At 50.3% G+C, this 144,179-nt stretch overlaps 2 protein-coding genes across 3 annotated transcripts; one reads left to right on the forward strand and one right to left on the reverse strand.

Annotated features, from left to right (window-relative positions):
• Window positions 1-24,370: 24,370 nt before the first annotated feature.
• Window positions 24,371-26,159, reverse strand: LOC138782894 (uncharacterized transmembrane protein DDB_G0289901-like). Its single transcript, XM_069956836.1, has 2 exons — window positions 24,842-26,159; window positions 24,371-24,552 (listed from the first exon to the last, which is right to left on the reverse strand). The coding sequence occupies exons 1-2, from the start codon at window positions 26,157-26,159 to the stop codon at window positions 24,371-24,373; spliced, it is 1,500 nt and encodes a 499-aa protein (XP_069812937.1).
• A 1,533-nt stretch (window positions 26,160-27,692) lies between these two features.
• PPP1R16A (protein phosphatase 1 regulatory subunit 16A) lies at window positions 27,693-60,832 on the forward strand. Of its 2 annotated transcripts, XM_069956908.1 has the most exons (10): window positions 27,693-28,259; window positions 45,256-45,326; window positions 50,646-50,791; window positions 50,861-50,964; window positions 51,541-51,665; window positions 57,682-57,807; window positions 58,186-58,261; window positions 58,342-58,471; window positions 58,548-58,707; window positions 60,231-60,832. In XM_069956908.1, the coding sequence occupies exons 1-10, from the start codon at window positions 28,010-28,012 to the stop codon at window positions 60,669-60,671; spliced, it is 1,629 nt and encodes a 542-aa protein (XP_069813009.1). In that variant the 5' UTR covers window positions 27,693-28,009; the 3' UTR covers window positions 60,672-60,832. The 2 variants fall into 2 exon arrangements, with proteins under 2 accessions (XP_069813009.1, XP_069813010.1); XM_069956909.1 differs by lacking the exons at window positions 27,693-28,259; window positions 45,256-45,326 and adding an exon at window positions 48,256-48,321.
• Window positions 60,833-144,179: the final 83,347 nt, after the last annotated feature.

The raw sequence follows: 144,179 nt of genomic DNA on the forward strand, positions 1-144,179 counted from the left end.
GGCCCAGGCATCCTCTTGGTCAGTGTGGTGAGGCCCAGGCATCCTCTTGTTCAGTCTGGTGAGGCCCAGCATCCTCTTGGTCAGTGTGGTGAGGCCCAGCATCCTCTTGGTCAGTGTGGTGAGGCCCAGCATCCTCTTGGTCAGTGTGGTGAGGCCCATGCGTCCTCTTGGTCAGTGTGGTGAGGTCCAGGCGCCCTCTTGGTCAGTGTGGTGAGGCCCAGACGCCCTCTTGGTCAGTCTGGTGAGGCCCAGCATCCTCTTGGTCAGTGTGGTGAGGCCCAGACGCCCTCTTGGTCAGTGTGGTGAGGCCCAGACGCCCTCTTGGTCAGTGTGGTGAGGCCCAGGCGCCCTCTTGGTCAGTGTGTTGAGGCCCATGCATCCTCTTGGTCAGTCTGGTGAGGCCCAGGAATCCTCTTGGTCAGTCTGGTGAGGCCCAGGCCCCCTCTTGGTCAGTGTGGTGAGGCCCAGGAATCCTCTTGGTCAGTGTGGTGAGGCCCAGGTGCCCTCTTGGTCAGTCTGGTGAGGCCCAGGCGCCCTCTTGGTCAGTCTGGTGAGGCCCAGGCATCCTCTTGGTCAGTGTGGTGAGGCCCAGGCATCCTCTTGGTCAGTGTGGTGAGGCCCAGCATCCTCTTGGTCAGTGTGGTGAGGCCCAGCATCCTCTTGGTCAGTGTGGTGAGGCCCAGCATCCTCTTGGTCAGTGTGGTGAGGCCCCAGCGTCCTCTTGGTCAATGTGGTGAGGCCCAGGTGCCCTCTTGGTCAGTCTGGTGAGGCCCAGCATCCTCTTGGTCAGTCTGGTGAGGCCCAGCATCCTCTTGGTCAGTCTGGTGAGGCCCAGGCATCCACTTGGTCAGTGTGGTGAGGCCCAGGCGCCCTCTTGGTCAGTGTGGTGAGGCGCAGGTGCCCTCTTGGTCAGTTTGGTGAGGCCCATGCTCCCTCTTGGTCAGTTTGGTGAGGCCCAGGCGCCCTCTTGGTCAGTGTGGTGAGGCCCAGGCGCCCTCTTGGTCAGTGTGGTGAGGCCCAGGTGCCCTGTTGGTCAGTGTGGTGAGGTCCAGGCATCCTCTTGGTCAGTCTGGTGAGGCCTAGTTGCCCTCTTGGTCAGTCTGGTGAGGCCCAGGCATCCTCTTGGTCAGTGTGGTGAGGCCCAGGCATCCTCTTGGTCAGTGTGGTGAGGTCCAGGCGCCCTCTTGGTCAGTGTGGTGAGGCGCAGGTGCCCTCTTGGTCAGTTTGGTGAGGCCCATGCTCCCTCTTGGTCAGTTTGGTGAGGCCCAGGCGCCCTCTTGGTCAGTGTGGTGAGGCCCAGGCGCCCTCTTGGTCAGTGTGGTGAGGCCCAGGTGCCCTTTTGGTCAGTCTGGTGAGGTCCAGGCATCCTCTTGGTCAGTCTGGTGAGGCCTAGTTGCCCTCTTGGTCAGTCTGGTGAGGCCCAGGCATCCTCTTGGTTAGTGTGGTGAGGCCCAGGCATCCTCTTGGTCAGTGTGGTGAGGCCCAGCATCCTTTTGGTCAGTGTGGTGAGGTCCAGGTGCCCTATTGGTCAGTGTGGTGAGGCCCAGGCGTCCTCTTGGTCAGTGTGGTGAGGTCCAGGTGCCCTCTTGGTCAGTGTGGTGAGGCCCAGGCATCCTCTTGGTCAGTGTGGTGAGGCCCAGCATCCTCTTGGTCAGTGTGGTGAGGCCCAGGCGCCCTCTTGGTCAGTGTGGTGAGGCCCAGGCATCCTCTTGGTCAGTCAGGTGAGGCCCAGGTGCCCTCTTGGTCAGTGTGGTGATGTTCAGGTGCCCTCTTGGTCAGTGTGGTGAGGTCCAGGTGCCCTCTTGGTCAGTCTGGTGAGGCCCAGGCGCCCTCTTGGTCAGTGTGGTGAGGCTCAGCATCCTCTTGGTCAGTGAAGTGAGGTCCAGGTGCCCTCTTGGTCAGTGTGGTGAGGCCCAGGCGCCCTCTTGGTCAGTGTGGTGAGGTCCAGGCATCCTCTTGGTCAGTCTGGTGAGGCCCAGGCATCCTCTTGGTCAGTGTGGTGAGGCCCAGGCATACTTTTGGTCAGTGTGGTGAGCGCCCTCTCGGGGCCCTCACATTGTCTCAGAGGGGCCAGCGCACCCACCATACTGGGGACCTCACATCGCCTTTGCAGTGACTAGCACCCCCCATCCCGGGGCCCTCACATCGCCTTTGCATTGACTAACACCCCCAGGTAAGCGGCATCCTCTCTTTCATTGGCCTGGCAGAGTCCCCCGGCGTCCGTTCTTCCGTCTCTCCTTTGGCATATGACTGGTATCACTTGTGCAGCAGTGAGCTGGGAGAACAAACATCGGGGGACTAAGCCAGGCAGGGTGAGTGTGTGTGTGGGGGGGAGAACAGGGGCCCGTACAAGATTCATGGGGCCCCACAGTAATGAGAGAGCTGCTGGCGCTCTCAGCTGGTCCTATGACGGGACTTCCTATCAGTGTTCTGCGCTGCGTGTAATGTCGGCAAATCTCAGGCGGGCCGCTCAGAGCTAGTTAGAGGGCCGGATTTGGCCCCCGGGGCCCCGTACAATACCAGAGGCTGCTTTACATGATCCTGAGTAACAGATGTCTGTGGGCTTTCTAGCCTCCTACCTACTTTGCTTATGGGACTTGTCTCCTGGCAGTCACATTCACGGACACCAGGGTGGACTACTTTATTGGTTCTATATGTGAGGGACACGTCACCCCCTGCTTGGACATCAGACATCTTCATATCTTTGTTAAGTAAAAATATTTAAGCAATAAAAATAGATTTCCAGTCCTCCACACCCCCCATCTACTGATGACCCCATCTACTGATGAACCCCATCTAAGATGACCCCATCTACTGATGACCCCATCTACTGATGACCCCATCAAAGATGACTCCATCTACTGATAACCCCCATCTACTGATGACCCCCATCTAAGATGACCCCATCTACTGATGACCCCCATCTAAGATGACTCCATCTACTGATAACCCCCATCTACTGATCATCTACTGTATATTACTCTGTATACTGTTCTGTATATTACTCTGTATACTACTCTGTATATTACTCTGTATACTGTTCTGTATATTACTCTGTATATTACTCTGTATACTACTCTGTATATTACTCTGTATACTGTTCTGTATATTACTCTGTATATTATTCTGTATACTACTCTGTATATTACTCTGTATACTGTTCTGTATATTACTCTGTATACTATTCTGTATATTACTCTGTATACTACTCTGTATATTACTATGTATACTGTTCTGTTTATTACTCTGTATATTATTTTGTATATTACTCTGTATACTACTCTGTATATTACTATGTATACTGTTCTGTATATTACTCTGTATACTGTTCTGTATATTACTATGTATACTGTTCTGTATATTACTCTGTATACTGTTCTGTATATTACTCTGTATATAGCTCTGTATACTGTTCTGTATATTACTCTGTATACTGTTCTGTATATTACTCTGTATATTATTCTGTATATTACTCTGTATACTACTCTGTATATTACTCTGTATACTGTTCTGTATATTACTCTGTATACTATTCTGTATATTACTCTGTATACTACTCTGTATATTACTATGTATACTGTTCTGTTTATTACTCTGTATATTATTTTGTATATTACTCTGTATACTGTTCTGTATATTACTCTGTATATAGCTCTGTATACTGCATATTATTCTGTATACTGTTCTGTATATTACTCTGTATACTACTCTGTTTATTACTCTGTATATTATTCTGTATATTACTCTGTATATTACTATGTATACTGTTCTGTATATAGCTCTGTATATTACTCTGTATACTGTTCTGTATATTACTCTGTATACTGTTCTGTATATTACTCTGTATATAGCTCTGTATACTGTTCTGTATATTACTCTGTATATAGCTCTGTATACTGTTCTGTATATTACTCTGTATATTGCTCTGTATACTGTTCTGTATATTACTATGTATACTGTTATGTATATTACTCTGTATACTGTTATGTATATTACTCTGTATACTGTTCTGTATATTACTCTGTATATTGCTCTGTATACTGTTCTGTATATTACTCTGTATATTGCTCTGTATACTGTTATGTATATTACTCTGTATACTGTTCTGTATATTGCTCTGTATACAGCTCTGTATATTACTCTGTATACTGTTCTGTATATTGCTCTGTATACTGTTCTGTATATAGCTCTGTATATTACTCTGTATATTGCTCTGTATACTGTTCTGTATATTACTCTGTATACTGTTCTGTATACTGTTCTGTATATTGCTCTGTATATTACTCTGTATACAGTTCTGTATATTGCTCTGTATATTACTCTGTATACTGTTCTGTATATTGCTCTGTATACTGTACTGTATTTTACTCTGTATACTGTTCTGTATATTACTCTGTATATTATTCTGTATATTACTCTGTATACTACTCTGTATATTACTATGTATACTGTTCTGTTTATTACTCTGTATATTATTTTGTATATTACTCTGTATACTACTCTGTATATTACTATGTATACTGTTCTGTATATTACTCTGTATACTGTTCTGTATATTACTATGTATACTGTTCTGTATATTACTCTGTATACTGTTCTGTATATTACTCTGTATATAGCTCTGTATACTGTTCTGTATATTACTCTGTATACTGTTCTGTATATTACTCTGTATATTATTCTGTATATTACTCTGTATACTACTCTGTATATTACTCTGTATACTGTTCTGTATATTACTCTGTATACTATTACTGTATATTACTCTGTATACTACTCTGTATATTACTATGTATACTGTTCTGTTTATTACTCTGTATATTATTTTGTATATTACTCTGTATACTGTTCTGTAATATTACTCTGTATATAGCCTCTGTATACTGCATATTATTCTGTATACTGTTCTGTATATTACTCTGTATACTACTCTGTTTATTACTCTGTATATTATTCTGTATATTACTATGTATACTGTTCTGTATATAGCTCTGTATATTACTCTGTATACTGTTCTGTATATTACTCTGTATACTGTTCTGTATATTACTCTGTATATAGCTCTGTATACTGTTCTGTATATTACTCTGTATATTGCTCTGTATACTGTTCTGTATATTACTATGTATACTGTTCTGTATATTACTCTGTATATAGCTCTGTATATTACTCTGTATATAGCTCTGTATACTGTTCTGTATATTACTCTGTATACTGTTCTGTATATTACTCTGTATATTATTCTGTATATTACTCTGTATACTACTCTGTATATTACTCTGTATACTGTTCTGTAATTAATCTGTATACTATTCTGTATATTACTCTGTATACTACTCTGTATATTACTATGTATACTGTTCTGTTTATTACTCTGTATATTATTTTGTATATTACTCTGTATACTGTTCTGTATATTACTCTGTATATAGCTCTGTATACTGCATATTATTCTGTATACTGTTCTGTATATTACTCTGTATACTACTCTGTTTATTACTCTGTATATTATTCTGTATATTACTATGTATACTGTTCTGTATATAGCTCTGTATATTACTCTGTATACTGTTCTGTATATTACTCTGTATACTGTTCTGTATATTACTCTGTATATAGCTCTGTATACTGTTCTGTATATTACTCTGTATATTGCTCTGTATACTGTTCTGTATATTACTATGTATACTGTTATGTATATTACTCTGTATACTGTTATGTATATTACTCTGTATACTGTTCTGTATATTACTCTGTATATTGCTCTGTATACTGTTCTGTATATTACTCTGTATATTGCTCTGTATACTGTTATGTATATTACTCTGTATACTGTTCTGTATATTGCTCTGTATACAGCTCTGTATATTACTCTGTATACTGTTCTGTATATTGCTCTGTATACTGTTCTGTATATAGCTCTGTATATTACTCTGTATATTGCTCTGTATACTGTTCTGTATATTACTCTGTATACTGTTCTGTATACTGTTCTGTATATTGCTCTGTATATTACTCTGTATACTGTTCTGTATATTGCTCTGTATACTGTACTGTATTTTACTCTGTATACTGTTCTGTATATTACTCTGTATATTATTCTGTATACTGTTCTGTATATTACTATGTATACTGTTCTGTATATTACTCTGTATACTGTTCTGTATATAGCTCTGTATATTACTCTGTATACTGTTCTGTATATTACTATGTATACTGTTCTGTATATTACTCTGTATATAGCTCTGTATACTGTTCTGTATATTACTCTGTATACTGTTCCGTATATAGCTCTGTAGTTCCGTATATAGCTCTGTATATTACTCTGTATACTGTTCTGTATATTACTCTGTATACTGTTCCGTATACAGCTCTGTATATTACTCTGTATACTGTTCTGTATATAGCTCTGTATATTGTTCTGTATACTACTATGTATACTGTTCTGTATATAACTCTGTATATTGTTCTGTATATTACTCTGTATACTGTTCTGTATATTACTCTGTATATTACTCTGTATACTGTTCTGTATATTACTATGTATACTGTTCTGTATATAGCTCTGTATACTGTTCTGTATATAGCTCTGTATATTACTCTGTATATTACTCTGTATATTACTCTGTATACTGTTCTGTATATAGCTCTGTATATTACTCTGTATACTGTTCTGTATATTGCTCTGTATGTGTTGTGAAATTTATGGAGTTATTCTAAATTAAGAAATATGCAACCAAATTGTCTACAATGCTTTTATTTTACTTTTACAGCATTTTGCTGTATACACATTGTTACTTGTATGCCCTTTTACATTTCAATAAAACTGATTGGGGGGGATATATATAAAACCCGCTCCTGAGGTGTCTATTCTACAGATACACAGCTCTTACAGTAAAGAACCCGCTCCTGAGGTGTCTATTCTACAGATACACAGCTCTTACAGTAAAGAACCCGCTCCTGAGGTGTCTATTCTACAGATACACAGCTCTTACAGTAAAGAACCCGCTCCTGTGGTGTCTATTCTACAGATACACAGCTCTTACAGTAAAGAACCCGCTCCTGAGGTGTCTATTCTACAGATACACAGCTCTTACAGTAAAGAACCCGCTCCTGAGGTGTCTATTCTACAGATACACAGCTTACTGTAAAGAACCCGCTCCTGAGGTGTCTATTCTACATATACACAGCTCTTACAGTAAAGAACCAGCTCCTGAGGTGTCTATTCTACAGATACACAGCTTACTGTAAAGAACCCGCTCCTGAGGTGTCTATTCTACATATACACAGCTCTTACAGTAAAGAACCAGCTCCTGAGGTGTCTATTCTACAGATACACAGCTTACTGTAAAGAACCCGCTCCTGAGGAGTCCCCCATACACCTTATACTGACATCATCTGTCTGTGGAGAGTCAGGAGCCAACAGACTGCTCTGTTTCTTTCCAGACAGCTCCGACACCTATGTTACCTCCTGCTATATCTTCCTCCGAGACTCCTCTGCCCTCTCTAGACCACTCCAGACTCTGCTGTCACTTTTCAGACTTATCTGATCCACTCCAGACTCCTCAAGAATATTTACCCCCCCCCCCCATGTTATGTCATGTTCCTTTATCTCCCCCCAGAACCCGTCTCTTCTTCTAGACTCCGTCCTCTCCAGACTCTTCTCTTCTCTCTTCCCTGCAGGACACCGCAAAAACACCGAACCCCCATGCTACATAGTGACCTTCATGCTACATAGTGACCCCCATGCTACATACTGACTGTAGTATACCAGAGCATGGTTCCTGTGGCTGGGCTGAGGATGGCACCTGTAAACAAGTGTTTTATTGTCTAAACTATTTTGTGTATTTCTCTGTACCAGTAACTGGCAGGCAGAGATAGGTTACATGCTTACACTGCACACTACACAACAGCGCCATCTACTGACCTTAGTGGGAACTGCTCTAGGTAGTGTGGTAAGCTTGGAAGTTGCTAGAAGGGGGTGTGGTTATGCAGATAGGCCCCCTATATAAGGCTAGCTGTTGCAGAGCTTAGCTGAGACAGGAGACAAGAGACTAGTGAGACAAGTGACCAGCTGTAGAGGGAATAACATCACCTCAGGAGATCACCACAGAGAGAAAAGCTGCTGAGGGGAACAAGGAGAAAGATCTTACACAGAGCAGCAAGAGAACAAACAGCTGGAGGTGAGAGAAAGAGAGACCCTGAGAGACAGTTTGTCAGGTGCCCCCTCAGGAAAGGGTCAGCACATATACAGTCAGTGGGAATCCTAAAGACAGACACCCAGTGGAGAGACTTGGCTGTAGGAGGGAGCCGAGTTAACTTAGCCTCGGCACCCATCTTCCTGACATTCGGGGGGTAGGATTGACTAGGACCCCTGGATCCTCTGGGAACCGAAAGTTGTGGCCTAAGGCCCGGCCCAGTAACTTTGCAGGAAGCTCCCTGGCAGACAGGGAGGGGAGAAGCAGACTCAAGCACCATTGGGAGAAGTCCACAGGATCACAGTGCTCACCAGCGTCCCACACGTACTGGCAGACCAGGACCTAAGGCAGGTCGTCTCTCTACACACCACCAGGCTCTCACAAGCACAGTAGCTCAGTCAAAGCCGCCAGTAGTCACTGCTGTGTACCAAAGGACTGTATAACACCTGCAAGTCTTACAGTAAAGGAGTTGTTGTTACACTGCCTCCCTCCTTGTCTCCCTGTTGTCTGGTCCACCTGCACCACACCACCATCAAGGGCCATATTACCAGGCAGCAGTATTTTGGGGTTGGCCCCGGGGGAACTACAGGTCCACACCACCGACCACCTTACACACGGGTGCAGCCCCCCTACAGAAACCGCTGCAGCAGCCACAGAAGAGAGAGTGATACCAGGGAAGCGCCAGAGAGTCCCCCTGTACCTGCAGAAGCCCTCGTGCCCACCTGTGACCGTGACAAAGTTCCAGCCATCCTGCAGGTATAGCACACTCTCCCCCTGCAGCCCTCAGTGCATCCCCTCACAGAGGAGCTCAGCGCCACGCTACCAGGAGAGACTACCAACACCATCATCCTCTCCTCACTCCCCTCACTCTCTTCCCATTACCCCGGCTCGCTGCATAGTTCTCTTTTGGCGTCACGAACAGGATAGGCTGTGTGCCTGTCACAAAGTACCAACACCTCAGCTGTGAGAAAACTGCCCTCAAGTGTGTGCTAACCGCAAAAGAGGGGGGAACACTGTACCCACAGAGACTTTAACTGTATGCTGCTTGTGAGAAAAGACTGCTAAAGTGTTTCTGCTACTGTTTTACTGAACTGTTTCGCCTGAGAGAAACTTTGCTTAAAAGAGGGGGAAGATGGAACCCATTTCCCTGTGTGTGGATTTGCAGATGTTCAGCATGGACCTTGCTTTATTGAAAGAGACTTTACAAGCCACCATGTTTGTTTCACTGTGCCACCTTTACTGTGCTCTCAGAGACTTTGCCACTATCCTAAAGAAGAAGGATTTGTTTGCTGCGTCACAGTCGCAGTGCACCGCCCCTCAAGGGGTTAACTACAGCTCCGCTGAAGCGCGGGAAAGAGTAAGTCCCGCCTCACCTCAGAGCAGCTACGCAGCACCACAACAGCAACGGTCGCCCGCCAAGTCTCCTAGAGGTCTGCACAGACAGCGCTTCCGGAGTCCACTGTGTGCCGCCATCTTGGGTGAGTCCCAGCCTCATAGGAAAAAGAGCGCCTCCGTCCCACACAGGAAGTGGGCGGAGCCTGGACCACCCGGAAGAGGAGGGGGTTCAGTAGCGAGCAGCATGGCGAGCAAGCAGCAACCCGAGACCGGAGTTCCCGCATCCGCCATGTCCGCCAACCCGGACGGCATGCCTGAGCCGCAGCCTGCCCCTCACTCCTCGGAGCAGGTCTGCATTAGTATGCCTCCGGACGCAGCGCTCGAGACAGCCGACCCAGAAGAGGCAGGGGCGCCAGAGGCTCCACCGCGCCAAGTTCCCCTCATACCCTGGGAGGAAGGGGCAGCGATACAGCCCCGTTTGAGGGACGGTCGGCCACCGAGCCCGGAGGAATCCGTGATCCCCAAATGGTGCTTTGGGGACGAAGGCTGCCTGCAGCAGATCCTCACTGAGATCCGGGAAGCCAACACAGTCCAGGGGACCCAGCCCCGACAGCGGCCAAGCACCGACACTGACCAAAAGTATCGGCAGTTCTACCAAGAGAGAGTGGACCGAGAGCGGGAGATCCGCCGGAGGCTGAAGGAGCCCACCGAGAAGGACGCACGTCCCTTACGGCTGCAAGGGACTGTCCGTGAGTTCAGCCGGGACCGGGGGTATGGGTTTATTGAGGACAACCACGGGCCCAAGTGGTATTTTGTAAACCGGGCTTCGGTGAAACGCCCTGACCTGCCGGAACACTTGCACTCCCTGTTCCCAGGAGAACAGGTGGAGTTTACCCCCATGCTGGGACCCCGAGGGTGGTGGGCAGCGGGTGTCACCAGGGTACCGCCCCCACCTTATAGCGGCCTAGATGAGGACTGGTCAGAAGACCCCCACAGACCCTCAGTAGCCCTCCGTGAGACCCCAGAGGGCCTACGTCTGTTGCCGCTACCGCCCCCAGACTCTGATGGGAGTGCACCCAGCTCCAAAATGGCTGAACCAGCGCCTTCTCCCCCTTCAGCCCCATCAGTAGCTGCAGAAGCGGCTCCGCCTGCCCCGGTCCCTATTGTCACAGCTCCAGCGGTACCCACCGTCACCATAGAGGTACCACCCGCAACTACAGAGGCCACCCTGGTGGTTGCACAGCCTGTGACCACCGCAACCTGGTCCACAAGCCCTCCGGGTGTCCGGGACGTCGCCACCACCACCATTGTGGAGGCGAATGCCACTTGGCATATGCACTTAGCGCCAGGAGTGAAGGTGCTCAGTGGTCCTAGCACATCCACCGGAGAGGAGAAAGCAGTGTCTGCAGGGGTCTCGGCTGAGTCCTCCATCCCCACACCATCAGGAGTAGCAGCAGCACAGCTACCTGCGTTTCCGCCACTCCCACCAGGTGAAGAGCGACCACCCTTATCCAGCGCTAAGGGCAGAGCCGCCATCTTGGCTCTCTACAAGTTGCAGCAGCGCTGAGTTCGTCTGAGGTACTGTTTACCCACTGTTGGCAGGAATGCCTTAGTTACCTCAGAGACTGTAAAAAGTTAAGTTTATTGCAACGTTTAAGATATGTGCCTGGCATCTGCCATGATCCAAAGTATACTTTTATAAAGTTTTATGTGTGCTGCAACGTTTTCTTTTCTAAGTAAAAGTGCCTGGTCTTAGGACCATGAAAGTATTGCATTTAAAGTGCTCTTGTTTTGGGGGGTTATGTTTTTGTTGGGGTTTAGTGTGTTAAAAAGACACATATATGCCATGGACTGCCCATGCCAGTGTTTCACTTTAACTCAGAGACTCTAATGGACGCTACCCAGGTCATGTGCCAAAGAGTTTGTTTGCACTACTACACTGTTATTGCAGCCATGTGTATTGCTTGTCTAAAAGAGCACTCTAATATGGACGCTGTGCTAAGTGCCAATAGAGAGACTTTAAGAGTTCCCTGTTGGGCAGGAGCCCACTATGTTTACAAAGTTGTTTGCACTATATTTGCCTATGTGCCTAACTAAACTTTTACACTTTTATACAGGTATGGTGCCTTTTATTTGTGTTTCCAGCTTTCATCCTCGCCCCAGCCCGTCGCCGAGGCCGGCTTATTTTTAGAGGGGGAATATGTAGTATACCAGAGCATGGTTCCTGTGGCTGGGCTGAGGATGGCACCTGTAAACAAGTGTTTTATTGTCTAAACTATTTTGTGTATTTCTCTGTACCAGTAACTGGCAGGCAGAGATAGGTTACATGCTTACACTGCACACTACACAACAGCGCCATCTACTGACCTTAGTGGGAACTGCTCTAGGTAGTGTGGTAAGCTTGGAAGTTGCTAGAAGGGGGTGTGGTTATGCAGATAGGCCCCCTATATAAGGCTGGCTGTTGCAGAGCTTAGCTGAGACAGGAGACAAGAGACCAGTGAGACAAGTGACCAGCTGTAGAGGGAATAACATCACCTCAGGAGATCACCACAGAGAGAAAAGCTGCTGAGGGGAACAAGGAGAAAGATCTTACACAGAGCAGCAAGAGAACAAACAGCTGGAGGTGAGAGAAAGAGAGACCCTGAGAGACAGTTTGTCAGGTGCCCCCTCAGGAAAGGGTCAGCACATATACAGTCAGTGGGAATCCTAAAGACAGACACCCAGTGGAGAGACTTGGCTGTAGGAGGGAGCCGAGTTAACTTAGCCTCGGCACCCATCTTCCTGACATTCGGGGGGTAGGATTGACTAGGACCCCTGGATCCTCTGGGAACCGAAAGTTGTGGCCTAAGGCCCGGCCCAGTAACTTTGCAGGAAGCTCCCTGGCAGACAGGGAGGGGAGAAGCAGACTCAAGCACCATTGGGAGAAGTCCACAGGATCACAGTGCTCACCAGCGTCCCACACGTACTGGCAGACCAGGACCTAAGGCAGGTCGTCTCTCTACACACCACCAGGCTCTCACAAGCACAGTAGCTCAGTCAAAGCCGCCAGTAGTCACTGCTGTGTACCAAAGGACTGTATAACACCTGCAAGTCTTACAGTAAAGGAGTTGTTGTTACACTGCCTCCCTCCTTGTCTCCCTGTTGTCTGGTCCACCTGCACCACACCACCATCAAGGGCCATATTACCAGGCAGCAGTATTTTGGGGTTGGCCCCGGGGGAACTACAGGTCCACACCACCGACCACCTTACACACGGGTGCAGCCCCCCTACAGAAACCGCTGCAGCAGCCACAGAAGAGAGAGTGATACCAGGGAAGCGCCAGAGAGTCCCCCTGTACCTGCAGAAGCCCTCGTGCCCACCTGTGACCGTGACAAAGTTCCAGCCATCCTGCAGGTATAGCACACTCTCCCCCTGCAGCCCTCAGTGCATCCCCTCACAGAGGAGCTCAGCGCCACGCTACCAGGAGAGACTACCAACACCATCATCCTCTCCTCACTCCCCTCACTCTCTTCCCATTACCCCGGCTCGCTGCACTGACCCCCATGCTACATAGTGACCTTCATGCTACATAGTGACCCCCATGCTACATACTGACCCCCATGCTACATAGTGACCCCCATGCTACATAGTGACCCCCATGCTACATAGTGACCTCCATGCTACATAGTGACCTCCATTCTACATAGTGACCCCCAGTGCTACATAGTGACCCCCAGTGCTACATAGTGACCCCCAGTGCTACATAGTGACCCCCAGTGCTACATAGTGACCCCCATGCTACATAGTGACCTCCAGTGCTACATAGTGACCTCCAGTGCTACATAGTGACCCCCAGTACTACATAGTGACCTCCAGTACTACATAGTGACCTCCAGTACTACATAGTGACCTCCAGTGCTACATAGCGACCCCCAGTGCTACAGTGACCCCCAGTGCTACAGTGACCCCCAGTGCTACATAGTGACCCCCAGTGCTACATAGTGACCCCCAGTACTACATAGTGACCCCCGTGCTACACAGTGACCCCCATGCTACATAGTGACCCCCAGTGCTACATAGTGTCGTCCAGTGCTACATAGTGACCCCCAGTACTACATAGTGACCCCCGTGCTACACAGTGACCCCCATGCTACATAGTGACCTCCATGCTACATAGTGACCCCCAGTGCTACATAGTGTCGTCCAGTGCTACATAGTGACCCCCAGTGCTACACAGTGACCTCCACGCTACATAGTGACCTCCACGCTACATAGTGACCCCCATGCTACATAGTGACCTCCAGTGCTACATAGTGACCCCCAGTACTACATAGTGACCCCCATGCTACATAATGACCTCCAGTGCTACATAGTGACCTCCACGCTACATAGTGACCCCCATGCTACATACTGACCTCCAGTGCTATATAGTGACCTCCAGTGCTATATAGTGACCCCCAGTGCTACATAGTGACCTCCAGTGCTATATAGTGACCTCCAGTGCTATATACTGACCTCCAGTGCTATATAGTGACCTCCAGTGCTATATAGTGACCTCCAGTGCTATATAGTGACCTCCATGCTACATAGTGACCTCCAGTGCTATATACTGACCTCCATGCTACATAGTGACCTCCATGCTACATAGTGACCTCCATGCTACATAGTGACCCCCATTCTACATAGTGACCTCCATGCTACATAACTGACCTCCATTCTACATAGTGACCCCCAGTACTACATAGTGACCCCCATGCTACATAGTGACCCCCAGTACTACATAGTGACTCCAGTGCTACATAGTGACCTCCAGTGCTACATAGTGACCTCCAGTGCTACATAGTGACCTCCATGCTACATAGTGACCACCAGTGCTACACAGTGACCACCAGTGCTACATAGTGACCTCCATGCTACATAGTGACCCCCAGTGCTACAGTGACCTCCATGCTACATAGTGACCTCCATGCTACATAGTGACCACCAGTGCTACATAGTGACCACCAGTGCTACATAGTGACCTCCATGCTACATAGTGACCTCCAGTGCTACATAGTGACCTCCATGCTACATAGTGACCCCCAGTGCTACATAGTGACCTCCAGTGCTACATAGTGACCTCCATGCTACATAGTGACCTCCAGTGCTACATAGTGACCTCCATGCTACATAGTGACCCCCAGTACTACAGTGACCTCCATGTTACATTGTTACCCCCAGTGCTACATAGTGACCCCCAGTGCTACATAGTGACCTCCATGCTACACAGTTACAGAGTTACAATATCGTAACAAGTCGGGGTAAATACCCAAGGAGGTTTATGGACTAGCCCATCAGCCAATCAGTGAGTGCAGCAATGTCCTGTCCCAGTCACTGACTGGCTAAGCAGGCAGTCCATCGATCTGGTCATGACGTTCCAGCCAAAGAAAATCCCAGAGTGACAAGCCAGCGTTATTATGTTCCTCCTTGCTCGCTGACCACAAGACTTCTATAAGATCCCACCATGTTTCTCCTTCCATCAGTTATACATCAGGATCACACCTTGTTTCTCCTTCTATCAGTCATACATCAGGATCACACCTTGTTTCTCCTTCTATCAGAGGTATACATCAGGATCACACCTTGTTTCTCCTTCTATCAGTCATACATCAGGATCACACCTTGTTTCTCCTTCCATCAGAGGTATACATCGGGATCACACCATGTTTCTCCTTCCATCAGAGGTATACATCGGGATCACACCATGTTTCTCCTTCCATCAGAGGTATACATCGGGATCACATCTTGTTTCTCCTTCCATCAGAGGTATACATCGTGATCACACCTTGTTTCTCCTTCCATCAGAGGTATACATCAGGATCAAACCTTGTTTCTCCTTCTATCAGAGGTATACATCAGGATCACACCTTGTTTTTCCTTCTATCAGTCATACATCAGGATCACACCTTGTTTCTCCTTCTATCAGAGGTATACATCAGGATCACACCTTGTTTCTCCTTCTATCAGAGGTATACATCAGGATCACACCTTGTTTCTCCTTCCATCAGAGGTATACATCAGGATCACACCTTGTTTCTCCTTCTATCAGTCATACATCAGGATCACACCTTGTTTCTCCTTCCATCAGAGGTATACATCGGGATCACACCATGTTTCTCCTTCCATCAGAGGTATACATCGGGATCACACTTTGTTTCTCCTTCCATCAGTTTTACATCGGGATCACACCTTGTTTCTCCTTCCATCAGTTATACATCAGGATCACACCTTGTTTCTCCTTCCATCAGAGGTATACATCAGGACTGCCATCTACAATGGTAAGAGCACGGCTGGGGTGGTGACGGCCATCCTCAATGGTAAGAGCGTGGCTGGGGTGGTGACTGTTATCTACAATGGTAAGAACGTGACTGGAGAGGTGATGGCCATCTACAATGGTATAAGTGTGGCTGGGGTAGTGACTGTCATCTACAATGGTATGAGTGTGGCTGGGGTGGTGACTGCCATACAGAACGGAAAGAGCGTGGCTGGGGAGGTGACTGCCATCTACAATGGTAAAAGCGCAGCTGGGGTGGTGACTGCAATCTACAATGGTAAGTGCGCGGCTGGGGTGGTGACTGCAATCTACAATGGTAAGTGCGCGGCTGGGGTGGTGACTTATCTACAATGGTAAGAGCACGGCTGGGGTGGTGACTGCCATCTACAATGGTAAGAGAATGGCTGGGGTGGTGACTGCCATCTACAATGATAACGTGGTTGGGGTGGTGACTGCCATCTATAATGGTAAGTGCGCAACTGGGGTGGTGACTGCCATCTGCAATGGTAATAGCATGGCTGGGGTGGTGACTGTTATCTACAATGATTGTCCGGCTCTGGTGGTGACTGCCATCTACAATGGTAAGAACGTGGCTGGGGAGGTGACTGCCATCTACAATGATAAGCGCGTTGCTGGGGTGGTGACTGCCATCTACAATGGTAAGAGCTCGGCTGGGGTGGTGACTGCCATCTACAATGGTAAAAGCGTTGCTGGTGTGGTGATGGCCATCTACAATGTTAAGAGTGTGGCTGGGGTGGTGACTGTTATCTACAATGATTGTGCGGCTGGGGTGGTGACTGCTGTCTACAATGGTAAGAGCATGGCTGGGGTGGGGACTGTTGTCTACAATGGTAAGAGCATTGCTGGGGTGGTGACTGCCATCTACAATGATAATAACGCAGTTGGTGTGGTGACTTATCTACAATTGTAAGAGCATAGTGTTGGTGGTGACTGCCATCTACAATGGAAAGAGCACGGCTGGGGTGGTGTCTGTCATCTACAATGGTAAGAGCGCGGCTGGGGTGGTGTCTGTCATCTACAATGGTAAGAGCGCGGCTGGGGTGGTGACTGTTATCTACAATGCAAAGAGCACGGCTGGGGTGGTGACTGCAATCTACAATGGTAAGAACTTGGCTGGGAAGGTGACTGCCATCTACAATTATAAGCGCATTGCTGGGGTGGTGACTGCCATCTACAATGGTAAGAGCGTGGCTGGGGTGGTGACTGCCATCTACAATGGTAAGGGCGCGGCTGGGGTGGTGACTGCCATCTACAATGGTAAGAGTTCGGCTGGGGAGGTGATGGCCATCTACAATGGTAAAAGCGGGGTTGGGGTGGTGACTGCCATCTACAATGGTAAGAGTGTGGCTGGGGTGGTGACTTATCTACAATGATTGTGCGGCTGGGGTGGTGACTGCCATCTACAATGGTAAGAGAATGGCTGGGGTGGTGACTGTTGTCTACAATGGTAAGAACATGGCTGGGGTGGGGACTGTTCTCTACAATGCTAAGAGCATGGCTGGGGTGGTGACTGCCATCTACAATGATAACACAGTTGGGGTGGTGTCTGCCATCTACAATTGTAAGAGCATGGTGTTGGTGGTGACTGCCATCTACAATGGAAAGAGCACGGCTGGGGTGGTGATTGCCATCTACAATGGTGAGAGAATGGCTGGGGTGGTGACTGTTATCTACAATGGAAAGAGCACGGCTGGGGTGGTGACTGCCATCTACAATGGTAAGAGAATGGCTGGGGTGGTGCCTGTTGTCTAAAATGGTAAGAACATGGCTGGGGTGGGGACTGTTCTCTACAATGGTAAGAGCATGGCTCGGGTGGGGACTGCCATCTACAATGATAATAACGCAGTTGGGGTGGTGACTGCCATCTACAATGGAAAGAGCACGGCTGGGGTGGTGATTGCCATCTACAATGGTAAGAGAATGGCTGGGGTGGTGACTGTTATCTACAATGATTGTGCGGCTGGGGTGGTGACTGCCATCTACAATGGTAAGAGCATGGCTGGGGTGGTGACTGCCATCTACAATGGTAAGAGCATGGCTGGGGTGGTGACTGCCATCTACAATGGTAAGAGCATGGCTGGGGTGGTGACTGCCATCTACAATGGTAAGAGCACGGCTGGGGTGGTAACTGCCATCTACAATGATAATAACGTGATTGTGGTGTTGACTATTATCTACAATGGTAAGAGCATGGCTGGGGTGGTCACTATTATCTACAATGGTAAGAGCATGGCTGGGGTGGTGACTGCTATCTACAATGATAATAACGTGGTTGTGGTGTTGACTATTATCTACAATGGTAAGAGCATGGCTGGGGTGGTCACTATTATCTACAATGGTAAGAGCATGGCTGGGGTGGTGACTGTCATCTACAATGATAATAACGTGGTTGTGGTGTTGACTATTATCTACAATGGTAAGAGCATGGCTGGGGTGGTCACTATTATCTACAATGATTGTGCGGCTGGGGTGGTGACTGCCATCTACAATGGTAAGAGCTTGGCTGGGGAGGTAATGGCCATCTACAATGGTAAAAGCGTGGTTGGGGTGGTGACTGTTATCTACAATGATTGTGCGGCTGGGGTGGTGACTGTTGTCTACAATGGTAAGAGCATGGTGTTGATGGTGACTGCCATCTACAATGGAAAGAGCACGGCTGGGGTGGTGATTGCCATCTACAATGGAAAGAGCACGGCTGGGGTGGTGATTGCCATCTACAATGGTAAGAATGTGGCTGGGGTGGTGACTGTTGTCTACAATGGTAAGAATGTGGCTGGGGTCGTGACTTATCTACAATGGTAAGAACGTAGCTAGGGTGGTGACTGTCATCTACAATGATTGTGCGGCTGGGGTGGTGACTGCCATCTACAATGGTAAGAGCGTGGCTGGGGTGGTGACTGCCATCTACAATGGTAAGAGCACGGCTGGGGTGGTGACTGCCATCTACAATGGTAAGAGCATGGCTGGGGTGGTGACTGCCATCTACAATGGTAAGAGCATGGCTGGGGTGGTGACTGCCATCTACAATGGAAAGAGCACGGCTGGGGTGGTAACTGCCATCTACAATGATAATAACGTGATTGTGGTGTTGACTATTATCTACAATGGTAAGAGCATGGCTGGGGTGGTGACTGTCATCTACAATGATAATAACGTGGTTGTGGTGTTGACTATTATCTACAATGGTAAGAGCATGGCTGGGGTGGTCACTATTATCTACAATGATTGTGCGGCTGGGGTGGTGACTGCCATCTACAATAGTAAGAGCTTGGCTGGGGAGGTAATGGCCATCTACAATGGTAAAAGCGTGGTTGGGGTGGTGACTGTTATCTACAATGATTGTGCGGCTGGGGTGGTGACTGTTGTCTACAATGGTAAGAGCATGGTGTTGATGGTGACTGCCATCTACAATGGAAAGAGCACGGCTGGGGTGGTGATTGCCATCTACAATGGAAAGAGCACGGCTGGGGTGGTGATTGCCATCTACAATGGAAAGAGCACGGCTGGGGTGGTGATTGCCATCTACAATGGTAAGAATGTGGCTGGGGTGGTGACTGTCTACAATGGTAAGAATGTGGCTGGGGTGGTGACTTATCTACAATGGTAAGAACGTAGCTAGGGTGGTGACTGTCATCTACAATGATTGTGCGGCTGGGGTGGTGACTGCCATCTACAATGGTAAGAGCATGGCTGGGGTGGTGACTGCCATCTACAATGGTAAGAGCATGGCTGGGGTGGTGACTGCCATCTACAATGGTAAAAGCACGTCTGGGGTGATGACTGTTATCTACAATGATTGTGCGGCTGCGCTGGTGACTTATCTACAATGGTAAGAGCGTGGCTGGAGTGGTGACTTATCTACAATGGTACCAGCACGGCTAGGGTGGTGACTGTTATCTACAATGATTGTGCGGCTAAGGTGGTGACGGCCATCTACAATGTTAAGTGCGCAGCTGGGGTGGGGACTGCTATCTACAATGATAATAACGTGGTTGTGGTGTTGACTATTATCTACAATGGTAAGAGCATGGCTGGGGTGGTCACTATTATCTACAATGGTAAGAGCATGGCTGGGGTGGTGACTGCCATCTACAATGATAATAACGTGGTTGTGGTGTTGACTATTATCTACAATGGTAAGAGCATGGCTGGGGTGGTCACTATTATCTACAATGATTGTGCGGCTGGGGTGGTGACTGCCATCTACAATGGTAAGAGCTTGGCTGGGGAGGTGATGGCCATCTACAATGGTAAAAGCGTGGTTGGGGTGGTGACTGTTATCTACAATGATTGTGCGGCTGGGGTGGTGACTGTTGTCTACAATGGTAAGAGCATGGTGTTGATGGTGACTGCCATCTACAATGGAAAGAGCACGGCTGGGGTGGTGATTGCCATCTACAATGGAAAGAGCACGGCTGGGGTGGTGATTGCCATCTACAATGGAAAGAGCACGGCTGGGGTGGTGATTGCCATCTACAATGGTAAGAATGTGGCTGGGGTGGTGACTGTTGTCTACAATGGTAAGAATGTGGCTGGGGTCGTGACTTATCTACAATGGTAAGAACGTGGCTAGGGTGGTGACTGTCATCTACAATGTTAAGAGCACAGCTGGGGTGGTGACTTATCTACAATGGTAAGAACGTGGCTGGGGTGGTGACTGTCATCTACAATGGTAAGAGCACAGCTGGGGTGGTGACTGCCATCTTCAATGGTAAGAACGTGGCCCCCAACATCCCCGGTCGTTCTTCCTCGGTCCTCCTATGTCCCTTGCAGTTGTTCCTGGTCGTTCCTCCTCAGTCCTCCCATGTTCCCGGCTGTTGTTCCTATTAGTTTGTCCTCAGCCCTATACATCCCGGTCCTCTCATGTCCCCGGACGTTGTTCCTCGCCCCCCCCCCCCCCCACATCCCGGTTGTTCCTCCTCTGTCCTCCCATGTCTCCGTACATTGTTCCTCGCCCCCCACATCCCGGTTGTTCCTCCTCTGTCCTCCCATGTCTCCGTACATTGTTCCTCCTCTGTCCTCCCATGTCCCCGTACATTGTTCCTCCTCTGTCCTCCCATGTCCCCGTACATTGTTCCTCGGCCTCCCCATGTCCCGGTTGTTCCTCCTCTGTCCTCCCATGTCTCCGTACATTGTTCCTCGCCCCCCCCCCCCCCGTCCCGGTTGTTCCTCCTCTGTCCTCCCATCTTCCTAGCTGTGTTCCTCGCCCCCCCCCCCCACATACCGGTTGTTCCTCCTCTGTCCTCCCATGTCTCCGTACATTGTTCCTCGCCCCCCCCCCCAACGTCCGGTTGTTCCTCCTCAGTCCTCCCATGTCCCTGGCCGTTGTTCCTCCTCTGTCCTCCCATTGTTCCTCAGCCCCCCACGTCCCGGTTGTTCCTCCTCTGTCCTCCCATCTTCCTAGCCGTGTTCCTCGGCCCCCCCACATACTGGTTGTTCCTCCTCTGTCCTCCCATGTCCCCGGACGTTGTTCCTCGGCTCCCCCACATACGGGTTGTTCCTCCTCTGTCCTCCCATGTCCCCCCGGACCCCCCACATACCGGTTGTTCCTCCTCTGTCCTCCCATGTCCCCAGACGTTGTTCCTCGGCCCCCCCACATACCGGTTGTTCCTCCTCTGTCCTCCCATGTCCCCGGACGCCGTTCCTCGGCCCCCCCACATACTGGTTGTTCCTCCTCTGTCCTCCCATGTCCCCCGGACCCCCCACATACCGGTTGTTCCTCCTCTGTCCTCCCATGTCCCCGGACGTTGTTCCTCGGACCCCCCACATACCGGTTGTTCCTCCTCTGTCCTCCCATGTCCCCGGACGTCGTTCCTCGCCCCCCCCCCCCCCCCCCCACATCCCGGTTGTTCCTCCTCTGTCCTCCCATGTCCCCGCACGTTGTTCCTCGGCCCCCCACGTCCCGGTTGTTCCTCCTCTGTCCTCCCATGTCCCTGGACGTTGTTCCTCGGCCCCCCCACGTCCCGGTTGTTCCTCTTCTGTCCTCTCATGTCCCCGGACGTTGTTCCTCGGCCCCCCACGTTCCGGTTGTTCCTCCTCTGTCCTCCCATGTCCCTGGACGTTGTTCCTCGGCCCCCCCCACGTCCCGGTTGTTCCTCCTCTGTCCTCCCATGTCCCTGGACGTTGTTCCTCGGCCCCCCCCACGTCCCGGTTGTTCCTTTTCTGTCCTCTCGTATCCCCGGACGTTGTTCCTCGGCCCCCCACGTTCCGGTTGTTCCTCCTCTGTCCTCCCATGTCCCTGGACGTTGTTCCTCGGCCCCCCCCACGTCCCGGTTGTTCCTTTTCTGTCCTCTCGTGTCCCCGGACGTTGTTCCTCGGCCCCCCACGTTCCGGTTGTTCCTCTTCTGTCCTCTCGTGTCCCCGGACGTTGTTCCTCGGCCCCCCACGTTCCGGTCGTTCCTCCTCTGTCCTCCCATGTCCCCGGACGTTGTTCCTCGGCCCCCCACGTTCCGGTTGTTCCTCCTCTGTCCTCCCATGTCCCTGGACGTTGTTCCTCGGCCCCCCCCACGTCCCGGTTGTTCCTTTTCTGTCCTCCCATGTCCCCGGACGTCGTTCCTCGCCCCTCCCCCCCACATCCCGGTTGTTCCTCCTCTGTCCTCCCATGTCCCCGCACGTTGTTCCTCGGCCCCCCACGTCCCGGTTGTTCCTCCTCTGTCCTCCCATGTCCCTGGACGTTGTTCCTCGGCCCCCCCCACGTCCCGGTTGTTCCTTTTCTGTCCTCCCATGTCCCTGGACGTTGTTCCTCGGCCCCCCACGTTCCGGTTGTTCCTTTTCTGTCCTCCCATGTCCCTGGACGTTGTTCCTCGGCCCCCCACGTTCCGGTTGTTCCTTTTCTGTCCTCCCATGTCCCCGGACGTTGTTCCTCGGCCCCCCACGTTCCGGTTGTTCCTCTTCTGTCCTCTCGTGTCCCCGGACGTTGTTCCTCGGCCCCCCACGTTCCGGTTGTTCCTCCTCTGTCCTCCCATGTCCCTGGACGTTGTTCCTCGCCCCCCCCCACGTCCCGGTTGTTCCTTTTCTGTCCTCCCATGTCCCTGGACGTTGTTCCTCGGCCCCCCACGTTCCGGTTGTTCCTTTTCTGTCCTCTCGTGTCCCCGGACGTTGTTCCTCGGCCCCCCACGTTCCGGTTGTTCCTCTTCTGTCCTCTCGTGTCCCCGGACGTTGTTCCTCGGCCCCCCACGTTACGGTTGTTCCTCTTCTGTCCTCTCGTGTCCCCGGACGTTGTTCCTCGGCCCCCACGTTCCGGTTGTTCCTCTTCTGTCCTCTCGTGTCCCCGGACGTTGTTCCTCGGCCCCCCCACATACCGGTTGTTCCTCCTCTGTCCTCCCATGTCCCCGGACGTCGTTCCTCGCCCCCCCCCCCCCACATCCCGGTTGTTCCTCCTCTGTCCTCCCATGTCCCCGCACGTTGTTCCTCGGCCCCCCACGTCCCGGTTGTTCCTCCTCTGTCCTCCCATGTCCCTGGACGTTGTTCCTCGGCCCCCCCCCACGTCCCGGTTGTTCCTCTTCTGTCCTCTCATGTCCCCGGACGTTGTTCCTCGGACCCCCACGTTCCGGTTGTTCCTCCTCTGTCCTCCCATGTCCCTGGACGTTGTTCCTCGGCCCCCCCCCACGTCCCGGTTGTTCCTCCTCTGTCCTCCCATGTCCCCGCACGTTGTTCCTCGGCCCCCCCCACGTCCCGGTTGTTCCTTTTCTGTCCTCTCGTATCCCCGGACGTTGTTCCTCGGCCCCCCACGTTCCGGTTGTTCCTCCTCTGTCCTCCCATGTCCCTGGACGTTGTTCCTCGGCCCCCCCCACGTCCCGGTTGTTCCTTTTCTGTCCTCTCGTGTCCCCGGACGTTGTTCCTCGGCCCCCACGTTCCGGTTGTTCCTCTTCTGTCCTCTCGTGTCCCCGGACGTTGTTCCTCGGCCCCCCACGTTCCGGTCGTTCCTCCTCTGTCCTCCCATGTCCCCGGACGTTGTTCCTCGGCCCCCCACGTTCCGGTTGTTCCTCCTCTGTCCTCCCATGTCCCTGGACGTTGTTCCTCGGCCCCCCCCCACGTCCCGGTTGTTCCTTTTCTGTCCTCCCATGTCCCTGGACGTTGTTCCTCGGCCCCCCACGTTCCGGTTGTTCCTTTTCTGTCCTCCCATGTCCCTGGACGTTGTTCCTCGGCCCCCCACGTTCCGGTTGTTCCTTTTCTGTCCTCTCGTGTCCCCGGACGTTGTTCCTCGGCCCCCCACGTTCCGGTTGTTCCTCTTCTGTCCTCTCGTGTCCCCGGACGTTGTTCCTCGGCCCCCCACGTTCCGGTTGTTCCTCCTCTGTCCTCCCATCTTCCTAGCTGTGTTCCTCGCCCCCCCCCCCCCCACATACCGGTTGTTCCTCCTCTGTCCTCCCATGTCTCCGTACATTGTTCCTCGCCCCCCCCCCCCAACGTCCCGGTTGTTCCTCCTCTGTCCTCCCATGTCCCTGGCCGTTGTTCCTCCTCTGTCCTCCCATTGTTCCTCAGCCCCCCACGTCCCGGTTGTTCCTCCTCTGTCCTCCCATCTTCCTAGCCGTGTTCCTCGGCCCCCCCACATACTGGTTGTTCCTCCTCTGTCCTCCCATGTCCCCGGACGTTGTTCCTCGGCTCCCCCACATACTGGTTGTTCCTCCTCTGTCCTCCCATGTCCCCCGGACCCCCCACATACCGGTTGTTCCTCCTCTGTCCTCCCATGTCCCCAGACGTTGTTCCTCGGACCCCCCACATACCGGTTGTTCCTCCTCTGTCCTCCCATGTCCCCGGACGCCGTTCCTCGGCCCCCCCACATACTGGTTGTTCCTCCTCTGTCCTCCCATGTCCCCCGGACCCGCCACATACCGGTTGTTCCTCCTCTGTCCTCCCATGTCCCCGGACGTTGTTCCTCGGACCCCCCACATACCGGTTGTTCCTCCTCTGTCCTCCCATGTCCCCGGACGTCGTTCCTCGCCCCTCCCCCCCACATCCCGGTTGTTCCTCCTCTGTCCTCCCATGTCCCCGCACGTTGTTCCTCGGCCCCCCACGTCCCGGTTGTTCCTCCTCTGTCCTCCCATGTCCCTGGACGTTGTTCCTCGGCCCCCCCCACGTCCCGGTTGTTCCTTTTCTGTCCTCCCATGTCCCTGGACGTTGTTCCTCGGCCCCCCACGTTCCGGTTGTTCCTTTTCTGTCCTCCCATGTCCCTGGACGTTGTTCCTCGGCCCCCCACGTCCCGGTTGTTCCTTTTCTGTCCTCCCATGTCCCTGGACGTTGTTCCTCGGCCCCCCACGTTCCGGTTGTTCCTTTTCTGTCCTCCCATGTCCCTGGACGTTGTTCCTCGGCCCCCCACGTTCCGGTTGTTCCTTTTCTGTCCTCTCGTGTCCCCGGACGTTGTTCCTCGGCCCCCCACGTTCCGGTTGTTCCTCTTCTGTCCTCTCGTGTCCCCGGACGTTGTTCCTCGGCCCCCCACGTTCCGGTTGTTCCTCCTCTGTCCTCCCATGTCCCTGGACGTTGTTCCTCGCCCCCCCCCCCACGTCCCGGTTGTTCCTTTCTGTCCTCCCATGTCCCTGGACGTTGTTCCTCGGCCCCCCACGTTCCGGTTGTTCCTTTTCTGTCCTCTCGTGTCCCCGGACGTTGTTCCTCGGCCCCCCATGTTCCGGTTGTTCCTCTTCTGTCCTCTCGTGTCCCCGGACGTTGTTCCTCGGCCCCCCACGTTACGGTTGTTCCTCTTCTGTCCTCTTGTGTCCCCGGACGTTGTTCCTCGGCCCCCCACGTTCCGGTTGTTCCTCTTCTGTCCTCTCGTGTCCCCGGACGTTGTTCCTCGGCCCCCCACGTTCCGGTTGTTCCTCTTCTGTCCTCTCGTGTCCCCGGACGTTGTTCCTCGGCCCCCCACGTTCCGGTTGTTCCTCCTCTGTCCTCCCATGTCCCTGGACGTTGTTCCTCGCCCCCCCCCCACGTCCCGGTTGTTCCTTTTCTGTCCTCCCATGTCCCTGGACGTTGTTCCTCGGCCCCCCACGTTCCGGTTGTTCCTTTTCTGTCCTCTCGTGTCCCCGGACGTTGTTCCTCGGCCCCCCACGTTCCGGTTGTTCCTCTTCTGTCCTCTCGTGTCCCCGGACGTTGGTCCTCGGCCCCCCACGTTCCGGTTGTTCCTCTTCTGTCCTCTCGTGTCCCCGGACGTTGTTCCTCGGCCCCCCACGTTCCGGTTGTTCCTCTTCTGTCCTCTCGTGTCCCCGGACGTTGTTCCTCGGCCCCCCACGTTCCGGTTGTTCCTCCTCTGTCCTCTCGTGTCCCCGGACGTTGTTCCTCGGCCCCCCACGTTCCGGTTGTTCCTCTTCTGTCTTCCCATCTCCCTGGCCGTTGGTGCTTGGCCCCCCGAGGTGCTGGTCGTTCCCCCTCGGCCCCACGTCCCAGCCGTTCTCCCCCCCCCCCCTCACACCCTGAGGTAATATCTGTGAGGGATTTCTCTGACCTCTTCATTACAGCTGGAGGCAATTGTGCAGGAGAAGTTTTCCTCGGCGTCCGCTCCGCCCTCACAGACACTACCACCTCCCATCGCTGCCCTCTGTAGCCATGGAAACCCCCCCCCCCCCCGGGGTAAACGGCACTGATACTGTGCGCCGCGTCATGTGACGAGATCCCGGCAGACACCAAGTCACGTGGAGAGGCGCCGGTCCGCAGGGCTCCGCTTCCCTTCCAGAGCCGTTACTTGTTCGCGTTATTTGTTCCGTCCTCTTTATCTCCTCCTTGCTATCCGCCCTAGTCCCGCCCCATGGCTGTACGCCCCTCCTTGCACCGCCTTTTTCCTGTGACCTTCTTCCATACAGTCTTTTCCCCACACTAACCCCACCCACTCCGCCGCTTTGTCCTTCCTTCTAAACCCCGCCCTCTCGGCGCCCCGCCTCCTCATCCTCTCTAACCCCGCCCCTCACGCGCTTCCCCTATCTTCCTGAGCGGTGGGGGCGGGGCGGCTCCAGGAAGCGGCTCATATTCCCGGTGTCAGTCGGTGCTTCAAGCTTTGTGGCCCGTCACCTCCTGCAGACCCCCGGGGCCCCTCACCTCCTGCAGACTCCGGGGCCCCTCACCTCCTGCAGACCCCCGGGGCCCGTCACCTCCTGCAGACCCCCGGGGCCCGTCACCTCCTGCAGACCCCCGGGGCCCGTCACCTCCTGCAGACCCCCGGGGCCCCGCTGCTCCTGCAGACCCCCGGGGCCCCTCACCTCCTGCAGACCCCCGGGGCCCCTCACCTCCTGCAGACCCCCGGGGCCCCTCACCTCCTGCAGACCCCCGGGGCCCCTCACCTCCTGCAGACCCCGGGCCCGTCACCTCCTGCAGACCCCCGGGGCCCCTCACCTCCTGCAGACCCCCGGGGCCCCTCACCTCCTGCAGACCCCGGGCCCGTCACCTCCTGCAGACCCCCGGGGCCCCTCACCTCCTGCAGACCCCGGGCCCGTCACCTCCTGCAGACCCCCGGGGCCCCTCACCTCCTGCAGACCCCCGGGGCCCCTCACCTCCTGCAGACCCCCGGGGCCCCTCACCTCCTGCAGACCCCCGGGGCCCCTCACCTCCTGCAGACCCCGGGCCCGTCACCTCCTGCAGACCCCCGGGGCCCCTCACCTCCTGCAGACCCCCGGGGCCCCTCATTTCCTGCAGACCCCCGGGGCCCGTCACCTCCTGCAGACCCCCGGGGCCCCTCACCTCCTGCAGACCCCCGGGGCCCCTCACCTCCTGCAGACCCCCGGGGCCCGTCACCTCCTGCAGACCCCCGGGGCCCGTCACCTCCTGCAGACCCCCGGGGCCCGTCACCTCCTGCAGACCCCCGGGGCCCGTCACCTCCTGCAGACCCCCGGGGCCCGTCACCTCCTGCAGACCCCCGGGGCCCCTCACCTCCTGCAGACCCCCGGGGCCCCTCATTTCCTGCAGTCCCCTGGGGCCCCGCTGCTCCTGGTCCTCCTCCGGCCCCGGGGCCCCGCTGCTCCTGGTCCTCCTCCGGGCCCCGCTGCTCCTGGTCCTCCTCCGGCCCCGGGGCCCTGCTGCTCCTGGTCCTCCTCCGGCCCCCGGGGCCCCGCTGCTTCTGTGGCGATCCATGGACAAATTGGGCTCTGACGGCTCGGCTCAGGGGCCCCTGAGGTGAGGGGACATGCAGGGCTGGTGCAGGTAGTGGGGTCCCCTGTGTGCAGACCACCCCACCTGACCACCATGGCGGAGCACCTGGAGCTGCTGTCAGAGATGCCGGCCGTCAGCCGCATGAGCACGCAGGAGAGGCTGAAGCATGCGCAGAAGAGACGGGCGCAGCAGCTGAAGAAGTGGGCGCAGTCTGAGAAAGAGGCGCAGGGCAAGAAGGCCAAGGGACGGCCAAAGAAGGCGGGCAGCCGGGACCAGCGCCGGGTACTGTTCCCCCAGGATGTCACCCTGCTGGAGGCCGCAGCCCGCAACGATGTGGAGGAAGGTGAGAGGATACTCTCTAACCCCCGATATACCCCCTTGACCCCCAGCATACCCTCCTGACCCCCGATATACTCTCCTGACCCCCGGTATACCATCCTGACCCCTGATATACTCTCTGACCCCCGGTATCCCCTCCTGACCCCCGGTATACCATCCTGACCCCCGGTATACCATCCTGACCCCCGGTATACCATCCTGACCCCCGATATACCATCCTGACCCCCAGTATACCATCCTGACCCCCGGTGTACCCTCCTGACCCCCAGCATACCCTCCTGACCCCTGATATACTCTCTGACCCCTGATATACTCTCTGTCTCCAATACACCCTCCTGACCCACGGTATACCTTCCTGACCCCCGGTATACCATCCTGACCCCTGATATACTCTCTGACCCCTGATATACCATCCTGACCCCCGGTATACCATCCTGACCCCCGGTATACCATCCTGACCCCCGGTGTACCCTCCTGACCCCCAGCATACCCTCCTGACCCCTGATATACTCTCTGACCCCTGATATACTCTCTGTCTCCAATACACCCTCCTGACCCACGGTATACCTTCCTGACCCCCGGTATACCATCCTGACCCCTGATATACTCTCTGACCCCCGGTATACCATCCTGACCCCCGGTATACCATCCTGACCCCCGGTGTACCCTCCTGACCCCCAGCATACCCTCCTGACCCCTGATATACTCTCTGACCCCTGATATACTCTCTGACCCCTGATATACTCTCTGACCCCTGATATACTCTCTGACCCCTGATATACTCTCTGTCTCCAATACACCCTCCTGACCCACGGTATACCTTCCTGACCCCCGGTATACCATCCTGACCCCTGATATACTCTCTGACCCCTGATATACCATCCTGACCCCCGGTGTACCCTCCTGACCCCCAGCGTACCCTCCTTACCCCTGATATACTCTCTAACCCCTGATATACTCTCTGTCTCCAATACACCATCCTGACCCCCAGTATACCATCCTGACCCCTGATATACTCTTTGACCCCTGATATACTCTTTGACCCCTGATATACTCTTTGACCCCTGATATACTCTTTGACCCCTGATATACTCTTTGACCCCCGGTATACCATCCTGACCCCCGGTATACCATCCTGACCCCCGGTATACCATCCTGACCCCTGATATACTCTCTGACCCCTGATATACCATCCTGACCCCCGGTGTACCATCCTGACCCCCGGTGTACCATCCTGACCCCCGATATACCCTCCTGACCCCTGATATACTCTCTGTCTCCAATACACCCTCCTTACCTCCCATATACCATCCTTACCCCCAGCATACCCTCCTGACCGCTGATATACCATCGTGACCTCCCATATACTCTCTGACTCCAATACACCCTCATGACCCCCGGCATACCCTCATGACCCCCGGTATCTCGTCCTGACCCCCAATATACCATCCTGACTGCTGGTATACCATCCAGACCCCTGAAATACCATCCTGGGTGCTGGTACATTCCCTTACTCCTGATATACCATCCTGACCCCCCATATACCATGCTGACCGCTGGTATACCATCCTGACCCCCGGTATACCATCCTGACCCCCCCCATCGTATACCATCCTGGGTGCTGGTACATTCCCTTACTCCGCCGGTATACCATCCTGACCCCCGGTATACCATCCTGACCCCCGGTATACCATCCTGACCCCCGGTTTACCATCCTGACCCCCGGTGTACCCTCCTGACCCCCAGCATACCCTCCTGACCCCTGATATACTCTCTGACCCCTGATATACTCTCTGTCTCCAATACACCCTCCTGACCCCCGGTATACCTTCCTGACCCCCGGTATACCTTCCTGACCCCCGGTATACCATCCTGACCCCTGATATACTCTCTGACCCCTGATATACCATTCTTCCCACTTCCCGGACCGCCCCGGCCCTCCTCCTCACTTCCCGGACCGCCCCGGCCCTCCTCCTCACTTCCCGGACCGCCCCGGCCCTCCTCCTCCCTTCCCGTACCGCCCCGGCCCTCCTCCTCACTTCCCGACCGCCCCGGCCCTCCTCCTCACTTCCCGCACCGCCCCGGCCCTCCTCCTCACTTCCCGCACCGCCCCGGCCCTCCTCCTCACTTCCCGCACCGCCCCGGCCCTCCTCCTCACTTCCCGCACCGCCCCGGCCCTCCTCCTCACTTCCCGCACCGCCCCGGCCCTCCTCCTCACTTCCCGCACCGCCCCGGCCCTCCTCCTCACTTCCCGCACCGCCCCGGCCCTCCTCCTCACTTCCCGCACCGCCCCGGCCCTCCTCCTCACTTCCCGCACCGCCCCGGCCCTCCTCCTCACTTCCCGCACCGCCCCGGCCCTCCTCCTCACTTCCCGCACCGCCCCGGCCCTCCTCCTCACTTCCCGCACCGCCCCGGCCCTCCTCCTCACTTCCCGCACCGCCCCGGCCCTCCTCCTCACTTCCCGCACCGCCCCGGCCCTCCTCCTCACTTCCCGCACCGCCCCGGCCCTCCTCCTCACTTCCCGCACCGCCCCGGCCCTCCTCCTCACTTCCCGCACCGCCCCGGCCCTCCTCCTAGTGTAATGGCATAAGGAGGGATCGGCTTATGGTGGATGATAAGCCTCAGCAGCTTCATGTCACACTCTGGGAGGTAATGACATTACTGAGGTCTGAGACGCCTCGTGCCTCCCCTGCATCACTGGTGTTTATAGGAAGAGTAGTGTAATGTCCAATGTGACTGTAATGAAGAGACTGCTATGAGAAGCAATGGTGTCTGTGTGTGTGTGTGTGTGGATCTGATATCCGTTCTCTTCCCCCCTTACACCTCCCCACCCTCGGGGGGATCTGATGGCCGTGCTCTTCCCCTTACACCTCCCCACCCTCAGAGGGATCTGATGGCCGTGCTTTCCCCTTTACACCTCCCCACCCTCGGAGGGATCTGATGGCCGTGCTCTTCCCCTTACACCTCTCCACCCTCGGGGGGGATCTAATGGCCGTGCTTTCCCCTTTACACCTCCCCACCCTCGGAGGGATCTGATGGCCGTGCTCTTCCCCTTACACCTCTCCACCCTCGGAGGGATCTGATGGCCGTGCTTTCCCCCTTACACCTCCCCCCCCCTCAGAGGAATCTGATGGCCGTGCTCTTCCCCTTACACCTCCCCACCCTCGGGGGGATCTGATGGCCGTGCTTTCCTCTCCTTACACCTCCTCACCCTTGGGGGGATCTGATGGCCGTGCTTTCCTCTCCTTACAGCTCCCCACCCTCGGAGGGATCTGATGGCCGTGCTTTCCTCTCCTTACACCTCCTCACCCTCGGGGGGGATCTGATGGCCGTGCTCTCCCCCTTACACCTCCTCACCCTTGGGGGGATCTGATGGCCGTGCTTTCCCCCTTACACTTCCTCACCCTCGGGGGGGATCTGATGGCCGTGCTTTCCCCCTTACACCTCCCCACCCTCGGAGGGATCTGATGGCCGTGCTTTCCCCCTTACACCTCCTCACCCTCGGGGGGATCTGATGGCCGTGCTCTTCCCCTTACACCTCCCCACCCTCGGAGGGATCTGATGGCCGTGCTCTTCCCCTTACACCTCCCCACCCTCGGAGGGATCTGATGGCCGTGCTTTCCTCTCCTTACACCTCCTCACCCTTGGGGGGGATCTGATGGCCGTGCTTTCCTCTCCGGGGAGGTCTGTGTTAAGAGGTAATCTTGTTATGGTCCTGGTGACGTCAGGCGGCGCCTTCCAGGATTAATAGGATTACTGTGAGGTGCCTGAGGCCGCAGTAACTGGGCCAGACCTGGGTCCCGGCCCTCTCCTGAATGCTATATGTGCCAGTATCACACCACAATGTGATCCCACAGATAACATGGATGCCCCCCAATCCTGATTAAACATCCCACAGCCATGACTGTACTCAGTGATTACTGAGGGCTTCATGAGGTTTCTGTAGAGAGATTTCTGTGAAGGAAAGGCCCGTCCCACCAGAGACCACCCTTACATCCAGAACCCACCACAAGGTTTCTATATCACAGCCGCCTTATAGAGAGTCCTCTGAAGGAAAGGCCCGTCCCACCAGAGACCACCCTTACATCCAGAACCCACCACAAGGTTCCTATGTCACAGCCTTCTTATAGAGAGTCCTCTGATAGGCCCGTCCCACCAGAGACCACCCTTATATCCAGAACCCACCACGAGGTTCCTATATCACAGCCTTCTTATAGAGAGTCCTCTGATAGGCCCGTCCCACCAGAGACCACCCTTACATCCAGGACCCACCACGAGGTTCCTATGTCACAGCCTTCTTATAGAGAGTCCTCTGAAGGAAAGGCCCGTCCCACCAGAGACCACCCTTACATCCAGGACCCACCATGAGGTTCCTATGTCACATCCTTCTTACAGAGAGTCCTCTGATAGGCCCGTCCCACCAGAGACCACCCTTACATCCAGGACCCACCATGAGGTTCCTATATCACAGCCTTCTTATAGAGAGTCCTCTGATAGGCCCGTCCCACCAGAGACCACCCTTATATCCAGAACCCACCATGAGGTTCCTATATCACAGCCGCCTTATAGAGAGTCCTCTGATAGGCCCGTCCCACCAGAGACCACCCTTACATCCAGGACCCACCATGAGGTTCCTATATCGCAGCCTTCTTATAGAGAGTCCTCTGATAGGCCCGTCCCACCAGAGACCACCCTTATATCCAGAACCCACCACGAGGTTCCTATATCACAGCCTTCTTATAGAGAGTCCTCTGATAGGCCCGTCCCACCAGAGACCACCCTTACATCCAGGACCCACCACGAGGTTCCTATGTCACAGCCGCCTTATAGAGAGTCCTCTGATAGGCCCGTCCCACCTGAGACCACCCTTACATCCAGGACCCACCACGAGGTTCCTATGTCACAGCCTTCTTATAGAGAGTCCTCTGTTAGGCCCGTCCCACCAGAGACCACCCTTACATCCAGGACCCACAAACAAGTCTCCATGTGAGGAGGCCAGTGCACATGACGGGACCTGAGATACACCGTCCGTGCTGTAAGGGCTGAATGTGTCGACATCAGAGGGAAGAGCCTGAGGAAACCCCCATCGGGCCTGGAGGGGATCAGGTTGTAGGAAGTTCCTGCTGCTTATTGTCATGGATTGGGGTGGAGAAGGGCGACGGTCACAGAACTTTGTTCCTGTTCTGTCCTTGGGTTCCCGTGTCTGGTATCTCTCCCTATATCAGGTGTGGTGTAATGAATATGTAATAAAAGAACGGCCTAGAGGTGAATACATGGTGTGTATCCATAAGTATGTGACCCCCCCCCCCCCCTAATGACTGCCCTCAGGTGCTGCAGCCGCACAGATCACATACAGACAGGACGACATCGCTGCCACAAGGGAAACTTCTGATTGGTGATGTGCGGCGTCACTGGACACTGGGGCAGCTCAATGCCAGGCGTCTGCTGGAGGGGGTGTAATATGTGGTAGTATGTGGTGGGGGGTTAGTGTGCCCCCTATATAATGTACAGCTGGGGGAGTCCTGGGGATGATACTGTAGTATGTGGTGGGGGGTTAGTGTGCCCCCTGTATAATGTACAGCTGGGGGGGGGTCCTGGGGATGATACTGTAGTATGTGGTGGGGGGTTAGTGTGCCCCCTGTATAATGTACAGCTGGGGGGGGGAGTCCTGGGGATGATACTGTAGTATGTGGTGGTGGGTTAGTGTGCCCCCTGTATAATGTACAGCTGGGGGGGGGTCCTGGGGATAATACTGTAGTATGTGGTGGTGGGTTAGTGCGCCCCCTGTATAATGTACAGCTGGGGGGGGTCCTGGGGATGATACTGTAGTATGTGGTGGGGGGTTAGTGTGCCCCCTGTATAATGTACAGCTGGGGGGGGGGGGGGGCCGGGGGATGATACTGTAGTATGTGGTGGGGGGTTAGTGTGCCCCCTGTATAATGTACAGCTGGGGGGGGGGGGGCTGGGGATGATACTGTAGTATGTGGTGGGGGGTTAGTGTGCCCCCTGTATAATGTACAGCTGGGGGGGTCCTGGGGATGATACTGTAGTATGTGGTGGGGGGTTAGTGTGCCCCCTGTATAATGTACAGCTGGGGGGGGTCCTGGGGATGATACTGTAGTATGTGGTGGGGGGTTAGTGTGCCCCCTGTATAATGTACAGCTGGGGGGGGGTCCTGGGGATGATACTGTAGTATGTGGTGGGGGGTTAGTGTGCCCCCTGTATAATGTACAGCTGGGGGGGGGTCCTGGGGATGATACTGTAGTATGTGGTGGGGGGTTAGTGTGCCCCCTGTATAATGTACAGCTGGGGGGGGTCCTGGGGATGATACTGTAGTATGTGGTGGGGGGTTAGTGCGCCCCCTGTATAATGTACAGCTGGGGGGGTCCTGGGGATGATACTGTAGTATGTGGTGGTGGGTTAGTGTGCCCCCTGTATAATGTACAGCTGGGGGGGGGGGGGTCCTGGGGATGATACTGTAGTATGTGGTGGTGGGTTAGTGCGCCCCCTGTATAATGTACAGCTGGGGGGGGGGGTCCTGGGGATGATACTGTAGTATGTGGTGGTGGGTTAGTGCGCCCCCTGTATAATGTACAGCTGGGGGGGTCCTGGGGATGATACTGTAGTATGTGGTGGTGGGTTAGTGCGCCCCCTGTATAATGTACAGCTGGGGGGGGGGGGTCCTGGGGATGATACTGTAGTATGTGGTGGGGGTTAGTGTGCCCCCTGTATAACGTACAGCTGGGGGGTCCTGGGGATGATACTGTAGTATGTGGTGGGGGGTTAGTGTGCACCCTGTATAATGTACAGCTGGGGGGGGGGGGGTCCTGGGGATGATACTGTAGTATGTGGTGGTGGGTTAGTGTGCCCCCTGTATAATGTACAGCTGGGGGGGGGGGGTCCTGGGGATGATACTGTAGTATGTGGTGGTGGGTTAGTGTGCCCCCTGTATAATGTACAGCTGGGGGAGTCTTGGGGATGATACTGTAGTATGTGGTGGGGGGTTAGTGTGCCCCCTGTATAATGTACAGCTGGGGGGGGGGTCCTGGGGATGATACTGTAGTATGTGGTGGGGGGTTAGTGTGCCCCCTGTATAATGTACAGCTGGGGGGGTCCTGGGGATGATACTGTAGTATGTGGTGGTGGGTTAGTGTGCCCCCTGTATAATGTACAGCTGGGGGGGGTCCTGGGGATAATACTGTAGTATGTGGTGGTGGGTTAGTGTGCCCCCTGTATAATGTACAGCTGGGGGGGGGGGGGCTGGGGATGATACTGTAGTAGTGGTGGGGGGGGGGGGGTTAGTGTGCCCCCTGTATAATGTACAGCTGGGGGGGGTCCTGGGGATGATACTGTAGTATGTGGTGGGGGGTTAGTGTGCCCCCTGTATAATGTACAGCTGGGGGGGGGGGGGGTCCTGGGGATGATAGTGTAGTATGTGGTGGTGGGTTAGTGTGCCCCCTGTATAATGTACAGCTGGGGGGGGGGGGTCCTGGGGATGATACTGTAGTATGTGGTGGGGGGTTAGTGTGCCCCCTGTATAATGTACAGCTGGGGGGGTCCTGGGTTGTACTACTGTAGTATGTGGTTGGGGGTTAGTGTGCCCCTGTATATGTACAGCTGGGGGGGGGGGGGGTCCGGGGGATGATACTGTAGTATGTGGTGTTGGGTTAGTGTGCCCCACTGTATAATGTACAGCTGGGGGGGGTGGTCCTGGGGATGATAACTGTAGTAGTGTGGTTGTGGGTTAGTGTGCCCCTGTATAATGTACAGCTGGCGGGGGGGGGGTCCTGGGGATGATACTGTAGTATGTGGTGGGGGGTTAGTGTGCCCCCTGTATAATGTACAGCTGGGGGGGGGGTCCTGGGGATGATACTGTAGTATGTGGTGGTGGGTTAGTGTGCCCCCTGTATAATGTACAGCTGGGGGGGGGTCCTGGGATGATACTGTAGTATGTGGGGGTGGGTTAGTGTCTGCCCCCTGTATAATGTACAGCTGGGAAAGGGGGGGGGTGGTCCTGGGGATGAAATACTGTAGTATGTGGTGGTGGGTTAGTGTGCCCCCTGTATAATGTACAGCTGGGGGGGGGGGGGTCCTGGGGATGATACTGTAGTATGTGGTGGGGGGTTAGTGTGCCCCCTGTATAATGTACAGCTGGGGGGGGGGGTCCTGGGGATGATACTGTAGTATGTGGTGGTGGGTTAGTGTGCCCCCTGTATAATGTACAGCTGGGGGGGGGGGGGGTCCTGGGGATGATACTGTAGTATGTGGTTGTGGGTTAGTGTGCCCCCTGTATAATGTACAGCTGGGGGGGGGGGGGGGGGGTCCTGGGGATGATACTGTAGTTTGTGGTGGTGGGTTAGTGTGCCCCCTGTATAATGTACAGCGGGGGGGGGGGTCCTGGGGATAATACTGTAGTATGTGGTGGGGGGTTAGTGTGCCCCCTGTATAATGTACAGCTGGGGGGGTCCTGGGGATGATACTGTAGTATGTGGTGGGGGTTAGTGTGCCCCCTGTATAATGTACAGCTGGGGGGGTCCTGGGGATGATACTGTAGTATGTGGTGGGGGGGTTAGTGTGCCCCCTGTATAATGTACAGCTGGGGGGGGGGGGGGGTCCTGGGAGGATACTGTAGTATGTGGTGGTGGGGTTAGTGTGCCCCCTGTATAAAGTACAGCTGGGGGGGGTCCTGGGGGATGATACTGTAGTATGTGTGGTGGGTTAGTGTGCCCCCTGTATAATGTACAGCTGGGGGGGGGGGGGTCCTGGGGATGAAACTGTAGTATGTGGTGGGGGTTTAGTGTGCCCCCTGTATAAATGTACAGCTGGGGGGGGGGGGTCCTGGGGATGATACTGTAGTATGTGGTGGTGGGGTTTAGTGTGCCCCCGTATAATGTACAGCTGGGGGGGGGTCCTGGGATGTACTGTAGTATGTGGTGGGGGGTTAGTGTGCCCCCTGTATAATGTACAGCTTGGGGGGGGGGGGTTCCTGGGGATGATACTGTAGTATGTGGTGGTGGTTAGTGTGCCCCCTGTATAATGTTACAGCTGGTGGGGGGGGGGGTCCTGGGGATGATACTGTAGTATGTGGTGGGGGTTAGTGTGCCCCCTGTATAATGTACAGGGGGGGGGGGGGTCCTGGGGATGATACTGTAGTATGTGGTGGTGGGTTAGTGTGCCCCCTGTATAATGTACAGCTGGGGGGGTCCTGGGATGATACTGTAGTATGTGGTGGGGGGTTAGTGTGCCCCCTGTATAATGTACAGCTGGGGGGGTCCTGGGGATATACTGTAGTATGTGGTGGGGGGTTAGTGTGCCCCCTGTATAATGTACAGCTTGGGAGGGGGGGGTCCTGGGGATGATACTGTAGTATGTGGTGGTGGGTTAGTGTGCCCCCTGTATAATGGTACAGCTGGGGGGGGGTCCTGGGGATGATACTGTAGTATGTGGTGGGGGGTTAGTGTGCCCCCTGTATAATGTACAGCTGGGGGGGGGGGTCCTGGGGATGATACTGTAGTATGTGGTGGTGGGTTAGTGTGCCCCCTGTATAATGTACAGCTGGGGGGTGGGGTCCTGGGGATGATACTGTAGTATGTGGTGGGTGGGTTAGTGTGCCCCTGTATAATGTACAGCTGGGGGGGGGGGGGGGGGTCCTGGGGATGATACTGTAGTATGTGGTGGTGGGTTAGTGTGCCCCTGTATAATGTACAGCTGGGGGGGGTCCTAGGGGATGATTACTGTAGTATGTGTGGTGGGGGTTAGTGCTGCCCCCTGTATAATGTACAGCTGGGGGGGGGGTCCTGGGATGATACTGTAGTATGTGGTGGTGGGTTAGTGTGCCCCCTGTATAATGTACAGCTGGGGGGGGGGTCCTGGGGATGATACTGTAGTATGTGGTGGGGGGTTAGTGTGCCCCCTGTATAATGTACAGCTGGGGGGGGTCCTGGGGATGATACTGTAGTATGTGGTGGGGGGTTAGTGTGCCCCTGTATAATGTACAGCTGGGGGGGTCCTGGGGATGATACTGTAGTATGTGGTGGTGGGTTAGTGTGCCCCCTGTATAATGTACAGCTGGGGGGGTCCTGGGGATGATACTGTAGTATGTGGTGGGGGGTTAGTGTGCCCCCTGTATAATGTACAGCTGGGGGGGGGGTCCTGGGGATGATACTGTAGTATGTGGTGGTGGGTTAGTGTGCCCCCTGTATAATGTACAGCTGGGGGGGGGGGGGTCCTGGGGATGATACTGTAGTATGTGTGGGGGTTAGTGTGCCCCCTGTATAATGTACAGATGGGGGGGGGGGGTCCTGGGGTATGATACTGTAGTATGTGGGTGGTGGGTTAGTGTGCCCCCTGTATAATGTACAGCTGGGGGGGGTCCTGGGGATGATACTGTAGTATGTGGTGGGGGGTTAGTGTGCCCCCTGTATAATGTACAGCTGGGGGGGTCCTGGGGATGATACTGTAGTATGTGGTGGTGGGTTAGTGCGCCCCCTGTATAATGTACAGCTGGGGGGGGGTCCTGGGGATGATACTGTAGTATGTGGTGGGTGGTTAGTGTGCCCCTGTATAATGTACAGCTGGGGGGGGGGGTCCTGGGGATGATACTGTAGTATGTGGTGTGGGTTAGTGTGCCCCATGTATAATGTACAGCTGGGGGGGGTCTGGGGATGATACTGTAGTATGTGGTGGGGGGTTAGTGTGCCCCCTGTATAATGTACAGCTGGGGGGGGGGGTCCTGGGGATGATACTGTAGTATGTGGTGGTGGGTTAGTGTGCCCCCTGTATAATGTACAGCTGGGGGGGTCCTGGGGATGATACTGTAGTATGTGGTGGGGGGTTAGTGTTGCCCCCTGTATAATGTACAGCTGGGGGGGGTCTCTGGGGATGATACTGTAGTATGTGGTGGGGGGTTAGTGTGCCCCCTGTATAATGTACAGCTGGGGGGGGGGGGTCCTGGGGATGATACTGTAGTATGTGTGGTGGGTTAGTGTGCCCCCTGTATAATGTACAGCTGGGGGGGTCCTGGGGATGATACTGTAGTATGGGTGGGGGGTTAGTGTGCCCCCTGTATAATGTACAGCTGGGGGGGTCCTGGGGATGATACTGTAGTATGTGGTGGGGGGTTAGTGTGCCCCCTGTATAAGTACAGCTGGGGGGGGGGGTCCTGGGGATGATACTGTAGTATGTGTGGTGGTGGGTTAGTGTGCCCCCTGTATAATGACAGCTGGGGGGGGGTCCTGGGGATGATACTGTAGTAGGTGGTGGGGGGTAGTGTGCCCCCTGTATAATGTACAGCTGGGGGGGGGGTCCTGGGGATGAATACTGTAGTATGTGGTGGTGGTTAGTGCGCCCCCTGTCTAATGTAAAGCTGGGGGGGGGGGGTCCTGGGGATGATACTGTAGTATGTGGTGGGGGTTAGTGTGCCCCCTGTATAATGTACAGCTGGGGGGGGGTCCTGGGGATAATACTGTAGTATGTGGTTGGGGGGTTAGTGTGCCCCCTGTATAATGTACAGCTGGGGGGGGTCCTGGGGATGATACTGTAGTATGTGGTGGTGGGTTAGTGCGCCCCCCTGTATAATGTACAGCTGGGGGGGGGGTCCTTGGGGATGATACTGTAAGTATGTGGTGGGGGGTTAGTGTGCCCCCCTGTATAATGTACAGCTGGGGGGGGGGGTCCTGGGGATGATACTGTAGTATGCTGGTGGTGGGTTAGTGTCGCCCCTGTATAATGTACAGCTGGGGGGGGGGGGTTCCTGGGATGATACTGTAGTATGGGTGGGGGGTTAGTGTGCCCCCCTGTAATGTACAGCGGGGGGGGGTCCTGGGGGATGATACTGTAGTATGGGTGGGGGGTTAGTGTGCCCCTGTATAATGTACAGCTGGGGGCGGGTTCCTGGGATGATACTGTAGTATGTGGTGGGGGGTTAGTGTGCCCCCTGTATAATGTACAGCTGGGGGGAGGGGTCCTGGGGATGATACTGTAGTATTGTGGTGGGGGGTTAGTGTGCCCCCTGTATAATGTACAGCTGGGGGGGTCCTGGGATGATACTGTAGATGTGGTGGTGGGTAGTGCGCCCCCCTGTATAATGTACAGCTGGGGGGGGGGAGGTCCTGGGGATGATACTGTAGTATTGTGGTTGGGGGGTTAGTGTGCCCCCTGTATAATGTACAGCTGGGGGGGGGGGTCCTGGGGATGACTACTGTAGTATGCGGTGGTGGGTTAGTGCGCCCCCTGTATAATGTCAGCTGGGGGGGGGGTCCTGGGGATGATACTGTAGTATGTGGGTGGGGGGTTAGTGTGCCCCCGGTATAATGTACAGCTGGGGGGGGTTCCTGGGGATGATACTGTAGTATGTGGTGGGGGTTAGTGTGCCCCCTGTATAATGTTACAGCTGGGGGGGGGGGGGTCCTGGGGATGATACTGTAGTATGTGGTGGTGGGTTAGTGTCGCCCCCCTTGTATAATGTACAGCTGGGGGGGGTCCTGGGGATGATTACTGTAGTATGTGGTGGTGGGTTAGTGTGCCCCCTGTATAATGTACAGCTGGGGGGGGGGTCCTGGGGATGATACTGTAGTATGTGGTGGTGGGTTAGTGTGCCCCCTGTATTAATGTACAGCTTGGGGGGTCCTTGGGGATAATACTGTAGTATGTGGTGGGGGGTTAGTGTGCCCCCTGTATAATGTACAGCTGGGGGGGTCCTTGGGGATGATACTGTAGTATGTGGTGGTGGGTTAGTGTGCCCCCTGTATAATGTACAGCTGGGGGGGTCCTGGGGATGATACTGTAGTATGTGGTGGTGGGTTAGTGTGCCCCCTGTATAATGTACAGCTGGGGGGGTCCTGGGGATGATACTGTAGTATGTGGTGGTGGGTTAGTGTGCCCCCTTTATAATGTACAGCTGGGGTGGGGTCTGGGATGATACTGTAGTATGTGGTGGGGGGTTAGTGTGCCCCCTGTATAATGTACAGCTGGGGGGGGGGTCCTGGGGATGATACTGTAGTATGTGGTGGGGGGTTAGTGTGCCCCCTGTATAATGTACAGCTGGGGGGGGGGGTCCTGGGGATAATACTGTAGTATGTGGTGGGGGGTTAGTGTGCCCCCTGTATAATGTACAGATGGGGGGGGGGGTCCTGGGATGATACTGTAGTATGTGGTGGGGGGTTAGTGTGCCCCCTGTATAATGTACAGCTGGGGGGGGGGTTCCTGGGGATGATTCTGTAGTATGTGGTGGTGGGTTAGTGTGCCCCCTGTATAATGTTACAGCTGGGGGGGGGGTCCTGGGGATAATACTGTAGTATGTGGTGGTGGGTTAGTGTGCCCCCTGTATAATGTACAGCTGGGGGGGTCCTGGGGATGATACTGTAGTATGTGGTGGGGGGTTAGTGTGCCCCCTGTATAATGTACAGCTGGGGAAGGGGGGTCCTGGGGATAATACTGTAGTATGTGGTGGGGGGTTAGTGTGCCCCCTGTATAATGTACAGCTGGGGAAGGGGGGTCCTGGGATAATACTGTAGTATGTGGTGGGGGGTTAGTGGCCCCCCTGTATAATGTACAGCTGGGGGGGGGTCCTGGGGATAATACTGTAGTATGTGGTGGGGGGTTAGTGTGCCCCCTGTATAATGTACAGCTGGGGGGGGGTCCTGGGGATGATACTGTAGTATGTGGTGGTGGGTTAGTGTGCCCCCTGTATAATGTACAGCTGGGGGGGTCCTGGGGATGATACTGTAGTATGTGGTGGGGGGTTAGTGTGCCCCCTGTATAATGTACAGCCTGGGGGGGGGGTCTTGGGGATGATACTGTAGTATGTGGTGGGGGGTTAGTGCGCCCCCTGTATAATGTACAGCTGGGGGGTCCTGGGGATGATACTGTAGTATGTGGTGGTGGGTTAGTGTGCCCCCTGTATAATGTACAGCTGGGGGGGGGTCCTGGGATGATACTGTAGTATGTGGTGGGGGGTTAGTGTGCCCCCTGTATAATGTACAGCTGGGGGGGGGGTCCTGGGGATAATACTGTAGTATGTGGTGGTGGGTTAGTGTGCCCCCTGTATAATGTACAGCTGGGGGGGGGGTCCTGGGGATGATACTGTAGTATGTGGTGGTGGGTTAGTGTGCCCCCTGTATAATGTACAGCTGGGGGGGGGTCCTGGGGATATACTGTAGTATGTGGTGGGGTGGTTAGTGTGCCCCCTGTATAATGTACAGCTGGGGGGGGTCCTGGGGATGATACTGTAGTATGTGGTGGTGGGTTAGTGTGCCCCCTGTATAATGTACAGCTGGGGGGGGTCCTGGGGATGATACTGTAGTATGTGGTGGGGGGTTAGTGTGCCCCCTGTATAATGTACAGCAGGGGGGGGGGTCCTGGGGATGATACTGTAGTATGTGGTGGTGGGTTAGTGCGCCCCCTGTATAATGTACAGCTGGGGAAGGGGGGGGTCCTGGGGATGATACTGTAGTATGTGGTGGGGGGTTAGTGTGCCCCCTGTATAATGTACAGCTGGGGGGGGTCCTGGGGATGATACTGTAGTATGTGGTGGTGGGTTAGTGTGCCCCCTGTATAATGTACAGCTGGGGGGGGGTCCTGGGGATGATACTGTAGTATGTGGTGGTGGGTTAGTGTGCCCCCTGTATAATGTACAGCTGGGGGGGGGTCCTGGGGATGATACTGTAGTATGTGGTGGGGGGTTAGTGTGCCCCCTGTATAATGTACAGCTGGGGGGGGGGTCCTGGGGATGATACTGTAGTATGTGGTGGGGGGTTAGTGTGCCCCCTGTATAATGTACAGCTGGGGGGGGGGGGTCCTGGGGATGATACTGTAGTATGTGGTGGTGGGTTAGTGCGCCCCCTGTATAATGTACAGCTGGGGGGGGGGTCCTGGGGATGATACTGTAGTATGTGGTGGTGGGTTAGTGTGCCCCCTGTATAATGTACAGCTGGGGGGGTCCTGGGGATGATACTGTAGTATGTGGTGGGGGGTTAGTGTGCCCCCTGTATAATGTACAGCTGGGGGGGGGGGGTCCTGGGGATGATACTGTAGTATGTGGTGGTGGGTTAGTGCGCCCCCTGTATAATGTACAGCTGGGGGGGGGTCCCTGGGGATGATACTGTAGTATGTGGTGGTGGGTAGTGTGCCCCCTGTATAATGTACAGCTGGGGGGGGGTCCTGGGGATGATACTGTAGTATGTGGTGGGGGGTTAGTGTGCCCCCTGTATAATGTACAGCTGGGGGGGGTCCTGGGGATGATACTTTAGTATGTGGTGGTGGGTTAGTGCGCCCCCCCCCCCCTCCCCCCTCCGCGGCCCTGTGAGGTCTCTGGTGACCTCTGACAACTCCTCCGGGTTCTCTATCAGATGCCATTATTAGTTGTCACCAACTGCTGTTCCAAAGCCTCCTGGTTTATGGCTGGAGGGACATGGAGGGGCGCTGTGTGACTTTCTGGCACCCGCTGGGGTCGGCGCGGTCTCGGTCACATGGTGTTTGCTGGAGATTTTGGTGTTGACTCAGGGATCAGGAAATGTGCTGCTTCCTTTTACCCCCGCACTGCCGCAGACTCCCCGATTAGTCACCTGCTGCGTCCGAGTGCAGGATCCGGTGGCCTAATAAATACTTTGGACTGAAGCTAATAACCATGTGCATCATATAGCATACCCCCCCCCCCTGCTGCAGGACTACAAGATCCAACGTGTGCTGACCACCCCAAATCCCTCCCCAAGGAGTGGTATGTATGGGGCGGGGTGTGTTAGGGAGGGGGAGTGGTGTGTATGGGGCGGGGTGTTAGGGAGGGGGAGTGGTGTGTATGGGGCGGGGTGTTAGGGAGGGGAGTGGTGTGTATGGGGCGGGGTGTTAGGTAGGGGGAATGGTATGTAGGGGTGGAGTGTTAGGGAGCTGGAGTGGTATGTAGGGGTGGAGTGTTAGGGAGCTGGAGTGGTATGTAGGGGTGGAGTGTTAGGGAGCTGGAGTGGTATGTAGGGGCGGGATGTTGGGGCCGGGGAGTGGTATGTAGGGGTGGGGTGTGTGGTGGGGGAATGGTATGTAGGGGTGGGGGGTTGGGCGGGGAAGTGGTATGTAGGGGTGGGGTGTTGGACGGGGGAGTGGTATGTAGGGGTGGGGGGTTGGGCGGGGGAGTGGTGTGTTGGGGCGGGGGAGTGGTATGTAGGGGTGGGGTGTTGGGGCGGGGGAGTGGTACGTTGGGGCGGGGGAACGGTATGTATGGGGAGGGGTGTTAGGGAGGGGAGTGGTATGTAGGGGTTGGGGTGTGAGGGCCTTATCAGCTGCTGTATATCCTGCAGGAAGCAGTGGATTCACTCCAGTCTTCCAGTACTTATCAGCTGCTGTATGTCCTGCATGAAGTGGTGTTTTCTCTCCAGTCTGACACAGTGCTCTCTGCTGCCACCTCTGTCCATGTCAGGAACTGTCCAGAGCAGGAGAGGTTTTCTATGGGGATTTGCTGCTGCTCTGGACAGTTCCTGACATGGACAGAGGTGGCAGCAGAGAGCACTGTGTCAGACTGGAGAGAAAACACCATTTCCTGCAGGACATACAGCAGCTGATAAGTACTGGAGGGGAGTATTTTTAATAGAAGTAAATTACAAATCGTTATAACTTTCTGGCACCAGTTGATTGTATTGTTTTGCTGATCTTCCCCTTTAAATGTCTCTGGCGGATATTTCCCTAACAGACAGTAATTGTGCCTGTCAGCCGCCAAGTCAGGCACAGGCCGTGCCCTCTGCTGCCTCATCTGACCCATAGGGGGCGCCCAGATCTCGCTGTCATTCACCTCTGACCTCTCATCCGCTTAGGGGAAGATTTATGAAGCTGGTGTAAAGTGACACTGTCAGTCGCCCCCGGCAACCAAGCAGATTCCACCTGTCATTTTCCAAAGAGTCTGTGAGGACTGACAGGTGGAATCTGCTTGGTTTCCGGGGGCGACTGACAGTGTCACTTTACACCAGCTTCATAAATCTTCCCCTTAGAGTCTTTTTTTTTTTTGTCTTTTTTTCCAGTCTGCCAACTTCTGCAGAGCGGGTACAGCGCCAACCTGTACAACGAGGACGGACTGACAGCGCTGCACCAGGTGAGAGACCGCCGGGGGATTATACTGGTACAGTCATGTCAAACTCCGGCCCGCGGGACAAATCTGGCCTGCGCTGCCACTATTTTTGGCCCGCCAGGCAATTCAGGGTTAGAATTACATCTGACCCACCATGGCTATTATATGAGACTATGGGGGAGGGCTGGCTATTGTATGAGACTATGGGGGAGGGCTGGCTACTATATAAGAGACTATGGGGGAGGGCTGGCTACTATATAAGAGACTATGGGGGAGGGCTGGCTACTATATAAGAGACTATGGGGAGGGCTAGCTACTATATAAGAGACTATGGGGAGGGCTGGCTACTATATAAGAGACTATGGGGAGGGCTGGTTACTGTATAAGAGACTATGGGGAGGGCTGGCTACTGTATAAGAGACTATGGGGAGGGCTGGCTACTATATAAGAGACTATGGGGAGGGCTGGCTACTATATAAGAGACTATGGGGAGGGCTGGCTACTATATAAGAGACTATGGGGGAGGGCTGGCTACTATATAAGAGACTATGGGGGAGGGCTGGTTATTATATATGAGACTATGGGGAGGGCTGGCTACTATATATGAGACTATGGGGAGGGCTGGCTACTATATAAGAGACTATGGGGGAGGGCTGGCTACTTTATAAGAGACTATGGGGAGGGCTGGCTACTATATAAGAGACTATGGGAGAGGGATGGCTACTATATAAGAGACTATGGGGGAGGGATGGCTACTATATAAGAGACTATGGGAGGGCTGGCTACTGTATAAGAGACTATGGGAAAGGCTGGATACTATATAAGAGACTATGGGGGAGGGCTGGATACTATATAAGAGACTATGGGGAGGGCTGGATACAATATGAGACTATGGGGAGGGCTGGCTACTATATAAGAGACTATGGGGAGGGCTGGTTACTGTATAAGAGACTATGGGAAAGGCTGGATACTATATAAGAGACTATGGGGGAGGGCTGGATACTATGGGACTATGGGGTGGGTTGGCTACTACGTTGGGCAATATTGGGGGGGGGGGTGGCTATTATATGGGTTGGGGTTTAGTCATGTGGTAGCAATTTATCATGTCATTTATCATAGTGCACAGCGATGGGAGCTGCACACCACTGACAGTGCCAGGACCGCCGCACACCACTGACCGTGCCAGGACCACCGCACACCACTGACAGTGCCAGGACCGCCGCACACCACTGACCGTGCCAGGACCACCGCACACCACTGACAGTGCCAGGACCGCCGCACACCACTGACCGTGCCAGGACCGCCGCACACCACTGACCGTGCCAGGACCGCCGCACACCACTGACCGTGCCAGGACCGCCGCACACCACTGACCGTGCCAGGACCGCCGCACACCACTGACCGTGCCAGGACCGCCGCACACCACTGACCGTGCCAGGACCGCCGCACACCACTGACCGTGCCAGGACCGCCGCACACCACTGACCGTGCCAGGACCCGCCGCACACCACTGACCGTGCCAGGACGCCGCACACCACTGACCGTGCCAGGACCGCCGCACACCACTGACCGTGCCAGGACCGCCCGCACACCACTGACCGTGCCAGGACCGCCGCACACCACTGACCGTGCAGGACCGCCGCACACCACTGACCGTGCCAGGACCGCCGCACACCACTGACCGTGCCAGGACCGCCGCACACCACTGACCGTGCCAGGACCGCCGCACACCACTGACCGTGCCAGGACCGCCGCACACCACTGACCGTGCCAGGACCGCCGCACACCACTGACAGTGCCAGGACCGCCCGCACACACTGACCGTGCCAGGGACCGCCGCCACACCACTGACCGTGCCAGGACCGCCGCACACCACTGACCGTGCCAGGACCGCCGCACACACTGACCGTGCCAGGACCGCCGCACACCACTGACCGTGCCAGGACCGCCGCACACCACTGACCGTGCCAGGACCGCCGCACACCACTGACAGTGCCAGGACCGCCGCACACCACTGACAGTGCCAGGACCGCCGCACACCACTGACAGTGCCAGGACCGCCGCACACCACTGACAGTGCCAGGATTGTCGCATTCTGAAGTGCCATTAATTATCATGGTTGACTAGAGCAGTGCTTCTCAAACTGTGGGGCCCCCTAGTTGTTGGTGAGGCCCCCTAGCTGACGGTGAGGCCCCCTAGTTGTTGGTGAGGCCCCCTAGTTGTTGGTGAGGCCCCCTAGTTGTTGGTGAGGCCCCCTAGTTGTTGGTGAGGCCCCCTAGTTGTTGGTGAGGCCCCCTAGCTGACGGTGAGGCCCCCTAGTTGTTGGTGAGGCCCCCTAGTTGTTGGTGAGGCCCCCTAGCTGACGGTGAGGCCCCCTAGTTGTTGGTGAGGCCCCCTAGTTGTTGGTGAGGCCCCCTAGCTGACGGTGAGGCCCCCTAGTTGTTGGTGAGGCCCCCTAGCTGACGGTGAGGCCCCCTAGTTGTTGGTGAGGCCCCCTAGTTGTTGGTGAGGCCCCCTAGTTGTTGGTGAGGCCCCCTAGTTGTTGGTGAGGCCCCCTAGTTGTTGGTGAGGCCCCCTAGTTGTTGGTGAGGCCCCCTAGTTGTTGGTGAGGCCCCCTAGTTGTTGGTGAGGCCCCCTAGTTGTTGGTGAGGCCCCCTAGTTGTTGGTGAGGCCCAGCTGAGGAGCCAGTTTTCACCAAAGTAACTATAATCTGCACAGTCCTTTTACTGTTTGCAAAGATCTCTCTTTTAGGGTGCGTTCACACCTACAGGATCTGCAGCTGATTTTCTGCAGCAGATTTCAGTTAAATAACTGAACACAGCATCAAATCTGATGCTGTGTTCAGTTATTTAACTGAAATCTGCTGCAGAAAATCAGCTGCAGATCCTGTAGGTGTGAACGCACCATTAACGTTATTCATTTATTCTGTACTTGCTTTATTAGTACATAGAGCTTGGGAGACGGGTGAAGCCAGTCCTAGCATTATTCTCAGCTTTTAAATGGACTTTCACCACATATGGTGAGGCCCAGCACCCTCTTGGTCAGTGTGGTGAGGCCCAGGCGCCCTCTTGGTCAGTCTGGTGAGGCCCAGGCGCCCTCTTGGTCAGTCAGGTGAGGCCCAGGCATCCTCTTGGTCAGTCAGGTGAGGCCCAGGCGCCCTCTTGGTCAGTCTGGTGAGGCCCAGGCGCCCTCTTGGTCAGTCTGGTGAGGTCCAGCATCCTCTTGGTCAGTCTGGTGAGGCCCAGGCGCCCTCTTGGTCAGTCTGGTGAGGCCCAGGCACCCTCTTGGTCAGTCTGGTGAGGCCCAGGCACCCTCTTGGTCAGTCTGGTGAGGCCCAGGCGCCCTCTTGGTCAGTCAGGTGAGGCCCAGGCACCCTCTTTGTCAGTGTGGTGAGGCCCAGGCATCCTCTTGGTCAGTCTGGTGAGGCCCAGGCGCCCTCTTGGTCAGTGTGGTGAGGCCCAGGCATCCTCTTGGTCAGTCTGGTGAGGCCCAGGCGCCCTCTTGGTCAGTCAGGTGAGGCCCAGGCACCCTCTTTGTCAGTGTGGTGAGGCCCAGGCATCCTCTTGGTCAGTCTGGTGAGGCCCAGGCGCCCTCTTGGTCAGTGTGGTGAGGCCCAGGCATCCTCTTGGTCAGTCTGGTGAGGCCCAGGCGCCCTCTTGGTCAGTCAGGTGAGGCCCAGGCGCCCTCTTGGTCAGTGTGGTGAGGCCCAGGTGCCCTCTTGGTCAGTGTGGTGAGGCCCAGGCATCCTCTTGGTCAGTCTGGTGAGGCCCAGGCACCCTCTTGGTCAGTCAGGTGAGGCCCAGGCATCCTCTTGGTCAGTCTGGTGAGGCCCAGGCGCCCTCTTGGTCAGTCTGGTGAGGCCCAGCATCCTCTTGGTCAGTCTGGTGAGGCCCAGGCACCCTCTTGGTCAGTGTGGTGAGGTCCAGGCACCCTCTTGGTCTGTTGGGTGAGGCTCCACTAGAAAAAGTTTGAGAAGCGATGGACTAGAGGATTATAGCGGTATATGGTCGGTGATGGTGATGGGGGGGGGATTATAGTGGTATATGGTCGGTGATGGGGGGATTATATTGGTATATGGTCGGTGATGGGGGATTATAGTGGTATATGGTCAGTGATGGGGGATTATAGTGGTATATGGTCGGTGATGGGGGATTATAGTGGTATATGGTCGGTGATGGGGGATTATAGCGGTATATGGTCGGTGATGGGGGGATTATAGTGGTATATGGTCAGTGATGGGGGATTATAGTGGTATATGGTCAGTGATGGGGGATTATAGTGGTATATGGTCAGTGATGGGGGGATTATAGTGGTATATGGTCGGTGATGGTGTTGGGGGGGATTATAGCGGTATATGGTCGGTGATGGGGGGGGATTATAGTGGTATATGGTCGGTGATGGGGGGGGATTATAGCGGTTTATGGTCGGTGATGGGGGGATTATAGAGGTATATGGTCGGTGATGGGGGGGATTATAGTGGTATATGGTCAGTGATGGGGGATTATAGTGGTATATGGTCAGTGATGGGGGATTATAGTGGTATATGGTCGGTTGATGGGGGGTTTATAGTGGTATTATGGTCGGTGATGGGGGGATTATAGTGGTATATGGTCGGTGATGGGGGGATTATAGTGGTATATGGTCGGTGATGGGGGGATTATAGCGGTATATGGTCGGTGATGGGGGGGGATTATAGCGGTTTATGGTCGGTGATGGGGGGATTATAGAGGTATATGGTCGGTGATGGGGGGGATTATAGTGGTATATGGTCAGTGATGGGGGATTATAGTGGTATATGGTCGGTGATGGGGGATTATAGTGGTATATGGTCGGTGATGGGGGGATTATAGTGGTATATGGTCGGTGATGGGGGGATTATAGTGGTATATGGTCGGTGATGGGGGGATTATAGTGGTATATGGTCGGTGATGGGGGGATTATAGTGGTATATGGTCGGTGATGGGGGGATTATAGTGGTATATGGTCGGTGATGGGGGGATTATAGTGGTATATGGTCGGTGATGGGGGGATTATAGTGGTATATGGTCGGTGATGGGGGGGATTATAGTGGTATATGGTCGGTGATGGGGGGATTATAGTGGTATATGGTCGGTGATGGGGGGATTATAGTGGTATATGGTCGGTGATGGGGGGATTATAGTGGTATATGGTCGGTGATGGGGGGGATTATAGTGGTATATGGTCGGTGATGGGGGGATTATAGTGGTATATGGTCGGTGATGGGGGGATTATAGTGGTATATGGTCGGTGATGGGGGGGATTATAGTGGTATATGGTCGGTGATGGGGGGATTATAACGATATATCGCCCCTGTGTCCTCAGTGCTGTATTGATGACTATGAGCAGATTGTCCGGTTGCTGGTAGACGCCGGCGCTGACGTGAACGCCTGTGACAGTGAGCTGTGGACCCCACTGCACGCCGCCGCCACCTGCGGACACCTGCACTTGGTGGAGCTGCTCATCAAACAGTAAGACGCCATCTTGTAGCAGTGAGTGGATAGATAAGTCTCAGGAATGACCTTGCCCTTTCTCCGTAGTGACGCCAACCTCCTGGCCGTCAACTCAGATGGAAACATGCCCTATGACCTCTGCGAGGACGATGTTACCCTAGACCACATTGAGACCGCTATGGCTGAGCAGGGTGCGTGTCCTTCCTCATCCTGCCTGTCTCTCCGCCTGTAGCATATCCTGCCTGTCTCTCTGACTGTAGCATATCCTGCCTGTCTCTCTGACTGTAGCATATCCTGCCTGTCTCTCTGACTGTAGCCTATCCTGCCTGTCTCTCTGACTGTAGCCTATCCTGCCTGTCTCTCTGACTGTAGCCTATCCTGCCTGTCTCTCTGACTGTAGCCTATCCTGCCTGTCTCTCTGACTGTAGCATATCCTGCCTGTCTCTCTGACTGTAGCCTATCCTGCCTGTCTCTCTGACTGTAGCATATCCTGCCTGTCTCTCTGACTGTAGCATATCCTGCCTGTCTCTCTGACTGTAGCATATCCTGCCTGTCTCTCTGACTGTAGCATATCCTGCCTGTCTCTCTGACTGTAGCCTATCCTGCCTGTCTCTCTGACTGTAGCATATCCTGCCTGTCTCTCTGACTGTAGCATATCCTGCCTGTCTCTCCGCCTGTAGCATATCCTGTTTGCCCTTTCCATGGATTGTTGCTCTGTTTGGAGTCTTCAGATCTTTGTTTTTTACCGGGGTCTCACATGTCTCCAGGAATAACCCAGGAAAAGATAGAGGAAGCGCGAGCGGCCACAGAGATGAGGATGGTGTCAGATATCAGGCATCTGCTGGAGTCGGGGGCAGAGGTCAACGCTCAGGACCCGTCAGGCACCAGTCTGGTGAGTGACCGCTGAGCCGGAGACCCCTGTGTGACTGTTATATCTCTCCATGTAAGCTCCTCTCCTGGTGGGACAGGGGCCATGTAAGCTCCTCTCCTGCTCCTGGTGGGACAGGGGCCATGTAAGCTCCTCTCCTGCTCCTGGTGGGACAGGGGCCATGTAAGCTCCTCTCCTGCTCCTGGTGGGACAGGGGCCATGTAAGCTCCTCTCCTGCTCCTGGTGGGACAGGGGCCATGTAAGCTCCTCTCCTGCTCCTGGTGGGACAGGGGCCATGTAAGCTCCTCTCCTGGTGGGACAGGGGCCATGTAAGCTCCTCTCCTGGTGGGACAGGGGCCATGTAAGCTCCTCTCCTGCTCCTGGTGGGACAGGGGCCATGTAAGCTCCTCTCCTGGTGGGACAGGGGCCATGTAAGCTCCTCTCCTGGTGGGACAGGGGCCATGTAAGCTCCTCTCCTGCTCCTGGTGGGACAGGGGCCATGTAAGCTCCTCTCCTGGTGGGACAGGGCCATGTAAGCTCCTCTCCTGGTGGGACAGGGGCCATGTAAGCTCCTCTCCTGGTGGGACAGGGGCCATGTAAGCTCCTCTCCTGCTCCTGGTGGTACAGGGGCCATGTAAGCTCCTCTCCTGCTCCTGGTGGGACAGGGGCCATGTAAGCTCCTCTCCTGGTGGTACAGGGTCCATGTAAGCTCCTCTCCTGCTCCTGGTGGGACAGGGCCATGTAAGCTCCTCTCCTGGTGGTACAGGGTCCATGTAAGCTCCTCTCCTGGTGGTACAGGGTCCATGTAAGCTCCTCTCCTGCTCCTGGTGGGACAGGGGCCATGTAAGCTCCTCTCCTGCTCCTGGTGGGACAGGGGCCATGTAAGCTCCTCTCCTGCTCCTGGTGGTACAGGGTCCATGTAAGCTCCTCTCCTGCTCCTGGTGGGACAGGGGCCATGTAAGCTCCTCTCCTGGTGGGACAGGGGCCATGTAAGCTCCTCTCCTGGTGGTACAGGGTCCATGTAAGCTCCTCTCCTGGTGGGACAGGGGCCATGTAAGCTCCTCTCCTGGTGGTACAGGGGCCATGTAAGCTCCTCTCCTGGTGGTACAGGGTCCATGTAAGCTCCTCTCCTGCTCCTGGTGGGACAGGGGCCATGTAAGCTCCTCTCCTGGTGGGACAGGGGCCATGTAAGCTCCTCTCCTGGTGGGACAGGGGCCATGTAAGCTCCTCTCCTGGTGGGACAGGGGCCATGTAAGCTCCTCTCCTGGTGGTACAGGGTCCATGTAAGCTCCTCTCCTGCTCCTGGTGGGACAGGGGCCATGTAAGCTCCTCTCCTGCTCCTGGTGGGACAGGGGCCATGTAAGCTCCTCTCCTGCTCCTGGTGGGACAGGGGCCATGTAAGCTCCTCTCCTGCTCCTGGTGGTACAGGGTCCATGTAAGCTCCTCTCCTGCTCCTGGTGGGACAGGGGCCATGTAAGCTCCTCTCCTGGTGGTACAGGGTCCATGTAAGCTCCTCTCCTGCTCCTGGTGGGACAGGGGCCATGTAAGCTCCTCTCCTGCTCCTGGTGGGACAGGGGCCATGTAAGCTCCTCTCCTGCTCCTGGTGGGACAGGGGCCATGTAAGCAGGTGAATACTTACCGGTGTGTGTCCGTTGGGGGCAGGGTGGATTTGTTTTAAATCAAACTGATTTAAATCACGATTTAAATCACGATTTAAATCACTAGTCCGGAAGGCTTGATTTAAATCAGTGATTTAAATCAAAGTTTCTACCTAAACTAGTTCTTGCTACTTTAACATGCAAGTAGATGAAGATTTTTAGAATCACTTTTTATATTACTTTTTTCTCCCCAGTTTAATGGGTTAATCATTCATATTTGGACACCACTGTTCTGTTGTACTTAGGAAGGAGAAAAATAATCCTGAACTTAATAACAATTTAAATGGATTTATTCAACTGAAACAATAACAACATTACAGCATACGTTATTTGCTTAAACAAACATCCATGTTAACTAATTTGGCTAAACAAAAAAAAAAATAGTCCAAACAATCAGAAACATATTGTCTAACTTCTTGGACTTGGTACTGAAGGGGATGATTCTGTATTCATAGGTTTGTAGAACAATAGGATTAAAGGGGTTGTCCGGCGATAAAAAATTATTCACAGAATAACACACATTACAAAGTAATACAACTTTGTAATGTATGTTATGGCTGTGAATGGCCCCCTTCCCCGTGTCCCACCACCCCCACCCGTGTACCCGGAAGTGTGGTGCGCTATACATTACCTGTCACGTGCCGACCACGGTCTCCGATCGTCAGCAGTGACGTCTTCTTCGGGAGCTTGGCGGATCTTCCCGAGTGCCGGCCGCCCTCTGCAGCGTCATCCGAAGCTCAGCCGCGATTGGCTGAGCATAACTGTGCTCAGCCAATCGCGGCTGAGCTTCGGATGACGCTGCAGAGGGTGGCCGGCACTCGGGAAGATCCGCCAAGCTCCCGAAGAAGACGTCACTGCTGACGATCGGAGACCGTGGACGACACGACATGCGGTGAGTATAATGCACCACACTTCCGGGTCTAGCGTGGGTGGGGGGAAACACGGGGAAGGGGGCCATTCACAGACATAACATACATTACAAAGTTGTATTACTTTGTAATGTGTGTTATTCTGTGAATAATTTTTTATCGCCGGACAACCCCTTTAAGGTCTTTTTCTCAACTCTGTTCATGTTGTAACATTTGAGAACATATACAGCCTTTATTCTACTGAGTTAAACAACTCAGCTTTATCTCATGATGGAAGAACCTTTGGATGGTAAAATATTTTCCTCAAAAAGCAGTTTATTGAAAAAAATCCGATTTAAATCAAAAAAATCCGATTTAAATCAAAAAAATCCGATTTTTTTGATTTTTTTTTAAAAAATCATTGATTTTTATCCACCCTGGTTGGGGGTGAGGGATACTTCCCGCTGTATTTCGGGGGTGGGGGATACTTACCGCTGTGTGAAGAGCTGAGTATCTGGAAAAGACTCCTCAGGAGCGGGTTCTTTACTGTAAGAGCTGTGTAACTGTAGAATAGACACCTCAGGAGCGGGTTCTTTACTGTAAGAGCTGTGTATATGTAGAATAGACACCTCAGGAGCGGGTTCTTTACTGTAAGAGCTGTGTATCTGTAGAATAGACACCTCAGGAGCAGGTTCTTTACTGTAAGAGCTGTGTATATGTAGAATAGACACCTCAGGAGCGGGTTCTTTACTGTAAGAGCTGTGTATCTGTAGAATAGACACCTCAGGAGCAGGTTCTTTACTGTAAGAGCTGTGTATATGTAGAATAGACACCTCAGGAGCGGGTTCTTTACTGTAAGAGCTGTGTATCTGTAGAATAGACACCTCAGGAGCGGGTTCTTTACTGTAAGAGCTGTGTATCTGTAGAATAGACACCTCAGGAGCTGGTTCTTTACTGTAAGAGCTGTGTATCTGTAGAATAGACACCTCAGGAGCGGGTTCTTTACTGTAAGAGCTGTGTATCTGTAGAATAGACATCTCAGGAGCGGCTTCTTTACTGTAAGAGCTGTGTATCTGTAGAATAGACATCTCAGGAGCGGGTTCTTTACTGTAAGAGCTGTGTATATGTAGAATAGACACCTCAGGAGCGGGTTCTTTACTGTAAGAGCTGTGTATCTGTAGAATAGACACCTCAGGAGCGGGTTCTTTACTGTAAGAGCTGTGTATATGTAGAATAGACACCTCAGGAGCGGGTTCTTTACTGTAAGAGCTGTGTGTCTGTAGAATAGACACAGCTATATAACGGGGTAGATATGAGCTCACGGCTCTCTCATAGTAATATGTTGCTGCTTGGTATATAACCTATGGAGCAGGTACCTGTAGGGATCGGTGTACGCTGCTGGAGGAGGAGGATAACCCCCATCAGGCCTCTACTGTCCCAACTCCAGCAACCGTGTCCCTTCTCCTCTCACTCATTCTCATGTATTATGCACAACCCGTCCGTGGTGTCATGTAGCTCCTTGTATGAGGAGACGTCTGTGTCCGAGCTCCGTGTCTAATAATCACTCACCTCACCGCATAGGGAGTCATGTGACCCCTCCTAATACACAGACATCAGGACACTGACCCCTCCTCCTCCTAATACACAGACATCAGGACACTGACCCCTCCTCCTCCTCCTAATACACAGACATCAGGACACTGACTCCTCCTCCTCCTCCTAATACACAGACATCAGGACACTGACCCCCTCCTCCTCCTCCTCCTAATACACAGACATCAGGACACTGACCCCTCCTCCTCCTCCTCCTAATACACAGACATCAGGACACTGACCCCTCCTCCTCCTCCTCCTAATACACAGACATCAGGACACTGACCCCTCCTCCTCCTCCTAATACACAGACATCAGGACACTGACCCCTCCTCCTCCTCCTAATACACAGACATCAGGACACGGACCCCTCCTCCTCCTCCTAATACACAGACATCAGGACACTGACCCCTCCTCCTCCTCCTAATACACAGACATCAGGACACTGACCCCTCCTCCTCCTCCTAATACACAGACATCAGGACACTGACCCCTCCTCCTCCTCCTAATACACAGACATCAGGACACTGACCCCTCCTCCTCCTCCTAATACACAGACATCAGGACACTGACCCCTCCTCCTCCTCCTAATACACAGACATCAGGACACTGACCCCTCCTCCTCCTCCTAATACACAGACATCAGGACACTGACCCCTCCTCCTCCTCCTAATACACAGACATCAGGACACTGACCCCTCCTCCTCCTCCTAATACACAGACATCAGGACACTGACCCCTCCTCCTCCTCCTAATACACAGACATCAGGACACTGACCCCTCCTCCTCCTAATACACAGACATCAGGACACTGACCCCTCCTCCTCCTAATACACAGACATCAGGACACTGACCCCTCCTCCTCCTCCTAATACACAGACATCAGGACACTGACTCCTCCTCCTCCTCCTAATACACAGACATCAGGACACTGACCCCTCCTCCTCCTCCTCCTAATACACAGACATCAGGACACTGACCCCTCCTCCTCCTCCTAATACACAGACATCAGGACACTGACCCCTCCTCCTCCTCCTAATACACAGACATCAGGACACTGACCCCTCCTCCTCCTCCTAATACACAGACATCAGGACACTGACCCCTCCTCCTCCTCCTCCTAATACACAGACATCAGGACACTGACCCCTCCTCCTCCTAATACAGACATCAGGACACTGACCCCTCCTCCTCCTAATACACAGACACCAGGACACTGACCCCTCCTCCTCCTCCTAATACACAGACATCAGGACACTGACCCCTCCTCCTCCTCCTAATACACAGACATCAGGACACTGACCCCTCCTCCTCCTCCTAATACACAGACATCAGGACACTGACCCCTCCTCCTCCTAATACACAGACATCAGGACACTGACCCCTCCTCCTCCTCCTAATACACAGACATCAGGACACTGACCCCTCCTCCTCCTCCTAATACACAGACATCAGGACACTGACCCCTCCTCCTCCTCCTAATACACAGACATCAGGACACTGACCCCTCCTCCTCCTCCTAATACACAGACATCAGGACACTGACCCCTCCTCCTCCTAATACACAGACATCAGGACACTGACCCCTCCTCCTCCTAATACACAGACATCAGGACACTGACCCCTCCTCCTCCTCCTAATACACAGACATCAGGACACTGACCCCTCCTCCTAATACACAGACATCAGGACACTGACCCCTCCTCCTCCTCCTAATACACAGACATCAGGACACTGACCCCTCCTCCTCCTCCTAATACACAGACATCAGGACACTGACCCCTCCTCCTCCTCCTAATACACAGACATCAGGACACTGACCCCTCCTCCTAATACACAGACATCAGGACACTGACCCCTCCTCCTCCTCCTAATACACAGACCTCAGTGCTGCGCTCCTCTTCCTCTGTATAAGGTGATGGGTTATATTGTATTTTCCAGTTACACATTGCTGCAGCGAATGGCTACCTGGCAGCGGCCGAGCTCCTGCTGGATAACAAGGCTTCTCTGAGCGCCCGGGACAGTGATGGCTGGGAGCCGCTTCATGCTGCTGCATGCTGGGGTCAGGTGAGTGGGAGGAGGCGGAGTCTGGGCCGGCCAGTGTGGGAGGAGGCGGAGTCTGGGATGGCAAGTGTGGGAGGAGGCGGAGTCTGGGCCGGCCAGTGTGGGAGGAGGCGGAGTCTGGGCCGGCCAGTGTGGGAGGAGGCGGAGTCTGGGCCGGCCAGTGTGGGAGGAGGCGGAGTCTGGGCCGGCCAGTGTGGGAGGAGGCGGAGTCTGGGTCGGCCAGTGTGGGAGGAGGCGGAGTCTGGGTCGGCCAGTGTGGGAGGAGGCGGAGTCTGGGCCGGCCAGTGTGGGAGGAGGCGGAGTCTGGGCCAGCCAGTGTGGGTGTAGGCGGAGTCTGGGCCAGCCAGTGTGGGTGGAGTCACATGTTGTTGTGTCCCATAGATCCACCTGGTGGAGCTGCTCGTGGCTCATGGTGCCGACCTGAACTCCAAGTCATTTCTGGACGAGACACCATTGGGTGAGGAGGTGTCACATGACGGGGGGGGGGGGGGGGTGGTGGAAGGCTCCCATATATCTGACGCTCTGTCCATCCTGCAGATGTGTGCGGGGACGAGGAGGTGCGCGCCAAGATACTGGAGCTGAAGAACAAGCACGACGCTATCCGTAAGTCACAGGACAAGCACAAGAGCGCCCTCCAGAGGAGAACGTCCAGCGCCGGCAGCCGGGGGTGAGTGACCTAGAACACAGGGAAAGCCTGGGTGTCGGGCCCCAGACTCAGCACTGCCCCCTGTCTGTATCTGCAGGAAGGTGGTCCGCAGGGTGAGCGTCACCGAGCGCACCAACCTCTACCGGAGGGAGCACCAGAAGGAGGCCATGGTGTGGCAGCAGCGCGGAGCCCGGGAGAGTGAAGTCCAAGACGAGGAGGAGGAGAAGCCGACCACCACCGAGGGGCAGCAGCTGCAGGTCAGAGGGCTGCCGACCCCAATCGTCAGATGCCTCTGACCCCACCCCTGATCATTACATGTCTGACCCCACCCCCTGATTATTAATTGCCTGACCCCACCCCCTGATCATTACATGTCTGACCCCACCCCCTGATTATTAATTGCCTCTGACCCCACCCCCTGATTATTAATTGCCTCTGACCCCATCCCCTGATCATTACATGTCTCTGATCCCACCCCTGATAATAACATGTCTGACCCCACCCCCTGATCATTAGAGGCCTCTGACCCCACCCCCTGATCATTAGATTCCTCTGACCCCACCCCCTGATCATTAGAGGCCTCTGACCCCACCCCCTGATCATTAGAGGCCTCTGACCCCACCCCCTGATCATTAGAGGCCTCTGACCCCACCCCCTGATCATTAGAGGCCTCTGACCCCACCCCCTGATCATTAGAGGCCTCTGACCCCCACCCCCTAATCATTAGATGCCTCTGACCCCACCCCCTAATCATTAGATGCCTCTGACCCCACCCCCTCATCATTAGATGCCTCTGACCCCACCCCCTCATCATTAGATGCCTCTGACCCCACCCCCTCATCATTAGATGCCTCTGACCCCACCCCCTCATCATTAGATGCCTCTGACCCCACCCCCTCATCATGAGCCTCATGCCCTCTGACCCCTCCCCCTCATCATTAGATGCCTCTGACCCCACCCCCTGATCATTAGATGCCTCTGACCCCACCCCCTGATCATTAGATTCCTCTGACCCCACCCCCTGATCATTAGATGCCTCTGACCCCAACCCCTGATCATTAGATGCCTCTGACCCCACCCCCTGATCATTAGATTCCTCTGACCCCACCCCCTGATCATTAGATTCCTCTGACCCCACCCCCTGATCATTAGATGCCTCTGACCCCACCCCCTGATCATTAGATGCCTCTGACCCCACCCCCTGATCATTAGATGCCTCTGACCCCACCCCCTGATCATTAGATGCCTCTGACCCCACCCCCTGATCATTAGATGCCTCTGACCCCACCCCCTGATCATTAGATGCCTCTGACCCCACCCCCTGATCATTAGATGCCTCTGACCCCACCCCCTGATCATTAGATGCCTCTGACCCCACCCCCTGATCATTAGATGCCTCTGACCCCACCCCCTGATCATTAGATTCCTCTGACCCCACCCCTTGATCATTAGATTCCTCTGACCCCACCCCTTGATCATTAGATTCCTCTCACTCCACTCCTGATCATGAGCCTCATGCCCTCTGACCCCACCCCCTGATCATTAGATGCCTCTGACCCCACCCCCTGATCATTAGCTGCCTCTGACCCCACCCCCTGATCATTAGATGCCTCTTACTCCACCCCTGATCATGAGCCTCATGCCCTCTGACCCTGCCATCTAGTGCTCTAGTTGCCCTCTGGCCCGCCCTCTAGTGCTCTAGTTGCCCTCTGACCCCGCCCTCTTCTGCAGATTAGATACCAGTGACTCCTCCCCTCACCATTTATCTCGCCCCCCGCAGCCGGAGTCGGACCCGCAGAACGTTGTCAGCAATAAAGATGATGACCAGAAGAATGGCGCTCTAGGTGACCCAGCGAGCGGGGCCCCGGTGTCCCAGCGGAACGGCAGTGTGCGGTCGGTCCCTAAGCACACCTTCTCCAAGCGCCTGGACCGCAGCGTGTCCTACCAGCTGGCCACCCAGGCGGAGCTCTGCCCGGACCTGACCAATGAGCGCTCCCACCATACACTGGCTGAGCTGAAGAGACAGAGGGCGGCGGCCAAGCTGCAGAGACAAGCCCCACCCCTGCCCCCGGCTGGCCCCCCCGCACAGGACTCAGACTCTACCTCCCCTAATTCAGTGTACTACACCAACGCCAGCGGGGAGCCCCCCTTACTGAAGCTCATCGCCCCCGCAGAAGACACCACACCAGCGGAGAAGCGACCATGTTGTGGGGTCATGTGACCTATAGGAAAATCAGAAACAATCACTATGGACATTTTTATAGGGTTATATTGAGGGGCCCTGGGCCCTTGAGCAGAAAGCCTATTTTTATATGGTGGTTCCGGCGCTTGCTGGGTCTTTTCTCCAGATTTTTGCCTTTTAATATATATTTTTATCTAGAATGTTCTGTATAATTTAATATAACCTCAGGGGAGAAGGAGGCTGTAAGCCCCGCCCCTGAGGAGCTGCCCAGGCTAAGGATGGGGCTGGTAACCCTCCGCAGTCCTGTGATGTGGCCGTACAGGGCCCCCCCCCCGGGCTATAACACTAATATCTGCTCATGACTTCACCAGCGCCCGTAACCAGCGGCAACTGATACCCCCAGGGTCAGGCATGTATTGGGGGCCCAGTGTCAATGGCGGCTACAGACGGGTACCATGCTCATAGTCTCCGCCCCCTGTGCTCGCTCATCCTGCTCTGACAATGATAGAGTATATTTTTATATTTCCCTGTCCTGGAACGAGGTGCGCAGAACATTTACCCCATCCCCCCCCCCCCCACCTCTCCTCTGCCCCCCCAGCCTCCCGCCTTTCCTCACCTTCCTCCCCCAGCCTCCCGCCTCTCCTCTGCCCCCCAGCCTCCCGCCTCTCATCTGCCTTCCCAGCCTCCCGCCTTTCCTCTCCTCCTCCCCCAGCCTCCCGCCTCTCTTTCCCCCCCAGCCTCTCCTCCCGCCTCTCTTTCCCCCCCAGCCTCTCCTCCCGCCTCTCCTCCTCCCCCAGCCTCTCCTCCCGCCTCTCCTCCTCCCCCAGCCTCCCGCCTCTCCTCCTCCCCCAGCCTCCCGCCTCTCCTCTCCTCCTCCCCCAGCCTCCCGCCTCTCTTTCCCCCCCAGCCTCTCCTCTCCCCCAGCCTCCCGCCTTTCCTCTCCTCCTCCCCCAGCCTCCCGCCTCTCCTCCTCCCCCAGCCTCCCGCCTTTCCTCTCCTTCCCCCCAACCTCTCCGCCTCCCGCCTCTCCTCCTCCCCCAGCCTCCCGCCTTTCCTCTCCTTCCCCCTCCAACCTCTCCTCCTCCCCCAGCCTCCCGCCTCTCCTCCTCCCCCAGCCTGCCGCCTTTCCTCTCCTCCTCCCCCAGCCTCCCGCCTTTCCTCTCCTCCTCCCCCAGCCTCCTGCCTTTCCTCTCCTCCTCCCCCAGCCTCCCGCCTTTCCTCTCCTTCTCCCAGCCTCCCGCCTTTCCTCTCCTCCTCCCCCAGCCTCCCGCCTCTCCTTCCCCCCCCAACCTCTCCTCCTCCCCCAGCCTCCCGCCTCTCCTCCTCCCCCAGCCTCCCGCCTCTCCTCCTCCCCCAGCCTCCCGCCTCTCCTCCTCCCCCAGCCTCCCGCCTTTCCTCTCCTCCTCCCCCAGCCTCCTGCCTTTCCTCTCCTCCTCCCCCAGCCTCCCGCCTTTCCTCTCCGCCTCCCGCCTTTCCTCTGCCCCCTGCTCTGTGCTGCTGCAGCCCCTTTCTCTGCCTGTAGGTGGGGTCTGGTACTGCAGCTCCTATGCAGTACAGTCATTAGGGCTACGCTGCAATACCACACCCAACCTGTGGGCAGATGTGGCGCTGTCTCTGGAAGATGATGTCTTGATCCTGGAGCACTCGCCGACTGGTTACTAAGGACTATGACAGTCCCATAGTAACCAGCCAGTGTTTGGTGGGAGGCGGCTATTACATCAGCCCCGCCCACATCTATGTATAAGGTTTTTATGTTGTTGGTGCTAATCCTGCAGTCCAGCTCCATGTTCTGTGCAGTGAATGCTATTACTCCCTGTTATCAGCCATTATAAAGTATTGTGTGATATAAACCTCCCCGTCCCCATCACATCTCTACTACTACTCTTGTGTCTTATAGCTCCAGCACCGAGAAACAGTTATATCATATCAGCCTCTTATATCACTGCTGTACTATAATATGATATCAGCCTCTCCTCTTATATCACTGCTGTACTGTAATAAGATATCAGCCTCTCCTCTTATATCACTGCTGTACTGTAATAAGATATCAGCCCCTCCTCTTATATCACTGCTGTACTGTAATAAGATATCAGCCTCTCCTCTTATATCACTGCTGTACTGTAATAAGATGATATCAGCCTCTCCTCTTATATCACTGCTGTACTGTAATAAGGTATCAGCCTCTCCTCTTATATCACTGCTGTACTGTAATAATCAGCCTCTCCTCTTATATCACTGCTGTACTGTAATAAGATATCAGCCTCTCCTCCTATATCACTGCTGTACTGTAATAAGAAGATATCAGCCTCTCCTCTTATATCACTGCTGTACTGTAATAAGATGATATCAGCCTCTCCTCTTATATCACTGCTGTACTGTAATAAGATGATATCAGCCTCTCCTCTTATATCACTGCTGTACTGTAATAAGATGATATCAGCCTCTCCTCTTATATTACTGCTGTACTATAATATGGTGATATCAGCCTCTCCTCTTATATCACTGCTGTACTGTAATAAGGTGATATCAGCCTCTCCTCTTATATCACTGCTGTACTGTAATAAGATATCAGTCTCTCCTCTTATATCACTGCTGTACTGTAATAAGATGATATCAGCCTCTCCTCTTATATCACTGCTGTACTGTAATAAGGTATCAGCCTCTCCTCTTATATCACTGCTGTACTGTAATAAGATATCAGCCTCTCCTCTTATATCACTGCTGTACTGTAATAAGGTATCAGCCTCTCCTCTTATATCACTGCTGTACTGTAATAAGATATCAGCCTCTCCTCTTATATCACTGCTGTACTGTAATAAGATATCAGCCTCGCCTATTATATCACTGCTGTACTGTAATAAGTTATCAGCCTCTCCTCTTATCTTATTACAGTAGAGCAGTGATATAAGAGGAGAGGCTGATATCTTATTATAGTACAACAGTGATATAAGAGGAGAGGCTGATATCTTATTACAGTACAGCAGTGATATAAGAGGAGAGGCTGATATCTTATTACAGTAGAGCAGTGATATATCAGCCTCTCCTCTTATATCACTGCTGTACTGTAATAAGATGATATCAGCCTCTCCTCTTATATCACTGCTGTACTGTAATAAGATGATATCAGCATCTCCTCTTATATCACTGCTGTACTGTAATAAGATGATATCAGCCTCTCCTCTTATATCACTGCTGTACTGTAATAAGATGATATCAGCCTCTCCTCTTATATCACTGCTGTACTGTAATAAGATGATATCAGCCTCTCCTCTTATATCACTGCTCTACTGTAATAAGATGATATCAGCCTCTCCTCTTATATCACTGCTGTACTGTAATAAGATATCAGCCTCTCCTCTTATATCACTGCTGTACTGTAATAAGATATCAGCCTCTCCTCTTATATCACTGCTGTACTGTAATAAGATATCAGCCTCTCCTCTTATATCACTGCTGTACTGTAATAAGATATCAGCCTCTCCTCTTATATCACTGCTGTACTGTAATAAGATATCAGCCTCTCCTCTTATATCACTGCTGTACTGTAATAAGATATCAGCCTCTCCTCTTATATCACTGCTGTACTGTAATAGGATATCAGCCCCTCCTCTTATATCACTGCTCTACTGTAATAAGATATCAGCATCTCCTATTATATCATCGCTGTACTGTAATAAGATAAGAGGAGAGGCTGATATCTTATTACAGTACAGCAGTGATATCAGAGGAGAGGCTGATATTGTTATCTTATTACAGTACAGCAGTGATATAATAGGCGAGGCTGATATCTTATTACAGTACAGCAGTGATATAAGAGGAGAGGCTGATAACTTATTACAGTACAGCAGTGATATAAGAGGAGAGGCTGATATCTTATTACAGTACAGCAGTGATATAAGAGGAGAGGCTGATATTTTATTATAGTACAGCAGTGATATAAGAGGAGAGGCTGATATCTTATTACACTACAGCAGTGATATATCAGCCTCTCCTCTTATATCACTGCTGTACTGTAATAAGATATCAGCCTCTCCTCTTATATCACTGCTGTACTGTAATAAGATATCAGCCTCTCCTATTATATCACTGCTGTACTGTAATAAGTTATCAGCCTCTCCTCTTATCTTATTACAGTAGAGCAGTGATATAAGAGGAGAGGCTGATATCTTATTACAGTACAGCAGTGATATAAGAGGAGAGGCTGATACCTTATTACAGTACAGCAGTGATATAAGAGAGGCTGATATCTTATTACAGTACAGCAGTGATATAAGAGGAGAGGCTGATATCTTATTACAGTACAGCAGTGATATAAGAGGAGAGGCTGATATCTTATTACAGTACAGCAGTGATATAAGAGGAGATGCTGATATCTTATTACAGTACAGCAGTGATATAAGAGGAGAGGCTGATATCTTATTACAGTACAGCCTCTCCTCTTATATCACTGCTGTACTGTAATAAGATGATATCAGCCTCTCCTCTTATATCACTGCTGTACTGTAATAAGATGAAATCAGCCTCTCCTCTTATATCACTGCTGTACTGTAATAAGATGATATCAGCCTCTCCTCTTATATCACTGCTGTACTGTAATAAGATGATATCAGCCTCTCCTCTTATATCACTGCTGTACTGTAATAAGATGATATCAGCCTCTCCTCTTATATCACTGCTGTACTGTAATAAGATGATATCAGCCTCTCCTCTTATATCACTGCTGTACTGTAATAAGATGATATCAGCCTCTCCTCTTATATCACTGCTGTACTGTAATAAGATGATATCAGCCTCTCCTCTTATATCACTGCTGTACTGTAATAAGATGATATCAGCCTCTCCTCTTATATCACTGCTGTACTGTAATAAGGTATCAGCCTCTCCTCTTATATCACTGCTGTACTGTAATAATCAGCCTCTCCTCTTATATCACTGCTGTACTGTAATAAGATATCAGCCTCTCCTCCTATATCACTGCTGTACTGTAATAAGATATCAGCCTCTCCTCTTATATCACTGCTGTACTGTAATAAGATGATATCAGCCTCTCCTCTTATATCACTGCTGTACTGTAATAAGATGATATCAGCCTCTCCTCTTATATCACTGCTGTACTGTAATAAGATGATATCAGCCTCTCCTCTTATATCACTGCTCTACTGTAATAAGATGATATCAGCCTCTCCTCTTATATCACTGCTGTACTGTAATAGGATATCAGCCCCTCCTCTTATATCACTGCTGTACTGTAATAAGATATCAGCCTCTCCTCTTATATCACTGCTGTACTGTAATAGGATATCAGCCCCTCCTCTTATATCACTGCTCTACTGTAATAAGATATCAGCATCTCCTATTATATCATCGCTGTACTGTAATAAGATAAGAGGAGAGGCTGATATCTTATTACAGTACAGCAGTGATATCAGAGGAGGGGCTGATATTGTTATCTTATTACAGTACAGCAGTGATATAATAGGAGAGGCTGATATCTTATTACAGTACAGCAGTGATATAAGAGGAGAGGCTGATAACTTATTACAGTACAGCAGTGATATAAGAGGAGAGGCTGATATCTTATTACAGTACAGCAGTGATATATCAGCCTCTCCTCTTGTAATGTTCCAGAGCAGATATCCACCATTAGAAGATTACTTCTTCCTCTTCTCCTGTGATTCATTTTTGGTTCTTATTACATAAATTCCAGTTTTATCCAGATTTTCTGTCCTGTGATTTTTATATTGTACTTTACAGAGGAAGAGGAGGCAGCGTTATCACAGAGGAGGAAGGGGAGGCAGCGTTATCACAGAGGAGGAGGCAGTGTTATCACAGAGGAGGAAGGGCAGGCAGCGTTATCACAGAGGAGGAAGAGGAGGCAGCGTTATCACAGAGGAGGAAGGGGAGGCAGCGTTATCACAGAGGAGGAAGGGGAGGAGGCAGCGTTATCACAGAGGAGGAAGAGGAGGCAGCAGCGTTATCACAGAGGAGGAAGAGGAGGCAGCAGCGTTATCACAGAGGAGGAAGGGGAGGAGGCAGCGTTATCACAGAGGAGGAAGGGGAGGAGGCAGCGTTATCACAGAGGAGGAAGGGGAGGAGGCAGCGTTATCACAGAAGAGGAAGAGGAGGAGGCGTTATCACAGGGGAGTTGAAAGAGGCAGCAATATCACGGGAGGAGGCAAAGTTATCATGGGAGGAAGAGGAGAAGCAAGAGGCAGAGTTATCACAGGGGAGGAGGAGACAGTTATAGGGGAAGAGGCAGAGTTATCACAGGAGAAGATGTAGGCAGACTTATCACAGAGAAGGAGAAGGCAGTGTTATCACAGAGGAGGAAGAGGAGGCAGCATTATCACAGGAGGAAGGAAGAGGAGGAGGCTGCATTATCACAGGAGGGGGAAGAGGCAGCAATATCACAGGGGAGGAGGCAGAGTTATCACAGGGAAAAGGGAGGAGGAGGCAAAGTTATCATGGGAGGAAGAGGAGGAGCAAGAGGCAGAGTTATCACGGGAATAGAAGGAGGCAGAGTTATCACGGGAATAGAAGGAGGCAGAGTTATCACGGGAATAGAAGGAGGCAGAGTTATCACGGGAATAGAAGGAGGCAGAGTTATCACGGGAAGAGGAGGAGGCAAGGTTATCACGGGAATAAAAGGAGGCAGAGTTATAGGGAAAAAGGCAGTTATCACAGAGGCGGAGGAGGCAAAGTTATCACAGGGGAAGAGGAGGCGGCAGAGTTATCACGGGAAGAGAAGGAGGCAAAGTTATCATGGCAGGAGAAGGAGGCAGCAGAGTTAGCACAGGTGAAGAAGAGAAGGCAAAGTTATGACAGAGGCGGAGGAGGCAGACTTATCACAGGGGAAAAGGAGGAGGCAAAGTTATCACCGAATGGAGAGGAGGAGCAAGAGGCAGAGTTATCACAGCCGGAGGAAGAGGAGGCAAAGTTATCACCGAATGGAGAGGAGGAGCAAGAGGCAGAGTTATCACAGCCGGAGGAAGAAGCTGCAGAATTATCACGGGAGAAAGAGGAGGCAGAGTTATCACGGCAGGAGGAGGCGGCGGAGTTATCATAGGAGAAAAGACAGAGTTATCACAGGAGGCAGAGTTATCCTGGGAAACGTAGTATGCAGCAAAGTTATCACAGGCGAGGGAGAGGAGGAGCAAGTAGCAGAGTTATCACAGGGGAGGAGGAAGAGGAGGCAAAGTTATGGCAATAGGAGGAGGTGTTAGCACAGAGGAGGCAGAATTATCACAGGGGAAGAGGAGAAGGCAGAATTATCACAGGGGAAGAGGAGAAGGCAGAATTATCACAGGGGAAGAGGAGGAGGCAGAGTTATCACAGGGGAAGAGGAGGAGGCAGAGTTATCACAGGGGAAGAGGAGAAGGCAGAGTTATCACAGGGGAAGAGGAGGAGGCAGAGTTATCACAGGGGAAGAGGAGAAGGCAGAATTATCACAGGGGAAGAGGAGAAGGCAGAATTATCACAGGGGAAGAGGAGGAGGCAGAGTTATCACAGGGGAAGAGGAGAAGGCAGAATTATCACAGGGGAAGAGGAGGAGGCAGAGTTATCACAGGGGAAGAGGAGGAGGCAGAATTATCACAGGGGAAGAGGAGGAGTCAGAGTTATCACAGGGGAAGAGGAGGAGGCAGAGTTATCACAAAGGAGGAAGCGGCAGAGATAGCTCTGAGGAGGAAGAATTATCACAGGGAGGAGGAGGCAGAGTTATCACAGTGGAGGGGGAGGCAGCGTTATCAGGGGAAAAGGCAGAGTAATCACTGGGGAGTAGGCTGTAGAGTTATCACAGGAGAGGAGGAGAAGGCAAAGTTATCACGGGAGGAGGCAGAGTTATAGCCCTACCTACAATACAATCCCTCCTACTACTAGTTGGACTGTTCTCCCGGCTATTATGGAGAGCAGGATCCAGTAAAGTTGCCATTTCTGATTCTTTTGCAGCCTCACCTGGCTTGGCAGTGTAGCTTGGGAATCCAGCAGAAGAGGCCTCCCCTTTCTCCTCCCTCTTACTACATTACTTGGGCCTCCGGATTTATTTCACCGCCCTCAATCTCTACCCCACTAACTTCCTGCTCAGTAGAGAGGAGCAAGTACTGCGAGTAGATATTCCATCCAGTATTCAACCAAAAAGAAAATCATCTGCATTCATTGGCTGGCTAAACCATGTGACCTTTACAGTAATCGAATAGTGGATTTTAGATTGGTTATTAGATGAGACTTGGAGCTAGACAGGGAGACAGTGTGTAGCAGGGACAGTCAGGTGTTAGGGAGACAGTGTGTAGCAGGGACAGTCATGTGTTAGACAGGGAGACAGCATGTAGCAGGGACAGTCAGGTGTTAGGGAGACAGTGTGTAGCAGGGACAGTCAAGTGTTAGACAGGGAGACAGCGTGTAGCAGGGACAGTTATGTGTTAGACAGGGAGACAGTGTGTAGCAGGGACAGTCAGGTGTTAGGGAGACAGCGTGTAGCAGGGACAGTCAGGTGTTAGACAGGGAGACAGTGTGTAGCAGGGACAGTCAGGTATTAGGGAGACAGCGTATAGCAGGGACAGTCAGATGTTAGACAGGGAGATAGCGTGTGGCAGGGACAGTCAGGTGTTAGGGAGACAGTGTGTAGCAGGGACAGTCAGGTGTTAGACAGGGAGACAACGTGTAGCAGGGACAGTCAGGTGTTAGACAGGGAGACAGTGTGTAGCAGGGACAGTCAGGTGTTAGACAGGGAGACAGCGTGTAGCTGTAGCAGGGAGAGTTAGGTGTTAGACAGGGAGACAGCGTATAGTGGGGACAGTCAGGTGTTAGACAGGGAGACGGCGTGTAGCAGGGACAGTCAGGTGTTAGACAGGGAGACAGCGTGTAGCTGTAGCAGGGAGAGTTAGGTGTTAGACAGGGAGACAGTGTGTAGCAGGGACAGTCAGCTTTTAGATAGGGAGACGGCGTGTAGCAGGGACAGTCAGGTGTTAGACAGGTGGATAGTGTATAGCAGGGACAGTCAGGTGTTAGACAGGGAGACAGCGTGTAGCAGAGACAGGCAGCTGTTAGACAGGGAGTTAGTGTGTAGCAGGGACAGTCACATATTAGACAGGGAGACAGTGTGTAGCAGGGACAGTCAGCTTTTAGATAGGGAGACGCCGTGTAGCAGGGACAGTCAGGTGTTAGACAGGTGGACAGTGTGTAGCAGGGACAGACAGGTGTTAGACAGGGAGACAGCGTGTAGCATAGACAGGTGTTAGACAGGGAGTTAGCGTGTAGCAGGGACAGTCACATATTAGACAGGGAGACAGCGTGTAGCAGGGACAGTCAGGTGTTAGGGAGACAGTGTGTAGTCGGGACAGTCAGGTGTTAGGAAGACAGTGTGTAGCAGGGACAGTCAGGTGTTAGACAGGGAGACAGCGTGTAGAAGGGACAGTCACGTGTTAGACATGGAGACAGCGTGTAGCAAGGACAGTCAGGTGTTAGACAGGGAGTTAGCGTGTAGCAGGGACAGTCACATATTAGACAGGGAGACAGCGTGTAGCAGGGACAGTCAGGTGTTAGACAGGGAGACAGTGTGTAGCAGGGACAGTCAAATATTAGACGGAGACCGCGTGTAGCAGGGACAGTCAGGTGTTAGGGAGACAGTGTGTAGCAGGGACAGTCAGGTGTTAGACAGGGAGACAACGTGTAGCAGGGACAGTCAGGTGTTAGACAGGGAGACAGCGTGTAGAAGGGACAGTCAGCTGTTAGATAGGAAGACAGCGTGTAGCAGGGACAGTCAGGTGTTAGACAGGTGGACAGTGTGTAGCAGGGACAGACAGGTGTTAGACAGGGAGACAGCGTGTAGCATAGACAGGTGTTAGACAGGGAGTTAGCGTGTAGCAGGGACAGTCACATATTAGACAGGGAGACAGCGTGTAGCAGGGACAGTCAGGTGTTAGGGAGACAGTGTGTAGTCGGGACAGTCAGGTGTTAGGAAGACAGTGTGTAGCAGGGACAGTCAGGTGTTAGACAGGGAGACAGCGTGTAGAAGGGACAGTCACGTGTTAGACATGGAGACAGCGTGTAGCAAGGACAGTCAGGTGTTAGACAGGGAGTTAGCGTGTAGCAGGGACAGTCACATATTAGACAGGGAGACCGCGTGTAGCAGGGACAGTCAGGTGTTAGGGAGACAGTGTGTAGCAGGGACAGTCAGGTGTTAGACAGGGAGACAACGTGTAGCAGGGACAGTCAGGTGTTAGACAGGGAGACAGCGTGTAGAAGGGACAGTCAGCTGTTAGATAGGAAGACAGCGTGTAGCAGGGACAGTCAGGTGTTAGACAGGTGGACAGTGTGTAGCAGGGACAGACAGGTGTTAGACAGGGAGACAGCGTGTAGCAGGGACAGTCAGGTGTTAGACAGGGAGACAGTGTGTAGCAGGGACAGTCAGGTGTTAGACAGGGAGACAGCGTGTAGCTGTAGCAGGGAGAGTTAGGTGTTAGACAGGGAGACAGCGTATAGTGGGGACAGTCAGGTGTTAGACAGGGAGACAGCGTATAGTGGGGACAGTCAGGTGTTAGACAGGGAGACGGCGTGTAGCAGGGACAGTCAGGTGTTAGACAGGGAGACAGCGTGTAGCTGTAGCAGGGAGAGTTAGGTGTTAGACAGGGAGACAGTTTGTAGCAGGGACAGTCAGCTTTTAGATAGGGAGACGGCGTGTAGCAGGGACAGTCAGGTGTTAGACAGGTGGACAGTGTGTAGCAGGGACAGACAGGTGTTAGACAGGGAGACAGCGTGTATCAGGGACAGTCAGGTGTTAGACAGGGAGACAGTGTGTAGCAGGGACAGTCAGGTGTTAGACAGGGAGACAGCGTGTAGCTGTAGCAGGGAGAGTTAGGTGTTAGGGAGACAGCGTATAGTGGGGACAGTCAGGTGTTAGACAGGGAGACAGCGTATAGTGGGGACAGTCAGGTGTTAGACAGGGAGACGGCGTGTAGCAGGGACAGTCAGGTGTTAGACAGGGAGACAGCGTGTAGCTGTAGCAGGGAGAGTTAGGTGTTAGACAGGGAGACAGTTTGTAGCAGGGACAGTCAGCTTTTAGATAGGGAGACGGCGTGTAGCAGGGACAGTCAGGTGTTAGACAGGTGGATAGTGTGTAGCAGGGACAGTCAGGTGTTAGACAGGGAGACAGCGTGTAGCAGAGACAGGCAGCTGTTAGACAGGGAGTTAGTGTGTAGCAGGGACAGTCACATATTAGACAGGGAGACAGTGTGTAGCAGGGACAGTCAGCTTTTAGATAGGGAGACGCCGTGTAGCAGGGACAGTCAGGTGTTAGACAGGTGGACAGTGTGTAGCAGGGACAGACAGGTGTTAGACAGGGAGACAGCGTGTAGCATAGACAGGTGTTAGACAGGGAGTTAGCGTGTAGCAGGGACAGTCACATATTAGACAGGGAGACAGCGTGTAGCAGGGACAGTCAGGTGTTAGGGAGACAGTGTGTAGTCGGGACAGTCAGGTGTTAGGAAGACAGTGTGTAGCAGGGACAGTCAGGTGTTAGACAGGGAGACAGCGTGTAGAAGGGACAGTCAGGTGTTAGACAGGGAGACAGCGTGTAGCAAGGACAGTCAGGTGTTAGACAGGGAGTTAGCGTGTAGCAGGGACAGTCACATATTAGACAGGGAGACAGCGTGTAGCAGGGACAGTCAGGTGTTAGACAGGGAGACAGTGTGTAGCAGGGACAGTCAATATTAGCAGACCGTGTAGCAGGGACAGTCAGGTGTTAGGGAGACAGTGTGTAGCAGGGACAGTCAGGTGTTAGACAGGGAGACAACGTGTAGCAGGGACAGTCAGGTGTTAGACAGGGAGACAGCGTGTAGAAGGGACAGTCAGCTGTTAGATAGGAAGACAGCGTGTAGCAGGGACAGTCAGGTGTTAGACAGGTGGACAGTATGTAGCAGGGACAGACAGGTGTTAGACAGGGAGACAGCGTGTAGCATAGACAGGTGTTAGACAGGGAGTTAGCGTGTAGCAGGGACAGTCACATATTAGACAGGGAGACAGCGTGTAGCAGGGACAGTCAGGTGTTAGGGAGACAGTGTGTAGTCGGGACAGTCAGGTGTTAGGAAGACAGTGTGTAGCAGGGACAGTCAGGAGTTAGACAGGGAGACAGCGTGTAGAAGGGACAGTTAGGTATTAGACAGGGAGTTAGCGTGTAGCAGGGACAGTCACATATTAGACAGGGAGACAGCGTGTAGCAGGGACAGTCAGGTGTTAGACAGGGAGACAGTGTGTAGCAGGGACAGTCAAATATTAGACGGAGACAGCATGTAGCAGGGACAGTCAGGTGTTAGGGAGACAGTGTGTAGCAGGGACAGTTAGGTGTTAGACAGGAAGATAGCGTGTAGCAGGGACAGTCAGGTGTTAGACAGGGAGACAACGTGTAGCAGGGACAGTCAGGTGTTAGACAGGGAGACAGCGTGTAGAAGGGACAGTCAGCTGTTAGATAGGAAGACAGCGTGTAGCAGGGACAGTCAGGTGTTAGACAGGGAGACAGCGTATAGCAGGGACAGTCAGGAGTTAGACAGGGAGACAGTGTGTAGCTGTAGCAGGGACAGTTAGATGTTAGAGAGGGAGACAGCGTATAGTGGGGACAGTCAGGTGGACAGTGTGTAGCAGGGACAGTCAGGTGGACAGTGTGTAGCAGGGACAGTCAGGTGTTAGACAGGGAGACAGCGTGTAGCAGGGACAGTCAGGTGGACAGTGTGTAGCAGAGACAGTCAGGTGTTAGACAGGGAGACAGCGTATAGTGGGGACAGTCAGGTGTTAGGGAGACAGTGTGTAGCAGGGACAGTCAGGTGTTATATAGGAAGACAGTGTGTAGCAGGGACAGTCAGGTGTTATATAGGAAGACAGTGTGTAGCAGGGACAGTCAGGGAGATAGTGTGTAGCAGGGACAGTCAGGTGTTAGATAGGGAGACAGTGTGTAGCAGGGACAGTCAGGTGGACAGTGTGTAGCAGGGACAGTCAGGTGTTAGACAGGGAGACAGCGTGTAGCAGGGACAGTCAGGTGTTAGGGGATATTAGGCAGGAGGGACCTCCAAAAGCCCTTGTTAGGGATAAAGCTATAGATAGCAGAGACTGATCCCACACATATACAGCTATTACACCGGCCAGCAGCACATCAGCGTGTCAGAGAGGCAGCTGGAGTGTATCTGCTGAAAAGAGTATTGGGTATACAGCTGTATACTGAGAGTGTGCCGAAAATATAATAACATGCTACTACTGTTTTGCGTTCTGTGCACAATTGAAACCAGTTAAACAACTCCAATGTGTAAGGCTATCGGGACGGGACGGGGGCACAAACTGCGGTCAAGGGTGGCGATACAATGCCTGCTGGAGAGGGGCAGCCAGCATTACGCTCATCCAACATCCTTGGCTTCATAGGACAGCTAAGCGGGGGCGGGGTACACCGCTGCTGAGGAGCGAGCAGCGGGAAGAGGTCACATCTCCAAACTGCTGGCCCTGGAGATGTTGCCGCTTAGACTTGTGGCGGCTGGCACACTACTATTCCGTCTCTGTGTGTGCCATCCCCGCCTTGCACCAACTTGTGTCCCGTAACACCAGGTAGGCCCTAAGTTACGCAGTTAGCACAAAGGTCTATTTGACCACTGACACGTGGAAAAGCAGCTGTGGCCAGGAACGCTATATCTCCCTGACGGCACACTGGGGGAATGTTGTGGAAGCGGGAACCAGGCCGCAACCAGGGAAAGCCTACCGCTCAAGATTACCAGCACCCCCTCCTCGTCTACCTTAAGATCGCCCTCCACCAGGGGAGCACTCTCCAAGGTGTGGGAAACATTCATGGCACCCCCTCATGAGACTTCCATCACTGTGAGGCCTGTAGTTAGCACCAGGGAGAAGTATTGTCGGATGTTGCGGACGTACGTGGCCGATCACAGCCCGATCCTCGCTGATTCCTCAGTGCCCTACACCTATTGGGTGTCCAGGATGGACACATGGCTGGAACTGTCCCTATTCTCCTGGGAGGTGCTGGCCTGTCCTGCTGCCAGTATTCTGTCAGAAAGGGTGTTCAGCGCAGGCGGGGGGCATCACAGATCACAGCAAAGCCCCCTCTCAACTGACAGTGCTGACCGGCTGACGCTGGTAAAAATGAACAGCCACTGGATTGACACAGACTTTGCTTCTCCACTGGTGTTGTGCTATGTGTCTGCTCCAGCTCATTTCCTCCACCTCAACCACCGTACAAATGTGCCATTTAAAAATACAGGTCTGTCCCTGATGGCCTCTCTGCTCTGTCGCTGATGGCCTCTCTGCTCTGTACCTGATGGCCTCTCTGCTCTGTACCTGATGGTCTCTCTGCTCTGTCCCTGATGGCCTCTCTGCTCTGTACCTGATGGCCTCTCTGCTCTGTCCCTGATGGCCTCTCTGCTCTGTACCTGATGGCCTCTCTGCTCTGTACCTGATGGCCTCTCTGCTCTGTCCCTGATGGCCTCTCTGCTCTGTCCCTGATGGCCTCTCTGCTCTGTCCCTGATGGCCTCTCTGCTCTGTACCTGATGGCCTCTCTGCTCTGTACCTGATGGCCTCTCTGCTCTTTACCTGATGGTCTCTCTGCTCTGTACCTGATGGCCTCTCTGCTCTGTACCTGATGGCCTCTCTGCTCTGTACCTGATGGTCTCTCTGCTCTGTACCTGTTGGCCTCTCTGCTCTGTACCTGATGGTCTCTCTGCTCTGTACCTGATGGCCTCTCTGCTCTGTACCTGATGGTCTCTCTGCTCTGTACCTGATGGCCTCTCTGCTCTGTACCTGATGGCCTCTCTGCTCTGTACCTGATGGCCTCTCTGCTCTGTACCTGATGGCCTCTCTGCTCTGTACCTGATGGCCTCTCTGCTCTGTACCTGATGGTCTCTCTGCTCTGTACCTGATGGCCTCTCTGCTCTGTACCTGATGGTCTCTCTGCTCTGTACCTGATGGTCTTCTTTCAGGTGTTGGGTGTGTGGTAACTTCTTTTATGTAATAGATTATTTTTAATTCCTCTCCACTTGCAGGTGATGTCATATGTTCATTCATCTCTGCTGTCAGCTGTATTAACCCATGACATGCCTTTAGATACGACACATTCTCATAGGACGATCACGTTGTCCACAAACACGGCCATGTGTGGGTCAGCACACAGCCAGCATGCCCTCTCATACAGATATTTGCTATACTGGATCCCAGGGCTGACCCGGCTTACCTGGGCAAGTGCCGGGGCCCACAGGATCCCTAGGGGCCCAGTCCTGCCAGGGCTCCTGTGGGGGGAGATTTATGAAAGGGTGTGAAATTTAGACTGGTGCAAACTTCCCCCAGCAACCAATCACAGCTCAGCTTTCCTTTCACCAGAGCTGGAAGCTGAGCTGTGATTGGTTGCTGTGAGAGCTGAGCTGTGATTGGTTGCTGTGGGAGCTGAGCTGTGATTGGTTGCTGTGATTGGTTGCTGTGGGAGCTGAGCTGTGATTGGTTGCTGTGTTTGGTTGCTGTGATTGGTTGCTGTGGGAGCTGAGCTGTGATTGGTTGCTGTGAGAGCTGAGCTGTGATTGGTTGCTGTGAGAGCTGAGCTGTGATTGGTTGCTGTGGGAGCTGAGCTGTGATTGGTTGCTGTGGGAGCTGAGCTGTGATTGGTTGCTGTGAGAGCTGAGCTGTGATTGGTTGCTGTGGGAGCTGAGCTGTGATTGGTTGCTGTGTTTGGTTGCTGTGATTGGTTGCTGTGGGAGCTGAGCTGTGATTGGTTGCTGTGGGAGCTGAGCTGTGATTGGTTGCTGTGTTTGGTTGCTGTGATTGGTTGCTGTGAGAGCTGAGCTGTGATTGGTTGCTGTGAGAGCTGAGCTGTGATTGGTTGCTGTGGGAGCTGAGCTGTGATTGGTTGCTGTGGGAGCTGAGCTGTGATTGGTTGCTGTGAGAGCTGAGCCGTGATTGGTTGCTGTGGGAGCTGAGCTGTGATTGGTTGCTGTGAGAGCTGAGCCGTGATTGGTTGCTGTGGGAGCTGAGCTGTGATTGGTTGCTGTGAGAGCTGAGCTGTGATTGGTTGCTGTGAGAGCTGAGCTGTGATTGGTTGCTGTGAGAGCTGAGCCGTGATTGGTTGCTGTGGGAGCTGAGCCGTGATTGGTTGCTGTGAGAGCTGAGCTGTGATTGGTTGCTGTGGGAGCTGAGCTGTGATTGGTTGCTGTGAGAGCTGAGCTGTGATTGGTTGCTGTGGGAGCTGAGCTGTGATTGGCTGCTGTGGGAGCTGAGCTGTGATTGGTTGCTGTGGGAGCTGAGCTGTGATTGGTTGCTGTGGGAGCTGAGCTGTGATTGGTTGCTGTGTTTGGTTGCTGTGATTGGTTGCTGTGAGAGCTGAGCCGTGATTGGTTGCTGTGGGAGCTGAGCCGTGATTGGTTGCTGTGGGCAGTTTGCACCAGTTTCACACCCTTTCATAAATCTCCCCCTTTGTGACTTTCTTTTTAAACTGTTTTTTATTAAACTTCGACATAAAGTAAGTGACGAACATAGAGCACAAGCCTGTATCCAGATGGTGTCAGCAGGGAACCCTCAGCACTCTGCTCATCCCAGGTAACAGGGTCTGGGGCCTGTGTCACCCATTAGGAAGGTTCGGCATCCTCTCACGGCATCCTCCTCTCTGCTACTCCACCTCAGCACAACTATATTGACACGACTATCTCCTACACTGCACTTATCTCACAGATCTGGTCGTCCTATGTTCCAGTCTTTATTGGAACGTTGTCCAGTGTCTATCAGAGACCTTCTGTATCACCTGCTGCACAGGTAACCGACTCAATGTTATTCCAAGAGTCTGTGATTATTCTCCACCACCTGCACAGCATTCACACCGAACCTTGGGACACTTCCCCTTTCTGTGGGTGGGGGGTCCTACTATCTGGGAGGGTCAGTACACCGCTCTGGTTACCTGTGACTACACTATCCCAAGTGACCCTGCAGCAACCTGACAGGACACTGACCGCAGGGGAAAAGGGTACAACCGGCCATATACACTAAAAGCAGGCGTGCCATCACACTTGTGTGCCCACCAGGCACTGGCGTCATGTGACAACCCGTTAAGGTCCGGCTGTATCTCGACCATCCACCACTACACTACAACACCTAGCAAGTGACTGGCCGCCCCTCCAATATAGCATCACATTGGGGGCTCACCACAGAAGTGGCGTCACGAACAGGATACAAGCTTTGCTGCTGTTTATTCTCGCTACCTTGGAAAGCTGTGTCTGGTGTGTGTTCCACTGTCAGAACTGTGTGCTTAATACTTTCACTGCAAGTCCCTAAGGACTAAAAAACCTATCACCAGCGATTGCCCTGAAGATCCGTGCCTCAGCACAAGTCGCCATAGTGGGGGAGCCATCTTTATTGCATTGGGACCGTATCCTTTATTTGCTGCGTCACTACTGCCTAAAAGCCCGCCAACGTCAAAGTGACAGAACATGGGGAGACCAGCGTTCCCCAGCGCCATCTTGCTGTAGCCTTGCCACTTCCACTCCCTTCTGTGGCGCACTACCAGTACCATACTGCCCCCACCGGAACTGTCCTGCAGCATCTCCCATCACTCTGGGACCCAACATGTCTAGTTCTGATCCTGACGACCCCATGGACACCAAGGTCGTTGCACCCTCTGCTCACCCTGCTTCCATCTACATTCACCCCACTTATCTCCCCGAGAACACTGGAGAAGCTGCCCAGATCACTCGCTTTCTCTCTCTGTCTCCTGAGCAACAGACCAATGGGAAGGACCAGCAGCTGAGGAGGTCCGCACCTGGGCACCCACCCACACGACCAGCTTTGATGCCATCCCCTGTAAATTAAGAGATCCAATCCCCATGAGAGGTCAGAGGTTACATTCTACCGACGTCCTTGCAGCCCTTGTTTAACCCCTTCAGGACCAAGCCTATTTGGCCCTTAATGACCAGGCTCACTTTATGCGCTTATAGCTCAGTGATGCTGTAACGTATGCTAGCGATTCTGAGACTGTTTTTTCGTCACATATGGCACTTTATATTAGTGGCAAAATTTGGTCACTACTTTGTGTGTTTTTTGTGAAAAACATCAAAATATCATGAAAAATTTTAAAAATTAGCATTTTATGAACTTTGAAATTCTCTGCTGCTAAAAAAAGAAAGTCGTATCCCATAAATTAGTTACTAAATCACATTACCGATATGTCCTCTTTATTCTGGCTTCATTTCATAAACATATTTCACTTTTTTAGGGTGTTACGGGGCTTAGAAATTTATCAGCAAATTATCACATTTTCATGAAAGTTTCCAAAACTGATTTTTTTAGGGACCAGTTCTTTTTTTAAGTTGATTTAGGAGGCTTGTATACTGGAAACCCCCATAAGTGACCATTTTGGAAACTAGACACCTTAAAGAATTAATCTAGGGGTATAATGAGCATTTTAACCCTACAGGGGCTGGAGGAAAGTATTCACCATTAGGCCGTAAAAAAATGGAAAATTAAAATAAATTTTTCAATAATATATACGTTTAGATTAAAGTTTCTCATTTTAAAAAGGAACATGAGAGAAAAAACACCCCGAAATCTGTAACGGAGGTTCTCCTGAGAACAACGGTACCCCATATGTGGGCGTAAACCACTGTATGGGCACACAGGAGGGCTCAGAAGGAAGGGAGCGCCAATTAGCTTTTCCAGTGCAGATTTTGCTGAAGAAGTTTCTGAGCGCCAGGTGCGTTTGCAGCGCCCCTGTAGTGTCAGCAGAATAGAACCCCCCCAAAAGTCACCCCATTTTGGAAAGTACACCCCTCAAAGAATACATCTTGGGGTGTGGTGACCATTTTGACCCCACAGGTATTAGAGGAAAGTATTCAAAATTAGACAGTAAAAATGAAAAACTCGAATTTTTCCAATAATATGTTCGTTTAGTTTGAAATTTCTCAATTTCACAAGGAACAAGAAAAAAAAAAGTACCCCAAAATCTGTAACGCAGGTTCTCCTGAGTAGAACGGTACCCCACATGTGGGCATAAACCACTGTATGGGCACACAGCCGGGCTCAGAAGGGAAGGAGCGCCAATTAGCCTTTTCAATGCAGATTTTGCTGTAGAAGTTTCTGAGCGCCAGGTGCGTTTGCAGAGCCCCTGTAGTGCCAGCGGAGTAAAATCTCCCCATAAGTCACCCCATTTTGGAAAGTGCACCCCTCAGAAAATTAATTTTGGGGTGTGGTGACAATTTTGACCCCACAGCTATTAGAGGAAAGTATTCAAAAGTAGACAGTAAAAATAAAAAACACGAATTTTTCCAAATATATATTTCTTTAGTTTGAAATTTCTCAATTTATTGAGGAGCAGGAGAGAAAGTTCACCCCAAAATTTGTAACGCAGGATCTCCTGAGTACAACGGTACCCCATATGTGGGCATAAACCACTGTATGGGCACACAGCAGGGCTCAGAAGGGAACGAGCGCCAATTAGCATTTTCAGTGCAGATTTTTCTTAAGAAGTTTCTGAGAGCCAGGTGCGTTTGCAGAGCCCTGTAGTGCCAGCGGAGTGAACCCCCCCCCCATAAGACACCCCATTTTGGAAAGTGCACCCCTCAAAGAATACATCTTGTGGTGTGGTGACCATTTTGACCCCACAGGTATTGGAGGAAAGTATTCAAAATTGGCCAGTAAAAATTCGAAATTCGAAAATTCGAAATCGTAAAAAACTCGAATTTTTCCAATATATGTTCATTTAGTTTGAAATTTCAAAATTTCACGAGGAACAGGAGAAAAAATGTACCCCGAAATCTGTAACGCAGGTTCTCCTGAGTAGAACGGTACCCCATATGTGGGCATAAACCACTGTATGGGCACACAGCAGGGCTCAGAAGGGAAGGAGCGCCAATTTGCTGGAGCAAAACCGCAGCTAGTAATAGTTATTAGAACAGCGCAGTTACTAAAATACAATAAAGAAAATGAGATTACAGGTAACGTGGGGTGGTTATGGGTAATCTGGGGTGGTTACGGGTAATCTGGAGGTGGTTACGGGCAACCTGGGGTGGTTACGGGTAATCTGGGGTGGTTACGGGTAATCTGGGGTAGATACGGACAACCTGGGGTGGTTACGGTGAACATGGGGTGGTTACGGGTAATCTGGGGTGGTTACGGGTAATCTGGGGTAGATACGGACAACCTGGGGTGGTTACGGTGAACATGGGGTGGTTACGGGTAATCTGGGGTGGATACGGACAACCTGGGGTGGTTACGGGTAATCTGGGGTAGATACGGACAACCTGGGGTGGTTACGGTGAACATGGGGTGGTTACGGGTAATCTGGGGTGGATACGGACAACCTGGGGTGGTTACGGGTAATCTGGGGTGGATACGGACAACCTGGGGTGGTTACGGGCAACCTGGGGTGGTTACGGGTAATCTGGGGTAGATACGGACAACCTGGGGTGGTTACGGGTAATCTGGGGTAGATACGGACAACCTGGGGTGGTTACGGTGAACATGGGGTGGTTACGGGTAATCTGGGGTGGATACGGACAACCTGGGGTGGTTACGGTGAACATGGGGTGGTCACAGGCAACCTGGGGTGGTTACGGGCAACGTGGCGTGCATACGGACAACCTGCTGTGGTTACAGACAACCTGCTGTGGTTACAGACAACCTGCTGTGGTTACAGACAATCTGGGGTGGATATGGAGAGCGCATGTGCGCGGGGTCTATGGCGGACGTGTGCTGCTGAGCTCCGCACTCCCGCCCACCCACGGCAGCGATAATCAGCTTATACCTGCTCCGGTCCAGTCCCTTCCTTCCTCGCACGGCTCGGTGAAGGTCCCCGGAGTCGAATGGCGTCCAGAACGGGGAAAAAAGCAAAATCGGCAGCCCCGACTACGCAGTCTCCCGCAGCACCACAGCAGCGCCGGCCCTCTCCGCCTCAGAAGCAGGAAGGCGCCATCTTGACCAGGCGCGCGGGTCCTCCTCCCAGAACGGAGGTAACTGCAGCAAAGGGTCCCACAACACCCCCAAACCCCAGATCAACCAGCCCTGCTAATCTTTTTGAGGAACAATCCTCCCAAGCCTCCTCATTAGATAAAGTAATGGCAGACATTGCGCTCCATTGCGTCCAGCAGTGACTTGGCTCTCAGCCAACACAGCCCCAGTCAGCCAGAAGGAGACATGCTGAGCATGGATGAGGGAGATACTGCTCCCGCTCCAGCAGTGCAATATTCCGCAGATAAGGTGCTACTATCCAGATTCTCCCTACTCTTACAACAGGAACTGGATAAGGCATGTTCCAAAATCACTGCTGATTTGAAAGTGGATTTTCAAGAATTGGGCTTGATGCGATGGAGAATAAGATTGATTCTACTGTGGCCACAGTGAACAAACACTCATCCTGTATTGGGGAACTTTAGGATCAGCTAGATGATGCCTATGCTAAAATTGAGGACCTTGAAAACAGGTCAAGGAGAGAGAATTTTCGTATCCGTGGCCTGCCAGAAACCGTGACTGACTTAGATGAGGCGGTCAAGGAACTGTTTCATGAACTTGTCCCGGATCTCCCGGACCGATATTATGATCTGGATCGGGTCCACAGGGCCCTCACTGCACCAAGATCTGATGGTCTGCCGAGAGACATAGTGGTAAAGCCTCACTATTACACCACTAAGGAAAAACTACTAAGAGCTGCTCGGGATACTCCTGATCTACAATTGTGAGACTGTCCAATACAAATCTATGCGGATCTTGCTCCTAGCACCATTCAAAAGCGTCGTACCTTGAAACCACTTCTGCAGATATTACAAAAAAAGGAAATTCGCTACAGATGGGCTTTTCCTTTCCGTTTGGTTTTTACTTATAAGAATCGCCAACACAGCTTCACATCGCTTCGGGAGGGAGAGTCACTATTCATTTCCTTGGGCTTTCTTACAAAGGAACCACGTGGATCGCCGTCGAGATCACCTCAACCAGAGCCACCGGATTGGCGGAGAAAACCCCCGCTGTCTCCTTTATGGAAGGATCGTGTCACAGCGCTGAACTTAGAGGGGACTGCCTGCATTTTTCACAGCCTTCCTGTCCTGATATTGTTTGTCTAGACCTTTGTTGTGCCTTTTAACCGTGCCTTCTTTTCACAGGTTGTTTGCATAAGTTATGTTGGCCGGGACTTAGACTACCTAGTGCTGCTCTGGGTGGGTTTATGCCTTTGTGCTCCCACTGATCTCCGGAGCTCGCCTGTCTGATGATGGGCTGGCGGTCTCTTGAGGTCCTGATGAAGGGGCTCTGGCCCCTCCAGGGTTATTCTCATTTCTTTCTTCTCCCTTCTTCTTTGATTCTTTGTTTTCACTTGTCCTGTCTCCCCCCCCCCCCCCCCCCTTTTTCTTTTCCCTCCTCACGGTACTGTCTAGCGGTTCCTTAACCCGGGAAAATGTCATCCCTTAGATCCCACATCAAAATTGTCTCACATAATGTTCAAGGTCTGAATAGTCCTACTAAGCGGAAAAAAGCTTTTCAATTGTACCATTCTATGAAAGCTGACGTGGTCTTTTTACAAGAGCTCCATTTTTCTGTTAATTCTGCTCCTAAGTTTATGCATAAGCGTTTTCCTGTGTTTCATTTAGCTCTTGCAGGTGAAAAGAAGAAAGGAGTGGGCATCTTCTTCTCCAAATCGGTTGATTTCACACTGAGATCCACGCACGGTGATCCAGATGGTCGTTATCTCTTGCTAACGGCCACGTTACAAGGTTCCCCTGTCTCCTTTCTCTCATATTATGCCCCTAATTCTGGGCAGGTGTCATTCTTTCAATCTATGTTTCATTCCTTAGCGCCTCATTTTGTGGGTCGTTTGATTTGTGGTGGAGACGCGAATCTGGCTTTGGACACCTCTTTAGATAAACAACCGGGAGGGGTCCCCAAACCCAGATCTCCTTCTAAACAAGGCCTTCTGTTGGCTCAATTGTGATGTTCTCAAGATTTGATTGATGCTTGGCGGACAGCAAATCCTACAACCAAGGATTACTCCTACTTTTCTGTAGCCCATTCCGCCTATTTCCGTATTGATCATATTCTCTTATCCTCGCAACTCTCGTTCAATCTGACCAGGGCAGCTATTACTCCTGTTCCGTGGTCTGATCACGACCCCGTTTCAGTGATGTTAGATTCCTTCTGGATTGCTCCGAATTTTTTACCCTGGAGATTGAATGAGACTTTGTTGACCAACCCAATCTCACAGGCCGAGATTCTCTCAAGTCTGCAAGACTATATTAAACATAACTCGCCCCTGGATACCTCTCCTGCTGTTATCTGGGAAGCTCACAAGGCCACCATTAGGGCTACCTTTATAAAATTAGCTTCCAAAATTAAGAAGGAACGGGAATCCACATTGAAAGTAAAATCGGTAGAATATGAGAAATTGGTAGCTTTGCATAAAGGCAACCCAGATCAGGGTCTCTTAGCTAAAGTAGAGTTAGCCAGGACAGAACTGAATTTATGTCTGACCGCTGTAGCAGAAAGGAGTCTGAGGGGGACCCAATATAAATTCTTTAGTCCAGGGGGACAAACCTGGGTCCCTATTAGCAAGACGCTTAACCCCTAAATTCCGCCATGTGACAATCCCGAAACTAAAGCTCTCCGACAGTACTACATCTCAACATCCTCGGAAAGTTTTAGATGCTTTCTATGATTATTATGCCAAGCTGTACAAGCGAGATAGGGTTTTCCAGGAAAGGGAGGCGGAGGCCTTGTTTAAAGATGTGACCAACGCTTTCCACTGAACATAGGGACTTAATGGACGACCCGGTGTCCTTGGAAGAAGTGAAGATAGCTATTAAAACTCTTAAACGAGGTTCGGCGCCCGGACCTGATGGGTTCTCCAGCTTCTATTCTAAGAAATTTATAGACATAGTGGCTCCCCATTTAGTGTCATTGTTTAATTATTTGAGAGATGGGTCGGCTATTTGCCCAGAATCGCTTAATGCCTTTATTTCAGTAATTCCCAAACCAGACAAGGACCATTTATTGTGTGACAATTAGAGACCCATCTCGTTAATTAATGTGGATGTTAAAATTCTTACAAAAAATAATGTCCACTCGCCTGAATTCCTTTATAGAGCATTATATTCACCCTGACCAGGTAGGGTTTGTCCCTAACCGACAGGCAGCGGATCAGACTCGGAGGGTGATGGATTTAATCTCCTTGGTACAGTCGCAATGGGCCCAAACCTCCACTAAACAAGCCCTATGCTTATCTTTAGATCTGCATAAAGCTTTTGACTCCCTCAACTGGGACTATTTATTTTATGTTTTGAGTAAGTGGGTTTTGGTCCTAAATTTCTCACAGTCTTGCGTAGTCTGTACTCGTGTCCTTCAGCTAAAGTGAATATAAGAGGTCACCTCTCCCCCCCTATCGGGATCGAACGTGGGACAAGGCAGGGTTGCCCCTTATCTCCGGCCTTGTTTATATTAGCTATTGAGCCATTGGCCCATCTGATCAGAGCTCATGGAAGCATTAACCCCTTAAGGTCCAAGCCAATTTTCGTTTTTGCGCTTTTGCTTTTTCCATTTTATGTTTAAAAGTCCATAGCGCTTGCATTTTTTCACCTAGAGACTTATATGAGTGCTTATTTTTTGCGAAACCAATTGTACTTTGCAATTACAGGCATAATTTTTCCATAAAATATGCTGCGAAACCGGAAAAAAATCATTTGCGCTGTCAAATTGAAAAAAAAACTAATTTGTTTTGATTTCGGGGAGATTTGCATTTACGCCGTTCGCCCTATGGTAAAAATGACTTGTTATGCATGTTCCTCAAGTTGTTACGATTACAGCGATATATAACATGTATAACTTATATTGTATCTGATGGCCTGTAAAAAATTCAAACCATTGTTAACAAATATATGTCACTTAAAATCGCTCCATTCCCCGGCTTATAGCGCTTTTATCCTTTGGTCTATGGGGCTGTGTGAGGTGTCAGTTTTTGCGCCATGATGCGTTCTTTCTAGCGGTACCTTGATTGCGCATATACGACTTTTTGATCGCTTTTTATTACATTTTTTCTGGATTTGATGCGACCAAAAATGCGCAATTTTGCACTTTGGAATTTTTTTGCGCTTACGCCGTTTACCGTGCGAGATCAGGAATGTGATTAATTAATAGTTCGGGCGATTACGTGTGCGGTGATACTAAATATGTTTATTTATTTATTAATTTATATTTATAAAATGGGAAAAGGGGGGTGATTTGGACTTTTATTAGGGGAGGGGATTTATTATTAATAAAAACACTTTTTTACTTTTTTTTTTACATGGACTAGAAGCCCCCCTGGGGGACTTGTATATACACAGCACTGATCACCCTGGGGGACTTGTATATACACAGCACTGATCACCCTGGGGGACTTGTATATACACAGCACTGATCACCCTGGGGGGCTTGTATATACACAGCACTGATCACCCTGGGGGACTTGTATATACACAGCACTGATCACCCTGGGGGACTTGTATATACACAGCACTGATCACCCTGGGGGACTTGTATATGCACAGCACTGATCCCCCTGGGGGACTTGTATATACATAGCACTGATCACCCTGGGGGACTTGTATATACACAGCACTGATCACCCTGGGGGACTTGTATATACACAGCACTGATCACCCTGGGGGACTTGTATATGCACAGCACTGATCACCCTGGGGGACTTGTATATACACAGCACTGATCACCCTGGGGGACTTGTATATGCACAGCACTGATCCCCCTGGGGGACTTGTATATACACAGCACTGATCCCCCTGGGGACTTGTATATACACAGCACTGATCACCCTGGGGGACTTGTATATACACAGCAATGATCTCTCATAGAGATCAATGCTGTGTATATACACAGCAAAGATCCATGAGATCGGTCATAGATTGCTATGGCCTGCTACAGGCCATAGCAATCTATTGCCGAGCCGGGATCAGCGTCATTCCGACGCTGAGGCCCGGCACGGCCAGAAGAACGGATCTCCCCCCCGCGATCGCATCGTGGGGGGGAGATCCGACCCACTAGACACCAGGGATGTGATGTCTGAAGCCCTTCAATGCAGCTGTCAGGTTTGACAGCTGCATTGAAGTGCTTAATTAGCCGGCGCGGCAACGGGACCTGCGGCGGCTAACAGAGGCACTGCCCGGCTGCACGTGTCAGCCGGGATCAGCGCCGTTCAGAGCGGGGTCCCGGCGGGACCCCGCTCTGAACACCCCCCGCGGCGCCATGACGTATTAGATACGTCATGGGTCGCTAAGGGGTTAAAGGTGTTGAGGTCAATGGTCAACAGCATAAATGTGCACTTTATGCGGATGATATCCTATTATTGCTTAGCTCTCCCTTGACCTCTCTCCCTAATGTTTATCATCTTCTGGCCTAGATATTAATCATAGTAAATCTGAGATTCTAAATATTAATATTCCCCAACCTGCTGCGAAATTGATTAAATTGACCTTTGATCTCCGCTGGAGGGATGATAGGCTTAGCTATCTAGGGATCTCCCTTACCCCCTCTCTATCATCCCTATTTTTGCATAACTTTAAGCCACTTAGGAGGAAGCTATTGACCGATTTACAACATTGGTCGACCCTGAACCTATCATGGCTTGGGCGCATTGCCGCGATAAAAATGACTTGGCTGCCCAAATTTCTTTATATTTTTCGTACAGTTCCTATAGATGTCCCGATCCCTTTCCTGCGGGGTCTACAAAAGGATATTCTTACGTTTGTTTGGGGCCCTCGTCGCTGTAGGGTGGCCCAACGCACCCTTTATACTAACCGTAATAATGGAGGCCTTGGTTTACCTAATCTGGTTAAATATTACTATGCTGCCCGCCTATCACCAATCGTTTCTTTGCACCGGACCTTTGCTCGCCCAGGCTGGCTTGTTATTGAGCAATATGCCTGCCCTTCTGTTTCTATAGACCTGCTGCCCTGGATCCCCATGCGAAAACAACCCACTATTTTGTGCCCACTCCTTTCTTCGAATTTGGCCCTATGGGACCGTGTTAGCCGTTCTTTTGGATTGACCTCGGAGCATACTCCAGCTGCTCCTTTGCTCGCCAATCCCGACTTTGAGCTGGGGCGGCGTCCTGCGACCTTTAAATGGTGGTCTGACAAAGGCCTATATAGAATCGGTCATTTTTTTTATAGACAGGGTATCCGCCCTAGAGAATTCTTTGTCTCCCTTCATAAAATGCCTAATTCTGAACACTTTAGATATAATCAGATTTTACACTTTCTCACCGCCCTGAAGGGCAGGTCAACGGATGTAACGACGTCAACTTTCTTTGAAAACATGTGTATTAACTCGCCTCTTGGGAAACACACACTCTCCTTATTGTATGCCCATTTCATTTCGCCTCCTTCCAAGTTAAGTTATATGACTCAATGGGAAAGGGATCTGGGGATCTCCCTTTCTATTAGGGTATGGCAAGATGTTGCTACCAATACAGCCAAAGTCTCTATTAATGCGGCCTTGGTGGAAGCTAACTACAAAGTCCTATTATGCTGGTATTTGGTGCCGGCTCGGATAGCCAAAATGGTCCCTGACTATTCTTCCCTATGTTTTCGCCACTGTGGCGAAGAAGGTTCTATGTACCATGTGTGGTGGGCATGCCCAAAGGTTAAACGCTTTTGGAGGAGGATATTTAATATGTTATACTCCCTGACGCAATGTAATGTACGAATGTCTCCATCTCATGCTCTTCTAAATGTGAAGCTCCCAGGGACGCTGAAAACCACCCAACAGTTTGCTTCCTTCCTTTTCTTAGCTGCAAAGATCGCAATTGCCACTTCTTGGAAGAAGTCAATGACCGATTGCACGCCATCCTAAATGACAAGGAGGAGAAATTTCATAAGGTTTGGCGTCCCTGGATCTCATATTTATCTGATAACCCTCAGGGGTGATATTGGCGGTGTGAGATTGTATGTTGTGCGGGGCATTCTGTGAGGAGGAGTGGGGGGTAAAGTGAGTCTCCCCTTCTCCACTCCCCTCCCCCCTCTCTCCTCCCCCCTCTCCTCCCTCTCTTCTCCCTCTCTCTCTGTTTTCCTTCCTCTTGGGCTGGCTCTCTCACCTCAGCCCTCCTTTCCTTTTCTCCCCCTTTTTGTTTTTCTCTCCTTTTTTCCTCTCCACCTTTGTCTTTCCTCCCCTGGTTCCACGAAAGTGATGGTACCGGGAAGAGGTTTGTTTGGCCTAAGTTTGGGCGAGAATTCTAAATATAGTTATGATAGGCCTCTGTAGATGCCCCAGTTGGGCATCGCGGGGGGTTCTATGTATTGTTCTGTTATGAAGACTGACAGGCGCTTATTTATGTCAATTTTTCTGACCACTGTTATACTGCTGCGCAGTTTATCTGGGCTATCGTTGTCTGCCCACCTTGTGTGCCTATTTGCTGTTCGTTCTATTCCAAAAAACTTAATAAAATTTTATGGAAACCAATCTGGGGTGGATATGGTCAACATGGGGTGGTCACAGGCAACCTGGGGTGGTTACGGGCAACGTGGGGTGGTTACAGGCAACCTGACGTGGATACGGACAACCTGGGGTGGTTACGGGCAACGTGGGGTGGATACGGACAACCTGCTGTGGTTACAGACAACCTGGGGTATTTACGGGCAACGTGGGGTGGTTACAGGCAACCTGACAAGGATACGGACAACCGGCTGTGGTTACAGGCAACCTGGGGTGGTTACGGGCAACGTGGGGTGGTTACGGGCAACGTGGGGTGGTTACGGACAATCTGGGGTGGTTACGGATAAACTGAAGTGCTCATAGGTAATCTGAGGTGGGTACCTGTAATCTGGCGTGGTTACGGGCAATCTGGAGGGGGTCATTGGCAATTTGGGGTGGTCAGAGGCGACCTGCGGTGGTTGCGTGCAATCTGGGGGGGTTACATGTAATCTGGCATGATTACGGCAACCTGCAGTGGTTAGGGCAACCTGGGGGGGTTACAGACAATCTAGATTTGTTACGGATAAACTGAAGTGCTTATAGGTAATCTGGGGTGGGTACATGTAATTTGGGGTGGTTACGGACAATCTGGAGGGGGTCACGGGCAACGTGTGGTGGTTATGGGCAACGTGCGGTGGTTACGTGTAATCTGGGTGGTTACGTGCAATCTGACGTGATTACGGACAACCTGGGGGGGTTACGGCCAACCTGCGGTAGTTACGGGTAATCTGGGGAGGGGTTAGGGGTAATTTGGGAGTAAACTGCAATTATTACTATAATAAAAAGTGTGTGTTTTATTTTTTTGTATGTTTGTCACTTTTTGTACTTTTATACATTCATTTTCACTGTATTACTATGATTACTGTGATATTTTCTATCACAGTAATCATAGTTCAGTGACAGAGACCAAATTGGTCTCTGTCACTTTAAATTTTCAGAGTTGGCTGGTTGTGGAGCGCATGCGCACTTCATAACCAGCCTGGACGTCGAGGAGGAAGGAGCTTCAGGAGCAGGCGAGTATATGGGGAAGGGGGGGTGACGGGGGACGGGGGGTGACTGGGGGGTGGGGGGCGACTTGGGGGACGGACCCTGACACTTTTTATCCCCTGTCACCAATCATTGATGGTGACAGGGGATAAAAAGTGCATCCCTGCACTGTGAACAGGCGATCGGCGGTATATAGTATATACCGCCGATCGCCTGCTCCGGGACCACACGGGGGGGTCCCCGATCACTGCCCCATGCTCTCCGCTACCTCCGGTGCCGGAGAGCATGGGGTTTTAATTCATTTTTACATTTCCATCCCTGCGAACAGATATACTCTGTTAACAGCGATGGCGGCGGCCATCTTGGATCCGATGGCCGCCGGGGGAGGGGGGTTAGTGACTGGCTACTAGGAGGGGGGGATGATCTGGGGTCTGATTCACTTATTTCATCTCCCCCCACCGTGGATTCACGGTGGGGGGAGATGAAAAGCACTGCAGCGCCGGCCCATTAGTGACCGCCGTATCGGCGGTCACTAAGGGGTTAACTGCCGGGATCCGGGCACGGCGCGGATCTCGGCAGTTGCGGCGTGTGCCCGGCTATCACTGACAGCCGGGCCCCGCCGGGGATGACAGGAGTGCAGCTGTCATCCCGTGGACGTACCGGCACGTCCATCTGCAGGAACTGTATGCAGATTTGGACGTGCCGGTACGTCCATATGCGGGAAGGGGTTAAACTGTATACATTACCTATCCAGGCTGCAGGGCTCCTCTTGTTGTCTTCTTCTCCCCGGGTCCCGCGTGCTCTAGCTGCAGCCAATCACTGGCCACGGAAGTCCCGGCCTGTCATTGGCTGAGCGACCTGTCGGCGGAGACAGGCGGCTCTGAAGCTAGAGCGCACGGGACCCGGGGAGAAGACGGCAAGAGGAGCCCTGCAGCCTGGAGAGGTAATGTATATCGTCAGTCGCCAGCCGCGCACCGCTATTACACGTAGCGGTGCACGGTCGGGACCCAACGATTATAGGTTCAAACCGATATCAACGATCGTTGTCATCAGCTGCTCGCTGTATTTATTACAAGGAGCGATAATTGTCTGAATTGGGCTGATTATCCTTCCGTGTAATAGAACCTTTAGCCAAGCAGAATCCTGGCATGCCGCCATTCACAGAGTTCAAGAGTCTGGCCCGCTAGGGTACTATTACACGGAACGAGAATCGGCCCAATCGGTCTGATTCGGCCGATTATTGTTCAATGTAATAAATACAACGATCAGCTGATGACAACGATCATTGGCTGATCGTTGATATAGGTTCTGTCCTATTTTTGTTGGGCGCCGACCACACCGCTACGTGTAATAGCAGTGCGCGGGCGGCGACTAACAATATACATTACCCATCCACGTTCCAGGGCTGCTGCGGTCCCTGGGTCCCGCGCGCTGTAATGTCAGAGTGGCCTGTCAGCTGACAGGCCGCCCGACCAATCACATACCGCGGCGGTCCCGGCCTGTGATTGGCTGAGTGGCCTGTGAGCTGACAGGCCACTCTGATGTAAGAGCACGCGGGACTCAGGGAGAAGAAGACCGCAGCAGCAGCCCTGGAACGTGGATGGGTAATGGATATAGTTATGCAAGGACATCGGTAACGATGTCCTTGCAGCCCTTGTTTAACGATTATCGGGCCGAGTAATAGGCCAAGTAAACGAGCGGCAATCTAGCAGATCGCTGCTGGTTTACAGGTATTATCGGGCCCTGCTCGGCCCTTGGAATACCACCGTTAGGGCCCTATTCCACCGGACGATTATCGTTTGCATAATCATTAACGATTAACGATCTCAAACGACCGCTATTGCGAAAGACCTGAAAACGCTCACTCATTTCCATGGAACGATAATCGTTACTTATGATCGTAATTGCGTTTTTTCTTCGCTATTTATTCGCTATTGCGTTCGTATCTATTGCAAACGACCGAACGACGTCTTATTCAATGCGAACGATTTGCGAACGAGCAACGATAAAAATAGGTCCAGGTCTTATAATGTGATCAACGATTTCTCGTTCGGTCGTTAATTGTTAACTGCATTTCAACCTAACGATTATCGTTTAGATTCGAACGATTTAACGATAATCTGAACGATAATCGTTCGGTGGAATAGGGCCCTTAGTCACTTAACCCTCCAGGCACCTGAGACCCCTTTGTAAAGATGCCCTATGCTAGCCCCAGAGGCGTAACTAATGTCTCTTGGGCCCTGGTGCGAGAGATCAACTTGGGCCCCCCCTACTGTCACGACCAAGTGATGCTATTGGTATATACATATATACAGTGGTGTCTTGGATTAGGAGCATAATCCGTTCCCATAAGTAATCACTGATCTGCAGACAATTGGTTCCACACCCCAAATATACTGATTATTATTCTGAATAACATGTAGAAGAGATGAAACAATGAGAAGCAGCTGGAGATGTGATAAATAAATTACTGTACAGTATAGCAGCATGTGGTATATAATGTATAGTAACTGTATAACCCTGATAACACAGCAGCTGGATATGTGATATATAAGTTACTATACAGTATAGCAGCATGTGGTGTATAATGTATAGTAACTGTATAACCCTGATAACACAGCAGCTGGATATGTGATATATAAGTTACTGTACAGTATAGCAGCATGTGGTATATAATGTATAGTAACTGTATAACCCTAATAACACAGCAGCTGGATATGTGATATATAAGTTACTGTACAGTATAGCAATCAGCATGTGGTATATAATGTATAGTAACTGTATAACCCTGATAACACAGCAGCTGGATATGTGATATATAAGTTACTGTACAGTATAGCAGCATGTGGTGTATAATGTATAGTAACTGTATAACCCTGATAACACAGCAGCTGGATAGGTGATATATAAGTTACTGTACAGTATAGCAGCATGTGGTATATAATGTATAGTAACTGTATAACCCTGATAACACTGCAGCAGCTGGATATGTGATATATAAGTTACTGTACAGTATAGCAGCATGTGGTGTATAATATATAGTAACTGTATAACCCTGATAACACAGCAGCTGGATATGTGATATATAAGTTACTGTACAGTATAGCAATCAGCATGTGGTATATAATGTATAGTAACTGTATAACCCTGATAACACTGCAGCTGGATATGTGATATATGTTACTGTACAGTATAGCAGCATGTGGTATATAATGTATAGTAACTGTATAACCCTGATAACACAGCAGCTGGATATGTGATATATAAGTTACTATACAGTATAGCAGCATGTGGTGTATAATGTATAGTAACTGTATAACCCTGATAACACAGCAGCTGGATATGTGATATATAACTTACTGTACAGTATAGCAATCAGCATGTGGTGTATAATGTATAGTAACTGTATAACCCTGATAACACTGCAGCAGCTGGAGATGTGATATATAAATTACTGTACAGTATAGCAGCATGTGGTATATAATGTATAGTAACTGTATAACCCTGATAACACAGCAGCTGGATAGGTGATATATAAGTTACTGTACAGTATAGCAATCAGCATGTGGTATATAATGTATAGTAACTGTATAACCCTGATAACACTGCAGCAGCTGGATATGTGATATATAAGTTACTGTACAGTATAGCAGCATGTGGTGTATAATGTATAGTAACTGTATAACCCTGATAACACAGCAGCTGGATAGGTGATATATAAGTTACTGTACAGTATAGCAATCAGCATGTGGTATATAATGTATAGTAAATGTATAACCCTGATAACACTGCAGCTGGATATGTGATATATAAGTTACTGTACAGTATAGCAGCATGTGGTATATAATGTATAGTAACTGTATAACCCTGATAACACAGCAGCTGGATATGTGATATATAAGTTACTATACAGTATAGCAGCATGTGGTGTATAATGTATAGTATCTGTATAACCCTGATAACACAGCAGCCGGATATGTGATATATAAGTTACTGTACAGTATAGCAATCAGCATGTGGTGTATAATGTATAGTAACTGTATAACCCTGATAACACTGCAGCAGCTGGATATGTGATATATAAGTTACTGTACAGTATAGCAGCATGTGGTATATAATGTATAGTAACTGTATAACCCTGATAACACAGCAGCTGGATAGGTGATATATAAGTTACTGTACAGTATAGCAATCAGCATGTGGTATATAATGTATAGTAACTGTATAACCCTGATAACACAGCAGCTGGATGTGTGATATATAAGTTACTGTACAGTATAGCAGCATGTGGTGTATAATGTATAGTAACTGTATAACCCTGATAACACAGCAGCAGCTGGATATGTGATATATAAGTTACTGTACAGTATAGCAATCAGCATGTGGTATATAATGTATAGTAACTGTATAACCCTGATAACACAGCAGCAGCTGGATATGTGATATATAAGTTACTGTACAGTATAGCAGCATGTGGTATATAATGTATAGTAACTGTATAACCCTGATAACACAGCAGCTGGATATGTGATATATAAGTTACTATACAGTATAGCAGCATGTGGTGTATAATGTATACTAACTGTATAACCCTGATAACACAGCAGCAGCTGGATATGTGATATATAAGTTACTATACAGTATAGCAGCATGTGGTGTATAATGTATAGTAACTGTATAACCCTGATAACACAGCAGCTGGATATGTGATATATAAGTTACTGTACAGTATAGCAGCATGTGGTATATAGAGTATAGTAACTGTATAACCCTGATAACACTGCAGCTGGATATGTGATATATAAGTTACTGTACAGTATAGCAGCATGTGGTATATAATGTATAGAAACTGTATAACCCTAATAACACAGCAGCTGGATATGTGATATATAAGTTACTGTACAGTATAGCAATCAGCATGTGGTATATAATGTATAGTAACTGTATAACCCTGATAACACAGCAGCAGCTGGATATGTGATATATAAGTTACTGTACAGTATAGCAGCATGTGGTATATAATGTAAACTAACTGTATAACCCTGATAACACAGCAGCAGCTGGATATGTGATATATAAGTTACAGTACAGTATAGCAATCAGCATGTGGTGTATAATGTATAGTAACTGTATAACCCTCATAACACTGCAGCTGGATATGTTATATATAAGTTACTGTACAGTATAGCAGCATGTGGTATATAATGTATAGTAACTGTATAACCCTGATAACACTGCAGCTGGATATGTGATATATAAGTTACTGTACAGTATAGCTGCATGTGGTATATAATGTATAGTAACTGTATAACCCTGATAACACAGCGGCAGCTGGATATGTGATATATAAGTTACTGTACAGTATAGCAGCATGTGGTGTATAATGTATAGTAACTGCATAACCCTGATAACACAGCAGCTGGATAGGTGATATATAAGTTACTGTACAATATAGCAATCAGCATGTGGTATATGATGTATAGTAACTGTATATTCCTGATAACACAGCAGCAGCTGGATATGTGATATATAAGTTACTGTACAGTATAGCAGCATGTGGTGTATAATGTACAGTAACTGTATAACCCTGATAACACAGCAGCTGGATAGGTGATGTATAAGTTACTGTACAGTATAGCTATCAGCATGTGGTATATAATGTATAGTAACTGTATAACCCTGATAACACAGCAGCTGGATATGTGATATATAAGTTACTGTACAGTATAGCAATCAGCATGTGGCATATAATGTATAGTAACTGTATAACCCTGATAACACAGCAGCAGCTGGATATGTGATATATGTTACTGTACAGTATAGCAGCATGTGGTATATAATGTATAGTAACTGTATAACCCTGATAACACAGATGGATATGTGATATATAAGTTACTATACAGTATAGCAGCATGTGGTGTATAATGTATAGTAACTGTATAACCCTGATAACACAGCAGCTGGATATGTGATATATAAGTTACTGTACAGTATAGCAGCATGTGGTATATAGAGTATAGTAACTGTATAACCCTGATAACACTGCAGCTGGATATGTGATATATAAGTTACTGTACAGTATAGCAGCATGTGGTATATAATGTATAGAAACTGTATAACCCTAATAACACAGCAGCTGGATATGTGATATATAAGTTACTGTACAGTATAGCAATCAGCATGTGGTATATAATGTATAGTAACTATATAACCCTGATAACACAGCAGTAGCTGGATATGTGATATATAAGTTACTGTACAGTATAGCAGCATGTGGTATATAATGTATAGTAACTATATAACCCTGATAACACAGCAGCTGGATATGTGATATATAAGTTACTGTACAGTATAGCAGCATGTGGTATATAATGTATACTAACTGTATAACCCTGATAACACAGCAGCAGCTGGATATGTGATATATAAGTTACAGTACAGTATAGCAATCAGCATGTGGTGTATAATGTATAGTAACTGTATAACCCTGATAACACTGCAGCTGGATATGTTATATATAAGTTACTGTACAGTATAGCAGCATGTGGTATATAATGTATAGTAACTGTATAACCCTGATAACACTGCAGCTGGATATGTGATATATAAGTTACTGTACAGTATAGCTGCATGTGGTATATAATGTATAGTAACTGTATAACCCTGATAACACAGCGGCAGCTGGATATGTGATATATAAGTTACTGTACAATATAGCAATCAGCATGTGGTATATGATGTATAATAACTGTATATACCTGATAACACAGCAGCAGCTGGATATGTGATATATAAGTTACTGTACAGTATTGCAGCATGTGGTATATAATGTACAGTAACTGTATAACCCTGATAACACAGCAGCTGGATAGGTGATGTATAAGTTACTGTACAGTATAGCTATCAGCATGTGGTATATAATGTATAGTAACTGCATAACCCTGATAACACAGCAGCTGGATAGGTGATATATAAGTTACTGTACAGCATAGCAGCATGTGGTATATAATGTATAGTAACTGTATAACCCTGAAAACACAGCAGCAGCTGGATATGTGATATATAAGTTACTGTACAGTATAGCAGCATGTGGTGTATAATGTATAGTAACTGTATAACCCTGATAACACAGCAGCGGGATATGTGATATATAAGTTACTGTACAGTATAGCAGCATGTGGTATATAATGTATAGTAACTGTATAACCCTGATAACACTGCAGATGGATATGTGATATAAAAGTTACTGTACAGTATAGCAGCATGTGGTATATAATGTATATTAACTGTATAACCCTGATAACACTGCAGCAGCTGGATATGAGATATATAAGTTACTGTACAGTATAGCAGCATGTGGTATATAATGTATAGTAACTGTATAACCCTGATAACACAGCAGCTGGATAGGTGATATATAAGTTACTGTACAGTATAGCAGCATGTGGTATATAATGTATAGTAACTGTATAACCCAGATAACACAGCAGCTGGATATGTTATATATAAGTTACTGTACAGTATAGCCATGTGGTATATAATGTATAGTAACTGTATAACCCTGATAACACAGCAGCTGGATATGTGATATATATAAGTTACTGTACAGTATAGCAATCAACATGTGGTATATAATGTATAGTAACTGTATAACCCTGTTAACACAGCAGCATCTGGATATGTGATATATAAGTTAATGTACAGAATAGCAGCATGTGTTATATAATGTATAGTAACTGTATAACCCTGATAACACAGCAGCTGGATGTGTAATATATAAGTTACTGTACAGTATAGCAGCATGTGGTATATAATGTATAGTAACTGTATAACCCTGATAACACAGCAGCTGGATATGTGATATATAAGTTACTGTACAGTATAGCAATCAGCATGTGGTATATAATGTATAGTAACTGTATAACCCTGATAACACTGCAGCAGCTGGATATGTGATATATAAGTTACTGTACAGTATAGCAGCATGTGGTATATAATGTATAGTAACTGTATAACCCTGATAACACAGCAGCTGGATATCTGATATATGTTACTGTACAGTATAGCAGCATGTGGTATATAATGTAAAGTAACTGTATAACCCTGATAACACTGCAGCAGCTGGATATGAGATATATAAGTTACTGTACAGTATAGCAACATGTGGTATATAATGTATTGTAACTGTATAACCCTGATAACACAGCAGCAGCTGGATATGTGATATATAAGTTACTGTACAGTATAGCAATCAGCATGTGGTATATAATGTATAGTAACTGTATAACCCTGATAACACAGCAGCTGGATATGTGATATATAAGTTAGTGTATAGTATAGCAGCATGTGGTATATAATGTATAGTAACTGTATAACCCTGATAACACAGCAGCTGGATATGTGATATATAAGTTACTGTACAGTATAGCAGCATGTGGTATATAATGTATAGTAACTGTATAACCCTGATAACACAGCAGCTGGATATGTGATATACAAGTTACTGTACAGTATAGCGGCATGTGGTATATAATGTATAGTAACTGTATAACCCTGATAACACAGCAGCTGGATATGTGATATATAAGTTACTGTACAGTATAGCAGCATGTGGTATATAATGTATAGTAACTGTATAACCCTGATAACACAGCAGCTGTATATGTGATATATAAGTTACTGTACAGTATAGCAGCATGTGGTATATAATGTATAGTAACTGTATAACCCTGATAACACAGCAGCTGGATATGTGATATATAAGTTACTGTACAGTATAGCAATCAGCATGTGGTATATAATGTACAGTAACTGCATAACCCTGATAACACAGCAGCAGCAGCTTGTAGGTACAGGATGGAGCTGCAGATCCCCATAATGGAGAGGATGGAAAACACAAGGGCGGACAGAGACTGCAGGGAGCAGGGAGGAATGAGCAGGACAGATGTGGGCACATACATGCAGCACTCCCTGTCCGGGGAGAGAGGGGTTACAGCTATAGAGAGATTACCTCCACAGTCCTGTCCCCTGATGTAAGCCCCAGCCTGAAGTGGATCTGCTGTGATTTGGAAGTAGAGGGAGACTTCCTGGGTCAGAGTACAGGGCTGTAGACCCCGCTATGTAGACCATGCCCCTCCCCCACTCCCCCTCCCACCCAGTACAGCGAGCTCTTACACCAAGTCACTATTCTGAAAAACTGTGAGCTCTTATACTACAATGCTCTCAATCCAAGTTACTCTTAAACCAAGGTACCACTCTCTCTCTCTCTCTCTCTCTCTCTCTCTATATATATATATATATATACATACACACACCAAGACAGATATTACCAATAACACCAGTATATAGGAAGAGAAAATATTATCACCATACATATTACCGCCATACTGTTCCTAACCAAATCCAGTATACTAACACCAATAAAAGGGTGGGTTCACACTGAGGAATTCTTGCAGATTTTCAGGTGGATTCCGCAGCAGAATGAACATTGTGAATGTAGATTGGCTTTAATGGGCTTTACGCTTATTTGTTCACACAGCGGAATTTCCGCGCTGAAAATTTTGCCCCGGATCCCCTTTCCGTCTGAAGAATTGACATGTCAATTCTTTGGGCGGATTCCGCTAGAGAAATCCTATAGAAGTCAATGGGGCTTTAATTCACACACCAGAATTCCACTTGAATTCCGCTCAAATTCCACTCCTATTCTGCCAGAGCTGAATAGGCGAGGAATTTCAAGCAGAAAACTTCTGCTTCAATTCTTCGAGAATTCCTCAGTGTGAACCCACCTTAACACCACTGCTGCTACTGACTAATACCACCACATACTAACACCACCGCTGCTACTGACTAATACCACCACATACTAACACCACCGCTGCTACTGACTAATACCACCACATACTAACACCACCGCTGCTACTGACTAATACCACCACATACTAACACCACTGCTGCTACTGACTAATACCACCACATACTAACACCACCGCTGCTACTGACTAATACCACCACATACTAACACCACCGCTGCTACTGACTAATACCACCACATACTAACACCACTGCTGCTACTGACTAATACCACCACATACTAACACCACCGCTGCTACTGACTAATACCACCACATACTAACACCACTGCTGCTACTGACTAATACCACCACATACTAACACCACCGCTGCTACTGACTAATACCACCACATACTAACACCACCGCTGCTACTAACTAATACCACCACATACTAACACCACCGCTGCTACTGACTAATACCACCACATACTAACACCACTGCTGCTACTGACTAATACCACCACATACTAACACCACCGCTGCTACTGACTAATACCACCACATACTAACACCACCGCTGCTACTGACTAATACCACCACATACTAACACCACTGCTGCTACTGACTAATACCACCACATACTAACACCACCGCTGCTACTGACTAATACCACCACATACTAACACCACTGCTGCTACTGACTAATACCACCACATACTAACACCACCGCTGCTACTGACTAATACCACCACATACTAACACCACCGCTGCTACTGACTAATACCACCACATACTAACACCACCGCTGCTACTGACTAATACCACCACATACTAACACCACCGCTGCTACTGACTAATACCACCACATACTAACACCACCGCTGCTACTGACTAATACCACCACATACTAACACCACCGCTGCTACTGACTAATACCACCACATACTAACACCACCGCTGCTACTGACTAATACCACCACATACTAACACCACCGCTGCTACTGACTAATACCACCGCATACTAACACCACCGCTGCTACTGACTAATACCACCGCTGCTACTGACTAATACCACCGCATACTAACACCACTGCTGCTACTGACTAATACCACCACATACTAACACCACTGCTGCTACTAATACCACCACATACTAACACCACCGCTGCTACTGACTAATACCACCACATACTAACACCACCGCTGCTACTGACTAATACCACCACATACTTACACCACTGCTGCTACTGACTAATACCACCACATACTAACACCACCGCTGCTACTGACTAATACCACCACATACTAACACCACCACTTCTACTGACTAATACCACCACATACTTACACCACTGCTGCTACTGACTAATACCACCACATACTAACACCACCGCTGCTACTGACTAACACCACCACATACTAACACCACCACTTCTACTGACTAATACCACCACATACTTACATCACTGCTGCTACTGACTAATACCACCACATACTAACACCACCGCTGCTACTGACTAACACCACCACATACTAACACCACTGCTGCTACTGACTAACACCACCACATACTAACACCACCGCTGCTACCGAATAACATCCACTTTACACAGATCACTATCACCTGATACAGACATATAGAGGCTGACCCAGCCCTATACAGGTTCTGTACACCATATACATTACAGTGCAGTTACATCAGGTGACTCACAGGGGACGCCTTCTCTGATCGGAGTTCTTCCCTTTTTCATCTTCTCCATCCGTCCTGGGCCGTATGAGAACTTTTCTGAGCCACGAATCCACAGAATCTGCCAGAGAAACATATTAGACTCCTCACTCTGGCACCATCCTCATCTATATACAAACTACACATCTGCACTGGTCCCTCCGTGCCCTCATTTAGTCGGTAGTCTGACTCTATGTGACACCCTAATAATATATGCCACCGCCTCTATGTAGCCTCCTTATAGATGGCCCCCTCTCCCCCTTATAGATGCCCCCCTGTTCTTCTCCCTTATAGATAGCCCCCTCTCCCCCCTCCTTATAGATGGCCCGCTCTCCCCCCCACCCTCACTTATAGATGCCCCCCTGTTCCTCTACCTTATAGATAGCCCCCTCCCCCCCTTATAGATGGCCCCCTCTTCCCCCCCTCCTTATAGATGGCCCCCTCCTTCCCTCCCACCCTCCCTTATAGATGGCCCCCTCTTCCTCTCCCTTATAGAATTCCCCCTCTTTCCCCCCTCCTTATAGATGGCCCCCTCCTTCCCCCCTCCTTTATAGATGGCCCCTCTTCCCCCCTCATTATAGATGGCCCCCTGTCCCCCCCTTATAGATGGCCCCCTCTCCCCCCCTTATAGATGGCCCCCTCTTTTCCCCACACCCTCCCCTATAGATGGGACGCTCTTCCTCTCCCTTATAGATGGCCCCCTCTCCTTGTAGATGGCCCCCTCTCCCCCCCCCATCCTCCCTTATAGATGGCCCCCTCTTCCCCTCCCCCCCCACCCTCCCTTATAGATGGCCCCTCTTCCCCCCCACCCTCCCTTTATAGATGGCCCCCTCTTCCCCCCTCCTTATAGATGGCCCCCTCTTTCTGTCCCTTATAGATGGCCCCCTCTTCCTCTCCCTTATAGATGGCCCCCTCTTCCTCTCTTTTATAGATGGCCCCCTCTTCCTCTTCCTTATAGATGGCCCCCTCTTCCTCTTCCTTATAGATGGCCCCCTCTTCCCCCCCACCCTCCCTTATAGAGACCCCCCCTTCCTTATAGATGGCCCCCTCTTCCCCCCCCCCCCACCATCCTTTATAGATGGCCCCCTCTTCCCCCCTTGCAGGCAGCTATAAAAACAAAAAACCCAACTCACCTCACAACCCGCTCCCCTTTCTGCCCCCGACCGATGCGCAGCTGCCAAGGGTGTCCCATCCTATCCCCGGCAGCGCACGCATCACAGACCTTCCCGCGCGCCGAGGCTGTAACTTCCAGCACAGTCTAGAAATCAGGGCCCCAGGCACACAGAGAGTTCTTGGATGCGCACGCTGCCGGGGATAGGACAGGACACCCCCGGCAGCCGTACACCAGCCGGGGGCAGACGGATCCGGACAAAACAATGCTTGTGGTCACTACCAGCGGCAACCCTGGTAGTTACGCCACTGGCTAGTCCTCCATCCTCAAGCCTGGCTGCTGCCCCTGTGTTACCTGTACTCAGGGCCGATTCTGGGGTCTCTGGCGGCCGCCCCCTCACTAGCACACACACACCCGCCATGCTCCGGCCCTGCAGCTGCTTACCTGTCCTGCCGCTGCCATCCCGTTCCGCTGCCAACGCTCACCGCTGTCCCCAGCCGCGCTCCTGCGCCGTCAGTCAGCAGCTGTCATTGCCGCTGTCCCGCCGCCAATGCTCACCACTGTCCCCGCTCATCGCGGCCCCCGCTGCCCTCGGGCACTCACGACTTGTTGGAGGCCGATGACAGCTGCTGACTGATGGTGTGGGAGCGCATCGGGGGACAGCGGTGAGTGTTGGCGGCGGGACGGCTGCGGCAGGACAGGTGAGCGGCTGTAGGGCTGCTGTCTGCCGCCCCCTGCAGGGGCGCAGAATCTGCCGCCTGAGGCTGAATACTCATTCCGCCTCATGGCAGAAGCGGCCCTGCTTGTACTTCTTGCTGCTCACCCAAGTCAGGCACTCCAAGCTGCAGCTGTCCCCGCTAATCCCCTGCAAGAGCAAGTGGAGGCCATGGCAGAGACCCCTAAAAGTGTGTGTCAGTTCCTAAAGGACTTACAAGCTTCCCCTGCACCTAGTTCTAGAGAGTCTTCTGGCAGCCGCCCATACTCACCTGACCTCCCATCCGGCTTGTCAGTCCTGAACGCCCCTCACCTAGGAGAGGGCCCCCCTCTGAGAGACCTTACTGTACTTTTTGCAAAGGTCTGGCCATTACCGGAGGGCTTGCTACCAGTTAAACGACCTGCCCCTGAGGCCAAGGACCGACCCCCAGGTGGAAAGCTTCCAAGGTCCATGAAGGCGCCCAAATGGGAATCCAGGTTCCTATCGTCCTGCCCCCATGTAACTGTCTGTGTTAATGTAGTCCCCTTAGATGCCCTTATAGACACTGGCTCCCAAGTTACTACTGTTGATCACCAGGGGGGACATGTATCATCCGGCGTACAGAGGATTTTCGGCAGAAAGTGATGATTTGCGCATTATATATTCGCAAATCGGCACTTTCCGCCGAGTACGCCGGGGTGCGGGGAGGGGGTGTGAAGAGGCGGTGTGAAGAGGCGGAACGGAGGGCGCGGACTCCGCGCGATTCACCATCCGTTCCGCCAAAAGTCCTAAGGCAAAACAAAGGTCCTTGGCTCTACCCCTACACCTAACACCCTTGGTGGTCAGATATCCATATCAGGGATACCAATACTCCCCTAGAACACATCAATGAAGTTCTCAAAGTGGTGGAAAAGGCATCATCTAGACTTCAGCAAAACCCCTCTTAACTATGAGAAGACTATCCTGCTGCAGCACCACATCAACACCGGAGATAGCCTGCCAATTAAGGAAAGTCACCGCCCTGTAGCTCCAGCTATGTACCGGCCTGTTAAGGAACTTATCAAGGAAATGAAGGATGCTGGCGTCATTCAAGACAGCCAAAGCCCTTGGGCTGCCCCCATTGTCCTGGTGAAAAAGAAAGATGGTGCCATCTGCTTCTGTGTGAACTACAGGAAGCTCAATAGCGTCACCCACAAAGATGCCTATCCTCTCCCTAGGATCGAGGAATCCCTGGCTGCACTGGGATCTGCCTCTTATTTCTCCACCTTAGACTTAACCAGCGGATACTGGCAACCAACTGGGTACCAGAATACCAGCGGAGAATCCAAGAAGCTCAGGAGATAGTTGGTAACCAGGAGAAGGAAGCTCATCTCCGCAGGAGGAAGATTATAACCGGCGTGCTAACGGCCAATCTCTCAAAAGTCTGGTTAAAGGACGGACATTGCTACGGAAAACTTGATCTGCTTTTGAAAGACGACCCCTACACCGTGTACCAGATTCAAAAGATGGGAAAATCACCCATGAATGTCCACCACAACAGACTGAAGCTGTAGTGACAGAGATCTACCAGGAAAGACTGTGGCTGTTGAAACCGTCAAAAAAAACCCTTGCTCCAGCTCACCTGCCCTCAATAGGAGAGGTGCTCCTGAATACTGAACCCCTTTACTTACCTTGCAGCCTAACTACAGGCCCAGTTCCAGCAGAGGTCCCCGTTGCTCAGCCACGAAGCCCAGATCACCCTCCTTCCTATAATCCGGCAGCCAGCCATCCAGTTGGTTCTGGCACCTCTCTCGGGGAGGATCCATGCCCCTCGATTTAGGTCCCTCAATTTATTTCCTTCCCACATAGTTGTTAAGTAGTGTAGTTAAAATTAGATTAGTTAGGGATTTGTTAGGGATTTGAACAAGCCATGGACTAAAATGGACTTCTACTTGTTGTATATGTTGCTCTCAAGGACTCTTGATGACAAGTTATTTGCACTATGGACAATTGAATTATTACCTACTGCACTTTTTCTATTGTTATTGTTTGTGAGAAAAGTTATCTCAGTTATAATGTATTCTTATAACTCATGCTGTGCCTTAGCAGACGTCCAGTCTTTTTCTCAAGGTGTTACGCCGTGGACGGCTTTTCTCAAGTGGAGGAGTATGTGGTGTCCCACTAGGGGTGTTACTGTTACATACACCCTTCGCAAAAGTCTGTACTTTTTGTGGTCTTATTATGATGAAAGTAGTATTAGGAGCCACTAGATGTCGCTGTATTGTGTATTAGTGTATGGAAGCTGCACAGCTGAAGGATCGCAAAGGGTTATTGTGTTCATGAATCTGTAGACCAGTGGGATTTCTGCTTTCTTCTTTCCTATCACCTCTCCACTCTGTTCTTCTATTGCACTCTTTTCACGCAATCACAGCGCACCATACATGCTGTAGAGCTAGTGAGTCACACAGGAGACAGGAAGAGTAGTCAGTCTTAGCCAGTACCACGCATGGGTAGGATGCAGGACAGTACACAGTTACCAACCTTCTCACAAGTACCTACACCAAGAACTATGCAGTGTTAAACCTCTCAGGAGAGGACTAGCCAAAAGATAACCTCAACCCACTCTGTGGACAAGGAGAAGTCACAGTGCAGGACAGTATCCACTATAGAGGCACAGAGCCAGGACTTGGTCTGGACAAAGCAAAGTTGCAGTAGCCTAGGAACTCTGTCTCGCAGCGCGGGTGTCAGCAGGGAACCCTCAGCATTCCGCTCATCCCAGGTAACAGGGTCTGGGGCCTGTGTCACCCATTAGTACGGTTCGGCCAACGCTAGTGGGCATAAGGTGGTGTGAAGACTTGACAGCAAATACACAGGCACAGGTGTTGTTCTTATTCTTCTAAGTATTCTACCCCATCCTCTAACATCCTGGCAGGGCACATTACTACATAAGATGAGACTCTCACGGCATCCTCCTCTCTGCTGCTCTACCTCAACACAACTCTAGCGATAAGACTATCTCCTACTCAGCACTTATCTCACAGATCTGGTCGTCCTATGTTCAAGTCTTTATTGGAACTTTGTGTATATCAGAGACCTTCTGTGTTACCTGTTGCACATTTACAAGTAGTAAACTCACTCAATGTTACTCTAAGTGTCTGTGGTCATTCATCACCACCTACACAGCATTCACACCGCAACCTTGGGACACTTCTGCTTTTTGTGGGTGGGGGGTCCTACTATCTGGGAGGGTCATTATACCGCTCTCGTTACCTGTGACTACATCATCTGTGACACTATTCCAAGGGACCCGATAGCAACCCGGCAGGACACTGGCCAAAGGGGAAAAGGGTACAGCTGACCTGATAAAATAAAAGCAGTCCTGCCATCACACCTGTGCGCCCTCCAGGCACTGGCGTCACGTGACAACATCCCAAGGTCCGGGGGTCCACCACAGAATTGGCGTCACAAACAGGATACAAGCCTTGTTTCTATCTGCTACTGCTACGTTAAGGAACTGTGTACGGTGTGTGTTTCATTGTAAGAACTGTGTGCTTATTACTGCAAATCAAGTACTAGCGATTGCACCACCTATTGCCCTGAAGATAAGTGCCCCAACGCAAGTCATTCTAACTGTGTTCGTAAAAGTGGGGGAGCCATCTTTACTGCCTCAGGACTGTATCCTTTATTACTACGTCACTACTTTCAAACAGCCTGCCAGTCAAAATAGGGAAAAATTGCCTGAAAGCGCAGGAAAACTGACTAAAACCGCGCCAAAGACTCGATACTGCCCCCTGACGGATCTTCACAGCACCAAGACGTTTCCGGGAGGACCTCTGATGGTGAGACACCTCCTTGCTACCACTTCAGGCACAGCTGTGATTGAGGAGGCCGACGCCCTTGTACATCCCCGAATGGAAGTGACGACTCCCCCTCCAGATACTACAAGATGGAGATCGGTGATCCACTGGTGGTCATTGCGCCTGTCCGGGCCATTCATGAAGTGGCCCGTGTGTTGTCCCAGTGGGCACTCGAACATACTAGCGCTATTGAGGGGACTCTCGCTGCTACGCGGAGCCTCCAAGACGAGGTACGACTCCTGGACGAGCGGATGCCCCCATCGCCTGTGTGCGCCCACGTGGCCCCGACAGGGACCTGGGACGGACGCCAGCTACAGTGGCTCAGATGGCGAAGATGACGTCGCCCCGACCCTCGGAGCTCAGCCGGTGGAAGGAGCAGCGTTGTTCTTTGGAAGCATCCGTCCCCCGGGACCCCAGTCTCTACCGCAGTGGCTGTTTGGGGATGAGCCTGAGGTGCTGGAAGCCCTCCAAGAAGTGCTGCCCCCTGAAGAAGGAGATGGCCCCTACCACCCATCAGTTGTATCAAGCTCTGCCAGACTCCCATGACCCGGTATGACCGCTACCCCTAAAGGGGGTCAAAGGAACATTCAAGCCCAGGTCACCTACAATGTGGCCGTCTTCCGTCCCGCTGCTGGAGCAAGGGTAACCTCAGGCCGAGTCTCTTACCTGCGTCCATGAGGACGGACCCTACAGCCTGCACGGCCGCAACATCGGCCCTCCAAAGCCCAGCCATCTCACGTTGGTTGGCTACCACTGGGATGCTAAAGGCCAGAAAGAGTGTACCCCAAAAGGATACCGAAAAGGACACTATTCTGTCCCTTGGCAGTTCGGCTGAGCTGCTCTGTTGAGCCACTTTGGTTCCTACAGTTTGTGTGTCCCCAGTTGCAACGCCCCTGTTGAAGACCCTGTACCCGGCCTAGCCATGATTCCTCTTTCCCTTTTTCCCCTTTCTTGTGAGGATGAAGCCTCACTGTTTGCTATGTTTACAGAGGAACTGACGCGTCATAGCACCATTAGGGTGTACAAGGACAGATGCATTCAACTCTACAGTTTTATTGTGGACGATTGTATTATTGTCCAAGCCAAAAGTTTTATATGTGTGCACTTAAAGTATTTATGATATATATTGTGTTTTATATCCCATGCTGTGCCAAATGTCCAGTCTTTTTCTCAAGGTGTTACGCCGTGGACGGCTTTTTTCAAGAAGGGGAGTATGTGGTGTCCCACTAGGGGTGTTGCAGTTGTATACACCCTTCGCAAAAGTCTGTACTTATTGTATTATTATTATTGTGATGAAAGTAGTACCAAAGTTCTCAACTAGATGTCACTATATTATGTATATGCACATGGGAACTGCACAGCTGAAGGATTGTAAAGGGTTATTGTTTCGTGTGTGACCAGAATCTGTAGACCAGTAATAGTTCTGCTTTCTTCTTTCCCATCATCTCCCTCCTTTCTTCTTCTATTGCACTCTTTCATCCACTCACAGCGCACCCTACACGCTGGGGAGGAAGTGAGTCACACAGGAGACAGGAAGAGTCTTTCGTTCTAGACATTGTGGAGGAAGGACACGAGCCAGATAGCTCTTCACAGTGGTCCTATCTTGGCCCTGGCCCTCTGCCAGGTCTCCGTACCTAAGTCAGTCTTTGTCAGTACCCTGCATGGGAAGGACGCAAGACAGCACACTGCTATCAACTTCTTGACTAGTAACACTCCAAAGCACTATGCACTGTTAAACTCCTCTTATGAGAGGACTAGCTGAGACAACCTCCACCCATGCTGAGGACAAGGAGAGTCACAGAGCAGGACAGTATCCGCAATAGAGCCAAAGAGCCAGGAACTGATCCGGACAGAGCAAAGTTGCAGTAGCCTATGAACTCTGTCTTGCAGCATGGGTGTCAGCAGGGAACCCTCAGCATTCTGCTCATCCCAGGTAACAAGGTCTGGATCCTGTGTGACCCATTAGTACGTTCGGCCAACGCTACTGGGCAGAAGGTGGTGTGAAGACTGAAGTCAAAGGTCAATACACGGGCACAGGTGTTCTTATTCTTCTTATGCTTCTAAGTATTATTAATCATCCTCCAACGTCTCGGCAGAGCACAGTACTACCTGGGTTGAGACTCTCACACAGCAACCTCCTCTCTGCTACTCTACTTCTTGTATTGTGGTTTTCCCCCCGGTGTGATGTTATATCAGAGGGACGGCCAGTCACTTGCTGGGTGTTGTAGTGTGACACCACTTCTATGGTGGATGGCCGAGATACAACCAGACTCTGGGATGTTGTCACGTGACGCCGGTGCCTTGTGGGCACACAGGTGTGATGGCACTCCTGCTTTTATTTTATCAGGTCTGCTGTACCGTTTTCCCCTGTGGTCGGTGTCCTGCCGGGTTGCTACCGGGTCCCCTGGGGTTATGTCACGGATGATGTCGTCACGGACGACCAGAGCGGTATAGTGACCCTCCTGGATAGTAGGACCCGCCACCCACAGAAAGGGGAGATCTCCCAAGGTTGCGGTGTGTGCTGTGTAGGTGGTGATGAATAAGCACAGAGGCTAAGGATAAAGTTGAGTTGGTTACTACTTGTAGCAGCAGGTAATACGGAATCTGAGGTTTCCTTGGATAAAGTCTCTGAGACACTTGATAAAGTTCCAATAAACACTTGACAATAGAACAACCAGATCTGTAGTAGAAGGGCGGTGTAGGAGATAGTCGTGTTGGTTGAGTTGTACTGAGTAATACAAGAAGTAGAGTAGCAGAGAGGAGGATGCCATGAGAGTCTCTACCCAGGTAGTACTGTGCTCTGCCGGGAGGTTGGAGGATGAGGTAGAACAATACTTTTTTTTTTTGATTGATTTTTATTAGGCTTCACATATAAAGGAACACTTAAAATAAACATCCAGGGTTTAACTATAACTTTTTTCCTTCCCTTCTCCTATGGAAGGTAGGGCTTTAGTCCTTTTACTCCCACAGTCCAAGGGGAGGCCAACGAGCTCACAATAAATCCTACCCCCTCCCACCCCTGGGAGACATGTCCGTGGCAGAGGGGGCGGAGGGCGCGCACCGGGCGACTCACTCCTGTAACTACCGCTCAACAACTGAACCCCTTTTCCCTATTACACCCTCTAATTATTATCCTGGCCCATTTGGTCTCACACCCCCGCCTGGCACCCCCTTCTCAGGAGGACCCCTTCAGGGATGCTACGACCCCCTGGGCCTTTCAATTAGTAAGGCTGATACCTAGTCCTCCCCCAGGCACAAAGATAACCTTGTATTAAGGTCACCCGTCCCCAACAGAGGCCACTGGCTAGCCTATGCTCTCATACCCACATTATTATATTACTGCTTATACCTCTCTCTGTGGGGTTTCAATTGGTCTCACACTCTCTTTTTCCACACATTCTCTACCTCGCCCCCTCGCGTGCCCCCCCCCAACCCCCGACCCCAGCGCACCCCCTTAAACCTTAACCATGCGGAGAGGAGAGGCGCCCCTTCCCTTCTCATTCCCACAGCTTAGCCTTACCTACTACCTACCTAGCCAGGTCTGCCCTCCCTTACAAATACATACAGATTTACAGGAAGCTTAAACCATCCTCCTCATCTACCTTCTTCCTTCCTCTGCATTCCCTATATACTACCTCTTACTCCACCTCTAATATATCTTCTCCTTTTTACCCAACATATGCCCTATTTTTCCCCCATATTTCCCCCCCCCCCCCCCAAAAAGAAAAAAAAAAACGAAAAAAAAAAAACATTCCCCCCTCCCCCCCCCCCCCCCCCTTCCCCGGGCTTCTTCCTTCTACCAATTTACTTTCATATTCCTCTAATCTATTGGACTGTAGGGCTTTTACATAATCCATCACTTTTAGGCTCTTTATCTCCTTTTTCCAATCCTCCATTTTTTTAGTACACAAAACCTCGCTGCAAACATTACTCTATTTACTATACTTTTTGGCACTCTAGTGACCTCTAACCCCCCCATATCCCCAACAATGCAATATTCGGACACACCTTCAATTCCAACCCTAATCTATCTTTAATTACACCAAATATTTCTCCCCAATACCTTTTAAGCTTAGGACATCTCCACATCAAGTGAATTAAATCTCCCTTCTCCACTTTCCATCTATCACACAAATCTGTGTCCCGTGATTTCATTTTAAATAACTTATCTGGTGTATAGTGTAACCTTCTAATTATAAATATCTGTGATTCATTCTCAGACTACACTCCTTTATGTTACCCAGAACACTTCTCCAATCTATGTCATTAGTCCCCAAATCTTCTTCCCATTTGTATTTAAATTTCTCCTCCAGTGAACAGTTTACCGTGTTAATCAACATCCTACACAACTTCCCCACCGTGCCTTTACCCATTTTCATTATCTTATCATTAAATAAAAAGAAATCCTCCACCAGGTAGTATACTTAGAAGAGTAAGAAGAATAAGAAGAATGCTCGTGCCCATGTATTGACCTTTGACTTCAGTCTTCACACCACCTTATGCCCACTAGACTCGGCTGAACCTTCCTAATGGGTGACACAGGCCCCAGAGCTCATTACCTGGGATGAGCGGAATGCTGAGGGTTCCCTGCTGACACCCGCGCTGCGAGATAGAGTTCATAGGCTTACTGCAACTTTGCTCTGTCCAGATCAGTTCCTGGCTCTATGGCTCTGGTATGGATACTGTCCTACACTCTCCTAGTCATCGGTGTGGGTTGAGGTTGTCTCTGGCTTGTCCTCTCTTAAGAGGAACAAAAAAAGTTCCACAAAGGCATCACCAAAAAATGCAGGACAATATTGAAGGTAAATCAATCAGTAATTCTTTATTAATGAAATTTATAAAAAAAAAAATACAAACAAAGTAAAGGAGGCATGAAACAGACTGTACACACAGAATCAGTGAGGGGACAGATGTAAACAATTGATGAAATTATATATTGCACATGCTAAATGAAAATATATGTATAACAATACATGCAACCACCACAGGATGGCGCCAAATATCCACAAATAAGTAACTAAAGTGAAAAAAATATATGTAAGAAAAACTGCAGGGAGGCAAAATGAAAAAAGTGAATAATAATATGACCAAAGGCCATATGACCATAGTGCCATCTTACATTCTCTCTTACGCAATTCCATGTTGTTTTCTGAGATTGAGCACCACGGTGGCTGTTTGACATATGTGTCTGAGGTGCATCTGAGAGTGAAGCACTGCCGTCTGCTTTTGTTCTAACATATTGAATATGACCAAAGGTCTAAAGCAAAATTAAAAAAGATGTCCCCAAGTAGCAAAGAATTTAAGTCGGAAGAATGAATAAAACAAGATAATTATTACAATGGTGATGCATGCATTGAAAGTCCTCTCCCACTCACCCTACGCGCGTTTCGCATTGCTTTGTCAAGGGATTCTATAGGACGCTATAGGTTAATGGGCAATTCTATAGGTTCGCTCTCAGTGCATAGTGCTCAGTATAGTCACTTGTAAAGAGGTCGGTAGCAGTGTGCTGTCTTGCGTCCTTCCCATGCGGGGTACTGACTAAGACTCACTTAGGTACGGGGACCTGCCAGAGGGCCAGGGCCCAGATAGGACCACTGTAGAGAGCAATCTGGTTCATGTTTTTCCTACACAATGGCCAGAACGAAAGACTCTTCCCTTCCTGTCTCCTGTGTGACTCACTTCCTCCCCAGCGTGTATGGTGCGCTGTGAGTGGGTGAAAGAGTGCAATAGAAGAAGAAAGGAGGGAGATGATAGGAAAGAATAAAGCAGAACTCTTGTATTATACAAAAACAATAACCCTTTGCAATACTTCAGCTGTGCAGTTCCCATATACATATACATAATATAGCGACATCTAGTGGTGAACTTTGCTACTACTTTCATCACAATAATAATACAATAAGTACAGACTTTTGCGAAGGGTGTATACAACTGCAACCAGGGCTGTGGAGTCGGTAAGCCGAAGCTTTGACTCCGACTCCGACTCAGGACCGACTCCGACTCCCGACTCTGACTCCTGCTCCTTCATAAATGGCCGGTCATATACCAGGGGAGATATCTATCACACCGGCTCAGCAGCTTCTCCCTAGTGTCCTACATGATCCTGGGGCGACTTCTGAGGGAATATATACTGTATATACAGCAGCTTCTCCTGTGGGTGCAGCCAGTCTCCAGCCTCCATGTCCTGAACTACTCACAACTAGACTAGATGGAGCAGGGGGGCTTTTCCTGCTGACAATCTTCTATGTTTCTAAGTAAATATTCACCACAGAAACACTAACACTGCCAGATCCCTGTGATATAGAGGTCACACATAGTGATATAGAGAGGTCACACAGTGATATAGAGAGGTCACACATAGTGATATAGAGAGGTCACACAGTGATATAGAGAGGTCACACATAGTGATATAGAGAGGGGTCACACATAGTGATATAGAGAGGGGTCACACATAGTGATATAGAGAGAGGTCACACACAGTGATATAGAGAGGTCACACATAGTGATATAGAGAGGTCACACATAGTGATATAGAGGGGTCACACATAGTGATATAGAGAGGGGTCACACATAGTGATATAGAGAGGGGTCACACATAGTGATATAGAGGGGTCACACATAGTGATATAGAGAGGTGGGTCACACATAGTGATATAGAGAGGGGTCACACATAGTGATATAGAGGTCACACATAGTGATATAGAGAGGGGTCACACATAGTGATATAGAGAGGTCACACATAGTGATATAGAGAGGTCACACATAGTGATATAGAGAGGGGTCACACATAGTGATATAGAGAGGGGTCACACATAGTGATATAGAGAGGGGTCACACATAGTGATATATAGAGAGGGGTCACACATAGTGATATAGAGGGGTCACACATAGTGATATAGAGAGGTCACACATAGTGATATAGAGAGAGGTCACACAAAGTGATATAGAGAGGTCACACATAGTGATATAGAGAGGTCACACATAGTGATATAGAGAGAGGTCACACATAGTGATATAGAGAGGGGTCACACATAGTGATATAGAGAGGGGTCACACACAGTGATATAGAGAGGGGTCACACATAGTGATATAGAGAGAGGTCACACATAGTGATATAGAGGGGTCACACATAGTGATATAGAGGGGTCACACATAGTGATATAGAGAGGGGTCACACAGTGATATAGAGAGGGGTCACACATAGTGATATAGAGAGGGGTCACACATAGTGATATAGAGAGAGGGGTCACACATAGTGATATAGAGAGGTCACACATAGTGATATAGAGAGGGGTCACACATAGTGATATAGAGAGGGGTCACACATAGTGATATAGAGAGGGGTCACACATAGTGATATATAGGGGTCACACATAGTGATATAGAGAGAGGGGTCACACATAGTGATATAGAGAGGTCACACATAGTGATATAGAGAGGTCACACATAGTGATATAGAGAGAGGGGTCACACATAGTGATATAGAGGGGTCACACATAGTGATATAGAGAGAGGGGTCACACATAGTGATATAGAGAGGTCACACATAGTGATATAGAGAGGGGTCACACATAGTGATATAGAGAGGTCACACATAGTGATATAGAGAGGTCACACATAGTGATATAGAGAGGGGTCACACATAGTGATATAGAGAGGGGTCACACATAGTGATATAGAGAGGGGTCACACATAGTGATATATAGAGAGGGGTCACACATAGTGATATAGAGGGGTCACACATAGTGATATAGAGAGGTCACACATAGTGATATAGAGAGAGGTCACACAAAGTGATATAGAGAGGTCACACATAGTGATATAGAGAGGTCACACATAGTGATATAGAGAGAGGTCACACATAGTGATATAGAGAGGGGTCACACATAGTGATATAGAGAGGGGTCACACACAGTGATATAGAGGGGTCAGACATAGTGATATAGAGAGGGGTCACACATAGTGATATAGAGAGAGGTCACACATAGTGATATAGAGGGGTCACACATAGTGATATAGAGGGGTCACACATAGTGATATAGAGAGGGGTCACACAGTGATATAGAGAGGGGTCACACATAGTGATATAGAGAGGGGTCACACATAGTGATATAGAGAGAGGGGTCACACATAGTGATATAGAGAGGTCACACATAGTGATATAGAGAGGGGTCACACATAGTGATATATAGGGGTCACACATAGTGATATAGAGAGAGGGGTCACACATAGTGATATAGAGAGGTCACACATAGTGATATAGAGAGGTCACACATAGTGATATAGAGAGAGGGGTCACACATAGTGATATAGAGAGGTCACACATAGTGATATAGAGAGGGGTCACACATAGTGATATAGAGAGGGGTCACACATAGTGATATATAGGGGTCACACATAGTGATATAGAGAGAGGGGTCACACATAGTGATATAGAGAGGTCACACATAGTGATATAGAGAGGTCACACATAGTGATATAGAGAGAGGGGTCACACATAGTGATATAGAGGGGTCACACATAGTGATATAGAGAGGTCACACATAGTGATATAGAGAGGGGTCACACATAGTGATATAGAGAGGTCACACATAGTGATATAGAGAGGGGTCACACATAGTGATATAGAGAGGTCACACATAGTGATATAGAGAGAGGGGTCACACATAGTGATATAGAGAGAGGTCACACATAGTGATATAGAGAGGTCACACATAGTGATATAGAGAGGTCACACACAGTGATATAGAGAGGGGTCACACATAGTGATATAGAGAGGGGTCACACATAGTGATATAGAGAGGGGTCACACATAGTGATATAGAGAGGTCACACATAGTGATATAGAGAGAGGTCACACACAGTGATATAGAGAGAGGTCACACATAGTGATATAGAGAGGTCACACATAGTGATATAGAGAGGTCACACACAGTGATATAGAGAGGGGTCACACATAGTGATAGAGAGAGGGGTCACACATAGTGATAGAGAGAGGGGTCACACATAGTGATATAGAGGGGTCACACATAGTGATATAGAGAGGGGTCACACATAGTGATATAGAGAGGGGTCACACATAGTGATATATAGAGGGGTCACACATAGTGATATAGAGAGGGGTCACACATAGTGATATAGAGAGGGGTCACACATAGTGATATAGAGGGGTCACACATAGTGATATAGAGAGGTCACACAGTGATATATAGAGAGGTCACACATAGTGATATAGAGAGAGGTCACACATAGTGATATATAGAGAGGGGTCACACATAGTGATATAGAGGGGTCACACATAGTGATATAGAGGGGTCACACATAGTGATATAGAGGGGTCACACATAGTGATATAGAGAGGTCACACAGTGATATATAGAGAGGTCACACATAGTGATATAGAGAGAGGTCACACATAGTGATATATAGAGAGGGGTCACACATAGTGATATAGAGGGGTCACACATAGTGATATAGAGAGGTCACACATAGTGATATAGAGAGGGGTCACACATAGTGATATAGAGGGGTCACACATAGTGATATAGAGAGGGGTCACACATAGTGATATAGAGAGGGGTCACACATAGTGATATAGAGGGGTCGCACATAGTGATATAGAGAGGTCACACATAGTGATATAGAGAGGGGTCACACATAGTGATATAGAGAGGGGTCACACATAGTGATATAGAGGGGTCACACATAGTGATATAGAGAGGGGTCACACATAGTGATATAGAGAGGGGTCACACATAGTGATATAGAGAGGGGTCACACATAGTGATATAGAGAGGGGTCACACAGTGATATAGAGAGGGGTCACACATAGTGATATAGAGAGGTCACACATAGTGATATAGAGAGGGGTCACACATAGTGATATATAGAGAGGTCACACATAGTGATATAGAGAGGGGTCACACATAGTGATATAGAGAGGGGTCACACATAGTGATATAGAGAGGGGTCACACATAGTGATATAGAGGGGAGTCACACATAGTGATATAGAGAGGGGTCACACATAGTGATATAGAGAGGTCACACATAGTGATATAGAGAGGGGTCACACATAGTGATATAGAGAGGGGTCACACATAGTGATATAGAGAGGGGTCACACATAGTGATATAGAGAGGGGTCACACATAGTGATATAGAGAGGGGTCACACATAGTGATATAGAGAGGGGTCACACATAGTGATATAGAGAGGTCACACATAGTGATATAGAGAGGGGTCACACATAGTGATATAGAGGGGAGTCACACATAGTGATATAGAGAGGGGTCACACATAGTGATATAGAGAGGTCACACATAGTGATATAGAGAGGGGTCACACATAGTGATATAGAGAGGTCACACATAGTGATATAGAGAGGTCACACAGTGATATATAGAGAGGTCACACATAGTGATATAGAGAGGTCACACATAGTGATATAGAGAGAGGTCACACATAGTGATATAGAGAGGGGTCACACATAGTGATATAGAGAGGGGTCACACATAGTGATATAGAGAGGTCACACATAGTGATATAGAGAGGTCACACATAGTGATATAGAGAGGGGTCACACATAGTGATATAGAGGGGAGTCACACATAGTGATATAGAGAGGGGTCACACATAGTGATATAGAGAGGGGTCACACATAGTGATATAGAGAGGTCACACATAGTGATATAGAGAGGTCACACATAGTGATATAGAGAGGGGTCACACATAGTGATATAGAGGGGAGTCACACATAGTGATATAGAGAGGGGTCACACATAGTGATATAGAGGGGTCACACATAGTGATATAGAGAGGGGTCACACATAGTGATATAGAGAGGGGTCACACATAGTGATATAGAGGGGTCACACAGTGATATAGAGAGGGGTCACACATAGTGATATAGAGAGGTCACACATAGTGATATAGAGGGGTCACACAGTGATATAGAGAGGGGTCACACATAGTGATATAGAGAGGGGTCACACATAGTGATATAGAGGGGAGTCACACATAGTGATATAGAGAGGGGTCACACATAGTGATATAGAGAGGGGTCACACATAGTGATATACAGGGGTCACACATAGTGATATAGAGAGGGGTCACACATAGTGATATAGAGGGGGGTCACACATAGTGATATAGAGAGGTCACACATAGTGATATAGAGAGAGGTCACACATAGTGATATAGAGAGGTCACACATAGTGATATAGAGAGAGGTCACACATAGTGATATAGAGAGGGGTCACACATAGTGATATAGAGAGGGGTCACACATAGTGATATAGAGAGGTCACACACAGTGATATAGAGAGGGGTCACACATAGTGATATAGAGAGGGGTCACACATAGTGATATAGAGGGGTCACACATAGTGATATAGAGAGAGGTCACACATAGTGATATAGAGAGAGGTCACACATAGTGATATAGAGAGGTCACACACAGTGATATAGAGAGGGGTCACACATAGTGATATAGAGGGGTCACACATAGTGATATAGAGAGGGGTCACACATAGTGATATAGAGGGGTCACACATAGTGATATAGAGAGAGGTCACACATAGTGATATAGAGAGGTCACACATAGTGATATAGAGAGGTCACACATAGTGATATAGAGAGGTCACACATAGTGATATAGAGAGGGGTCACACATAGTGATATAGAGAGGTCACACATAGTGATATAGAGAGAGGTCACACATAGTGATATAGAGAGGTCACACATAGTGATATAGAGAGGTCACACATAGTGATATAGAGAGGTCACACATAGTGATATAGAGAGAGGTCACACATAGTGATATACAGGGGTCACACATAGTGATATAGAGAGGGGTCACACATAGTGATATAGAGAGGGGTCACACATAGTGATATAGAGGGGTCACACATAGTGATATAGAGGGGTCACACATAGTGATATAGAGAGGGGTCACACATAGTGATATAGAGAGGGGTCACACATAGTGATATAGAGGGGTCACACATAGTGATATAGAGGGGTCACACATAGTGATATAGAGAGGGGTCACACATAGTGATATAGAGAGGTCACACATAGTGATATAGAGAGGGGTCACACATAGTGATATATAGAGGGGTCACACATAGTGATATAGAGAGGGGTCACACATAGTGATATAGAGGGGGGTCACACAGTGATATAGAGAGGGGTCACACATAGTGATATAGAGAGGGGTCACACATAGTGATATAGAGAGGGGTCACACATAGTGATATAGAGAGGTCCCACACGGTGATATAGAGAGGGGTCACACATAGTGATATAGAGAGGTCACACATAGTGATATAGAGGGGTCACACATAGTGATATAGAGAGGGGTCACACATAGTGATATAGAGAGGTCACACATAGTGATATAGAGAGGTCACACATAGTGATATAGAGAGGTCACACATAGTGATATAGAGGGGTCACACATAGTGATATAGAGAGAGGTCACACATAGTGATATAGAGAGGGGTCACACACAGTGATATAGAGAGGGGTCACACATAGTGATATAGAGAGGGGTCACACATAGTGATATAGAGAGGGGTCACACATAGTGATATAGAGAGGGGTCACACATAGTGATATAGAGAGGGGTCACATAGTGATAGAGAGAGGGGTCACACATAGTGATATAGAGAGGGGTCACACATAGTGATATAGAGAGGTCACACATAGTGATATAGAGAGAGGTCACACACAGTGATATAGAGAGGGGTCACACACAGTGATATAGAGAGGGGTCACACATAGTGATATAGAGAGGGGTCACACATAGTGATATAGAGAGGGGTCACACATAGTGATATATAGAGAGGGGTCACACATAGTGATATAGAGGGGGGTCACACATAGTGATATAGAGAGAGGTCACACATAGTGATATAGAGAGGGGTCACACATAGTGATATATAGAGAGGGGTCACACATAGTGATATAGAGGGGGGTCACACATAGTGATATAGAGAGGTCCCACACGGTGATATAGAGAGGGGTCACACAGTGATATATAGAGAGGGGTCACACATAGTGATATAGAGAGGGGTCACACATAGTGATATAGAGAGGGGTCACACATAGTGATATAGAGAGGGGTCACACATAGTGATATAGAGAGGGGTCACACATAGTGATATAGAGGGGTCACACATAGTGATATAGAGGGGTCACACATAGTGATATAGAGAGAGGTCACACATAGTGATATAGAGAGGGGTCACACATAGTGATATAGAGAGGGGTCACACATAGTGATATAGAGGGGGGTCACACATAGTGATATAGAGAGGGGTCACACATAGTGATATAGAGGGGTCACACATAGTGATATAGAGAGGGGTCACACATAGTGATATAGAGAGGTCACACATAGTGATATAGAGAGGGGTCACACATAGTGATATATAGAGAGGGGTCACACATAGTGATATAGAGGGGGGTCACACATAGTGATATAGAGAGGGGTCACACATAGTGATATAGAGAGGGGTCACACATAGTGATATAGAGAGGTCACACACGGTGATATAGAGAGGGGTCACACAGTGATATATAGAGAGGGGTCACACATAGTGATATAGAGAGGGTCACACAGTGATATAGAGAGAGGTCACACATAGTGATATAGAGAGGGGTCACACATAGTGATATAGAGAGGGGTCACACATAGTGATATAGAGGGGGGTCACACACAGTGATATAGAGAGGTCACACATAGTGATATAGAGAGGGGTCACACACAGTGATATAGAGGGGTCACACACAGTGATATAGAGGGGTCACACACAGTGATATAGAGGGGTCACACACAGTGATATAGAGGGGTCACACATAGTGATATAGAGGGGTCACACACAGTGATATAGAGAGGGGTCACACACAGTGATATAGAGGGGTCACACACAGTGATATAGAGGGGTCACACACAGTGATATAGAGGGGTCACACATAGTGATATAGAGAGGGGTCACACATAGTGATATAGAGAGGGGTCACACATAGTGATATAGAGAGGGGTCACACATAGTGATATAGAGAGGGGTCACACATAGTGATATAGAGAGAGGTCACACATAGTGATATAGAGAGAGGTCACACATAGTGATATAGAGAGGTCACACATAGTGATATAGAGAGGTGTCACACATAGTGATATAGAGGGGTCACACATAGTGATATAGAGAGGGGTCACACATAGTGATATAGAGAGGGGTCACACATAGTGATATAGAGAGGGGTCACACACAGTGATATAGAGAGGGGTCACACATAGTGATATAGAGAGAGGTCACACATAGTGATATAGAGAGAGGTCACACATAGTGATATAGAGAGGGGTCACACATAGTGATATAGAGGGGTCACACATAGTGATATAGAGAGGGGTCACACATAGTGATATAGAGGGGTCACACATAGTGATATAGAGAGGTCACACATAGTGATATAGAGAGGGGTCACACATAGTGATATAGAGAGGGGTCACACACAGTGATATAGAGAGGTCACACATAGTGATATAGAGAGGGGTCACACATAGTGATATAGAGAGGGGTCATACATAGTGATATAGAGAGGGGTCACACATAGTGATATAGAGGGGTCACACATAGTGATATAGAGAAAGGTCACACATAGTGATATAGAGAGAGGTCACACATAGTGATATAGAGGTCACACATAGTGATATAGAGAGGGGTCACACATAGTGATATAGAGAGGTCACACATAGTGATATAGAGAGGTCACACATAGTGATATAAAGAGGGGTCACACATAGTGATATAGAGAGGGGTCACACACAGTGATATAGAGAGGGGTCACACATAGTGATATAGAGAGAGGTCACACATAGTGATATAGAGAGAGGTCACACATAGTGATATAGAGAGGGGTCACACATAGTGATATAGAGAGGGGTCACACATAGTGATATAGAGAGGGGTCACACATAGTGATATAGAGAGGTCACACATAGTGATATAGAGAGGTCACACATAGTGATATAGAGAGGGTCACACATAGTGATATATAGAGGGGTCACACATAGTGATATAGAGGGGTCACACATAGTGATATAGAGAGGTCACACATAGTGATATAGAGAGGGGTCACACATAGTGATATAGAGAGGGGTCACACATAGTGATATAGAGAGAGGTCACACATAGTGATATAGAGAGGGGTCACACATAGTGATATAGAGGGGTCACACATAGTGATATAGAGAGGTCACACATAGTGATATAGAGAGGGGTCACACATAGTGATATAGAGAGGGGTCACACATAGTGATATAGAGAGGGGTCACACACAGTGATATAGAGAGGTCACACATAGTGATATAGAGAGGGGTCACACATAGTGATATAGAGAGGGGTCATACATAGTGATATAGAGAGGGGTCACACATAGTGATATAGAGGGGTCACACATAGTGATATAGAGAAAGGTCACACATAGTGATATAGAGAGAGGTCACACATAGTGATATAGAGAGGTCACACATAGTGATATAGAGGGGGGTCACACATAGTGATATAGGGAGGGGTCACACATAGTGATATAGAGAGGGGTCACACATAGTGATATAGAGGTGGGGTCACACATAGTGATATAGTGAGGGGTCACACATAGTGATATAGAGAGGGGTCACACATAGTGATATAGAGAGGTCACACATAGTGATATAGAGGGGTCACACATAGTGATATAGAGGGGTCACACATAGTGATATAGAGGGGTCACACATAGTGATATAGAGAGGGGTCACACATAGTGATATAGAGAGGGGTCACACATAGTGATATAGAGAGGGGTCACACATAGTGATATAGAGAGATATCACACATAGTGATATAGAGAGGGGTCACACATAGTGATATAGAGGGGTCACACATAGTGATATAGAGAGGGGTCACACATAGTGATATAGAGAGAGGTCACACATAGTGATATAGAGAGGGGTCACACATAGTGATATAGAGAGGGGTCACACATAGTGATATAGAGAGGTCACACATAGTGATATAGAGAGGTCACACATAGTGATATAGAGAGGTCACACATAGTGATATAGAGAGGGGTCACACATAGTGATATAGAGAGGGGTCACACATAGTGATATAGAGAGGTCACACATAGTGATAGAGAGAGGTCACACATAGTGATATAGAGAGGGGTCACACATAGTGATATAGAGAGGTCACACATAGTGATAGAGAGAGGTCACACATAGTGATATAGAGAGGGGTCACACATAGTGATATAGAGAGGTCACACATAGTGATATATAGAGGGGTCACACAGTGATATAGAGGGGTCACACATAGTGATATAGAGAGGGGTCACACATAGTGATATAGAGGGGTCACACATAGTGATATAGAGGGGTCACACATAGTGATATAGAGAGGGGTCACACAGTGATATAGAGAGGTCACACATAGTGATATAGAGAGGGGTCACACATAGTGATATAGAGAGGGGTCACACATAGTGATATAGAGAGATATCACACATAGTGATATAGAGAGGGGTCACACATAGTGATATAGAGAGGGGTCACACATAGTGATATAGAGAGATATCACACATAGTGATATAGAGAGGGGTCACACATAGTGATATAGAGGGGTCACACATAGTGATATAGAGGGGTCACACATAGTGATATAGAGAGGTCACACATAGTGATATAGAGAGAGGTCACACATAGTGATATAGAGGGGTCACACATAGTGATATAGAGGGGTCACACATAGTGATATAGAGGGGTCACACATAGTGATATAGAGAGGGGTCACACATAGTGATATAGAGAGGGGTCACACATAGTGATATAGAGAGGTCACACATAGTGATATAGAGAGGGGTCACATATAGTGATATAGAGAGGGGTCACACATAGTGATATAGAGAGGTCACACATAGTGATATAGAGAGGGGTCACACATAGTGATATAGAGAGGGGTCACACATAGTGATATAGAGAGGTCACACATAGTGATATAGAGGGGTCACACATAGTGATATAGAGAGGTCACACATAGTGATATAGAGAGGTCATGCGATGCCCTGGCCCCTGGGGGCCACTTCCGCAATGACCGGGGCAGCTGCAGGGGTTATACTTGTCACGGTATAGGCCTGAGGGCGGCACAGCTGTAGGGCCGGTCTGAGGAATCTGCGGGTGATGATGGGCATGCGATTCTTCGCTGCACTTAGTCAGGGCACCAGTTAGTGGACACCAATGCCAGGGTTCAGTAACAGCGGTTTTATTATAGATGAAGTAACTAGTAGCAACAGTTCTGTCCGGATGCAACCGGGTATATAGCAGGCTTTGACAAATAAAGCAGGAGTGGTGCTGCATAGGCTGTGAGAATACGTGCCGGATGATGGGAGTAGGAGTATGAGAGGAATAGCGTTGCTGGGTGGATTAGCTTGAGAATAATACTTGCTGTGAATCCTTGCAGCGATGAGGAGAGATAACGGAATGACACCCAGATGAGAGAGAAGAATCCGGTCACTTGAGCAGGCAGATACAGCCGAAGACTTGAATACAGCAGCAGAATCAGTCACTCTTCTTATGGTGAAGAGGCTGCAGAGAAGAAGCCCAACTCCTCTGAGGCAGGAGAGGGACGACACACAACCTCCTTGCTTGGAAGCAGGGGGAAGACCAACTTGTTAGGAGGAAGTGGGAGGTCACATGGTTGCTCCTGGCCAGAACTAGTCGGCCATTGGAGGAACCATGGTTACAGGTCACGTGATCAACAGCCTTGCATACCACTGTACACTGTAATAATACACAGGAATACATGAGAATGCACATTACCAGAGAATACTAGGGGAAAACCAGCAGCAGTTGCAGTGCAAACACTTACCAGAACAGGCATTGACACAGAAACAGAAATGGCTATAATAGGAGTAGTAGTCCTTGCGTGTTCTGGGACACTGCATACCTCCCTAGCAAATTTGAGCCGACCTCGGCGAATCTAGAAGGCAGCAAACATGAATAGACTGGACAATCAAACAACAGGAATGAATGATGAGAGTGAGTGTGATGAGGTGTGTGTTTCCCACGCCCAAGGCACAGGTGAGAAGAGAGAGAGGATGAGAAACCCTAGTGGTAGGACTTCACCTAGGGGTGCCTAACGTACTCTGGCGACCAGGTAGCTAGTGCGTGAACCATCTGACGTGTAAGCCAGGACAACTTAACTGCTGGCGGGTGACCCTCAATATTCCAGCCAGTTAGACAGTAGGTTTTCTGTTAAATGTGTTACCCTACTGGAGGAGAACGAGAAGACCTGTGTACTACCTTGGCGTGTCTGAGTAGTGTCTTGGATACCTGGAAGAGAAAAGAACAAAATAATAAAAGCAAACATACATGGGGGCCCCTTACATACCGGTCAATCATACAACACAATTACTCAATAGGCCAAACACACGAAAGGGTATCCAAGGTGCAATATGTATGGACCAGTGTGAATATTAGGTAAGACTATGTGTAATAACTACTGTGTTGGGACAAGACAGAGGTGAACAAATACTGGAAACAAAAGGAAAGGAAACACAAAAGACAACAAATACTGCGAGGTCCTGAGGAGAACTGGCTCACATGAATCTGAATGAAACCGGAGAGAAATCTGAATGAAAATCTGAGAGAAATCTGCATACGAACTGGCTCAACTAAATCTTTCCAGCTATAGATATGATAATAATACACAATAATGAGACTGGATGAGAAAATACACTCCTACATAAAGTGGACTTTCTCTGAGGTATATATATATACTGACTTCTCTTACTCAGAGGAGGAGCTATCTGACTCAGACACTGGAAAATATACTGTTTTACAAAAGAGGCGCTCTACCCTGAGGCAATCTATGTAACTTTGTGCTTACTCCGAGGAGGAAATACAAAGACTCCGATAACACTGGAATACAATAGTACAATAAGTGCAATAATGAAATAAGTGCAATAATACCCTGTGTGGAACACACAATCGCAGGAAAGTGCATTAGGAAGGAATGGATTAAGTGTCTCTGTTAGGTAGAGTCTCTTTTAGGCAATTAGACATCATCCATGTAAAAGGCTCTGGGACAGGCACTAGAGAACCTTTTGTTATGGTAAGTGTCCCATCAGCTCATGGCTGGTTAGTACAGGGAACTTGGTCAGGAGAACCAGGCACGAACCTTGAACGTTGCATACACTAGAATGGTGAAACAGTTAAGGGCTCTGGTCTCTGTAGCGAAGTGGAGGAATTCTTCTGGTAGAGCGCTCAGACCGTCTCAGCGGAGGATCCTCTTCAACAGTGATTGGTGCAGGTACAGGTGGAAGATCACCCCCAGTGTCTGGTTGTAGAGATGGAGTTGTTGGAGGCACAATTGGAAGTGGAGGGGCCACTGGAATGTGCACAGGGACCGCTGGATAGCCTATGGCCATGAGGAACGGTTCAACTTGGAACATTTCTTCCAGAGAGAGAGGTTTAGCTGGAGCTGCTGGGGGAGCCGGAGGTGTGGATGCAGGTACCGGACACGGTGCTGTAAGGCCCTGTAGGTCCTCCTTAGTGCAACGTTTTATCCTATTCCGGTGCACCGTCTGCGGGGCTAGCCCTGGTTTTTTTACTTCATACACATCAGTCTCTGGGTAAGGGATAGAAGAGATGACATAGGGCTCAGGCTCCCAAAGGCTTTCAAGTTTGTGAGAGCGATGATATTTCTTTAGCCAAACTTTATCTCCCACTTGTAGTGGTGTGGCATTCGCCCTTTGGTTGTAGGCATCCTCTTGGCGCTGCTGAGCCTCCCCCATCCTCCGGTCAACAATTTCCCGGGCATCCTGGATTCTCCTCTGATGCTCCCGAACCCAGTCAGTTTCAGGTAGGGGGTTGAAGGTGTCAGGAGCTTGGACTCCCAGAGCACGGTCCTGAGGAAGTTGGCCTTGGCGGCCGAACATCAGGTAGAACGGGGAGTAGCCAGTGGAACAATGAGTGGTATTGTTATAGATCTCCACTAGTTCATCCAACAAGTGGGGCCACTCTACTCTCTTCGTCACTGAAGCCGTTCGGAGCATGTTGATAAAGACCTGGTTAACTTTTTCACACAGACCATTCCCTTGAGGGTGATAGGCCGTGGTACGGAGCTTCTTACATTCATGGTAGGCACACAGCTCCTGGAAAAGTTGCGACTCGAAGGCCGGTCCCCGGTCCGTCAGCAGAGACTCTGGGCACCCATAGTGCTTTACATACTCCTTGTAAAAAGTAAGGGCGGTGGTCTTGGCGGTCAAGTCCCTGACAGGTACCACGACTACCCACTTGGAGTAATGGTCGACCATGGTGAGGGCGTAGGTATACCCGCATCTTGTAGGGGCCAGCTTCACATGGTCCAGGGCGACTAGCTGATTCGGCCGGTGGGAGGTGATTGGATGCAAAGGGGCCCTGACTTCTCTTCCCCCAGCTTTGGAGATATTACAGGCAGGGCACTCGGCACACCAGTTCTCGATGTCAGCCCTCATCCCGATCCAGTAGAACCGCTGTCGGATAGTGGCCTCCGTCTTGTGTACCCCGAAATGACCGGACCGGTCATGGTAGGCATCTAGCACCATCTTAGCGTCTCGTCGGGGAATGAGGATCTGGTGGCACCTCTCCCCGGAGACCGGGTCAAGAGAGTTCCGCAGGATCAGTCCCTTCTGTAGGAAGAGCCTCTTTCTTTGCCTCCAGAGTCGCCTTAGCTCGACATCAGGATAGGGCCTCTTTATCCGCATGGGGACCCGACCAGTAGAGAGGTAGTCATAGATCTCCCCCAGGATGCGGGACTCTTCCTGGATGGTCTGCCACCTGGCCAAGTCTTGCGGGGCCCTAGGTGGAGGCGAAGGCGTTTCAGGCCTAGCTGCATCAATAGCACTCTGGGTAGCGAACCTTTGGTAAAAGGGAGGCATTTCTACATCTTCCCAATCGCTGTCCTCTGGGGCCTCTTCGCCCTTGGGTAGTCGGGACAGGAGGTCTGCATTGACATTAGCCTTGCCACTGCGGTACTTAATTTCAAACTGGAAATTGGCCAGTCGAGAAGCCCACCGCTGTTCCAGGGCGCCCAGCCGAGCAGTGTTGAGATGCGCCAACGGGTTGTTATCCGTATAGATGGTAACAGGGGTGGCAGCCAGGTAGTCCTTGAACTTTTCGGTGACGGCCCACACTAGGGCTAGTAACTCCAACTTGAAGGAGCTATAATTGTTGTCGTTCTTTTCAGCGCCCCGAAGACTCCGGCTGGCATAAGCTACAACTCTCTCTTGGCCATCTTGAACCTGGGACAGCACAGCTCCCAGGCCTTGGAAGCTGGCGTCCGTGTAGAGCCGGAAAGGAAGGTTATAGTCCGGGTAGGCCAGGATAGGAGGCGTAGTCAACAGGCGTTTCAGGGTTTGAAAGGCAATCTCCTGCCGTTCGGACCACTCGACGGGGAGCCGTCGGTTGTAGCTTTCTCGAGGGCAACCCCGGAGTAACTCATTGAGGGGCTCGGCCACTTGGGCAAAGTGGGGAATGAAGCGGCGGTAATAGCCGGCAAATCCCAGAAAACTTCTCACCTCCTTGACTGTCTTAGGGGTATCCCAGTGTTCCACAGCCGAGATCTTCTCTGGATCGGGTTGTATCCCCTCAGCACTCACAACATGCCCCAGATAGTTCACTTGGGGTTTGAGAAGGTGGCACTTGGAAGGCTTGATTTTCAGGCCGTGATCGATTAGGACCTGGAACACTTCAGCCAGATGATGGACGTGATCTTCGTAGGTACGTGAATAGACAATCACATCATCTAGGTAGAGCAGGACACTCTGAAAGTTGAGATGGCCGAGACACCTTTCCATCAACCGCTGGAAGGTAGCGGGGGCGTTGCACAGACCGAAGGGCATGCTGGTGAATTCAAAGAGCCCCATGGGGGTGGTGAAGGCCGTCTTCTCACGGTCTTCGGGTGCCATGGGCACCTGCCAGTACCCACTGGTGAGGTCCAAGGTGGAGAAGTAGGCGGCTGACCCCAAAGCAGCAATAGACTCTTCGATCCGGGGCAAAGGATAGGCATCCTTGTGGGTGATTGTGTTTATCTTCCTATAATCCACGCAGAACCGGATGTTACCGTCTTTCTTTTTCACAAGGACAATAGGGGCAGCCCACGGACTCTGACTTTCTTGGATAACGTTAGAGTCTTTCATCTCCTTGAGCAGTTTCTTGACCTGCTGATAGTTGGCAGGGGGGATTGGCCGATGTTTCTCTTTGATAGGCAAATGGTCCCCAGTGTTGATCCGATGCTGGACCAGATTGGTCTTTCCGAAATCGAGAGAGTGTTTGCTGAAGGCCTCGTGATACCTTTTGGCCACCTTGAGGATGCCGTGGAGGTATTCAAGTGGGGTATTGGCATCGCCAATATGGAGCTCGTCCCACCAAGGGGCGAGAGCCCTGTTTGAGTCCCTTTGAGTGCCACGGATGGATCTCTGATAGGCAATGGTCTCCTCACAGACGATGTCCTCAGGATCGAGTTGGTATAGCATGGCCACGGTGGTGAACTTGGGTAGGTCAGCTGGGGAGTCTCCAAGGTTCACCAGACGGACAGGGACCTGACCATTGGAGACGGTCACCAGGCTTCTAGCGGCCCTGACAAGAGGTTGCCCCTCAATTTCAATAGCATCCAGAAGGGCCACATAGTCAGCATTGTTAAGGCCCGGACGGACCCTGCACCAGATGAGGAACTCACTGTTAGCTGGGATGATGATCGGACGAGCATCTCTAGTGCGGACACGGCAGATTTCTCCTCGAGGATTGGCAAACTTCCGCTGAGCGGTGAGCACTTTAATGGTCTTCTGGACGGCTTGCCTGTACTGAGGAGAAGCACAAGACATAGAGGCATTCAAGGCATCCAACACTTCAGTGAATACATGACAGATAATATTCATGCCTAATACCACGGTCCTACTATCTCCCTGAGCCTCAGTAACAATGATACCCTGACGTGCTAGCTCTTGCTTCCCTATGCAGACAGTGGGTTCCCAGTAACCTAGTTGCACAATAGGACGACCATTACTAGCAATAAGTTTCAGACGGTATTTCTCAACTGGACCTAGGGTTCTCAGATCCCAATGTTCTTCAAACACATGCCTCGGGATAGTGGTAACCTGGGAACCTGTATCTACCAGAGCCTCCAGGGGGACTCCGTCCACCCAGAGAGTCACATGCGGGCATTGTGAGAGGAACCTTGAGAACCACTGTGCTTCCTGCGGGCCTGGATCTCGACCTCCTGGGTATTGGCCCTCGGACCCAGGGGTAGCCCCGTTTAACTGATAGCATTGGGAGCGGTAGTGTCCATGTCGCCTACAGTGGCGGCAATAGGGGCGCTCAGGGGATCTAAGTCTCTGTGGAGGAGGCCGATCGGGAACTGCATACTCAGGGCAGGGGTCCTGTGGTGGTGGAGGTGTTGGATAGGCCCCTTGTAGCCCCCTTAGGGCTTGGCAGAGAGAGTCAACCACTTGCGTAAGGAGAGCAGGGATCGCTGGTGAGCTAGCCGGGATAGACTGTTGGGCAGCTTGTATAGCGGAAACCGGCGGAACCATATTGGGCACTGGAGGTGAGGGTATAGATCCCACCGGGTCCGGGCAATCTGAACCTGGAGTACAGCCGACACAGGGATTGTCAATGCCAACCACCCTCAGAGCCAGAGTCTTCAAGTCCAGGAAAGGCATTGTAGGGTTTTGGGCAGCTAGCATACGCAGTTGGCTCTGGATGAGTCTAGAGTCCACCCCCTCTATGAAGCGGTCAGTGATCATACTCTCCACAGCCGAGGGGGCTATGGTATCAACCTGTCTCAGGGCCCGGTAGGCAGATTGGAGGGCTAGTGCATAGTCTCTGAGGGTCTCACCTGGCCTTTGTCGTCGGTCATAAAACTTAAGGCGGACCTCCGTGGGTGACTGTACCTCAAATTCTTTACTCAGCCGGGCCAGGATCTGTTGTACATTAGCTTTCTCCGTAGCTGGCCACGACCGCACCTCCTCTGCAGCGGGACCCTCAAGTTGTCCTAGCAGCAACTGCACCTGCTGAGTGGGAGAGAGTGAGACAAGTTCAAGGGTGCGGGAAATTTTTTCCTTGAAATCAGCCAACGTGTGGGGTTCCCCTTTATAACTGGGAAGATTGTTGGGCCCAATGAAGAACGGGACCGCTGCGGTAGCCATAGCAACGGGAGCCGCGGGAAGTCTTCGCCGGGCCATCGGCGGACTGCCGGACCCGTCAGAGTCACTGTGATGGCCGGTGGACATGATGAGGGGTTCTGGTGTAAGGCGTCTGGAAGAGAGCAGAGGTGAGGAGAGCTTGCGGGAACAGCAGGCACCGATAGGCAGGGTGTCCGGGACCGGAGAGGGATAGGGCGGAAGTCAGCACCAACACTTCCGGCGGTCCGGGCACAATCTCCTTCCCTCCTGCAACAGAGGCTTGGATACTGCAGGGCCGGGGCGGAGCTTGAGTGGAGCGCGCGCGCGCGCGAAGACAGTGCGTCACAAGCTGACTTGACCCCTTAGCAGGCCGCAGCGCGGCAATAGCAGAGTCTCTGAGGATGATAAGGGGTAGCAGTACAGTTCTGGGGACACTGACAGTTGGCACAACACAGTCTGTATCCTGTTCGTGACGCCAAATGCGATGCCCTGGCCCCTGGAGGCCACTTCCGCAGTGCTGGTGTTATGAGCGGGCAATGACCGGGGCAGCTGCAGGGGTTATACTTGTCACGGTATAGGCCTGAGGGCGGCACAGCTGTAGGGCCGGTCTGTGGAATCTGCGGGTGATGATGGGCATGCGATTCTTCGCTGCACTTAGTCAGGGCACCAGTTAGTGGACACCAATGCCAGGGTTCAGTAACAGCGGTTTTATTATAGATGAGGTAACTAGTAGCAACAGTTCTGTCCGGATGCAACCGGGTATATAGCAGGCTTTGACAAATAAAGCAGGAGTGGTGCTGCATAGGCTGTGAGAATACGTGCCGGATGATGGGAGTAGGAGTATGAGAGAAATAGCGTTGCTGGGTGGATTAGCTTGAGAATAATACTTGCTGTGAATCCTTGCAGCGATGAGGAGAGATAACGGAATGACACCCAGATGAGAGAGAAGAATCCGGTCACCTGAGCAGGCAGATACAGCCGAAGACTTGAATATAGCAGCAGAATCAGTCACTCTTCTTATGGTGAAGAGGCTGCAGAGAAGAAGCCCAACTCCTCTGAGGCAGGAGAGGGACGACACACATCCTCCTTGCTTGGAAGCAGGGGGAAGACCAACTTGTTAGGAGGAAGTGGGAGGTCACATGGTTGTTCCTGGCCAGAACTAGTCGGCCATTGGAGGAACCATGGTTACAGGTCACGTGATCAACAGCCTTGCATACCACTGTACACTGTAATAATACACAGGAATACATGAGAATACACATGAGAATGCACATTACCAGAGAATACTAGAGAATACTAGGGGAAAACCAGCAGCAGTTGCAGTGCAAACACTTACCAGAACAGGCATGGACACAGCAATAGAAATGGCCATAATAGGAGTAGTAGTCTGCATGTTCTGGGACACTGCAGTCACACATAGTGATATAGAGAGGGGTCACACATAGTGATATAGAGAGGTCACACACAGTGATATAGAGAGAGGTCACACAGTGATATAGAGAGGGGTCACACATAGTGATATAGAGAGAGGTCACACACAGTGATATAGAGAGAGGTCACACAGTGATATAGAGAGGGGTCACACATAGTGATATAGAGAGGGGTAACACATAGTGATATAGAGAGGGGTCACACATAGTGATATAGAGAGGGGTCACACATAGTGATATAGAGGGGTCACACATAGTGATATAGAGGGGTCACACATAGTGATATATAGAGGGGTCACACAGTGATATATAGAGGGGTCACACAGTGATATAGAGAGGGGTCACACAGTGATATAGAGAGGGGTCACACATAGTGATATAGAGAGGTCACACATAGTGATATAGAGAGGGGTCACACATAGTGATATAGAGAGGGGTCACACATAGTGATATAGAGAGGTCACACATAGTGATATAGAGAGGTCACACAGTGATATAGAGAGGGGTCACACATAGTGATATAGAGAGGTCACACATAGTGATATAGAGAGGGGTCACACATAGTGATATAGAGAGGTCACACATAGTGATATAGAGAGGTCACACATAGTGATATAGAGAGGTCACACATAGTGATATAGAGGGGTCACACATAGTGATATAGAGAGGGGTCACACAGTGATATAGAGAGGTCACACATAGTGATATAGAGAGGGGTCACACATAGTGATATAGAGAGGGGTCACACATAGTGATATAGAGAGAGGTCACACATAGTGATATAGAGAGGGGTCACACATAGTGATATAGAGAGGGGTCACACATAGTGATACAGAGAGGGGTCACACATAGTGATATAGAGAGGGGTCACACAGTGATATATAGAGAGGTCACACAGTGATATAGAGAGGGGTCACACATAGTGATATAGAGAGGTCACACACAGTGATATAGAGAGGGGTCACACATAGTGATATAGAGAGGGGTCACACATAGTGATATAGAGAGGGGTCACACATAGTGATATATAGGGGTCACACATAGTGATATAGAGAGGTCACACATAGTGATATAGAGAGAGGTCACACATAGTGATATAGAGAGGGGTCACACATAGTGATATAGAGAGGGGTCAAACACAGTGATATAGAGAGGGGTCACACATAGTGATATAGAGAGGGGTCACACATAGTGATATAGAGAGGGGTCACACAGTGATATATAGAGGGGTCACACAGTGATATAGAGAGGGGTCACACATAGTGATATAGAGAGAGGTCACACATAGTGATATAGAGAGAGGTCACACATAGTGATATATAGGGGTCACACATAGTGATATAGAGAGGTCACACATAGTGATATAGAGAGAGGTCACACATAGTGATATAGAGAGGGGTCACACATAGTGATATAGAGAGGGGTCAAACACAGTGATATAGAGAGGGGTCACACATAGTGATATAGAGAGGTCACACATAGTGATATAGAGAGGGGTCACACATAGTGATATAGAGAGGGGTCACACATAGTGATATAGAGAGAGGTCACACATAGTGATATAGAGAGGGGTCACACATAGTGATATAGAGAGGGGTCAAACACAGTGATATAGAGAGGGGTCACACATAGTGATATAGAGAGGTCACACATAGTGATATAGAGAGGGGTCACACATAGTGATATAGAGAGGTCACACATAGTGATATAGAGAGAGGTCACACATAGTGATATAGAGAGGGGTCACACATAGTGATATAGAGAGAGGTCACACATAGTGATATAGAGGGGGTCACACATAGTGATATAGAGGGGTCACACATAGTGATATAGAGAGGGGTCACACATAGTGATATAGAGAGGGGTCACACAGTGATATAGAGAGGGGTCACACAGTGATATAGAGAGGGGTCACACATAGTGATATAGAGAGGGGTCACACATAGTGATATAGAGGGGTCACACATAGTGATATAGAGAGGTCACACATAGTGATATAGAGAGGGGTCACACATAGTGATATAGAGAGAGGTCACACACAGTGATATAGAGAGGGGTCACACATAGTGATATAGAGAGGGGTCACACATAGTGATATAGAGAGGGGTCACACATAGTGATATAGAGAGGGGTCACACATAGTGATATAGAGAGGGGTCACACATAGTGATATAGAGAGGGGTCACACATAGTGATATAGAGAGGGGTCACACATAGTGATATAGAGAGGGGTCACACATAGTGATATAGAGGGGTCACACATAGTGATATAGAGAGGTCACACATAGTGATATAGAGGGGTCACACATAGTGATATAGAGAGAGGTCACACATAGTGATATAGAGAGAGGTCACACATAGTGATATAGAGAGGTCACACATAGTGATATAGAGGGGGGTCACACATAGTGATATAGAGAGGAGTCACACAGTGATATAGAGGGGTCACACATAGTGATATATAGAGAGGTCACACATAGTGATATAGAGAGGTCACACATAGTGATATATAGAGAGGGGTCACACATAGTGATATAGAGAGGGGTCACACATAGTGATATAGAGAGGGGTCACACATAGTGATATAGAGAGGGGTCACACATAGTGATATAGAGAGGTCACACATAGTGATATAGAGAGGGGTCACACATAGTGATATAGAGAGGGGGTCACACATAGTGATATAGAGAGGGGTCACACATAGTGATATAGAGAGGTCACACATAGTGATATAGAGAGGGGTCACACATAGTGATATATAGAGGGGTCACACATAGTGATATAGAGAGGGGTCACACATAGTGATATAGAGAGGTCACACATAGTGATATAGAGAGGGGTCACACATAGTGATATATAGAGAGGGGTCACACATAGTGATATAGAGAGGTCACACATAGTGATATAGAGAGGGGTCACACATAGTGATATATAGAGAGGGGTCACACATAGTGATATAGAGAGGTCACACATAGTGATATAGAGAGGGGTCACACATAGTGATATAGAGGGGTCACACATAGTGATATAGAGAGGGGTCACACATAGTGATATATAGAGAGGGGTCACACATAGTGTTATAGAGAGGTCACACATAGTGATATAGAGAGAGGTCACACATAGTGATATAGAGAGGTCACACATAGTGATATAGAGAGGGGTCACACATAGTGATATAGAGAGGGGTCACACATAGTGATATAGAGAGGGGTCACACATAGTGATATAGAGAGGTCACACATAGTGATATAGAGAGGAGTCACACATAGTGATATAGAGAGGGGTCACACATAGTGATATAGAGAGGGGTCACACATAGTGATATAGAGAGGGGTCACACATAGTGATATAGAGAGGGGTCACACATAGTGATATAGAGAGGGGTCACACATAGTGATATAGAGAGGGGTCACACATAGTGATATAGAGAGGGGTCACACATAGTGATATAGAGGGGTCACACATAGTGATATAGAGAGGTCACACATAGTGATATAGAGGGGTCACACATAGTGATATAGAGAGAGGTCACACATAGTGATATAGAGAGAGGTCACACATAGTGATATAGAGAGAGGTCACACATAGTGATATAGAGGGGTCACACATAGTGATATAGAGAGGGGTCACATAGTGATATAGAGAGGGGTCACACATAGTGATATAGAGAGGGGTCACACATAGTGATATAGAGAGGTCACACATAGTGATATATAGAGAGGGGTCACACATAGTGATATAGAGAGGGGTCACACATAGTGATATAGAGAGGGGTCACACATAGTGATATAGAGAGGGGTCACACATAGTGATATAGAGAGGGGTCACACATAGTGATATAGAGAGGGGTCACACATAGTGATATAGAGGGGTCACACATAGTGATATAGAGAGGTCACACATAGTGATATAGAGGGGTCACACATAGTGATATAGAGAGAGGTCACACATAGTGATATAGAGAGAGGTCACACATAGTGATATAGAGAGGTCACACATAGTGATATAGAGGGGGGTCACACATAGTGATATAGAGAGGAGTCACACAGTGATATAGAGGGGTCACACATAGTGATATATAGAGAGGTCACACATAGTGATATAGAGAGGTCACACATAGTGATATATAGAGAGGGGTCACACATAGTGATATAGAGAGGGGTCACACATAGTGATATAGAGAGGGGTCACACATAGTGATATAGAGAGGGGTCACACATAGTGATATAGAGAGGGGTCACACATAGTGATATAGAGAGGGGTCACACATAGTGATATAGAGAGGGGTCACACATAGTGATATAGAGAGGTCACACATAGTGATATAGAGAGGGGTCACACATAGTGATATATAGAGGGGTCACACATAGTGATATATAGAGGGGTCACACATAGTGATATAGAGAGGGGTCACACATAGTGATATAGAGAGGTCACACATAGTGATATAGAGAGGGGTCACACATAGTGATATATAGAGAGGGGTCACACATAGTGATATAGAGAGGTCACACATAGTGATATAGAGAGGGGTCACACATAGTGATATATAGAGAGGGGTCACACATAGTGATATAGAGAGGTCACACATAGTGATATAGAGAGGGGTCACACATAGTGATATAGAGGGGTCACACATAGTGATATAGAGAGGGGTCACACATAGTGATATATAGAGAGGGGTCACACATAGTGATATAGAGAGGTCACACATAGTGATATAGAGAGAGGTCACACATAGTGATATAGAGAGGTCACACATAGTGATATAGAGGGGGGTCACACATAGTGATATAGAGAGGGGTCACACATAGTGATATAGAGAGGGGTCACACATAGTGATATAGAGAGGGGTCACACATAGTGATATAGAGAGGGGTCACACATAGTGATATAGAGAGGTCACACATAGTGATATAGAGAGGAGTCACACATAGTGATATAGAGAGGGGTCACACATAGTGATATAGAGAGGGGTCACACATAGTGATATAGAGAGGGGTCACACAGTGATATAGAGAGGGGTCACACATAGTGATATAGAGAGGGGTCACACATAGTGATATAGAGAGAGGTCACACACAGTGATATAGAGGGGTCACACATAGTGATATAGAGGGGTCACACATAGTGATATAGAGGGGTCACACATAGTGATATAGAGAGGTCACACATAGTGATATAGAGGGGTCACACATAGTGATATAGAGAGGTCACACATAGTGATATAGAGGGGTCACACATAGTGATATAGAGAGAGGTCACACATAGTGATATAGAGGGGTCACACATAGTGATATAGAGAGGGGTCACATAGTGATATAGAGAGGGGTCACACATAGTGATATAGAGAGAGGTCACACATAGTGATATAGAGGGGGGTCACACATAGTGATATAGAGAGGAGTCACACATAGTGATATAGAGGGGTCACACATAGTGATATATAGAGAGGTCACACATAGTGATATAGAGAGGTCACACATAGTGATATATAGAGAGGTCACACATAGTGATATAGAGAGGGGTCACACATAGTGATATAGAGAGGGGTCACACATAGTGATATAGAGAGGGGTCACACATAGTGATATAGAGAGGGGTCACACATAGTGATATAGAGAGGGGTCACACATAGTGATATAGAGAGAGGTCACACATAGTGATATAGAGGGGTCACACATAGTGATATAGAGAGGGGTCACACATAGTGATATAGAGAGAGGTCACACATAGTGATATAGAGGGGTCACACATAGTGATATAGAGAGGGGTCACACATAGTGATATAGAGAGGGGTCACACATAGTGATATAGAGAGGGGTCACACATAGTGATATAGAGAGGGGTCACACATAGTGATATAGAGAGGGGTCACACATACTTTGTTATTTGGTGAATCCGTCACATCTCTCTGAAATTTCTTAGTTTTGAATGTACAGATCTCTTTTTCCCATTTTTGAAAGCTATTCTCCAAATCCTCCTTAAATTTGGGTAAGCTTTCAGGGGGACATATCTCATTGATCTTATTCTGGACTCTTTCTGCCTCAATTTCCAATTCTTCAATCATTTTCTGGTTTAGTTGGATAAGTAATTCTAAAAAGCCTTTAGCACAGGTGTTAGATAGCTCCTCCCATTTTTTCTTAAAGTCCTCGTCCTCAACTGGGAACGATGGGAACACCTGTACCCTGAGGCCCCTGGGAATTAGTCCTCTGCTTACATATCTCTCCAGAAATGCTTTATTCCACCATACTCTGGTAGGTTTATTTAAAATTTCTTTCAATTCCTTCATAGATTCCTTTGTTCCTGATATATCAGTATCTAAAACCATGCTGGTCTCATCTTTAAATACTTCATTTAATTGGACAAGCCACAAGTGCACGAAAATCCATACTTGGTCTGGAATTATCAGCTGTGAAAACACAGAACAAACATTATACCACTAATTCCACCTGGATAATAGAAAAATCACCAAATTACTCCTGTCTCAACACAGGTTATATCCAGTCTTCCTTTTAACATCAACACCTCTATAACTTATTTTATACATAAAGAACCATATTGAGGCTAGTTCACCATTTTTTAAAAACACAAACTTTATTATAAAATAATAACATACAAAAAACGATTTGCAATAATAGAATAGACCAGCAGATGGCAATATACACGCAAACAGATAAATTTATAAAGTTTCTTATTCCTATAACATTTAGGGTAGTGCAATATAGTGCAGCCAATTTGCAAACGTACGCGGAATCAGCCGATACCGCCTCCGCTCTTCTTCCTCCTTCTTCCTCTCCTCTGGTTTTAACCTATCCAGGTTAAATTTCTCTAAAGGGAGCAAGGAGAATATCTCCACATATTCTCCCTTCCATATTTTCTCCCTCACCTCTTGTTTCCAGTGGGCCCCCAAAGGCCCCTCAAAACACACGTATACTTCGCCTCTGGCCGCATCAGCCAGACGCACATCCTCCACCGGTTTCTAGGTCCCTTTACTCCCCAGCACAGCCTTCTCAGCCCTACAGGTCCAGTAGCCTGTCCACTAGCCCCCGCCACTTCCGTACCAGGCGCCACACCACTTCCCGATGCCACGGCCGGCATCGTCCCACACACTCCCACAGAGCCAGCCCCCTGCATAGCCCCAGCCACGGACAACCCCCCCTGGCACCAACACAGACCCTTCCACACCTGGCGAGCTAGCTGCCTGTCCAGCCCCAAGCACTCTTGCTGTGCCTTCTGGCTGCTGAACCCCAACACTTCCGCCACTCACAGCAACCGCGCCAACCCCCGACAGTGAAGGCCAGTGACCCCCCCCCCCAAAACTGCAGTCGGGGACCCTGCAACCCCAGCCAGACTCTTCCCCAGCAACTTCTGCATTCCCAACAACAGCCACTGAACCCCTTCTAAAGTGTGTCCCCCCCCCCACCCCCATGTTGGTGGAGCTCACCCAACCTCTCCGGACCTGCGGGCCCGGCGGCCGTCCTCCACTCCTCAGCAGCCTCCACTGTCTTCTCTCCTTCTGCAGGACCTGGGCCTCCCGACTACCTGCCCGCCTCCACGGCCTCAGTGACGTCATCTAGGCCGTCTGACCGCCCGCTCCTTCTCCTGGCCGACACGCTGCTCCGCACCACCGGGGCCAGCTCTGAAGTTGCAGGGGCCCCCACATCTCCGTCCCCCACCGCCATCTCGTCACCCGAAGTACTGGCGGCGGGACTACCTGCCTCCCGTCCGTCATCTGACTCCTCCTCTTCACCGCCCGGTTTCTGCCCCGCGCAGGCCGTGCATTCCGGGCCGCACCACTCACTTGCTGCTGGGCCTCTGCAGCCGCCGTCCCCCTTCTTGCTGAAGTGGGGAAGCCGACCTGGAGCCACACTGGTTGCGCCGAGCCCCCTGAGAACCCGGCACCTTAGTCCTCAGGGGGGCCGCCTCCTCTCCTGAACGACAGCGACGCCCGAGGGCAGGGCCGATTCTAGCCTTTCTGCTGCCTGAGGTGAAAATTAAAATGGCGCTCCCCCCCCCCCCCCCAATAATTAGTGATCAACTGCACACATACATATATATACTAGCAGCAATTATACCACACATATACACTCCCCGGCCACTTTATTAGGTACACCATGCTAGTAACGGGTTGGACCCCCTTTTGCCTTCAGAACTGCCTCAATTCTTGGTGGCATAGATACAACAAGGTGCTGGAAGCTTCCTCAGAGATTTTGGTCCATAGTGACATGATGACATCACACAGTTGCCGCAGATTTGTCGGCTGCACATCCATGATGCCAATCTCCCGTTCCACCACATCCCAAAGATGCTCTATTGGATTGAGATCTGGTGACTGTGGAGGCCATTGGAGTACAGTGACCTCATTGTCATGTTCAAGAAACCAGTCTGAGATGATTCTAGCTTTATGACATGGCGCATTATCCTGCTGAAAGTCGCCATCAGATGTTGGGTCCATTGTGGTCATAAAGGGATGGACATGGTCAGCAACAATACTCAGGTAGGCTGTGGGGTTGCAACCATGCTCAACTGGTACCAAGGGGCCCAAAGAGTGCCAAGAAAATATTCCCCACACCATGACACCACCACCACCAGCCTGAACCGTTGATACAAGGCAGGATGGATCCATGCTTTCATGTTGTTGACGCCAAATTCTGACCCTACCATCCGAATGTCGCAGCAGAAATCGAGACTCATCAGACCAGGCAACGTTTTTCCAATCTTCTACTGTCCAATTTCGATGAGCTTGTGCAAATTGTAGCCTCAGTTTCCTGTTCTTAGCTGAGCGGAGTGGCCCCCGGTGTGGTCTTCTGCTGCTGTAGCCCATCTGCCTCAGAGTTGGCCGTACTGTGCGATCAGAGATGCTCTTCGGCCTACCTTGGCTGTAACGCTTGGCTATTTGAGTCACTGTTGCCTTTCTATCAGCTCAAACCAGTCTGCCCATTCTCCTCTGACCTCTGGCATCAACAAGGCATTTCCGCCCACAGAACGGCCGCTCACTGGATGGTTTTTCTTTTTCGGACCATTCTCTGTAAACCCTAGAGATGGTTGTGCGTGAAAATCCCAGTAGATCAGCAGTTTCTGAAATACTCAGACCAGCCCTTCTGGCACCAACAACCATGCCACGTTCAAAGGCCTCAAATCACCTTTCTTCCCCATACTGATGCTCGGTTTGAACTGCAGGAGATTGTCTTGACAATGTCTACATGCCTAAATGCACTGAGTTGCCGCCATGTGATTGGCTGATTAGAAATTAAGTGGTAACGTGCAGTTGGACAGGTGTACCTAATAAAGTGGCCGGTGAGTGTAGGTATAAATATACCACACACAAAAATATACAAGCAGTCACTGTATGACACACAAACATATATGCCGGCAGTGTATGTACTGCATAGTAGGTACCAGCGGTGCGTATACTGCATGCAAACACATGTAGCAGCTGTGTGACCAGTTACCATCATTCCCCCTGTCTCTGTGCCTTAGGCCATGTGCACACTATGTATAACACCGGCCGTTCTGTGACCCAGCTGGATCACAGAGCGGCTGGTGTTACTGAAGCTCATCAAGTCACCACAGTACCGGATGGATGATGTTCATTCCTTCTGAATTTGGGTGCGGGCCCACCCATGTGCGCTCCCATCCGAATTCACCGCTGCACACAATGGAGCGTACGGCCGGAGCCACACACTCCATTGTGTGAACTAACAGGTTCTCTGCGGTCGTTATTCAATGAATGAGATGGAGAGATGATGATGACGAACTATAAAGCATGGGATCCGCATAATGGCTGCACCCTCACCATGCTGTATAAGTCACCTCCCTTGATGCAGTCATCCTCCAGAGTGCCCAGTAGAGGATTACAGCAGATGATCAGGGGAGGTGACCTATAAAGCCTGGTGCCCCCTGTAATGGTGGACATCACCTAATACCCCCAAACAGCATCTTTGTTAGTGATACTGACCTCCTAATAGAAGATACCCATACCCCTCCCTCAGCAAAGACCCCTAATACCAGTCAGTCACCCCTCCCCCCCCACACAGTGAGCACCTAGAAACACTGCATACCCACCCCAGCATATATCTGCTGTATAATACACACATTCACACACACACACACACACACACACACACACACACCACACACTTATGCAGTTCACACCATACCTTCTGTTTCTGATCTGTCTCCTGGCTACACAGGTCCTGGGAGGCTGTGGGGGGTCAGGGCCTCAGAAGACAGAGCTCAGGGTGCAGAGGAGGGGGGACAGGCAGCACACACAGAGGAGGGGGGACAGGCAGCACACACAGAGGAGGGGGGACAGGCAGAACACACAGAGGAGGGGGGACAGGCAGCACACACAGAGAAGGGGGGACAGAACACACAGAGGAGGGGGGACAACACACACAGAGGAGGGGGGACAACACACACAGAGGAGGGGGACAGGCAGCACACACAGAGGAGGGGGGACAACACACACAGAGGAGGGGGAAAGGAAGCACACACAGAGGAGGGGGACAGCACACACAGAGGAGGGGGGACAACACACACAGAGGAGGGGGGACAGGCAGCACACACAGAGGAGGGGGACAGCACACACAGAGGAGGGGGGCAGGCAGCACACACAGAGGAGGGGGGACAACACACACACAAAGGAGGGGGGACAGCACACACAGAGGAGGGGGGACAACACACACAGAGGAGGGGGGACAACACACACAGAGGAGGGGGGACAACACACACAGAGGAGGGGGGACAACACACAGAGGAGGGGGGGCAGGCAGCACACACATAGGAGGGGGGCACAGGACAGGCAGCACACACAGAGGAGGGGGGACAACACACACAGAGGAGGGGGGCACAGGACAGGCAGCACACACAGAGGAGGGGGGACAACACACACAGAGGAGGGGGGCACAGGACAGGCAGCACACACAGAGGAGGGGGGACAACACACACAGAGGAGGGGGGACAACACACACAGAGGAGGGGGGAGAGGCAGCACACACAGAGGAGGGGGGACAACACACACAGAGGAGGGGGCAGGCAGCACACACAGAAGAGGGGGGACAGGCAGCACACACAGAGAAATGGGGACAGGCAGCACACACAGAGGAGGGGGGACAGGCAGCACACACAGAGGAGGGGGGACAACACAGAGGAGGGGGGACAGGCAGCACACACAGAGGAGGGGGGACAACACACACAGAGGAGGGGGCAGGCAGCACACACAGAGGAGGGGGGACAGCACACACAGAAGAGGGGGGACAGGCAGCACACACAGAGAAATGGGGACAGGCAGCACACACAGAGGAGGGGG

Source organism: Dendropsophus ebraccatus, chromosome 2 (assembly GCF_027789765.1).
Source record: "Dendropsophus ebraccatus isolate aDenEbr1 chromosome 2, aDenEbr1.pat, whole genome shotgun sequence".
NCBI classification, from domain to species: Eukaryota; Metazoa; Chordata; class Amphibia; order Anura; family Hylidae; genus Dendropsophus; species Dendropsophus ebraccatus.

Excerpts from the sequence above, each read along its gene's own strand:
- LOC138782894 (XM_069956836.1), bottom strand. The coding sequence starts at position 26,159 with ATGGGAAGACAGAAGAGGAACAACCGGAACGTGGGGGGCCGAGGAACA. Across the intron at positions 24,553-24,841 it reads GTGGGGGGCCGAGGAACAAC|GAACAACGTCTGGGGACATG; the intron begins GTGCGGGGACAT and ends GGGGGGTCCGAG.
- PPP1R16A (XM_069956908.1), top strand. The coding sequence starts at position 28,010 with ATGGCGGAGCACCTGGAGCTGCTGTCAGAGATGCCGGCCGTCAGCCGC. Across the intron at positions 50,792-50,860 it reads GTGGAGCTGCTCATCAAACA|TGACGCCAACCTCCTGGCCG; the intron begins GTAAGACGCCAT and ends CTTTCTCCGTAG. Across the intron at positions 58,708-60,230 it reads CCGAGGGGCAGCAGCTGCAG|CCGGAGTCGGACCCGCAGAA; the intron begins GTCAGAGGGCTG and ends CGCCCCCCGCAG.